Source organism: Zootoca vivipara, chromosome 12 (assembly GCF_963506605.1).
Source record: "Zootoca vivipara chromosome 12, rZooViv1.1, whole genome shotgun sequence".
NCBI lineage: Eukaryota > Metazoa > Chordata > Lepidosauria > Squamata > Lacertidae > Zootoca > Zootoca vivipara.
In genome coordinates this window covers 37,532,278-37,669,656 of record NC_083287.1, presented here as the reverse complement: position 1 = coordinate 37,669,656, position 137,379 = coordinate 37,532,278, and the positions used below count along the sequence as shown (strand labels likewise).

The 137,379-nt window shown below is 43.8% G+C and overlaps 2 protein-coding genes across 2 annotated transcripts; one reads left to right on the top strand and one right to left on the bottom strand.

Moving 5' to 3' along the window:
- Positions 1-51,727: 51,727 nt before the first annotated feature.
- On the bottom strand, positions 51,728-55,434 carry OTUD1 (OTU deubiquitinase 1). Its single transcript, XM_035129847.2, has one exon. It carries the CDS (start codon positions 55,028-55,030, stop codon positions 53,693-53,695), a length of 1,338 nt encoding a protein of 445 aa, XP_034985738.1. The 5' UTR covers positions 55,031-55,434; the 3' UTR covers positions 51,728-53,692.
- An 18,314-nt stretch (positions 55,435-73,748) lies between these two features.
- C12H10orf67 (chromosome 12 C10orf67 homolog) lies at positions 73,749-117,521 on the top strand. The gene is made up of 15 exons (XM_060281063.1): positions 73,749-73,918; positions 77,431-77,551; positions 78,639-78,782; positions 80,150-80,224; positions 81,134-81,283; positions 91,572-91,713; positions 93,498-93,556; positions 95,310-95,381; positions 104,736-104,888; positions 105,866-105,945; positions 106,057-106,122; positions 110,141-110,225; positions 111,125-111,208; positions 113,796-113,901; positions 117,508-117,521. Exons 1-15 carry the CDS (start codon positions 73,749-73,751, stop codon positions 117,519-117,521), a joined length of 1,521 nt encoding a protein of 506 aa, XP_060137046.1.
- Positions 117,522-137,379: the final 19,858 nt, after the last annotated feature.

Genomic DNA, 137,379 nt, shown 5'->3' with positions numbered 1-137,379 from the left:
CCAGAAGACACTTCCCTGTTGCCATGACAATGTGGTCACATTGCTCCCTCCCACCAGCTACACTGATTTCATTCACTGATTGTTGCCCTGGTGAAAGGAGCTGCCACAGTTCACACACCAGGCATTCCAAGTGAACAGCCACTAGGCCACATGTTGGGGGCTGGACCTCCAGGCCCCAGATCAGGCCTGGGCAAGGACTAATCTGCTGATTACGGTTAAGCATATATATTACTTCCAGAAGTGTCATCACGGTCAACAATGGCACTGATTGAGAATTTAATTGCAGTACAACAATCAGCTCTTATTTATGCTGCATACTCCACTGAAAATTGAGGCAATGAATTTTCCTTAAAGCACAAACTTGATCTACTTGCTAAGCAGGTGAAATGCCCTTAGAGCAGCCACAAATAATGAGTGTTGTTGATTGTTCCATCCCACCCTCCAACAAACTGCTTGGATTTTTGGTTTCCATCAAAAAGGAGAGATGGGAAGGAAGGCTCTGCTGAGAAACTAGCTCCATTGGGTCCCCCAACTCAACTCCATCAGGCTGCAACAGAGGGAGACATGGGAGGTGAGGCCACTCTGACAGCTCTACTGGGAGAACAACTCATTTTAGCTCCACTTCTCTCTGAACTCTCAGCTGATGAGAAAAATTTCAGCTTTAAGAACTGGTTCTTATGTTTGCCTTTTCCTCCCTCCTCCTTCCTCATCCTATTTTCCTTTTGTGGCATTGTCTTTAAAATGCTAAATCTGAGGACAAGGGCTTTATTGTTCTTGGTGGTGGTACTAAAGCAGGGGTAGGCAACCTCAGGCTCGTGGGCTGGATGCGGCCCAATCACCTTCTCAATCCGGCCCATGGATGGTCCGGGATTCAGCGGTTTTTACATGAGTAGAATGTGTCCTTTTATTTTAAAAGCATCTCTGGGTTATTTGTGGGGCCTGCCTGGTGTTTTTACATGAGTAGAATGTGTGCTTTTATTTAAAATTCATCTCTGGGTTATTTGTGGGGCATAGGAATTCGTTCATTTCCCCCAAAAAAATATAGTCCGGCCCACCACATGGTCTGAGGGACAGTGGACTGGCCCACGGCTGAAAAAGGTTGCTGACCCCTGTACTAAAGTATAAGCTGCTCAGGGAGATTTTTTGCTGAAAGACAAGGTAAAAATTCTTTTAAAATAAATACATAAATGTGGAGCAGGTGTACACTGCTGAATTTTTTTTAAAAAAATGTTAGGTTGTATGTAAATCCTTTTTGAATTAATTAAATATTGATGTACTTAAATTATCAATATCACCATCTTTATTTGAATTTGATGACCCAAAGAAAGCCAGGAAATGATCTCTGAGGTATTTAAAATGGTCTTTTGTTGGGTCTTTAAGTTGCATTTCACAATCTAAAATTACTGGATAACACTAAATAGCAGTGCTGTGCTAACCTTACGTGGTGATATGGGTGTCCTCTATCAAATTCTGAGCATGATCCAGCCAAAGTTATGCACATCTAACAGCCATTCCTAAAGAGATTTACTTGGAAGTAAGTGAAGGGGAACAAAACACCAAGAAGAAAGAGGCTGCAGGTGCTGAATAATATTTATTCCGAGAATCCAGTGCTTTTTCCATTTGGAGCTGCTGCTCTTCCTTAGGGGCAATTTCTACATAATCCAGCTGAAAGATGCATCTGTTTGCAAAGATTAAAACAAAGTAAGGCAATTAAAGCTATCCCTTGGCTGGATGGCCCTGGATCACAGAGAAGCAGCCCCAGAGAAGAGGGATAGCTCAAAACACATGCCGTACTCAATTACCATAATAAATATTTTACATTTTACTTCTCACCCACCCCTTTATTTTTAACTTGTAAGTAAATCTCATAGGAGTCAGCATGTCTTCCATCTATGCTTTAGGATTCCCTGTCCCGGCCCCATTCATTTCAATGGGAGAAAGTTAAGCAGGTGCTCCATTGCAAGGATGGAGCAACCTGGTGCTGTCTAGATGTTGTTTGGGTCCAGTTTCCATCAATCCCAGCCAGCATGGCCAACAGTCAAGAACAGGGGTCAGCAAACTTTTTCAGCAGGGGGCCAGTCTACTGTCCCTCAGACCTTGTGGGGGGCCGGACTATATTTTGAAAAAAATATGAATGGATTCCTATGCCCCACAAATAAGCCAGAGATGAATTTTAAATAAAAGGACACATTCTACTCATGTAAAAACATGCTCATTCCTGGACCATCCGCGGGCTGGATTTAGAAGGTGATTGGGCCACATCTGGCCCCCGGGCCTTAGTTTGAGGACCCCTGGTCAAGAATGATGGGTGTCATGGGCCAACAAGGTATGGAGGGCTACAAGTCCAACACGCCTGCTTCACTCAGGCCTGGGCTTAAGCCTTGCATGGACTCATCTTACATTCCTTCCCTGTCTGAGTGTATGAGTGATCTAGTGCCTCAGATGGTTGTAAGGGCATGCATAACCATATAGCTAATAAAAAGTGCAATATAAATAATGCATAATAATGGAGTGCCTGTATTTTATAGACAAGAAGATGCTGCTACCCAAGAAAAGGAAGCCAGGTGTTACGGAGGGTGGGGGAGCTGTGGCCCTCCAGACAGTGCTGGACTACAACTCCCATCATCCCTGACCATTGACCAAGCTAGGGTCAATGAAGGTCCTGGGGCTAGGCTACGTCTGCTTTAACTAGGAGCAACTTTGGAGGTTGTCATTGTTGCAAAGCAGTTCTTGATTGAGCATACATGACAAGCTTGCTTTGTCTTTTTAAATTATTTTTAAATCGAACCTATTTTCACCAGTTACAGGTAGGTAGCCGTGTTGGCCTGAGTCGAAGCAAAATAAAAAAATTCCTTCAGTAGCACCTTAAAGACCAACTAAGTTTATATTTTGGTATGAGCTTTCGTGTGCATGCACACTTCTTCAGATACACTAGAAAACCAGAAAACCTAGTGTATCTGAAGAAGTGTGCATGCACACGAAAGCTCATACCAAAATATAAACTTAGTTGGTCTTTAAGGTGCTACTGAAGGAATTTTTCTATTTTCACCAGTCTGTGTCAACATAAACTCTTTGGTGCTTGCAGGACATTCCTAGGAGAACCACTTTTCAAAAGCATAGTCCTAGCTAAATAACGGATTCTACACTAAAATATGCAAAACCCAACCTTAGAAAATGCAGCAAAGGTACACAATGACTTTGGGAGGCTGCAGTCTTGTTCTGATTTTCACCCTTCCTTCAGAAACAAGCGTGTGTTGCAGCCATGCCATGTTCTTTAGAAATGGCAGTCAGAAACAATAGTGATTTCTTCTGCAGTCAAGAAATGATTCTGCGCAATGATTTATTCTCGGCCAACTGAATTGATTAAAATATAGCATTGCACTGCTGCAGAATTGCTTAGCAAAGGCACCATTCCCAGAAACCACCATGACAATTGCAGCAATGCAGAGCCACTGCAACACAGTAAAAAAATCCTAGATGGGGGGGGGGGAGCAGGGAGGAGGACTCCAGCTGCAAGCAAGGATTTTCTAGGATAATGCAGTTAGGGTTCAGGGTCGGAAGACACACACACACATATGGAGTAATATCTGGGTTTCTTCCCCCCTCCTGCACTAAAATTCCATTTCCTTCACACAATGCCTATAGCAAAAATCAAAAGCCCTATATTTTGATAGAACATGCAGGGAAAATTGATGGTAAGTTTCCCTCCTTTTAAATAAAATCCTTTCATTATAGATACTGCCAGCCAAGAGCAGATATAAGGCATGGGAAACCCAATACTATCGCCCAGTTAAGATGGACACCACCACCACACTGAAATGTTTTTCAGAGGAACTAGTTGGAATTTTATGTTCCCCCAGCAGCAATGTATACAAACACAGTCATATCCGGTATGGGGCGCTGATGGGAAAAGTTTGCATAAGAATAACAACAGTGAATCCCACAGAGTCCCTGGCAGGTTTGTGGCAGCCTGCCAACCTTGTTACTTATTTGCCTACAAGGTGTTGCAGTGTGGAGTACTTCTATTCACAGCTCCAGCCATTCCAGCCCATCCTCATCCCCAGTTTTCACCTCCCTCCTCCAACAGTGTCCTCATTAGGCTGTTTGGGGGCGGGGGGGGCAAGGACACACTTGTGCTCAATCCCAGCAACATTAAAATATTGGATTTCTCCATTGAGTTATGCGCATTTCTGCATTGATTTATAACATCTGCCACGCAGGGCATTCAAAAACAGCTTCTCAGTGTGAACCAGAAAACAACCCATCCAGACTATTACAGTGGAACCTCGGTTTATGAACACCTCGGTTTACGAATTTTCGGTTTACGAACGCCGCAGACCCATCTGGAACGGATTAATTCACTTTCCATTACTTTTAATGGGAAAGTTCGCTTCAGTTCATGAACGCTTCAGTTTAAGTACTCCGCAGACCGTCTGGAACAGATCAATCCACTTTCCATTACTTTCAATGGGAAAGTTCGCTTCAGCTTATGAACGCTTCAGTTTATGAACGGACTTCCGGAACCAATTGTGTTCATAAACCGAGGTACCACTGTACATAGTTCTCTCTATCTCATTCTCCCTTTCACCTGATGGTCACTTCCCCTCTTCTCACTCAGTCAGAATTTTATGACATTTGGGTCCCGATTGTGGTGTGGTTTTTTTTTTGGGGGGGGACTATTGACTCCTAGGGTCATTCTGAAGAAGGTACATAAGAAGAGGAGTTGTTGTGTACGCTCCAAAGATAAGCATTTGGGAACAGTGAAAACGCAAGGTGCGTCCGTTCCAAGAGAACACTGTGCAAGTTCTGTTATGTACAAGGGAACTTCAAGGAAAGAGAACCTAAGTCACTCTGAACGAAGATATTGGAGACCTCCAAATAATTTGCCCTGGTACGTGCACAGAAAATAGTAGATCTTGCTGAAAAGCTAGAGAGATCGTTGCAATGCATCCCTAATTATTATTATTACTGTATAATTATAAGATTATTTTATAATCTTGGAAGGGGTGTGTGGCTGTGAAGCAACCCTGTGCTTCTGAATTTGCCACTGCCTTGCTTCCAAGACACCTGCTGGTGGTATCAATCCACTTCTCTAGCCTCCCATTTACTGCAGTAACAATGCAGGAATATCACACCATCAGTAATCATGGGGGTCGCAACAGGAAGACGACTGGAATTACCTGTAGGCGTTCTGAGTAACCAATTGTGATTTATCTGCTAGGCAGATTCTGTCCTTCCCACTTTGTTATCAGCCTTGGTTGTACATTGTTTGTGCAAAGTGTCCCCTTTGCTATGCCTCTGATAAATTTGCATGAGGACTTTAAAAAAAATACAATAAAAATCTATGAGGAGAAGTGAACTTGAGACTGGGGGAAAATGATAAGCTGAGAGAGACTGAATTTGACAGACTCCCCCATACCTATCTCCAGGGGGATTTTAGAGACCACCCTCTAAAGCAGGCTTCTTCAAACTCTGCCCTCCAGATGTTTTTTGGCCTACAACTCCCATGATCCCTAGCTAGCAGGGCCTATGGTCAGGGATGGTGGGAATTGTAGTCTCAAAACATATGGAGGGCGGAGTTTGAGGAAGCCTGCTCCAAAGCTATGGCTGGTTTTATATAGGCACTTCTGCATAGGTAATCTATATGGTGCTGCCACTGCAAAAGTATGGGATACCTCTGTTGCTTTGTCATATTGCTGCTGACATTCCCATTCTCCTAAAGCTGGCATTCTCATTTTATATAGTTGTGAAGAGAAAACAAGAAAGTATCAAGAAAAACAAGTGGAAGCAGCTCAGTGCGGGAAACACCGTTTTCACCTTTAAGGAAACCAATCCCATGACACAAAGTGCCAAGTCAGCAGATCTCAAAATGGAAATGCGTTCTCCACAAAAATGGAACCAGCATCGTTCCAATAGCAAATGCTTCTTATTTCTTGCTTTGCCAGAATCTGGAGGCTGCCTTGTATGCATAAATACTAATGGATAAATGCATAAATACTGATGGATATGATCATATTTTTCGTGATAGCCAGATAAATCTTTTTATGGCAGTACAGTATTTCTAACAGATCCATACAAAATATCTATAGCTGGAGACAATGTAATGGTATATTTGTATTTTGTGTTACCATCAAGATATTCAAATGTATATTTATCAGCTTAGGCTGGTACAATTACTGAAACACACCAGAAGTTTGAAAAATGTATGATTTATCAATATTGATTGCATCTTTGTCCTACTGTTAGGTTAGGAGGTTCTGGGATCTGTGGAAAGCTGCCCCCATGTGGTAAGCCACTGAACTGCGGCTGGCAGCTTCTTAGTGCCTTCAGGTCCTGACAAAGCACCCACAGGCTGGCCATTGGATCATCATGTACAGGATGAGGTATAAGTGGGAATCCTCATGCAGCTGAGAAACAAGATCCTCCAGAACTCTACTCTGTCCCTCTATTGGTGGGTGTCACTTTCTTCATACAATTACATGGAAAAGAATGACTGGGGGATGCTTCTAGCACAGGCAACCTTGGCTCTCCAGATGTTTTGGAACTACAACTCCCATGGTCCCTGACCACTGGCCCTGTTAGCTAGGGATCATGGGAGTTGTAGTTCCAAAACATCTGGAGAGCCAAGGTTGCCTATGCCTGTTATAACACCTGTAATGTTCTATGGACTTTTCTGCACTCAGGGAAGATTAGAGTCCTTAACAGTGTATTGGTTATTACTTGCCAGAGGTCATCTTGAGAGCTCAGTTGAATTTTTCCATACAGTAAATAGGCAAGAGAAGAAGAAAGCCTGTTATTATTATTTTCTGATTCACCTTTAATATTTTTAGTTCAGAAAACTTTCCACCAATACAAAATTGGCTCTGAACAAGGCACACTTACTTACTGCAAGCATTTTAATCCTAGCAAAGCCCTTTATTTTAAAACACCGCGATGGAAGAAGCCATAGTTGCAGGACTTATTTCTGCTTCAGGTCTCTTGAAGAAATGAGATACTCTGTCCAGGGTGGACTTGGGCAGCCCCAAAGGTTGCTTGTCTTTAGTGATAAGCAATAAACAGCACAGCACAGCCTTGTGACAACTCCATCTTCTAAGCTGTATATTCACAGCACACAGAAGTTATTAACTCAAGCTGCCAAGGTTCACTGCTTTCCACTTCAGGAGCAGACACTGCTTTGCCCCCAACCCACCCTGCTCGCCTCTCTTCTGGCAAGTCAACGGAAAGAAATGGTGAGTGCATGTTTGAAGGTTTTAACAAAAGCCATTTAAATCACTGCTTGCATTTCCCTTATCTGAAAAAATGAATTGGGGTTGGGGTTGGGAATCTACATTGACTGATGGAGCTGTTCTGTCCTTGAGTTGCACCTACTGGATAGGATCATAGCTAATAATATAACACAATCCTATTCATGTGTACAGAGTCCCATTGAGTTCAAGGAGGTTTACTCCCAGGTAGGGATGGAAGAATCTGTTAATTATGGTTCTGTCTGTTTCTCATTTTTCCAATCTTAAGTTCAGTTCTCCACATTTCTGTGTCAGTGTGTGTGTGCGCGCGTGCGTGCGTGCATAGGCATTTTTGTACACATAACTGCAAAATTCACAGATGTGTGAATCTTAAAGGATGGCTGTGTTTCGGTTAACATATTTCGGGAAGTGTGAATTTCATAGATTCACCTTTAAATGGGAACTAACAAATTTCTCTCTAAGCCCTGCTTCCAAGCATGTGGATATAGGCTTGCCACCCTTATCCTCTTGTGCTGGTGGAATATGGTACAGAAATAGAATATAAAACTTAATGCACATGTTTTTTAAAAGTATTAAGGCATAAAAGCCAACAACTATTAAAAACTGTAGGATTATTTATTTAACTGAAAAATCAATCATGTGCTTCAATCTCTTCATTTCAAATCAATCTGACTTAACAACAACAACAACAATAATAATAATAAATTTTTATTTATAACCCCCCCCCCCAGTCAAAACTGGGCTCAGGGCGGCTCACACCAATAAAATTACAATAAAACATAAAAAGCAATTAATTAAAATACAGACCAAAATACAGTATTAAAATTTAAAATGCAGCCTCATTTCAAATAGTCCACAAATTCAAGCCATGAGGGAGGAAAAACACAGGGGTCAGACTAAGTCCAACCCAAAGGCCAGGCGGAACAGCTCTGTCTTGCAGGCCCTACGGAAAGATGACAAATCCCGCAGGGCCCTGGTCTCCTGGGAAAGAGCGTTCCACCAAGTTGGGGCCAACACTGAGAAAGCCCTGGCCCTAGTAGAGGCCAATCTAGCCACCCCATGGCTCGGGATCTCCAGAATATTGTTGTTTGTGGACCTTAAGGTCCTCCGCGGGGCATACCAGGAGAGGCAGTCCCGTAGATACGAGGGTCCCAAGCCACATAGGGCTTTAAAGGTCAAAACCAGCACCTTAAACCTGATCCTGTACTCCACCGGGAGCCAGTGCAGCTGGTAAAGCACTGGATGAATGTGATACTATTGATAAAATAGTAACTGAAATCTATCTTGCAACCCAGCCCTCACTATGTTTACTTGGTTATTTCAGTGGGAGGTTCTCCCTAGTAGGCATGCTACGGTTGCAGCTAAAGGGGCTCATGTATTAGAGCTCTATAAGCAGGATATCTCGGTGACTCTCCTAAACATTCACCATCTCCCTTTGCCATGAGTATTGCAAGATTAAGTTATGTTCCTGTCTTACTAACAGAAGATGTGAAGCACAAAAAGTTATAGCGTGGTAGGTCAGAGTACAGAGAAGCTGCAGTTGCTCTATAATTAACATTTCAAGAAGATGCATGTTCAGTACAAGCCTGATTTTGTTCTTCGTAAAATTGGCCTGACAAGGACACATCAGCTGCAGAACTTATAGCTGGATCTGATGGAGTCAGAGCAAACTTTTGTACAAATTTGATGCAGATCAAGGTTGCAAAGACTGAAGGACGTATCGCAGGATTCATGAAAGGAAAAGATGCATCTCTAGAGTCCCCCAGAGTGGAGCTGAAACAAATTTGCTCCCACAAATCCTGCTCAATATTCTCTTGTCCAAATTTACATCACCACAACAGAGCATTCAGTAGTGAACATGGTCTGTGTAACAGCTTTGACATGTGCAAAACATTTGTGTTAGTTGGACCAGATGTGAAGCAGTGTTAAGGGTGCGAATCCTGAAATGTGCAGTGTTTGATCATATAACTAGATGTGACATCTTGAAAATGAAATTTGTGTAGTTGCTGTCCCCCAGGACCATGGGGATTATAATCCAGAGAGTACCAATTGACTAGGCACACACTATACTCAGCCTTGTCTGATGTCTGCATTTGGTTGATCACTGCAGCCGAATATAGATTGAAGAACTGATGACAGAATAGCATGACTTTATACATTACAAGTAAGGGGTGAAGTTTTGCAACCACTGAGCATAAGAATAGTCATCTCAACACAGGTTAGAACAGGCATCCCCAAACTTCGGCCCTCCAGATGTTTTGGACTACAATTCCCATCTTCCCCGACCACTGGTCCTGTTAGCTAGGAATCATGGGAGTTGTAGGCCAAAACATCTGGAGGGCCACAGTTTGGGGGTGCCTGGGTTAGAAGCAGAACACAAAAGGAGGACATATGCTAGCATATCTTTGCATTTTCTCCTTAATCTTTTCCATATATACTCTTTTAAAAAAACAACCACCCACCCTCTAAATATTTGATGTCTCTGTTAGATACCCAGTGACATTAATATTTGGTCTCCAATACTTGATAAATTACAATATTTAATTTTCGAATATTACTTTCTACCTTCAGAGTATCACAGTAGGTACAAATGTCCTCTAATTGTACATACAATCCAGCTTCTTCATCTTCCAATCAAGCTGTCTCTCTTTTCATATCTATGTCACACTTTCAACAACAATGCCTGCTATTAAGTCTGCATGTGGCACAGGATTTTGTGCAGCGCCGTCTTAAGTGCCCCTGGAGCCGTGGTGCGCCGGATCACTCCGGCGCCCTCCCACCCCGTTTCCCAGCGCGGTGGGCGGGTGGGCGCCGCACGCAGCGCGGGTGCAACAGGCACTGCTGCGCAGCAGGCGGGCGGGCAGGCGCGGCTGCGCGGCAGACCGGTCAGCCAGCGGGTGGGCGCAGCTCGCAGCGCCCTCCTGGCGGGCCGGCGCCATGGTGCCCTGCGCCACCGGGGGTCTACGATGAGCCGGCCCTGATTTTGTGGCATGTTTCACAGGGTACACCCAGGTCACAGGGGACCATGTTGGCCAATGTAGTTGCACATTGTGGACTAAGTGCCATTATGGGCTAGAAAAACCCAACATTGCCCTAAGAGTATGCATTGCAGAGGAAAATCAGCAGATGGCAGGAATTCCTAATAGCCTTCCACAGAATATTGTTATTTCTGCTTGTGTATCATATTTTGCAGGATCTGGTGGTTGACATGTAACATGATAGTTAACATGATAGTTAATCACTTGAAAGTTAACATGAAATGGTATTTAGTATCTGACAGCATTTGATTGATACCATATAGTTGTCATATAGTTGTCTTTGAAGTCTACCAAGATCAATAGGATCAATGAGTACTAGCAACTTGCATGTTAAGGCACAAAAATTCACAGTCAGAATGTGAATTTGAAGTTTGTTTAGAAAAGTTTCATTTGAAATACCGTATAGACAGGCATATGAATATTTGAGAATGTCTCAAATGCTTGATTAGTTTTAGTTGAGCTGCTTTTCTTTTTGGTATGGATTGTTTTGATTTGCATTTTTAATTATTGTAAACCACCTTATAAACAAATTTCAGCCAATATACATTTTATAAATATTGCAAAAACAAAATTCATGCATTATAGCAAAGGAAAAACAAATACTTCTTTTTTTGGGGGGGGGGGTGATTGGCACATTCAGAGAGTGGTTGGTTTATTCCATCTGGGAAAGAGATGAGAGAACCTTAAGAGTTCATGGTACAGGGTGCCTTCATGAGAGACTTAAACAACTCAGGAGCCTGACAAACTACTTGAAGCATAAGAAGCACAGTGAAAGCTATTAATCCTGACACTACTACAGGACAACAATGATTGAGGCAAATTCCTTTGTCTAGTCCAATAAGAAGAAATGTGTAGAACAAACTGTCCTCTTTATTTCAGAGGGAGGAGATCTATTTGTGGCTGCTGAGATGTAGGATGGATTCTGCTTTTGTGTTTTGCAGATGTTGTTAAGCAAGCAGCAGGTATTGGACACCAGTTTGTTATGAAATAGAGGAATGTACTGCAGGGTATCAATGTTCTCAGGACTTGGGGAAAGAGTAAATCTCAGACTAAACCTAAGATTCACAAAACTCCATGATGGACACAGCAAGGGCCAAGCCATTATATGGGATGTGGAAGATCTTTTAAAGACTGCCAATAATGTAGGATGATGGGGACCAATGCTACAATTTTAAGATCAACTATGCAGATTCATAGGGACACGGTTGGCACTGTGGTCTAAACCACTGAGCCTTGGACTTGCCGATCGGAAGGTCGGCAGTTCGAATCCACATGACGGAATGAGCTCCCATTGCTTGGTCCCTGCTCCTGCCAAGCTAGCAGTTCAAAAGCACGTCAAAGTGCAAGTAGATAAATAGGTACCGCTCCGGTGGGAAGGTAAACAGTGTTTCCGTGTGCTGCTCTGGTTTCGCCAGAGGGAGCTTAGTCATGCTGGCCACATGACCCGGAAAAACTGTCTGCGGACAAATGCCGGCTCCCTTGGCCAGTAAAGTGAGATGAGCCCCACAATCCCAAAGTCGTTTGCGACTGGACTTAACTGTCAGGGGTCCTTTACCTTTACCTTTTTATGCAGTTTTATAGTGTCATCGCTGTTGCTGTCAAATGTATGAACATTGTTTCTAGGGCCAACCTTGCAAATGATTATGCTGTGGTTTTTTGAAGCATGGGATGATCACAAATGTTGACCTAGACAACACACAGAGCTAATTGTAGCATCACAGATGGGCAGATTAGATCAGAGAAACAAACATGAGCTGGCAGACAAATTCATGCAGAATAAGGATATCATTGGCTGTTCATTATAGATCTTATAGACTAAGATCAGATCTCCAACAGTTTGACTTTACATACACTCCCTTCCATTGTCTCTCAAGACAGACGGATGCCAACACACATATAGGTGAATCAAGTTGCTTTGGTCTGACCCCGCAGAGCGGGGTAACAGATTGAATACCCCTTTCCTCACTGCTGCCGCTCTGATAAAATTCAGAAATCCATGACTCAATTTCAAAGTTGTTTAAACGACAACAACACCAGGAGATCGAGTTAAAAAGTCTCACATTTTGTATGAATCGGCCCTTCATTTCAAGCAAGCAGAACAAGCCATATTCTGAAGTGCCTTATAGAAAGTTATCCATGGATGAAAACAAACAGTAATCCCCATTTTCCAGATGGCTCAATTTGATTTCGTCTGACTCAGAATCTAACCATCAGTCCCTTTGAAGTAACTGATTTAAAACTAATAGAAAGTAAATGGTAGAGCTGCGTCTCCATGAACCAAAACAGGCAAATAAAGTTGACAATTTGCCATGCTTTGCTTATATATTATTTATATTTTCACTTGTTAAGATACGGCGGCAAGTTAGTTGTTTGCTGTTTTCCATAAATCTAATTAGGTTTTGACAGATTCATCCATTTCCACTGGAATTCTTTCCGCTGAATTGAAATTGGTTCCTGCTGGGGTTTGGCGTCATCCTAAGTGATCATATGCCTGTTTAATCCACTCATGGAATATTTAACAAATTGTTCACTATTTCAATGTGCAGTGAAGTGTAGCTGCAACTACCGTATTATTTCTCTCCATCATGCCAACGCAACAGCTTCCCTTGTGATTTATTTTGTGGAATAAATCTGAGTTTTCAAAAACAACCCTACATCATCCTCTCCACCCAATATGTAATAAGGTCAAAGACATTTTCAGGTTTGTAGGACAAGAAAATCAGAGGCTATGCTTTTGATTTATGGACAATGCTGTGTGTGTTACTTACTGGAGACAATGAGCTGCTGCAGAGACAGGCATATGTCATGAGATAATTGTGTGATAATTCATTCTTGTTGTCCAAACTGAGCACCGAATTGGCTCGGGGGTGGGGGGCAGCAACCGACACGTTTACCCAAAGTTTGATGAATGAAGATCAATTCACAGGTCATGCCGTAAAACCTGATGTTTCATTAAGATTTTGTGGTTTGGGCTAATAATACCTAAACTGTACAATTATAGCTTATACCGGTAGATGACTGTAATGGAATTGGGGTGTGTGGACAGATGCCGATTTCATGAAGACATCTCCATAAGTTCAGAACTGGTATCTCTAGGAGGCCATCGCTGGATGCATCATTTCACAACTGATGATCTGTTGCTTCAAACCAAGGCTGGCAGCTTGAGCAACGGCTACTTCATGACAAGCTCTGCTCTCTCTGTCTCTTTCAGTAGCAGATGGAGAACCATATAAAGTAGTCCTGCATTTGCCATACATCTAGCAGCCCACTAAGCCCACCATGTGAGACCTGCTTCCAATTAATTTTATAGCCATGCACTTGAGTGAGTCACGCACTGCATGCACTGTCCATTGTGGTTTTGATTGTTTGTCACCAAAACATGTTCAGTCTTCATTGGGCTGTTAGCTTGTTTTGTTGGGGGAAGTTACCCACTTACTTGCCCCCCTCATTTTCCTTTGTACTTCTGCATACCTTGAGTTTCCTCTGAGACTGCTGATAGTATCTTCTTTTATGTACAGTACCGGTATGTGGCACCATTTTATTTACAGAGGCATTAGCACTCACCCCATGAAGTTGGGAAATAGAGGGAGGTATCTATATGGGAGAGATTTTACTTTCTTGGGTTCCATGATCGCTGCAGATGGTGACAGCAGACATGAAATTAAAAGACGTCTGCTTCTTGCTGCTTTGAAGTCATCTTATTTTACTTGTTATTTGTATTATATTTACTGTTTTTAATTAGGTTTTGTAATTTTGGATTATGCGGAGTAACTTCGTTGTTCCCGCAAGGGGACAATGACAATAAAGATATCTTATCTTACCTTATCTTCTTGGGAGAAAAGCAATGACGAACCTAGACAGCATCTTAAAAAGCAGAGACATCACCTTGCCAACAAAGGTCCATATAGGTAAAGCTATGATTTTCCCAGTAGTGATGTATGGAAGTGAGAGCTGGACCATCATTTCGGCTGATTGCCAAAGAACTGATGCTTTTGAATTATGGTGCTGGAGGAGACTCTTGAGAGTCCCATGGACTGCAAGAATATCAAACCTATCCATTCTGAAGGAAATCAGCCCTGAGTGCTCACTGGATCCTGAAGCTGAGGCTCCAATACTTTGGCTACCTCATGAGAAGAGAAGACTCCCTGGAAAAGACCCTGATGTTGGGAAAGATTGAGGGCACAAGGAGAAGGGGACAACAGAGGACAAGATGGTGGGACAGTGTTCTCAAAGCCACCAACATGAGTCTGACCAAACTGCGGAAGGCAGTGGAAGACAGGAATGCCTGACGTGCTCTGGTCCATGGTGGTCACGAAGAGTCGGACACGACTAAACGACTAAACAACAACAAAAATCTATATGGGGTGTCCAGCACTTGTGAATTCTGCTAGAGCCAAACAGAAGCAATGCAAGAAGAGAGCAAGCAATATTCTGAACTAGTGCAAGCTCAGGACCTCTGGAGGGGGGTGGAGAGAGAGAGAGAGAGAGAGAGAGAGAGAGAGAGAGAGAGAGAGAGAGAGAGAGAGAGATGGATTGTAGGAAAATCTAGGGCTTGTAGCTTAGAAAAAGGGGATGCGGGTGGCGCTGTGGGTTAAACCACAGAGTCTAGGGCTTGCCGGTCAGAAGGTCAGCGGTTCGAATCCCCGCAACGGGTTGAGCTCCCGTTGCTCGGTCCCAGCTCCTGCCAACCTAGCAGTTCGTAAGCACATCAAAGTGCAAGTATATAAATAGGTACCGCTACAGCGGGAAGGTAAACGGTGTTTCCGTGTGCTGCTCTGGTTCTCCAGAAGCGGCTTTGTCATGCTGGCCACATGACCTGGAAGCTGTACATCAGCTCCCCCAGCCAATAACACGAGATGAGCGCCGCAAGCCCAGAGTCGGTGACAACTGGACCTAATGGTCAGGGGTCCCTTGACCTTTTTACCTTTAGCTTAGAAAAGTATTTATGCCAGCCTTCTTGAGACATGTCTTCTTGGGAACTAAAATCCCCATAGTCTCTTGGTTCCTGGGGATATTGCCTTTGCATGTCCTGTAGCTTATTGCTGATGTTCTGCAGCTTTTTATACCACAAAAACTTTGGGGTTCATTTGTTTGTCCTGCTTTCAGTGTGTTATAGTGCAAGATTTCCCCCTCCTGCTGGCAATAATGCTTTAACATTGGGGAAGAGCTGCAGAACAACTGATAGAGCAGAATGATGTGTGGACAATCCAGTATAAATCCACCACTAATGCACATCAGTGACACACCTGTAAACACTACACCAGTCTGGAGAAGACCCAATTCACTTTCGTAATCTGAGGGAGTCTAACAGATAATTGATGCAGAAGTAGAAAAATGATGCCAAGGGTTTGGAAGCCACCTGCAACTTGGTGCTGTGTCCTGCAGTGGGCCACTCATTTGCTGGCAGAAGAATTGGCACATGATGTTTTTATATAAGGTCACATTTCTTTTCTGATTTCGGCGTGCATCCCTCCTCTTGAGGCAGCCCAGACAGGGGCTTTGTTTAATTAAAGGAAGCATTTGACATGCTAATGAACATTTGATTGAGCCCAAGACATTTTTACAATTCTGACATTTCTGTTTCACCAGCAGAGAGTCAATCAGGGAGCTGACCTCTTCCAATGCCCTACCATTTGAAAGAAGCAAACACGGAGAGAGCAGTATTAATGTGCTTAGAAATGGCAACGGTAATTGTTTCGGGTGGTAGAAGGACGAAGAGGAGCCAAGGGATGAGAAAACATCCACAGGGAGTGTAATGTCCCTGACAATGTTTTAAGGAGAGTTGACTTTGTGGCATAAATGACAAAATGCTGCTTTATTAATTAATATGGTAGCACAGCGAAGGGCATTAGTTGATACAGGAGCATAAAGAACTAGAGAAATAATGCAAGGATTCTTCTTCTCCTTGACATATAACCTTTTTATTAAAAAAAAGAAAATCTGCTTCAATTTTCAGAAGCGCTTTGCACATCAATCCTGGATGTCGTTTAAAACTATCATAGTCTTACCCTCCTTGAATTTGCCTAATCTCCTATTAAAACCATCTAAATTGGTGGCCATCACTATGTTTTGTGATACTAAACTCTATAGCTTAACTATGCGCTCCATGAATAAGTACTTCCTCTTGATTGTTCTGAATCTGTACACAGGCAACTTCATGCAAGAGAAGGAAGAGGGACCCCAAACAGCCTAACGTGGACTGAGCATGCTCAGTGGGCATGGATGTTAAGGAATGCAGTTAGCAGGTTTAATTCTCCATGAGCCAGCAGAGATGACTGATTCCCCACAATGCACCTGCAGATATCTCGTGACTCTCTTGTCTGTGTTACTGGGCAGATCTGGCAAGTAACTTTGTGGCTACAACATATAGTGGTACCTCGGGTTACAGATGCTTCAGGTTACAGACACTTCAGGTTACAGACTCCGCTAACCCATAAATAGTACCTCAGGTTAAGAACTTTGCTTCAGGATGAGAACAGAAATCGCATGGCGGCAGCAGGAGGCCCCATTAGCTAAAGTGGTACCTCGGGTTAAGAACAGTTTCAGGTTAAGAACGGACCTCCAGAACTAATTAAGTTCTCAACCCAAGGTACCACTGTACTGTGTGGGTCATGGTAGGAGATTACAGGAATTGTTTAAAGCTATCTGTTGGAACTGTGGATTTGAGAGAAGACTTTTTTGAAGAGCTCGCCTGAGGAATAAATTGGAAAATTGCTAGATTTCAGAACTCAGAGAGCTCTATCAGTTGCAGGACTTTGAAGCAACTGAACTTAGGACTTGGCTACGAACTTTAACACAGCAAGGACTTTGAAGCAAAGAACCCTCTCTGGGCTCAGAGAGAGAAGACTACTTGTAACATAAATAGTGTGTACAGTATATGTATAATGGTGTATGTTGGTGTTGGCCTAGTAAAGACAACTCTGCTAAATGGCTGAGTTTAATCACTTGAATGAGCTTCCAAGGAACATACACCAACGTCCCAACACGGAATATCAACTGATTGTAGTATGGGAGGGATAGTAAACCTGAGGGAGTGAAATGGACTAACCTCACAAAGGATATGGCTGGCTGAAACCTTGAAGAGGAGCACTTCACATTACAACATTTTGTTGCATGCCCTACCGTACTTGTCCTCTGCAAACACACAGGGTTTCCTCAGCAGGGGAACTGGTGTTCCTAAGGTGCCTTGAAGACACAAAGTTTGCAAATCACCTAATTGGAAGATGGATGGAGATTTAAACATAAATAAAATGAAAGCCTGATGTTTAGTTAACAGATACATTAACAGGAAAAGGGATTCCAACTGGAGTGAGCCATCAGCCATTAGTTGCCTAAAGTACTTATTAAAACAAACACTGGCAATAGGTTATGGCTAATTAAGCATCAAGGACCACATTCAGCATTAATGAGCCTTTCAACTGTATCTGTGCCTTTTATATAAGGCTTCTACTTGCATAATATTGACAATGCTATTTCAGTTCTAGCTTTCCATTGCTGTGTAGTATACATAAAATTTCAATTCCTTTACATGTAAATTGCCCCTCTTTCCTGTGAAAACTTGTACTGGGGCTTGTGCTGTATTGTGTTTAGGATTGTAGCCTATGAGGTTTAGTTCTCATTTTACAATTTCGGTATCATATCTAAATTGTTAGGGAAAGGCTTTAAAAATACACTTTATCACAGATCAAATATTTATTATAACCGATAATGCAAATGCACCTTGAGGTTCAACACAATACCTGAACAACCCTATGCATGTCTACTTAGAAGTAAGTCACATAAGTGTATATCAGATTGCGGGGGAGGGGGGAGAGTGCTCAGGAGCACTAGTAATAATCTCTTTAAAAAATTATACTGTAGCTGATGATCAAGGGGATGCAAGGACTCCCCTGTGAAAACAAGTTAAAACATTTGTGACTTTTTAGTTTAGAGCAGGCATAAGCAAACTCGGCCCTCCAGATGTTTTGGGACTACGACTCCCATGATCCCTAGCTAACAGAGCCAGTGGTCAGGGATGATGGGAATTGTAGTCCCAAAACACCTGGAGGGCCGAGTTTGCCTATGCCTGGTTTAGAGAAAAAGCAAGTAAGAGTGACATGATATAAATTTATAGAATTATGCTTGGCATGGAGGAAGTGGATAGAGAAAAGTCTGTCCCTCCCATAACAAGTTGAACGTTGAGAGATTTGCGATAGATAAAAGGACTTCCTCACACACCACATAGCTGAACTATGGAACTCACTCCCACAGGAAGCAGTGATGGCTAGATGGCTTTAAAAGAGGATTAGACAAATTCATGAAGGAAAGGGCTCTTGATGACTACTAACGATGTTGACTATGCTCTGCCTCCGCAGTTGGAGGCAATAATGCTTCTGAATCCTAGATGCTGGAAACCACAGGAAGGGAGAGTGCTCTTGAGTTCGAATCCTGCTTGCGGGTGTTCCACAGGGATCTGATTCGGCACTGTGAGAGCAGGTTGTTGGAATGGACTATTTGCCTGATCTAGCAAGCTCATCTTATGGTATTAAGAGTAACAATGCTACCTTTGACTAGATGCCTCACTTGCATATAATATATTTTGTAAGTTATGTATTTTATAAACACACAGCAGGTGGGCGATAGAAGTACTGTAGTGATGGGACTTTTAAACTGTTTATCTATTATTTGTAGAATGTACATTTTGTCTTTCATCACTGTGCATAGAATTGTATTTAAACCCTGGGTCTGATTGTCTTGTTCACTGAGATTATGCTAATCAGAGAGCTATAGCAAATTCGGCCAATACAAATACGTGAACATTAAAATATGCAGCACTGTTCAAAACAAATATTTCACTATCAAATGTATTATTATTCTCTTTAAAATATATGTACTGTTTCCAAGGGTGAATTAGGTAAATTTGACCAAATAAGGCTCACAGGGGTCATAATTAAATTCAATAGAAATTAATACTCCTGAGCAAAATCCATTTGCTTGAAATGCAAATCTGTTTCCTACAATTCCTACCCAGTCTGGCCTTTCTGTTTTTTTAGCCTGAATCCATCGGAACTCCGTTCCAGCACCTCTTGGGTGGGCGTCACTGCCTTTATAAGAGAACCTCTTTTTGTAATAAATGCAAACCTTTCTTTTTAGCCCTTAACTGTAATTTGTGTTCAGCCCTGTTATTCGTGAAAAGGGCAACATTCCTATGCTATAGCACTGTGCCTGTAGGCCAAAGATTTTCAAAACCCTGCTTCAGTCCGTTTTATATGCATGTGCACTTGTGTGTGCATGTGCGCACAAGTGTGACTGACCAAGGTCCTGCGTAAACGGGCCGGCACCAGCAGCCAGCCAGACTGAGCACCTTCTTCGTCCTAGTTCTCAGTTTATGGAATGTCCTCCTTATGAGGTGCATCAGTCTCCTTCGTTACTAACTTTTAGGAGGAATTTAAAAACATTCTCGTTTACGCTGTCATTTGATAGCTGAAAAACCTGCCCCTGAGCAACCCTGAGATTATTAGTTTTGAGAGCAGATTATTGCTTTCAGAGGTTTCTAAACAGTTTTTAATTGCTTTTAGCATTTTGCTTTTAAATATTTTTAGCAATTTTAATTGCATTGTTTTGGTGTTGACACGGTTGCTGCCCTGGGCTCCTTTGGAGGAAGAGCAGGATATAAATGTAATAATAAATGATTGATGAAGCTAAAGTAAGAATAAATGAAAGATGGAGACTGAAGTGTACTACTGAGGAAAGGGGTCCCCCCCCCCCGCCGGAGGGGCGGGTTCCACTCCCTTTCTTCAGATCCAAGCAATGCTTAATTGGGAGGTGCTAAGTGCCTGAACCCCTTCATGGATCACTGCCTTGTCATGGTGAAGGAGCTTGAATAACTCCAAAATGCCGTGCAGGGCCACCCAAGACGGACAGGTCATAGCCGAGAGTTTAGACTAAATGTGATCCACCTGGAGAAGGAACTGGCAACCCACTCCAGTATTTTTGCCATGGAAACTCCATGGACATTAAAAAGGAGAAGCTTTGAGAAGAAATTTCCAAGGCATGCTCTGGTTCATGGGGTCACGGAGAGTCGGACATGACTAAGACGACTAAACAACAACAACAAAGTACCTGAAACCACAGCCTCTGAGGTCCACAAGGTTAAATGCACAAAAGAGCCATGAAAGCAGCAGAACACAAAGCAAAGGTAGCTTCACTCTCTATTTTACTAGTTTATTGATGTCTTCAAGCGATTTCTAACTAAACCAAGAGCTCCAAATTCTTCATGTACTGTACATCTTGGTATCACAAACAATTACCAAGTGTATTGCTCTGAGCAAAGCATATCTCCATTTTAAATATAACATTTAAAATTAAAGTGTCTTCAGTAGCAGTCACTTTTCTTCCTGTATGCCACATCTCAAGAAGATGTATCTTTTAATAAGTCTTTCAGTTTCACATAATATTTCCTGGCTTTTAGCAACAAAAATCTTCAGTTTACTCACTCTCTTTCTTTCTTTCTTTTTTCTGTAGTAGCTAAAGCAATTTCTGCACCGCCTCCACTAATTACTGCCAAGGAGATTAGCTGCATTAGTTTTGCATGTAATTTTTTGCTAATCAAAATTATTAGCGCATTTTGCTAATCAATCACTCGAACCGCACTACAGCTTAACAGAATGGAAGGGAGGGAGATCAAGAACATCCCCAGAATTCCTGGAGTCCACAGTGGAAGCAAGATTCATATAAAGTAGTTCAACTGGAGATGCTCTTTGGCCAGCAGTGAATAGCGACAGCAATACCATTGCGTTAGTTAATGGGTTCCAATTCCATTTTCGATTAGTGGGTGTATCTACGATCAGTAGAAGTATCTGGTTGGTTGTAAAGGGGAAAGCTGGAATGCCACATTTATTTTTGTATTGGAAGACTGAGGAATACGGGTAAAGCAGTGGTTCTTAACCTTTTCGTGGTCACAGACCCTATTGAGAATCTAATGTAAGCTATGGACCCCCTCCCTAGAAAAAAAGCATATGAACACATATGCACACATTGCTCTCTGACATTGATCTCCCTCCTTCTCTCCAACTTGCTGCTTTCCTTCTAGGTCACATGTGGGGAGGCGAATGGGGAGGTAAAGTTCTTTTATGCACCTGCAAACTTCACAATTGTCCCAAGTCTGATGATGTCTCACTCTGGTGCCTGAGTGGTGCCTTTTTGGCTACTCCAGCACACAGTGAACTGAGATTGCTATTAGTACCATATTTCATATTCTATGCATTTTTTAAGAGGCATGAGAAAGGTATGGGAAAGCAAAAAGGAGAACATATTGTTTCCAAAGCAAAATCATGTTAGCCAAAAACTGAGTATATATGTCTTGTTGTTTTAAGTTTATATAAAATTATATGCATTGGCATTCATATGTATATATTTATATGGGTTAAAACTAAATTATTCCAGAAAATGCATTCACTGACACTTTAAGTCAATTAAAGGGGTGATTCTTAGCTATTTCCCTTTTACATAGCATAAGAAATGCGAATGGAGTATTTCAAATACAATAAAGTGCTAGTTATGTGAGGTAATTGTAAAGATTACAGGTGGCCACTTTACATACATACAATTAACATTTACTTCAAAGGAAATCCCAGCACTTTTATCTCCCAGCAAATTGGCAGTGAGTAGATAAGAAGGAGACTCCTGTGCTATTATCAAATTAATAAGCATTGCAAACTAGGCATATCAAGAAATGGCATATTTTGCTAAATGCATACATTAACTTTTGCTGGTGACCTGCATGTTTAATAACTCAATTGTGAATAATTATTAGCTGCACTAGATGCTTGACTGTATCATAGTATTAGCAGTTTAGAATTTACAACCAGCAACTGGCAAACATTTTTGGCAAGGCCCTCAACAAGATTAAGATATGCACTCCCCTCTCCCTAATGTTTTGTTATGGTTAGTGACCACGCAGAGAAATTAGAATCATAGAGTCATAGAATCATAGAGTTGGAAGAGACCACAAGGGCTGTCCATAAGCTTTAATTAGCTTGTGTTTAAGTAAACAAAGTTACCGGTCCAGTCACGCTTCCAGACGTAAATCTTCCCTTTCAGCAGAGCTTTTTTAGCACAACGGCAAAGAGTAAGGTGAGTCAGCAAGAGTTGTAAATGCAGGAACTCTGGAGCAGGTTGCAAACTCAAAGGCTTTATTTACAAAACGTAGCCAGGAGATAAGGCAGACATTCTTCATCTCTGGCCAAGTAAAAACTTAAACAAAACTGTGCCTCAGTGCACAAACTTCAGGCATCACTCCTACACACAGCAACCAAAACTAAGAGATAACACTACTGAGAGGAAAAACGCTCCTAAGAGAAAAAACACATCAAGGAACTGACTATTTATACAGGCTGTCTTACATTCCCGGATGCTTAATTAGGTTCAGCTGCTCAGTGTTTAGAGCGACTAGTGTAACTTAACCCTTTAATACCAACAAGGGCCATCCAGTCCAACCCCCTGCCAAGCAGGAAACACCATCAAAGCATTCCTGACAGATGGCTGTCAAGCCTCTGCTTAAAGACCTCCAAAGAAGGAGACTCCACCACACTCCTTGGCAGCAAATTCCACTGCCGAACAGCTCTTACTGTCAGGAAGTTCTTCCTAATGTTTAGGTGGAATTTTCTTTCTTGTAGTTTGAATCCGTTGCTCCGTGTCCGCTTCTCTGAAGCAGCAGAAAACAACCTTTCTCCCTCCTCTATATGACATCCTTTTATATATTTGAACAGGGTTATCATATCACCCCTTAACCTTCTCTTCTCCAGGCTAAACATACCCAGCTCCCTAAGCCGTTCCTCATAAGGCATCGTTTCCAGGCCTTTGACCATTTTGGTTGCCCTCTTCTGGACACGTTCCAGCTTATCAGTATCCTTCTTGAACTGTGGTGCCCAGAACTGGACACAGTACTCCAGGTGAGGTCTGACCAGAGCAGAATACAGTGGTACTATTACTTCCCTAGATCTAGATGCTATACTCCTATTGATGCAGCCCAGAATTGCATTGGCTTTTTTAGCTGCTGCATCACACTGCTGACTCATGTCAAGTTTGTGGTCTACCAAGACTCCTAGATCCTTTTCACATGTACTGCTCTCAAGCCAGGTGTCTCCCATCCTGTATTTGTGCCTTTCATTTTTTTTGCCCAAGTGTAGTACTTTATATTTCTCCTTGTTAAAATTCATCTTGTTTGCTTTGGCCCAGTTGTCTAATCTGTTAAGGTCATTCTGAAGTGTGATCCTGTCCTCTGGGGTGTTAGCCACCCCTCCCAATTTGGTGTCATCTGCAAACTTGCTCAGGATGCCCTCAAGTCCATCATCCAAGTCATTGATAAAGATGTTGTTGTGTTTTTTTTAAAATATATTTTATTAATTTTCCAATTAAAACCAATTATATCACATTCATTATTTCAAATTATACACATATATATATCAATCAAACCGAATGTTATGCCAAATCGTCTAAAGAATTTTTTATTTGGGTTCCCATGCTTCAAGAAATTGGGGATTCCTCGCTACCGTCCACTGCCGTCTTTTTTCTAAAGTTCAAATCGTCCTCCAAGTTCATAATAATCCAGATCTTCCCCTTACAGTCACATAGATGTTTTCCACTTTCAACCGATTGTTTCCCAGCTGCTGAGATAAATATCAGACAAGGTTTCACAAATGTTCTTTCTCCTGTGTGGGTTAATCAGTCCAGCCTCCCCATAAATCTTCTTAGTCTGGAGCTCCCTGTTGCGTCGAAGCAGCGCCATCTTAAAAAGCTCAAATCACTTTCGTTTTCTCTCATAGCCATGAAGATTAACGATCTTTATAAAATTTACAGCTTTTCCAGGCAGAAGACCCAAACATCAAACCATAAACTCTTGGTAAATTAATGGATCTCCTTGCCCTATAGCTGAACTTAGCTTCAGGTCGCTGCTCCAATTCAAAGTGCGTCACAGCTCATAAATCCTCCGAACGCGTCCAGGACTCCTTCCGTCCGACTAGGGGGGGGGGGCTTTTCTCATCGGCAACTCCACATCTTTAAAAAATATGCTCAGTAACAACAGTTTATAAAGTTCAACTCACACAGTCTTTTGCTTCTCTTTCTCTCCAAACAAGCCAGGACATCGCGTCTGGGAAGGTACGAAGTAACTCATATGAAGGAAAATAAAAAAAAACTCCATTCCCTTATCGCTCCGTCCCCATCAATCCTTCTTCCAGATGATATACAGCCTTTAACTCCTCTCCCTCAGCAGCATAGATTTCTCAGCAGTAAACAGCGCTTCTTCCCCTCCTTCTGAAGTATGTCCATAGATTTAAGCCTAATTATCTTCTTTAACCATGGAAATCCCCGCCATACAGATTAGCGTCCGGGAGTCCTGGCCCTCGTAAGTGCTTTTCAGCCCAAGCTCCCCCCACTCCATAAACAGTCGGAGTGGGTCTGGGGGCATCGCGGGCCAGCGGCCCCTCTCCGTAACCCCCGGAGAGGGTAGGGGGTTGCCATTTACTCCCCTAGCAACCGCCAAATTCCTTACGAAGGTCAGAGGGATGGAAAACAGGTCCGCCATTCCTGCCGGCGGAAACCGGAACCCGTCATTGATAAAGATGTTGAATAAGACTGGGCCCAAGACAGAACCCTGTGGCACCCCACTAGTCACTACTCTCCAGGATGTGGAGGAGCCATTGATGAGCACCCTTTGGGTTCGGTCAGGAAGCCAATTACAAATCCACTGAATGGTAGCATTGTCTAGCCCACATTTTACCAGCTTCTTTACAAGAATATCTTGTAAAGATATTTAGAAGCAGTTCCTTCTAAGTAGCTCAGACTAAGAAACCAGGCATGAATCAACAGCTTGATATTACCAGGTAAAACCCTCTTGGACAATTGTTCTATAAGTTCCTTGCTGAGTGTGTAGCTATAATACCTGCTCCAACCACCAGGAGTGGTAGTGCTATTGTGCTGCTAAAACAAACCAAAGGCTCGTTTCTCTAGTAAGGTGGCACAGAGTATAAGGCAGTGTCATGGGCTGGCTGGCTGCAGAGGAGTGGTGGGAGACAGCACCTGGAGAACCCCCAAGGGAAAAAGACTCAGATCCAGGGGATTGGTGGTGAGACGACGACGAGGGGTCGGAAGCTGAAGAGGCAATAGGGTTTAGTGAGCAGTAAGGGGCTGGGGCAGAGAGCAGTCCAGAATCAGAGGCAGAAGAAAAGAGGGGTCAAGAGGCAGAGTTGAGTCAGGCTGCTGAAGAATCCAGGGAGTCTTCCCCTCCTGCTGCAACCAGCTCCCCTTCCCCTGGTCTCCCAGAACATGCAGAGAAGGGAAGAGGGCGAAACAACAAGAGACAAGATGACAGAGCCTTAGGCTGCTGGCAAAGCAACCAAGGGAGGAGCCCTAGAGTGCGGTGGGAAGGCAGGGACCTTCAGTCCTTGCAACTTCCTCATTGGGGCAAGACCTACTCAAAAGAGTTGCTGGGATCACTAGACCTGCACTGTTTTGGTTTCCTTGATTAAAGAGTTAACTTCACTAACACCACTGGGGTTTTTTTTGTTGCTGACCTTCTCCTGACTCTGGTTCCTGACAGGCAGCTGGGTCCCCTTTCTTTTATCTCCACTGTTGAGACCTCTGTTGCATTCCACCTTTTCTGTTCTCTCAACTTTATCATGGACTCATATAAAATTTGGATGGAACCTCAAAGGTATTTTACTCCATGCCCCTGCTGATGTAGAAAACAAAGTAGAACTCCCATCACATCGTGCTGTGATTCCTGAATCCCGGTCACCCAGTTAGGACATGTTTGAATCCCTTGCCTTCTCTTACAATACCGTTTCTGCCTGTTGGGTCCATATACATTTGTATAAATGAGGGTCAAATTGCTACAAATTCCTGCCACTTGCCTTTTCCACACCTCCCATTCCATAAAGATGCACATGTCATATAATATGTTATAAAAATAGCTACAGTCTCAACACCCCAGTCTTTCTGTATCTCCATCACTGCCCACATCAGCTTGAACATCCCACTTTGTACTAAAGCAAGCACTAAAAATTAGATTTGTGCTGGTTTAGAGGTAAAACAGCTTCAGCCGCCATTGCAAGCCGTTCAGTTTTTGTTTTGCAAAGCACAGTAGGCTTCTATTGATGCAGGTTTTATGTTCATTTAATGAACACCATATGCCAAAAAACCTCAGATTGAAATTGAAGAGGATATTTATGCTAAGGGCTTGCAAACTTTTTATATTTATGAACCTCTATAAAAAAACACAAGAAGTTCAGACTCACATTCCATGTTTGCAGAAAACTTCTGCTCATTTAAGGTTATCATAGAGAGTTATCACTGCAGGTTTTAAGTTACTGTCATTTATCCTCTATAAAGCAATGTTGATTGGTAAGGGCTTTACGCACACATAAAACACCCTCTGGGCTAAGTCAACACTCCCATTTTACAGACAAAGGCAAGAGGGAATGACTTTGTCAAGGGTCCCAGTGCAGCCATGATAGAGAAAAGACTGGAACCCATGTGGCAAGGCATGTGAATCTGGTGGGCTACTGAATCAACCTCCTCAATAGAATCAGGTGGCCTCAGACCTCATCATCAAAAGCCAGCTGTAAACAACATCCTGGCTCTGGGATTGTAGCACTGGAGAACCTACATATGCGCCCCCCCCCGAAAAGAGACAAACAAAGATAAATGATTGCTGGCTAATTTGTCTTATGGATACTACGTACTGGTCTGATCCAGACTTTGTCATACAAAAAGTTCATCCACACTGTTGTTTAATGTGGATAGTAAGTTCCCTGTACCTCCATTAATTCTGCAATGTCCATATGACATTCTCCTCCAAATCACTACCTTCCCACCCTTTCCCCCCTTCACATTCTGGATTATTTCATATCAGAGATACTCCCAAAAAGAGGAGAGTATGAGAAAATCCAGACCAAGGGAGGGGAAAGGCAGTGACTTGGAGGAGAACACCGTGTGGACAATGGAGAATTAATGGAGATACAGGAAGCTTATCACCCACGTTAAAAAAAAATATAGCTGAGCCCTTGGAGTACACCCAATGACTGTCTTGGTTGCAATGGATCTACTCCAAGTATGACTAAGTCTGGATCCAATGCTGTATTTAACAGTACTGGGCAATGTATTGATGTGTACCGGCAAATTAAATCTCAGAAAATATTCCAAATATACAGGGCAGGTGCTACTCTATGATCAAGAGCAATAATAATGGGTCACCATTAATAGCATTAGATGAAGTCATCTTGAGGTTAATTGGATATGTTATTTTCATATACAGTAGATGAAACAGCTCAGGACCGTAGGTGGTTCTGCAAAACAGAAAGAGGAAGTTCTTTTTTAAAAAAAATATTATATTGAGTTTTCAGTTTTTTACATTTCAAAATAAACATTTTACAAATTTTAAAATATCCAATGACTTCCCTTTTTCTCCTTCCATGTTTCATATTACATATAATACATTCCTGCAAATTTTACTCTAACCATTCAAATCAATTTTCCACTTTTACATCAATCAAATATTGTTTACTCTGTTGAGTTCCATATACAGTATTCAATAAATATTTTCCACTCTTCTTTAAATATACTTTCTTATTGCTTTCTTATTCTGTGTTTTAAGCCTGCAAGTGCTGCATATTCTAACATCTTAAGTTGCCAATCCTCTACATGGAACCCGGCTCACTTTCCATTTTTGGGCTAGCAGAACACAGGCCGCTGTTGTTGTGCATACATAAATAAACTGTTCTGGCACCTGGGGATTTCTGTCTGCGTTAGTCCCAACAAAAAGGACTCTGGGGTTTTTTTGGGAAGGTAAATTTAAACATTTTTTTCCAACTCATTATAAATCATTTCCCAATATTCTTTTACCTTTCTACATGTCCACCACATATGAAAGACGTTCCTCCCATTTCTTTACATTTCCAAGATGTATCTGATTCTCCTTTATACATCTTAACTAAACTGCTCAGAGTTAAATGCCACCTATGAATCGTTTTCAAATAGTTTTCTTTCAGAGAATAACACATAGTAAATTTCAAGTCACTTTTCCAGAGTTTCTTCCAGAGGTTTCGGTCTATATTGTGTCCTATATCTATTGCCCAGTGTGTCATTGATGCTTTCAATGTTATTTTGTAACAAGTTATTTTTCAAATTGTGAGCTTTGGTGCAAAAGCCCATTTTTATTTCATTTTTGTCTACCTTAAGCATATCACATATCTGGTAGTATTGTAACCAGTCCATAACTTGGCTCCTTAAGTTCTTCATAGGTTTCAGTCCAGGTTCGCACCCTGCAAAGTCCAGCAATTCCCTGTAAGTCACCCATTGTCAGCTCATAGTAACTCTCTTAATTGTAAGCATAAATGTGTTTTTCTTTCTAGCAGATTTTTTATATTTCTTCCAAACTCTATACAAATTCTTCCTGAGAATGTGGTTCATAAAATTTTTGCTTTCCCATACCAAAGACATGCATGCCAGCCGAATTTTAAGTCATGGCCTTCCAAATGACATGAACGTGTCCAGAGGAGGGCAACCAAAATGGTCAAAGGCCTGGAAACAATGCCTTATGAGGAACAGCTTAGGGAGCTGGGTATGTTTAGCCTGGAGAAGAGAAGGTTAAGGGGTGATATGATAGCCATGTTCAAATATATGAAAGGATGTCACATGGAGGAGGGAGAAAGATTGTTTTCTGCTGCTCCAGAGAAGCGGACACGGAGCAATGGATTCAAACTACAAGAAAGAAGATTCCACCTAAACGTTAGGAAGAACTTCCTGACAGTGAGAGCTGTTCGGCAGTGGAATTTGCTACCAAGGAGTGTGGTGGAGTCTCCTTCTTTGGAGGTCTTTAAGCAGAGGCTTGACAGGCATATGTCAAGAATGCTTTGATGGTGTTTCCTGCTTGGCAGGGGGTTGGACTGGATGACCCTTGTGGTCTCTTCCAACTATGATTCTATGATTCTATGAAATCTAAAATGTCTGCATTGTCCAATACAATCCATTCCTTTAACCAACACAAACAAGCTGCCTGCAACTGCAGGTCTGGCAGGGCAAAGTCTCTTCCTTTTGTATCTATCAACATTTTATATTTAATTATTGGCTTTTTACCTGCCAGATAAATTTAGAAATATATTCTTTCCATTCTTTGAAGTAGTTTGCATTATTTACAATCGGAACAGAAACAGGAAGTTCTTAAAATTGGATCTTGTTGTGCATCTCAAGCTACAGACCTTCTTGGAGGTGATACAGAGTAGCCGCCACCGAATGATTAGACAGTGAAGGTTAAAAAGGACTATAAAAGATAATTGCTGAAGCCCAGTCAAGCAGTGATTAAGACAAAGGTATGGAGTTCAGCCAAGCTAGAGAGCAGATAAGGGTGACTCCTGGTCAGGATTTTGCCATTGTTGTGGTACAGAGATAATGGAGTCAGAGGGCCCAGAACTGCCACTTTAAGAGTTAAGTATAAACTGAGAGATTCTGCTTAGAGGGAAGTAGATACCCTTGAGAGGTATTGCAAAAGACAACTTCAGCACAGGCCTAGTCACCCAGCAAGCAAAATGCAGCCCACCAACTCAGTGTATGTCTATACTAAATCTGTTTTGAAATCTTCCTAGAATAGCAAAAAGACATCAGCTCTCATGTACTTGCAGGCTGCAATTAATAGCTGATGGACTCTGTTTGGCTTGGTAGGTCTTGAGTTGTGAAACCCTCACAGGGAGGCAGTAGCTCAGGGCTGATTAATGTCACTGTTTTTCTTTCCACTGAGAGCTTTATAATGTAATTCAACATTATGAGTGGCTCAGAGTGTCATCTGAACATAGAATAACCTACAACGACCCACCTTGCTTTTTGAAATGCCCAGCTCATGCTGCCCTGTGACTCAACTATGCATTTATCCATGGACAAGACTCTATTTGCATCCCCCAGCTAATCATCTGCCGACTTGAAAAGTTCACCACAATGTAGGGAAATTTCCATTTCCCACCACCACTAGGTGGAAATGTTGAGACATGTTTTGACAGATAACCTGGGAAAACTTTCAAGTGGTCATTTCCCTTAATCTGAACTGCTCTCCATTTATGCACATAATCTAATTTGGCTCCGAAAAGATGCTGCTGTTTGATGACTTCCAATGAACAAATACAGCAACCAGCTACCTGGGACTACCAGTTATGCAGAACATCAGTTCACCTGTCCTTAAACAATGCTGCCTTCCAGTCTGTTCCCACGTGCAATTTAAAGTGCTGGTGCCATGGATGGCCCCAAACACTTTCTACCCGAGGTTAACGACAAAATGGCACCCCTCTCTCAATTCCATGTACCAAAGCCAACCTGAGTGACAGCTGAATCTTTCTTCAACATAGGTGATGAGGTAATGTCTTCCACTGCACCTGAGCACAGCAGGCTCATTTAAGGACTCAGGCCAGGTCATGTAATGCAGATAGTTCTACCCTCCCAACCGACACACATACGCATACGCCTTGGGATCACACTGGCCTGGGTTGCTGCTCAACCCTAAAATCCTAAAAGCCTTCTAAGCTTTCCTGAACGATGCATTAATCACCAGAGTTTCCCTTCTAGATCTATCCTGTCTGATATGACCTATGTGATGATCAGAGGGAGGGCCTTTTTTGGCCAAGGCCCCCAGCTTATAGAAAGTCCTCTCCATGCACTCCTGGGGGAGTGAGTATTGTCTCACATATTAGATTTGTGACTGCATGTTGCTAAGTGTATTTTCTCCGTTGATCGTTTTTTAAAATAATGCATGGGAGGGTAACCACATTTTAGTTTCCTGCTTATGCCGTAGGCTGCAGAGTAAGCCCGGCTGAACTGAGTAGACCTTATTTCTGAATAGACATGCATAGCATTATAATGTTTGCTATACTTTCCACAGGGGTCCAGCACACCACCTAGCCTTGCCTTATCAATGGTGGAGGGGAAATGCCAAGAAATTGATGCACAGCCTTACCCACCACCTCCCTCTCCCCTGGCAACACAGGCCACATTCACACCAGACATTTAAACTACAGTGACACCATTTAAACACTCATGGCTTCCCCCAAAGAATCCTGGGAGCCATAGTTTGTTAAGGGTGCTGAGAAATGTTAAAAGACCCTTATGCCCCTCCCAGAGCTACAATTCCCAAAATTCCCTATAAAGCAGGATGCCACTCTGGGAATTCTTGCTCTGGGAAGGGAATAAAGGTCTCCTAACAACTTTCAGCACCCCTAACATATGAGCCAACTGCTAGAGGCCAAGGTCCCTTCGCCTGCCCCCCAATTTTTTTGAGGAGGCCTGGCCCCCCAAAGTTGGTGGGCATAGCCATTCAAATGGTGTGTGCGTGCCATGTCATTTGATGGATTATGGGGGGGTGGGGCTTACCTGTGTTGTCATCCCCCAGCCAATGTTTTATTCAAGTTGGCTCCCCCTGACCCCTAATGAACTCACAGTTTCCTGAACTCTTTGGGGGAATCTATGAATGTTTAAAATGGTATCAAAGTGCTTTAAACACAGTGCTTTTTTCTGGGGGTACACAAGGGTACGCATACCCCTAAACATTTTGTGAATCTTTGTACTTTTGTCCATTTACTGTATTTGTTTTTCCCAATTTGAACTATAAAATGATTATTTTCTTGAGTCAAAATAAGAGTACCCCTAAACATTAGAGTACCCCTAAAGCACTGTTTAAATGTATGGTGACTTCTACATTCTTTGAGCAAGTTACAGGTAGGTAGCCGTGTTGATCTGCCATAGTCGAAACAAAATTAAAAAATTCCTTCCAGTAGGACCTTAGAGACCAACCAAGTTTGTCATTGGTATGAGCTTTTGTGTGCATGCACACTTCTTCAGATACACTGAAACAGAAGTCACCAGACCCTTATATATAGTGAGAGGGGTATTACTCAGAAGGGTGGTGGGAATGGGTGATTGGCTGATAGGTGTGGTAAACCTGTCGACTGTTAACTGGTCTTACAGGAAAAAGCAAAGGGTAAGATATTGAGCAAGTAAATGTTCCTTGTTCTTTTCCCACCTCTGAAGAATGACCCAACCTACCAAGATCCCTCACATGAACTACTGTGGAATGAGTGGTTGGATCCAGCATTATGTAGTATAATTGCATAAAGCATGTTTAAAAAACAAACAAAAAACAAAAAACCTGCACCTTGTTTAATCCATTCACATTACCGTCAGGTGGCACAAAATCAAATGGACAAAAAGTGTTATTGCTTGGCATCCAACCAAAATCAAGTTACATATTTTGATGAATTTGTACAGAGCCGTATTGCATATGTGTTTTCCACATTTATTGTTTAATATTATTATGTACTGTCAACTCCCCGGAACATTTCATTCTAACTGATGGCTTCTTTAAGACAGATCTTAGATATGCAGAGGGCCTTGGATATTACAAATGCCTAGGTGATTTGTATTGCTTTTATGAAAGAAATATAATTATTGCTATCCAGGAGAAATAACCAGTGGACAACAAATAGAACTTCGATTTCACCCAAACAGAACAGTTAGTGCCGTGTTATATTTCAGTTTGCTTTAGCAAATAATTATTGCAGGTAACACTGCCCCCACCCACCCCAACACCAGAGCAGCTAAATTTATTTATGACTATCACCCATTTATGGCTTCAGGTCTAACTTTCCATTAGAGCAGGAACTGATCTAGCGCAACAACAGACCCTAGATCTTTACCTAAGCTTACTGACAGACTATATTCCTTGGGAGATGCCTACAGTCAATCACAGTAATTACCCCTCAGGCTTTTTCATTATGTAGGATCCATGAATATCTATCTATCCATCTTCCAACAATCTCAAGGTGGTGTACGTGATTCTGCCCGTCCCCATTTCATTCTCACTACAACCCTGTGTGGTAGGTTAGGCTCTGAGATTCCAGACTTCTCTGAGACAGGGAATGAACCTGTTGAAGACCTACGCACAATTCTAAGGGAGTAAAGGCATTGAATTCAGTAAGACTTCCTTCCAAATAAACATGGATAGAGTTAAGCTGAAAGCCTTACTGTGCTGATGCACCATAAGGGGTTTACCTGTGTCAACGTTTCTTTGCACAAATCAACATACTGTATATTCATTACATCTTTCCCCCGCATATCTTGCATTGAGGTTGCCCTGTTGCTGTGCTAGATACTGCACTACATTGTTAGACCACCCCTGATGTATTGAACTTGGTGGGGCGAGAACGATGCAGGATGTTGTGAGAGAGCAATATGAAAATATAAAGCCAGCTGTTAAAAAAAAGACAGACAGGAGGGGAGAGAGAGGGAAATGGAATGAGGGGAGGAAAAGGATATGAAATAGAATGATCGAATCTGATTTGCTCATTTTCTTTTGGCCACATGGGGCTATATTCACTCCAAGAGAACAAGTATTTGATTATCTCCATTATATTCCTTTAGTGCCACCTTCAGGTATTTTTGGTCTTCTCCTGCTACAGTTCTTCTGATTATCTGAATAAGGGCTTGTGCCAGGAGCAGGAAACCTTTTTCAGCCAGAGGGCTACATTCCCTTCCAGGCAACCTGTGGTTTTTTGGGGTGGAGTGGGGTGGAGAACCACATACACCGGTGGTGGGTGGGGTCAGAAGCAACAGTGGGTGGAGCAAATGATTCCACATGAAAATAGGGACATTCTATTCCCTCTAGAATAGAATGCCCCTATTTTAAAAAGGAATGTTGGAAGGTATTTTAATTTGTATTCTAATTTTACCTTTGTGCAACAGGCTTTTTTCTCCACACACACATCCAGGCAAGCAAAAGGCATTACCAGAGTTCAGGGACAGAAAGTAGCTTCAAGAAAGTAGCAAAGCAGCCTTAGTGAAGGGTCCACTGCCAAAATGCTCACAGGGGGTTGGGCAGATCAGGATCTGACCCACTGGCCCAATTTGGTACTTCATCCCTATCTCATTCTAATAATCCACCTATAACTTCTAATACACTTTATCCTATACAGTACTTCTTCTTCATGCATAGAACAAACATCTCTTTAAATATATGTTACTCCCACATGTACTTCATTTGTTGATCTTATCTGAATTTACCTGAACTCTCCCCCATTTCACTACAAAGATAGCTCCAGGAATTCCTGACCCATGGGAAAAACAGAGGCACGGACAGAAACATTTTTCTCAAGTCCAGCTACTTTTTAAAAATCTACACCAACACTTTGCCTAATGGCATTGTAAACAAACAACAGAGTGAAGTTACTGCTATGGGTAAAAGTAGTGAGTGGGGGAACCTACACTTTTGCTCAACAAAATCTATGCAGGAGAAGAACAGCTCAAGACAACTAGTTACATAATGCTGTTCTATATCATTAAGAGGAGGCAGAAGAATGAATGTCCTGCTTTAGTTAACTTTGTTAACTAAGTGTCCTGCTTTAGTTAACTTTGTTAACTAAGTGTTGGGCTCAAGGGTTTGTTTAATTTTGCCTCTCTGGTGGAGAGGAGAACTGCCCATGTCATCTGTGTACCAATGCAAGAGATTAAACAGAAAGCCACAACACTTCCTTGCTTGAGTGTCAGAACCAGTTCTTACATAACAGCCATTGCTCACCCAAGAAAGGAATGTTAAGCATTTGATGAAGCAAAGCCTGTTGAGATTTGTAAATAAGACATGTGTGCCAAAGCCTCATGCAGGAAAAATACTAGAATAAGCGGGCAGTCAAGAATATGAACACAATGTATAAGAATATCTACTTTATCTGCTTTGCCTTTGCTTATGTTTCGTTTTGGTTTTTTTGATGTCCTCTACGGTAATCTGGGTTAATGAGGGTACACACAGGAAGGAGATAGCTGGCTGGTGAAGGCCCTGAGAGGCAAGGAAGGGATGATCTCCCAGGGTGGGGAGAAGAAAGAGACACTCCCAGGTGAGAGCTGGAAGGGTCCACCCACTTCTGTGTGAGGCGAGGGTTAGGAACTACCTTTGAAAGAGGGATTTGTATTTTGTTTCCCATCTTCTCTTTTCCTTTCCTTTTTTTAAAAAAATAGTTTGTTTTTTATTGTATTCTACAATGAAAAGTTTCAATGAAGGAGTGGTGGAGGAGGAGGAGGAGGAGGAGGAGGAGAATTGCACAATGTTGATGCTTTACTGAAGTTTTGGAAGAACATTCTTCATGTATCCAAACATGACTTTGCCTGCCAATCATATTTCACACACCGCCTTAGAAAAACAGCTTACACACCCTCACATTCCATTCACAACAGGAGGCTAAAGAACAGAATCCTGGCGCGATGTGTTACTGCAGCCTTGACCGCAAGCTGATGAAAGGTGAAAGTGGAATTACTAATCAACCAAATCCTGTGAACACTTATACAAAAGGTGGCAGGGGGGTGGATGGTGCACAATAACAAATCCCCATCTGACATCAGCCCAACCTTGAGATCATCAGATCAGTGGGTATGTTCCCCAGACAAGATGCTCCACTGCTCTTCACTGCACAGTGGAACTTTCCCTGTGCTCCCCTCACACTGCTCCCTGGATTTGCTCTAGAGGATTGGAGGAAAATCCAGAGGAGATTTGGGAGGGTGCAAGTTTGGGGCGGGGAGAGGGAGGGTAAATTCCATTGTGCAAATAGAAATCATTCACCTGACACAATGATTTCACTTAATACAATCCTACATGTTTAACACCATGTGTTTTTTGGCTCTTGAGGTGCCTTTTACAAGACTATGCTTTTAAATTATTCTACCCAATGGCTGCTATTTAAATTTTTACAAGAGATATGAAATGCCAAACCATGTGTTTAACAACATGTGTACATTGGAAAGGATCATTGTGATGTCAAGTCATGAATGTTTCTTTCTTTTCTCCTTAACCTGCCTCTTGTGGTCCATCATATTAAATGTCCTGAAAACTTGTGGTGATGCAATATGAGAAAAGAGATTTACAACTGACAACAGGCATATATTGCTGATAGATTTTACGTACCACGCCTTCTGTGCGTGCAGAACTTAAAAAGGAGGGCTGAGTAGATGTACCCAGGAAACACAAAACTCCCTCTCCTTTACCTGTCCTATTGAAACAGTTTGCTTCCTCTGAAATTCCTTAGGTATTTAGTCTATGGAGGAACCAATTACCTTTATCTTCTTAAGGCAAATCTTAGAATCAGCTTTACGATGCACAGACACACACAGCTATGAGTAATTAGTCTCATTAAAGCTCTCTTTGTCTCCCGCAAAATTCCTCAGATGTTTTGCCTGAACAGGAATCTTCAAATTCACTTAAAATGTTTTTACTTTAGGCAAAAATTGACTGGGGTGGCAACTCTACAAAGGATGGAGGCCGTTTTCTTTTGCCAGCAATGTCTTCCTCAATACGAATTTGGACTTCACTGGCACTGCTCTAGTTTTGCCACAGAATGTTTTGTATGAAGAGGATAGTCAAAATGGCCAGTGTGGTAAAGTGACTACCAGGGGGACATACTAGGATTGGGGAGAAGTGGATTTTGATTCTGAGATGGTCATGATGAATGGTGGGTGACACACATGGGTAGCTCAGTTGGTGGACCATGAGGCCCTTAATCTCAGTCATGGGTTCGAGCCCCGCATTGGACAAACAGATTCCAGCATTGCAGGGGGTTGAACTAGATGACCCTCGTGGTCCCTTCCAATTCTATGAGATACCTGTGTGTCACACTTTGATGTATGTTTACTCAGAAATAAGTCCCACTGAGGTAAATGAGGCTCAGTCTCTAGAAATGTGTATAGGATTACAGGCAGATAATCAGTTCCTTTCAGTAAAATTTACCTCATAGAATTGCTGCAAGGGTAAAATGGGAAGAGGGGAGACACCACCTATGGCACCTAGAAGGATAAAAAAGTAATGAATAAAAGAGAGAGAGTGGTTGTTTTAGACCACCATTAATGGGAACATTTTGTTGCAGGAATCCTGCTGAAATGAATAGAAGCAGTTTGAGAGCACAGTAGTGTTTTAACTATAAATGCTTTTGCATTGTTCCGGTTAATTTCAAAGAGACTCATGCAACAGAACTTTCCGGTGAACTATGCACTCAGTGCTTATTTATAAATAAGTATTTAGTTTTGTTTGGAGAATTATATGCGGTGGTGCTTTAAGAACATTAGCAACAACAGCTGGGTAAGCTAGCCCACTTTAAGCAGCCAATTTGGGAATATCATTAAAAAGGACAACAAATTGCCTGTTATTATATTTTAACTATCGCACAAGACAGCATTCAGATTTTCTGCCAAAATCACCAATATGACTTTAACCATTTCTGCTGTCAATCTAAAACAAAGCCTTCAGATATTGATTTAAATATTAGGAGCGCTGCTGCATACTATAATCCAACAGTAAAAGGCACTGTGTGAAGAATTGCCATTCTTACTTCAAATTTACTTCTGTTTTCCCATTATCTGGCATTCCCTCCAGGCTAGAGACCTTCAGATGAAAGGTTAACAGTGACATTTATGGCTACTCATTTTGTTTAGATGAATATGTAACTGCATAAAAACAGAACTGTCTAATTTCTCCATCCACTGAATAGGACAACTGCTCCTCATGATATTTCTTCTATAAGGGAAAAACACATGTTTTATCAATGCCATTCCTAGATGTGATGATAATGAGTTAGATAACCTTTAAGCAGATGTCTTGAAAGGAGTGCACAGCACATTATGCAAGTGGGTGAACTTACCAATACTGGATTAATACTGCGCATATAATAGTTCCTTTCTCAGTACTGCTGATGATTAGAAGACTGTTTTGTATGCAGCAACCTCTCTTGGAGTACGAAAAATGTGATTTTTAGTTCCATCTTCCATCATGAGAACAATGGTTTGAAATTGAAAGCCACATGCAGTTCAGGTCTGGGCTTTTTCTGAAAATAAAATAAAAGCTTGTTTGTTTCTCTCTTTGGAAGTCAATTCTCTCTTTGGAAGTCAATTATAGAGCTTTTTTTTTTAAAGATCCAGGTAAGAACTAGATCTAGCAAATTTATGTTACAGTAAGTAAAACATGAGGAAAAAATTCTTGATTGTAAGAGGAAATGAATGATAGAACTAACTATGTAAAGGGGTGGTGGGTACCCTTGCCCAGAGGTCTTCAAGCAAAGGCAGGATAGCCAACTCAAGGGCCATTAAAGCAAGGTATTATACCACTTTAAGCAGCCATGGCTTCCCCCAAAGAATTCTGGGAAGTGTAGTTAAGGGTGCTGAGATTTGTTGAGAGATTCCCTATTCTCCTCACAGAGCTACAATTTTCAGAGCAGTTTAACAATCAATCCCTTTTCACAAGGAACTGAGGGAAATAATGTGCTGCAAATGTGCTTTAAAGAGTGTACACAGCTAGAGAATTCAAATTGAAAGGGGAAGAGCTCCCAAGCAGTTTTGGGTTAACTCCGTTAAAAGCAGTTTTGGGTTAACTCAGGATCAAGTATCAGACACTTGAAGGGCATTTATTGTAAGATGTTTAAAAGTGTCTCATAATTATAGCAATACAAGGCAAACAGCACCCTTTCCTTTTCTTTTCTTTTTGTTTTAAGCAAAGGAGTTTGTGCCTGGGGCCTGCACAAACCTGCAGGCCCAATAAATAGGTCCATTCCAGTTGTTTACAACAATAGTAATTACACTAAAGATGAGAGTGTCAAAACCGGTGAGCTGGCAAATAACAGCACATCACATAGGGTCAAACTGTGGGGGGGGGATGACACACCCACTGTTAAAAGCCAGATGCATGAATTTCCCATACAGTGTTGATCTGATGTCTGTCAGCTCTTTGAGTGGAATAGGCCAGACATGGGGACTGTGTCTTCAGGCGTTTCTGGACTGCAGTTCCCACCATCCCTGGCTATTGGTCATGGTTGCTGAGGATGATGGGAGTTGGAGTCTAACTATACCTAGAGGGCCACACATTCCCCATCCTTGAGACAGACCAATGACTACTGAGGGTTGCTACTGGATGTCAGTTATATTGGGCTGAAAATAAGAAAACAAGAGTCCCCTTCTTTGGAGGTCTTTAAGCAGAGGCTTGACAGGCATATGTCAAGAATGCTTTGATGGTGTTTCCTGCTTGGCAGGGGGTTGGACTGGATGGCCCTTGTGGTCTCTTCCAACTCTATGATTCTATGAAAATGAATGAGCTCTATCTGATAATTAGAGGTGAGGCTCAGGGTAAAGCTCTCTCAGCACTATAAAGTTAATCTGCAAAGCCAGAGCATCCATCACAGTGTGGTTCAAAGCTAGCCCAAGGCATACTGAGGTAGAAAATTCAAATGACTCTTCTGCACTTTTGCACATTGTAAAAATATATTTATACTGAATAACTTACAGTCTGCCACTCTTGAATGATTTCCCCTCCTCCCCCCCAAAAAATAACCTAATACCGCCTGAAGCAGCCCCCTCACTTTATCTAACGGCATCAACCTCAGTTTGGGAGTCCAGCATAAAAAATAAAGGGCAGCAAGTTGTCAGTTATTTATACAGAGAGAGAGAGATTACTGTGTACGAGATCATAGTTGCCAATGAAATAAACAAACAGTGAGGCAGAGGCTTCAGCCTTAAGGAGAGCTTAGTCTGAAAACTCCTATCTCCCTTTGAAAATTAGTCTCCTTTTGATCACCCAAAGGAAAAGAAATGACAGTTATTCTTTCAAGATAGATAAACCAGCTCTGTGATTTTTATGAAGATGTCCCACTATTCTCCAAAGAGAAAAGCTTCTGTTAAGAAGATAAAGGAAGACACTCACTTTTGTGCAAACACAGTCATACCTGGCTTGCTAGAACATCAACTGCTGTTTTGTTATTTCAGTTCTAATGAACGACTTCATTACAGAACCACATTTTAATTGGTGAATATTTTCTTGTCGAGAATAGGGCCAGCACACCTTTGTTGTGCATGGTTACTGCTATAGTTGAAAGTTCAGGCAACTATTCTGGGTTAGAACTAGGTGGGTGGGGTCATAAATATTCACCAGAGATTTTGATGGGATTAATGTTATTTGTGATGGGCAAAGAGCAGCTGGCCCAACCCTTGTGGCTCATTCTCCCTTCCAACCTCAGTTGCAAGAGAGTCAAATCATCTCAGACCTTTGTCCTCTCCTCTCCCACACTCCATGGGTGACTGGAGAGGTAATCCTTGCTTGCTGATGCCTGGCCTCCTGGTCAACAAGACCTGACAGGCTTGACAAGACTCCACCCACTGACACCTCCAGGCAATGGAGGAAGTGTCCTCATCACCATGGCAAGGGAGATGCTCACCTCCCTGCCACCTTGTTCCCATATAGCCTTATTTGTGGTTCTGTTGAGGCAACAACTAGGACACTATTGGGGCCGTTGGCCCAGCCCCTCTAGAGTGGCAGAGGACTCCATCCCAGGTAGCAGGCAGGGAGCATTGTTTAGGGGAAGAGATAATAGCTCAGTGGTAGAGCACATACCTTGCATGCAAAATTTCCAAGAGTCAAGTCATTGGCACCTCCAGTTAAAAATATCAGGGCACAGATGAGGCACTGGAGAGTTGCTGCCTATAAGTGGAGACCATATTGGGCTATATGGACAAAAGGTATAAGGCTGCAATCCTATCCCCACTTTCCTAGGAGTAGGATTGTATTATAAAGCACCTCCATATGTTACTCTGGATGAATCTTGACAAATCCAATAAGCGGTTCAGTTTAAAACATTGTAAACTTTATACAGGGAAGTTTCATTGGTGAAAAATGGAACTCCACAGTGTCATCTAGCGTTATGGTGTTATAACGCATATAAAGCACTTTATCTTTACAAATGTAGCTGAGTCGTCTGACAGAGAAGCCCCAGTGTCTTTCAGTTTCCATTTATCTACAATGGTGAGGATAAAGGAAGAAGGAAGTGTTATAAATACTGTAAACCAACCTGAGCCAATGTGGTATGTAATAAATTCAATCAAATGATTAAATTCCGTGTGTTAATGTTATTCTTGTCAATTTGCATATGGACTTGCACACCAAAAGTAAATTGAAGGCACAGACTCCTACCAGGTGCATGGAAGGAGGAGAGGATCCAGAGGAATTTGTATTGAGTCATGTTTGGTGGCAGGTTATAGCAGGATTAATGGCTATTCCAGCAGCAGCAGGAAGAATGGGATTTACAGGCCTTCCTTTCCCTGATGGTAATTCGATGACAGCAATGGGTAGCCTAATGTTAGATGAGGGAGCCTCAGTTTTAACTTGAGACATTCTTTGATTTTTGAACACCTGATACCGTCCTATCTCGGCGTCATAGCTGCCAAGTTATCCCTTTTTTAAAGGGATTTTCCCTTATGCTGAATAGGCTTCCTCGCGAGAAAAGGGAAAACTTGGCAGCAATGCTCGGCGTCTCTCTCTTACATGGTAGAATACTTGGTGTTTTATCATGGGGTTTTTTTTGGCAGTGGACCTGCTTTTTCATTCACATTTATGATTTAAAAACATCACCTAACTCCACCTCCAAATTTTGTAAGATGATGACATAACTTTATAGGGCTTGGTTCAGCTAAATATCCTGATGACATGGCTCATCACATTATCTGTGATACTTTATGCAGAGCTGTAAAGAAATCAGCTCATTCTGTAATATAGCAAAATGATGTTTTTGTTATACAGTGGTACCTCTACTTACGAATGGAGCTCCGTTCGCCATCTTGGATGCGGTTTAGATAGGATTTTTCCTACTTACGAATTTTTAGATAGGGTTGCTTCTACTTACGAATTTTTTCTCCCAATGCATTCCTATGGGATTTGACTTACACATTTTTTTTGACTTACAAATGTATGTTCGGAACGCATTAAATTCGTAAGTAGAGGTACCACTGTAGTTGGAAGCTTATGAAACTTGGTCCCCACCATGTTCTTTTCAAAAACCCAGTTGACTTAACTTTCCATGGTTACAAAGTCTTGCAGATTTCAGAGAGGTCTACTTCCAAGCAAGCATGCATAAGATCACAGTCTCAAGGTGCAATTCTTTGTACCACACTAGAATAAATGTTGCTGGGCTCAGTGCTCTTTGGGGCAAGGGGAGCTATTTTAATCAGGAATGCAGCATGGGGAGAAATGATTAAACCCCTTCCCCATGGTCCCAGTCTTGATTTCCCAGACATAGCTGCAATTTAAATGTGGAAATGCCAGTAGCAATCAAACAATTAGCATCCAGTTGAGCCGTGAGTGGTGGGAAAAGTGCAATACCCCATCACAGTAAGTGTAAACTCAAAGACATAGCCACATTCTGGATTTTGGTGTGGCAGACATGTTTTCATTGTTTTTATATCCCCTTTATGTGTAGATGCCCAAACCAAACAATGTTACTCAGTAATCTTTGGCCAATTTGAAATATTTAGCTCAAATATTTCAGTAGCTGAGAAACCTTAAGATGCTCACTCAGGAAATGTAGTGGCCCTATGTAATTAATTAGTAAATGACTAGAATATCAAGCAGATCAATAATTTTATTTCAATTTGTGCATTTAACAATAGTTCCTGATGAGAACTCCAGCAATAAAATGGTTAAACTTTCCCATACACCTCAATTATTCAGGTCCTACAACTCCCATGGGAAAAGACAACACTAAGCAAGCAGTGTATATCCTTAAAGTTCTTGCTCATCAATTTATATCACTACAATGAGCTCAAGACATAACATTTCCTCTTCATGGAGTCAATAATTAATGATCCCTTGACTCCAGAGTGCTATGGTTTTAATCCCAGATTACTCAGTCAAGAAAGACAGAAACTGCTGCCATTTACAAAGGTGGCATACCTTCCTCTGACAGACATGCTTCCGGTGGATCACAAAACCACCTCAGAGCATGAGGTGAAACATTGCACAGAGGGGTCAAATCTATGCCATATTCATGATCAGTAGTTGTGCAAAACTTACTGTACAGATGTCACAGAGGTGTAAATCTGAATTTGAAAAAGTTGCCTATGCTTTGGAGGGATGCATATATTAATGTCATTTATTGGTTGTGTTGGAACATTCATTCATTCATTTAATGGATTTATGTACCACCTTTCTGCCATGGCACACAAGGTGGTTTACAATTTCAAAACACTAAAACAAATACATTATATAGAAGGCTGATAGTACTCTCATGCCAGCTGGGAGCGGGTGGTGCTGTGGTGTAAACCACTGAGCCTCTTGGGCTTGCCAATCAGAAGGTCAGTGGTTCAAATCCCCACGAAGGGTGAGTTCGTGTTGCTCTGTCCCAGCTTCTGCCAACCTAGAAGTTCAAAAGCACACCAGTGCAAGTAGATAAATAGGTACCGCTGCGGCGGGATGGTAAGGGCATTTCCATGTGCTCTGGCTTCCGTCACGGTGTCCTGTTGCGCCAGAAGCGGTTTAGTCATGCTGGCCAGAAAGCTGTCTGCGGACAAACGCCGGCTCCCTCAGCCTGAAAAGCGAGATGAGCACTACACCCAATAGTCACCTTTGACAGGACTTAACCATCCAAAGGTCCTTTATCTTTACCTTTTTTTTTACTCTCATGCCAGCTGGGAGCGCTTCTGCCTTCCCTGAGGGCATGCTGGTCTTAAGCAGCTTGAAGGAAGGGTGGGGCAGGGGCTGCCCAATCTGTTCTTTCAGGCCATTGATACTTCTGTCAAGAGCTGATGGCCTGTGTGCTGACACTGGTAAATAGGAAGTCCTATGAACAGCATTTCGCAGTTCCCTATGTGCTGTCTGACAAGCAATTTCCACAGAACCTGTGAGCCTTGCAAATCACGCATAAACCACAAAAAATGCAACCTGCTGAGAAAATTGCATACAATGTCTAATTTATCTCCACATAGGGGTAAACAATGTAGTAAATAGCAGTGGCACTCGACCGCTCTGCCATGTAAATCCAAAAAAGTATTACAACAAATGTTCAAAAAGGACCCAATATATGTGGATCCCATGAAGTGCGAAGTCCATAAGTAGATGCAAGCAGAACAAGGTGTTCCTGAATAAAAACAACCTGTTTCGCCTTTTGGCTTCTTCAGCCGCTTGAAGGTTGCGTTTTTTGTGGTTTATGCTTGAACTGTACGTGACCTAGGTTCTTTTGGTGCTGGAGTCTTGCAAATCACAGCACAAGAAGTTATTGTGATGTAAGGTCTAGCTCTGATGGCCTTACGGCAGTTCCCTCTCTGCGAGAAGCGAAGTTACAGGGAAGCAGGCAGAGGGCCTTCTCGGTAGTGGTGCCTGCCCTGTGGAATGCCCTCCCACCAGATGTCAAAGGAAAAAGCAACTACCAGACTTTTAGAAGACATCTGAAGGCAGCCCTGTTTAGGGAAGCTTTTTAATATCTGAAGGACTATTGTATTTTAATGTTTTGTTGGAAGCCGCCCAGAGTGGCTGGGGAAACCCAGCCAGACAGGTGGGGTATAAATAATTTATTATTATTATTATTATTATTATTATTATTATTATTATTATTTAATATAGTCAATAGCTCTAACATTACATTATTCCTAGGAAAGTGAGGTACTGAAAGCCATGACTGGCTTCTGAGAAAGCTACTGATCGTATTGTTTATTAATGTTCAGCATATGTGAGAGCATCTTCCACATCTCCACACGGTTGTATGAATGCTAACATAGTCTGCAGCTGCAGGAGGGGACTTTAGATACACTGCTGTCTACATCGTGAAGGTGGCAAGAAAAAGGTTTACTCAGGCACTTTCAAGAACAAGGAGCGTGCAATGAGGCATTAGCCAGGTTTATGGAATGCCATTCAGCCAGATAATTGAAACAATTAATACAATACGGCAATGGAATCAGATGGAATGTCAGACCAGCCTACTTTATAATGCTGGGGCCTAAGCTTTTCTCTTTCCAGCCAGCTTAGGAAGGGAAGCCCATCTTGTATGAGATATGATGGAGAAGATAATAGTTCAATTCATATTTGCAACACACATCTCAAATCTGATTGTAGGAGAATACCTTCAAAACGACATAGTGAGCACCTGTTTCGACATCAATGTTGAATATGTGCATGGTGGGAGGAGAGCTTGTGCTCAAAAACATGCTTAGAAGTGAAATATTAGCAAGAGTTGTTGATACTCCAGAAGTAATAGTGATCAATGGTTGTGTTATATTATGGACTCTCCATTGGCCTTCAGAGGGAGCAGTTGCTGGGGAAAGAGTCAGTGTGTAAAAGTATAGAATATGTAATCTGCAAGCTTGTGCACAATAGTGTCTGTTTTTAACCCTTTTTAATTTTGCAACTATAACAGAAAAGTGAGATGTGAAACCATTGCCAGCTGATATAACAGTAAGGCTATTCTATCCGTTCTATCTTAAACATATAGATTAACTGACATAAGCAATTCATATGCCCAACTGGCATCTATACAACATTGATACGTAATTATAAGCCATGAGTTCAAATGTAGAAAGGGCAGAGAGATATTCAGATCAGTGAGAAGTCAGTGGTGGGCATTTGTCCTTCCAGCCTTGCAATAGAGATCTTTTTGCCACTGCTTGTTTTGTCCATCTGTTAGCCCCACCCACCTGAACCACAGGAATGTAATTTAAGCGTGTGGTTTGTATTAGGACTGCAGGTATCAAGTCTATGCCAGTGCCAATATACCTCAAACTTTCGGAACAGGTTCTGTTACAATAGAATGAGTTGCGTAAACAAATATTGAGAACAAAAAGCAAACGGTTCAGAATAATATGTTCAGAATTTGTATGGTATGTCAAGGAAACAAGCATTGAAGATATGCTTGTGTTAACTGGATATTCAAACTAGCCAACTCAGGTCCAATGCAGTACTGTATCTCAACACTGAGACCTTAAAACCACACACGATGAAGCAGACATTATTACATTAGAGCAAGTGATATATGATGGTATTACTGTGTGTCACCACAAACATATCTGGGTGATTTCAGATGAGTGATGTGTTTATTTGCTAGGATACTACCACTGGAAGTCTAATATGTCAGGGAAAGGAACTATGGAAGTGGGAGGCAATGGGAAACAATTCTTTGACGTAGGTCAAACTGCAGAAAAATTAAAGACAAGTCTGTGAGTGGTCCATGCTGTAGCTGGCTGGGGCACCATGACACCCTGTTGAAGTATCCAAAAGGAGTTATGATTAAGAAGTTGAAACAAAAGTCCAGACTTCAGAGTGTGGGAATGGGTGGACTAAACTTGTAAGATGTTCTCAGTGAGGATACAACACTGGCTATGAGATGCTATGGCCACATTCATGGATGGGGAACCTTTTTTTTTTTAGCCCAAAGTCTGAATTCCCTTCTGGGCAGCCTTCCTAGAACTACATGGCAGTAGTGGGCAGTACAAGTGGAAAAAAGTGAGAGAAACAAATGCAAATTTCATTTTTGTTCAGTATTTTATCTTTGTACAACCTTCCCATCTGTTTCTGCAAACCACCAGCTCTATGCAGTGCCCATTTTTCCTTTCTGATACCTCTTCCAGAGGGGTAATAGAGAGGATCCATCAAACTATAGGCCGATCAGCCTACTTAGCGTGGTCAGCAAGCTGTATGCAAAGCATTTACTCCTAAAATTCCAAGAGTGGATAGAAAATGAAAACATCTTAGCTATAGAACAGGCAGGCTTCAGATCCAGCAGATCCACAACTGATCACTGCCTAACATTACAACACCTAATAGAAATGTACAACTCACTCTACGCCGCCTTTGTGGATTTCAAAGCAGCCTTTGATACTGTCCCTAGAACAAGACTATGGGACAGACTTCGTGCCACTACTATTGACAGAAGGCTTCTATTCCTAATAATGGCAACACACTCAAATACGGCCCTAAGAGTCAGATGTAGTCGTCTAGGGCATCTAACAGATTCCATCAGAACCTTCAGGGGTGTCAGGCAGGGGTGCCTTTTGGCCCCCTTATTATTTAATTTCTATCTAAATAATCTGGTGGACACACTCGACAGCCCTGACTTTCACACACACACCCCTAAAGACTGCAAACCGGCACATTTCGGTTCTTCTATATGCCGATGATGCCATAATTCTCTCTAGAACCCCATAGGGCTAAGAAGAGCCTTAAGGAAACTAGCAGCCTACTGCAATATAGAACGCCTCAAAATAAACTACCAGAAGACAAAGATCTTAGCCTTCGGGAAGAAACCAAGGACCAGAAATTGGGAGCTCCAAGGTCATAACATACAACAAGTCTCAAGTTACCTCAATTTATAAATGGCTGACCCTACAATCACACCCTCGAGGTCTGGCCCCTGTGATTCTTCAAAACCAATTTCAGTCTGGCTGGCAGTTTGAGGTCCAGGCCACTCTCCGGAAACTGGGCTTCTCGCCCCAAGCCCTATTGGCCATGGGCATAGACCAAGCGAGATCTGAGGTCAGACAAAGAATTGTGGACATGGAGAGACAGCTGGACAGCATGAGGTCCCCGGATTTCAATATAGCTGAAAACAAGAAATACGTTGCTGCCCCGGCAGCGTATCTCTTTTACCTTGAATCCAGAAACTCAAGAAGAGCCTTCACGCTCGCCCGAAGCTCGGCATTGCCCTCGCCAGTGCTGTTAGGCTCCTTCGGAAAGATCCCATACGAGCAGAGACTCTGCTCCTGCCCATTGCGGGAAGTAGGCAGCCCCGAACATCTTTTTTTTAGATGCCCTCTGTTCGATAAGGCACGCAGAGATACCATCGCCCCCATTCTGGAGAGCCTGGCCGACCTCCTAGATAAGGCCAAACTAAAGGCCCTACTATTAGGAAAGGAGCAAAAGTTAACTCGGACGGTAGCCAGATTCTGCACACAGATCTGCAGGACCAGTCTTCCCCCCCAGAACAAGACAGCCATTGGAATCACAAACTCGGTATTGGACTGTAGGAAGTGTTCCTTCGCTCAGGTACAAAACTGAGAACTTTGAGCAGCACCTGGGGAGCAGCACCTCTGGAAACATAGCCCCTTCAAACTCTTAGACTCTTATATCCACCCTAAATGACAACTCCCATAGCCTTGTAAAGCATTTTTATTTTTAATAGCTGGTATATGACCGTAATAAAGCTTGATTGATTGATTGATTGATTGATTGAAGTGGTATCCCATAATGATCAAACCCCTAAATGTTAACTACAGGGGGTACGCTAATAATTAATTTTAATTTTTATATTTAAATCCTTGTTACGTTCGTACTGTCTTTTGTATTTTTGATATTTTTTTATAATCTGTGATATTGTGCGTGTTGATGCTGGTCTGCGACCGTATTAATAAATTCATTCAGATAAATTCTTGCAAATTCCAGCCTTTCTGTAAAATCTCTCCCACTCCTCCCATCCCCTTTCCCCTGACCACATCCTAGGTTTCTTGTGGATTCCTAGGAATGCTGATCAGAATAACTTTTTTAAGTTTTAAACTTTCCTAAGTTCAGACTAGTATCAACACACTGTTTATTGAATATTTTAGTATATAAGCTAATTCCCTTTTGATATAACATTGACTTCTGACTTTTCTCTGTGATCTGTGTTAACTGTTAGGAGTGTAAAATTCTGGTGTCCTAGTTTCAATGCCAAAAGATCCCTAGAATTAAGTGTCCGGATTACATGGGGAAATTGCAGAGTGACACGTAGACTGCACATTTAACAATACATCCAGCTCCAAAGCAGTATTAGAACTCTTCAAGTGTTAACTGCATTCTACACAGCCTTACCGTATCAACGTAAATATTTTACAGTTAAAACTCTTTTGTACATTTCTGTGCCACAGCTAGGAAAATAAATCATGGGTTGGATCCAAGCTAAGGTTGATTTAAGATTAGGCCCATTTAAATTAATGGGCCTAAGTTACAGTGCAATTCTAATCATGACTACCTGAAAGCAAAATAATAAACAGGAGCAAAAACAGAAGCCTTATTAGATGGAGCTAAGATTCAAGCCCATCATGTCCATTCATTTCAATGGGTCTGTGCAGTGTGTGAACTAACATTGGCTAGAACTCCATGACAGCTGCTCTAATGAGCACACACTTGCAGCAGCATACCCTTTATCTGGAGGAGAGGGTGAAGATGAAATTGCTTATCTGCACTACTTTGATATTCACAAGTTGAAATGTGAATTCCCTTTATGTCCTAGTTGTTTACTATGAATTCTAACTACTGTTGTTGACTGAATTGGTGTTTCTTTTTAATCTGAAGGGTTTAAAAATAAATACCACCACATGCATAAGCTTTTTCAGCTTTGTTTACCAAAACATTGCAGCCAAATATTTCAAACTGCCGATTCTGGCACCTACACACCCATAAAACCATGCTTGGCACACCAAAATTCCAGGTTGGCCTCTTCAGCACCCAGACTAAACATGAATGGAGAGATGCAAGTAAAAACAACATGCATGTTTTGCAAGCTTTCATTTCATTATCTGGAAAGACCCTAAGGAACTTGCAGTTGATGAAGTTCCCGAAACAAGCTAGAACAGGTTACCTGGAACTTCCAAAGCTTTTCACCGATGGGGAGGGATGGGACTGGAAAGGCTGTTCGTTCAGTTCTCCAAGTGAGCCAACAGGATGGCTGTGTTTGTTGCAAAATATGTTGCTGCCTTGACCTACTTCCAACATAATTTATACCTGGCTCTGCAGTTGGAATTTTCTTATTAATCAGTGAATAGCATGGCATCTGCCCAATGGAAAAACCGTGCAATAGTGTGCAGGTAAAAAAGAAAAGATTGTAGTTCCATGGTCTCTTTCTTTCTTGAGACTGACTCCAAAAGCCCCTTCTGTAATTTCAGCATACAAAATAAAGCATTCCCATGCACATGTGCACATATCAACACCAGCTGCTGGACTAGAAAAATGTGTTTGGTGATATGCATAGCATTGCATGAAAACATCAGTTACCATATTTGCTTCTCCATTCATTCAAAGGGTCTCTAGTGCCTAAGCAAATGGAAGAGACAGTGGCTACTTACTACAGCTGTGTGCTTCAAGAATACATCATCCGTACCACTGCCACAAAATATTTCTAGAGCAAGTCTCACTAAACTGGACGAGACCAACTTGGAGTAAAGCAGACTAAGACCAGACTGCATACAATTAATTAGTGTTGCCCCAGCTCTGCTGCCTAAGGTTATCTGTCACATTTCTGCTTACAGAAGAGCCAGTATGTGGGGAAACTGGAAGCTACCACTTCAGAAAAAGCAAGTTCATCTGATTGTTAGCATTTTTACACTAGGCTTTCACACATGGGTTCATGTCACTTTCAAGCAGTTAATGGTGATTCAAAGGTAAGCACACACTTGGGTTGAAAACCAAGCATGTTTTGCTTTTCTCCTGCCACAAGCCATGGTTTGGCTCAGCATTAAATCCAGGTTTGTGGTTTGTCTAAGGAAACCACATATTGTAACCAAGGTTGTTCATGGCAGAAACAAACCACAAACTTGAGTTCAGATGTTGCTGCTAAGCCAAACTATGGCCTGGCTCCCAACAGCATGACAGGAACAGCAGAAAAGCAAAGTGAGTTTTGCCCTACTCACTAGCACGCTGCATGTTCACCTTTAAATCATGGTTAAACTTTATGGTTCAAAGTGACATGCCAATGTTCCCAGCGTATGAATATTTGAATTGAAAAAGGACTGCCACACAATTAAATCTTGATTTAACTGTGCGAGTTTTAAGCAATGAAGCCTGCATATACTTTTGAAGATGGGAGGGAAGCAAACTTTGTTCTTAAATGATGCCTGCGTCATAGCAGGCATCCTCTTGCTAGAGGCATTCCTTCTTGCATGAGAGGAAAGGGACAAAAGGAGTGATTACGTCTCACAATCAAGCCTGAGAAATCTACAGCTTTCCAGATGTTACTGAACTACAATCTTCATCATCCCTGACCACTGGCCATGTTGGCTGGGACTGATAGTCTAACAACATCTGGTGGGTCACACTTTTTTTTACCTCTAAATGATCAACTAAACATGGCATACACACTTGAAATACAATCTTTTTTTCTTTTCTTACATTTATATGCCCCTTTTGTACCTATGCAAGTGCTAAATATTGTTGCTTGAAGGTTGTACAATATTTAATTTTCTCAAAGTACGTAATCATTTCCTTAATTTATTAGTGATGGATGCCATTTTCAAAGAATTGGAACATTTTAAGGAAGCATATGGGAAATATGATAAATAACCTCAATCGAATAGCCAAAATGATTCAGGACAACCAGAGTACTTATTCTTGTGCCAGTTGTTAATTAATGGAATGGTAATGCCCTCTCTAACACTGATAATGTTGAAGAAGGGTTAAACCAGGGGTCCCTAAACTAAGGCCCGGGGGCCGAATGCGGCCCAATCATTGGCCCAATCGGGATGGGGTGTTTTTACATGAGTAGAATGTGTTCTTTTATTTAAAATGCATTTCTGGGTTATTTGTGGGGCCTGCCTGGTGTTTTTACATGAGTAGAATGTGTGCTTTTATTTAAAATGCATCTCTGGGTTATTTGTGGGGCATAGGAATGCGTTCATATTTTTTTCCCCCAAAATATAGTCCGGCCCCCCACAAGGTCTGAGGGACAGTGGACCGGCCCCCTGCTGAAAAAGTTTGCTGACCCCTGGGTTAAACAAATGCATGGAAGAAAGTTGTAAGTCAGCCTTCTAAGTAAGCCCACAAAAGCTTGCTAAAATATTGGCAGGCTGCATTTCCATGCTGTCAACAGAGGAGGGAAAGCTTTCATCAGTATGGAAACAGAGGCAGGCCTCTGAACAATGCTCTGTTCCACCTCTACACCTAGCAGAGAACTGTAACTGACAGTTACAGGCAGGATGAAGCTTTCTGATCATTTCCTGCCACCCCCTCAGAGGGCTAGCACAAAACATTTTACAGCCTATTAACATTTGTCAATTTACATACAATATTAAGATATGATCATGTATTAAAATTTCAATTAATACTCTTAAAATGGGGCCCAGTTTGAGGTGGGTTCCCCCCCATTGTTTGTATGTACCATAAATGCAAAGAAAGAAGCACAAGAACAAGGAGAAACAAAATGAAATATGGTAAGGGAAGATGGTGCAGAAAGCGTCAACAGGCAAAGGGGGGGGGGGGGGAGGAACCAGAGGAAGAAAATGACTACATTTAAGCTAATGCTCACTACCAGACTTTTAGAGGACATCTGAAGGCAGCCCTGTTTAGGGAAGCTTTTAATGTTTAATAAATTATTGTATTTGATCATAGGTAAAGCATGATCTTGCTTCCAGGCCTTTTGGGAAGCAACCTTCTTCACAGAGAGGAAAGGGCTTTCTTATCCTCTTGTGCAGCGCAGCCACCAATCTCAATTTTGAAAGGGCACACATTTTTACTCTACCCCACCCTGATTTGCAAATGTTGCTCACTGACATAAATCCAAATGTAAATCCAAGCAAAACTATACATTTATTCCAGAATAGCTAAGAATATTCCTATTATACAAATACAGTATAAATTCAAGTCACACAATAAAAAAGTACAAACTCCATTACTGAATAAATATATCTAGCTATTTCATTTTAATTGGAAATTAAAGAGGGTAGCTTTTACCTTGAAAACCTTGAATGTTTGACCCAGCAAACCATACATACAAACTTAGTATAAATACATTTTTACATAATACCAGAGTAAACCCATTATTAATGATTAGAAAATGTCTAAAGAACAGAATGTGATAAAATAAACCTGCTGGTGCACTGTCAGAAGGCAGGCAGCAAGCATGTAAATTCATTAAAAGAGCAAGACCACAAATCAAGGCCATTCTTATTGAGCGATTTATCCATGTCTTAACATTCTAAACCAGATAATACTAAAAAGAAAAAAGATGGCACTAACCAGGCAATAAAATGAAAAGCTAGCTTACACTAGTCAACAACTGAACACAGAAGAGTCACAATTGCTCTCTGTACCATTCTTGAAAAAGCCATGTTCCAATTGTCTGAAGAAATCCTGCTCTGCAGAGTGGTCAATTCTCTTTAAAACTTGCCACTTAAAAGTTAACTACTGTACATGTTGTTGTTGTAAGCAGCTGAATGTTCTTTGCTTTCATTTAATGAGAAAGAGTCGGAAGTCAGTGAACTAACACACATGCCCCCTTTGTTAGAATGTGTGTAAGTTTCAAATTGCAGCATAAAACTACTGTTGAACCATAAACTGTATTAGCACAGAAACCCTAACAAACCTCTTACTTACTTATTTTTGGCGGTAAGTCAGAGGTAACAGGTTAACAAATGTTGTGCAAAAAGGGAAAAAAAAACCCAGCTCTTATAGAAAAGAAAGAGCGTACTGGAAATAGAGCAAACATATACAAAAGAACAGAATGGTAAATAACCAGGATGTGAAGGTATATACAAGCACTCATTGCAAATCTCAGTCTAGGTTTGTTCCCCTTCATGTTCTTGCTCAGCTTAGGGCATGAATGCTGGATGGAGAACAATAAGGCACCACGACAGCAGGCAACTGATGCTGTGCCCATCTCAGGAGCAGGCATTCTGCTCAATGTACATCTTCGACAGAGATACGGCCATGGATTTGGCCAGCTCCTCGTCCCTCCTGCGCTGCACCTGAGTCTGCCGGCACCATTCCTCATACTCTGGATTGGGGCACTGGCGATCGAGCACGGCGTCGTAATGCCCGTTGCTAAGCCAGCTCAGCCAGATGCTGCGCCGGCTGGGGTCCTCGGGCCCCAGGTAGTGGGCCATGGTGGATACGGTGGGGCTCTCAGGCCGGCCACCGGTGGTGAGGTGGATGTTGACGTTCAGCATCTGTCCCATTGCCAGCAACTCCGGGTAGCCGGCCCAGGCGCCATCCTGGGCGGCGTTGATGAGGAACTCGCCCACATCGCCCTCGATGATGGGGCTGAAGTGGTCCAGGTGGTCGGCGATGTAGTGCACAGTCTGCTCGCGGAGCTCGCCATGCAGCCGCTGGTCCCCGTTGACGGCCTTGCAGACGGCGCGGTACAAGCAGTTGCCGTCGGGGATTATGTGGAAGCGGAAGCGGTCCTTGTGCCGAAGGTACTTGTCCTGCTTCTCCACCTCAGCCAGGTAAAGCGCCAGCTTCTCGCAGCGCTCCGTCGGGCTCACTTGGTAGGGGCTCTCCTCCTCTGCGGCGGCCTCCAGCTCGGCCTCTCGCCGGCAACCGCCATGCTCCAAGACCCCGGCGGCGGCGGAGGGCGCCTGGCAGGCGGGACGAGCCTCAACGGCGACGCCTGGGTAGGCGCTGGCGGCAGCCGCCGCCGCCGCCTGCATGGCCTGGCAATGCTCGCTGAAGCGGAGGCCATGGTTGCTGGGCTCCTGCTGCAAGCCGGGCTGGGCGGCGGCGGCGGCAACGGCCGCGCGGGCATCGCCCCCGCCGCCGGTTTCCAGCAGCAGCCACTGGTGGGCGTGCGCCGCGGCCGCCGCCGGGCCCAGCTCGGCCGCCACGACGACGGGCTCCGGGCGCGGCACCAGCCGGATGGGCACGACCCTTTCCAACGGCCTGCGGCGGATCATCTGCGCGCCGGGGCTGTAGCACTGCGGCGCCGGCTGGTGCTGCGCCGGCTTCCTCTGCCCGGGCCCCGCCGGGGGCAGCAGCTCCAGGCAGGAGAAAGCGGGCATGGCGGCGGCTGCTCCCGCTCCGACGACGGCGCTCGAAGTCACTCCTCCTCCGCCTCCTGCAACCGAGTCGCTCTCGACTCCCACCGGACCTTGTCCCGAGGGCTCCGGCGAAGGCGAGACCTTGAAGACGACGCCCGCCGGCCCGCTCGCTGCGCTGCTCGCCGCTGCTGTGGCTGTGGCCGCCGGGTAGTGAGTGACGATGGTGCTGTAGAGCTGCATCCTCGGCCCTTTATAGGCGGCGGCGGCCGTAACAGCAGCCCGGGGAAGGCCGCAGGGGCCGGGCCAGGGAGCGACCACGGGGCCCGCCGCCGCCGCCGCCCCTCCTCCTCCTCGCAGGAAGCCAGAAAGGATGAGGCGCCAGAGTAAAAATAAACACGGGCATCACCCTCCTGTCGTCACCGACCTGCAACTGCCGCCCCTCTGCCCTTGCTCCTCACAGAGGCCGCGACGGAGCCCCAAGGCAGCGGCCCCCACTCCCTTCCCCCTCAGGCCGCGACGGAGCGGGAATTCCTTCTGCGCCACAGCTCCGGGCGGGTTCCCTCCTCCTCTCTCTCCTAGGCCCAGAGCCTCCTGGAAAGTACTGGAGGCCTTGTCGCTCACTCGCGCGGGCGGGGGAGGGGCGCGAAGGGGAGGAGGAGGCCGGGCCTTGTTTACTTCCCTCCCTTCAGCACGTTGGAAGACACACGTCGTCAAGGCGCGAGGGAGGGGGCGTGGCTTGGCGCTGCGCTCTATGGCTCCGCCGCCGCGTCGCCGTGGGTCGGCAATTTGAAAAATGAAAATAAAGCCTTTTGCGCATGCGCGACTGTCTCACCCTCTGCTCGGGTCAGTCCGTCTGTCAGCGACATTACCCCGTGGACGTGGTTCAGTGCGTAGCACCTAGCTGTACTCAAACGTTAGGAGTCTCATCGAGTAATAAAGATCTTTATTAGGAATTGGTGGTACCCGTTGGTGCTTGTCAGTAAGAGGGCCTTCTAACGGAGCAAACGTGGCTTATGTTTGAAATGCATAAGTATTTCACGTTTCATATTTTTGAAATAAGTGAATTAAATAGCATTGCCGCCTATATAAGACAGTGGCTCTTAATTAACACCATTCAGTCAATGCATATTCAGTGCACATGGCTTCCCCCCCCCCCAAGAATTCTGGGAACAGTAGTTTCATCCACACACAACTACAGTGCCCACCACCCTTAACAAAATAACAACCCCCAGGATTCTTTGGTGGGAGCAATGTGCATGAAATGTCCTTTAATGATCGTACCTCAGTTTTATCATAGGATGGGTGCTCCTTATCCATGTGTTTTTTTCACAGCATCCGCATGACGTTGGCATCAGAGAATGCCAGCTCGTATTCCCTGCCGGATTTATCATTTCTGTTAAAAATAAGTTAAGCTAAAAAAAAAAAACACCTTACTTGTTTGCAATATTTGAACAACCCATTAATAATATTAAGCATCTGTTTGGAAGCACCATGAAATTACTTAACAGCTCCACTGACTGAAATGTAATACAACTGGGCCAAAGCAAACAAGATGAATTTTAACAGGGAAAAATGTAAAGTACTACCTGGTGCAAAAAAAAAAAAATGAAAGGCACAAATACAGGATGGGTGATACCTGGCTCGAGAGCAGTACATGTGAAAAGGTCCTAGGGGTCTTGGTAGACCACAAACTTGACATGAGTCAACAGTGCGATGCAGCAGCTAAAAAAGCCAATGCAATTCTGGGCTGCATCAATAGGAGTATAGCATCTAGATCTAGGGAAGTAATAGTACCACTATATTCTGCTCTGGTCAGACCTCACCTGGAGTACTGTGTCCAGATCTGGGCACCACAGTTCAAGAAGGATACTGAAAAGCTGGAACGTATCCAGAGGAGGGCAACCAAAATGGTCAAAGGCCTGGAAACGATGCCTTATGAGGAACGGCTTAGGGAGCTGGGTATGTTTAGCCTGGAGAAGAGAAGGTTAAAGCGGTGATATGATAGCCATGTTCAAATATATAAAAAGATGTCATATAGAGGAGGGAGAAAGGTTTTCTGCTGCTCCAGAGAAGCGGACACGGAGCAATGGATTCAAGCTACAAGAAAGAAGATTCCACCTAAACATTAGGAAGAACTTCCTGACAGTAAGAGCTGTTCGGCAGTGGAATTTGCTGCCAAGGAGTGTGGTGGAGTCTCATTCTTTGGAGGTTTTAAGCAGAGGCTTGACAGCCATATGTCAAGAATGCTTTGATGGTGTTTCCTGCTTGGCAGGGGGTTGGACTGGATGGCCCTTGTGGTCTCTTCCAACTCTATGATTCTATGATGATTCTGTGATTCTAAGCTTTTGAGTTTGGGCATGATATCAAAGCACCAAAATCTTCAGATGGGTAGTAGTCACAGGTAAAAGGAATCACTACAAAAAATTGCTTCTAAGCCAGCAGTCACCAGTCTTTTTGGACCAGTGGGTACATCTCTAATTTTGAGAGGGTCGTCTGGGTGCCAGTCACAAAATGGCAGCCATGGGGGGGGGGGGCATAACATAACACATAATGAGACAGTACAGTCATGGTGAAAGTTTCCCCATAGTTGTATTTCCATACTACAGAAGACTTAACCTGCTGAATTTCTGCTTGCTGTTAAACGCACAGGAACCTTCTTTTCCCACAACGCCACCTTAACCTGTAGCTCATGGATAGGCAAACTAAGGCCTGGGGGCTGGATCTGGCCCAATCACCTTCTCAGTCCGGCCTGCAGATGGTCCGGGAATCAGCATGCTTTTACATGAGTAGAATGTGTCCTTTTATTTAAAATGCTTCTCTGGGTTATTTGTGGGGCATAGGAATTCGTTCATTTCCCCCCAAAAAATATAGTACGGCCCCCCCACAAGGTCTGAAAAAGTTTGCTGACCCCTGCTGTAGCTCTTACACAACAGGAGGCATGCCCAAGCCTCAAGCCTCTTTGGCTTTTGCATGCATAGATTATGTAACAGCCAGCCATACTTACTGTGGGAGAGAGAGCAGGGAAAGGAGAAAGGGGGTGCCTCTCTCCAGTTCAAGTTTTAGCTCCACCATTGCTGCTCTGACATTTCCCACCCTACTCTTGAGGTCCCCAGCCTCAGATGAATGTCCCTCCCAGCCCTGCCATTAAAAGAAATCCATGGGGGAAAGGGCACTCACGATATCTTAATCCATATATGAATTAATAGCCAATGATTCTTAGGGTTACATATAGCACCTAGTACCGTATTATAGTACTTAAACACAGTAAGCCTACAAAGGGTGCCTTGACAGACCGATCACCAAGCTAGAGTTTAGCTCTGTCCTTGAAGAACCATTCCTTCAGTGACAACAACAGTGGAATGATATTGATGTGAATATTAAAGTTTCCATTCTAGTGATTCATAGTTACCTTAACTGCCTCTGTGGTGTTCATGAATCAAGTTACAGCTTTTAACACACCAATATATTAATAGACATTTACCTAAATCACTTGTGATCAGAAACAGGTGCCATGCAGAGTGCAACCCGATTCTATTCTGACATAAACTAGTTGACCAATTATTTTTTGTTCACAGAAAGAGCTATGGCTGGCACAAACATTTTAATCCTTTTAACTGCTGGATTAGAACCAGATATTGACATAAAGTCATCTTCCTTGAAAGACCAGTCATGCAATAGTGAGGGAGAGACATAAGGTTTAAATATTATATATATTTAATTATAATTACCATGCATTATATAATAAAATTATCTATATTCAAAATTAAGGTTTTAAAATTATATTCATTTTACTGTTTACAATGGTTTGCCAATGTCATCTCACAAATCTTCCGTTGTCCTAGAATGTAGCTGAATTAGAACAACACATAATAGATCAGAATTCTGAAATGCAGAATTTCTCTTCCATTTTTACAGAGCAAACCTATGCATATTTATTCAGAATTGAGACCCACTGCATTCAATGAGACTCCCATTGCATGTAAGCATGCACAGGATTGCACCCTAAATCCCTGATTTATGCGACAAGATCCCCAGTCTTTATACATCCACTGAACAACCAAATGTCTATTGAGTAACTGGATTTGGAATTATGGATGTGGGAGGTAATTCTATAATTATTAACAACCCTGAAGTTGCTTTTGTTAAAAAAGAAGTTCAGCCTTCTATCACTAAAAAGATCATAAGACTGGATGTTCAAGTTGTTGCTGTACTGGGACAAAGGCAAAGAGGAAGGAGATCAGGCTCTAGTGGTGATTTGCAAATGACCAACAAGGTTTTCTTACTCCCAGTAATTTTCCAACAGCAAGTAAAGCTGAATGAAGAAGAAAAAAAATCTCTGCTGTTTCTTACTTTGTGCTAATAGCTTGTCTCTTAGCAGGAGCAGCCAACACCATTCAGATGTTTCTGAACTATAAATCCCATTATCTCTGGCCATTTGCCATGCTCCCTCTGGTTGATGGGAGTTGTAGTGCCACATTGGTTACCCCTGTGGCCATACTTGTAAAATAAGACTATTAATTCGAACAGATCTTAGTGCAACCAAGGTCCACAAATAACAACATTCTGGAGATTCCGAGCCGTAAGGTGGTTAGATTGGTCTTGACTAGGGCCAGGGCCTTTTCAGTACTGGCCCCAACTTGGTGGAACGCCCTTTCACAGGAGACCTGGGCCCTGCGGGATTTGCCATCTTTACGCAGGGCCTGCAAGACAGAGCTGTTCCGCCTGGCCTTTGGGTTGGATTCAGTATGATCCCTGTGTTTTCCTCCCTCGTGGTTTTGATTTATGGGCTACTTAAAATGAGGCTGCATTTTAAATTTTAATATTGTATTTTAATCTGTATTTTAATTAATTCTTTTTCTTTTCTTTTATGTCTTATTGTAATTTTATTGGTGTTAGCCGCCCTGAGCCCGGTTTTGACTGGGGAGGGCGGGGTATAAATAAAAATTTATTGTTTATTATTATTAACTCTTCTGACCACATTGTGACTTTTGCTTTAGACTCCCGGATTATGAGTAACTCAAAATGCACATTTGTATTTGTGCAGCTTAAGGGGCACAGTAGGTAATTGATGTCACTCCCCTTCTTACCTACTGTTCCACATTCCTTAAATTTCTGAACCTGGTGGTCCTAACAAAAGGAAACAGAGCAGATTTCGCAGGTCTGGAGGCTGCCCACCTCTAACCCTGGAGGAACCAAAGATGCTCAAGTCTAAGCACTTGTTGCCATCTTAAACCCTTCACTTTGGCAAGGAAATGTCAACTGACAGTGCACAGCGACAGGCAGTGCGGACTACCCTGACCCTGATTTCACTCTTCCTGGTTACCTTCTCCTCAAGCACTTCAGTTTTTCAGTGCCCTGAGCCCAGTGGCCTGGAGGGGGGGGGAGGTACTAGGAAATGGGGAGGGCCTGCAGCCCAATGGGAGCACATCTGCTTTGCATGCAGGTTCAGCCCCCTGTCTGAAATCCTGGAGAACTGCTCAAAGTCATTGAAGACCATGTTGAGCTAGCTGTACCTATGGCCTGACTCTGTATAAGTTAAGCTCCTGTGTTTAAAGCAGGGGAATGAAGGGTATCTCAGAGCACTAACACAGCCACATTCCTCTCTATGTCACTTGCTATGTCCAGCGGCCCTCCATTTCTACCACACATCAGATGTAACAGGACAGAAATAGAAACACAGGAGAATGAGAATCAAATATAAATTACTATCTCACAGGTCTACTGTGAGGCTGAATGACAAGGCTGTAATTCACTCCACTGAGAGGTGTTATATAACTGGTTAACAGCAAATATTTCATAAGTTAAATTCTACCTTTGAGTAGAAGTTAAATTACTTCACGTAATTCTCGATTTCAAAAGGAATAATTCAGTCACCTGCGCTGCAGCTGAGAGCATTCTAGTTGTAATACATTAGGAGGAATTTCAGCTGAAGATGAGCTTTGGAGCCAAGTTCTTTGGTTACTACATTTCTTTGAGCAAAGGCAAGAGGGTGAATCAAAGGAGGAATGTGGAATTTGTAAAGCTTAAAAAAAATATCCACCCTTTAAAGCTTCTGTATAATCTTTTAAAACTGGAAAACATTAACACATTTGTCACATTTAAGGAATTCAAAGTAGTACTTGATGTGACTTCATTGAAAGCATACAGTGACATTATGTTCCCCCTTGAATATTCTATCTGAATGATTCAGTGTAAAAGTGATCCTCGACATTCCCCTGTCTCTTAGCAACTGTCCTGACTGAGCTGACAAACTTGACATCTCTAGGAAAGCGATACTTTAAGAATGAGCGTCAATGACATCACAGTACCTCACTCAAACTGAAGGCAACATTGGCTTTTTTTTTTAAAGCGGCAGACATATGCTACTTTCTTTTCACATGTTAGAAATAGGAAATGCACAACAATAATTATTTTGGCGTTTTCACACCTTGTGTAACTAAAAGAAAAAGAAAAAAAGAGTATGCATTGCCTCCCCAGAGGACAGCACACATACCTAAACTCACAAACTTACTTTGAGTATTTCACAAGCATGAAAACAGGAATCATAATCATAGAACCATAAGACTCGTAGAGCTGGAAGGGACCATGAGGGTTATCTAGTCCAACCCTCTACAATGCAGTCTTTCGCCCAGCATGGAGCTCGAACCCACAACCCTGAGATTAAGCGTCTCATGCTCTACCAACTGAGATATCTATGGTTAGGAGTTTAAATTTACCTGTGCATCCTGTTTGGGGGCTCCTTAGAATATGCCAACACTCTCTGAATTTCTGCTCCAATCTCTAATTGCTAGACAGTAGACTAGATTATCCAATAAACAGGTTCCTTGGTAAAGGATGGTGTATGAGAATCAGTTAGGGTGGCCAGATGCAGAAGAGGACAGAGGTCTTACACCTTTCCACAGCTATGCAGAAAAGGAGATTTAAGCATACGTATCTTGGGCTGCTTATTTAACTTATATGCAGAATTCATCATGCGAAAGGCTGGACTAGATGAATCCCAAGCCGGAATTAAGATTGCCGGAAGAAATATCAACAACCTCAGATATGCAGATGACACAACCTTGATGGCAGAAAGCGAGGAGGAATTAAAGAACCTTTTAATGAGGGTGAAAGAGGAGAGCGCAAAATATGGTCTGAAGCTCAACATCAAAAAAACCAAGATCATGGCCACTGGTCCCATCACCTCCTGGCAAATAGAAGGGGAAGAAATGGAGGCAGTGAGAGATTTTACTTTCTTGGGCTCCTTGATCACTGCAGATGGTGACAGCAGTCACAAAATTAAAAGACGCCTGCTTCTTGGGAGAAAAGCAATGACAAACCTAGACAGCATCTTAAAAAGCAGAGACATCACCTTGCCGACAAAGGTCCGTATAGTTAAAGCTATGGTTTTCCCAGTAGTGATGTATGGAAGTGAGAGTTGGACCATAAAGAAGGCTGATCGCCGAAGAATTGATGCTTTTGAATTATGGTGCTGGAGGAGACTCTTGAGAGTCCCATGGACTGCAAGAAGATCAAACCTATCCATTCTTAAGGAAATCAGCCCTGAGTGCTCCCTGGAAGGACAGATCGTGAAGCTGAGGCTCCAATACTTTGGCCACCTCATGAGAAGAGAAGAATCCTTGGAAAAGACCCTGATGTTGGGAAAGATTGAGGGCACTAGGAGAAGGGGACGACAGAGGACAAGATGGTTGGACAGTGTTCTCGAAGCTACGAACATGAGTTTGACCAAACTGCGGGAGGCAGTGCAAGACAGGAGTGCCTGGCGTGCTCTGGTCCATGGGGTCACGAAGAGTCGGACACGACTAAACGACTAAACAACAACATCTTGGGCTGGGGTGCAAAGTGTTGAACAATGCCGACCTGGATTCAGACCCTGTTGACTTCCCTTACACTCAGACGGGGTGTGAGGAAGGCCAAAAAAAGTGAGTGACCTTCAAATGGAATCTCCTGTTTTTATACAAATGCAGTACAATCATTGCTGGTTGGCCAGCTCTCCATAGATCCTGTGCTCACTTGCTGTTTTTTGTATGGATGTGAAAGGGAAATTTGGGGGCCTACTTAGAGTAGTGTATGTTGACTGTCAAGGGTCTTCAAAGCCGCCATCTGGACAGGCGAACTTAGGCATCTGGATGAATCTGCCGGATCAAAGAATTGCCTCAGAACAGACCAAAATATAAACACACTACTGTATACAGAAGTTGTTCCTTTTACACAGTAGCCAAAGCATGCCAGAAATGTGAAGCTGGACATTTTAAAGAAATTGTGTATGGTTCTGCAATTCGTTGACTTTATTTACATTTATTTTTATGGCTTTGCATTCCCTAAGATCTATAGTCTTAACATATACAATCTCTGAGCAACTCAGCGCTCGCTGCAACGTAGCGTTCTTGAAGGGATGCAGTGACTGCCAGCAATGTCGTTGAAATGTCACCGCCTGTCAGCTTGCCAGACATTCTTTGTGACACTGCAACTATGCTATGCATATACTTAGAATCAACTTTCCTATGAATGATGTAAGTTACATACTCAGTGGTAATATACGTGTGTCAGTATCATGAACTGGTCTTTTACGAGAAGATGCGCTTTTTATTTCTAAATAAAGTTAAGTTAGACTGAGTTTCCAGTAACATTTAAGAGTAACGGGGTGAATTACTGGATGGAGTTGGGGTGAATTAAATAAATAAACCACTTCTATCCTGCATTTCCTCAATAAGCCCAACATGGCTAACAGCACAAGTTTTTTTAAAAAAGAGCAACTTAACAGTTTTTAAAACAATTTGGTATCAGAAATAAATACAGTAACTGGCTTCCTATCTCCCTGGCAGGGAACAGGTTCAACTCCAATTACCAGGTGCCTGGGGACTGCGGGAGAAAGAGAAAAGGACACTCTGGTCCTGTCCATCAGCCAAAGGACCCTGAGCAAACATTTGTTACTGAAGCAAGAACATCAGCCAGGGAATACCAGCTGGATAAATAAGACCCACTTATAGCTTACGGCTTCATTTTGGTCTCCCTTCTCTTCCTTTGTGTGTCTTTTTAGTTTGCAGTGCTGTGGGTTAAACCACTGAGCCTAGGGCTTGCCAATTAGAAGGTCGGCGGTTCGAATCCCCGCGACGGGGTGAGCTCCCGTTGCTCGGTCCCAGCTCCTGCCAACCTAGCAGTTCGAAAGCACGTCAAAGTGCAAGTAGATAAATAGCTACAGCGGGAAGGTAAACGGCATTTCCATGTGCTGCTCTGGTTCGTCAGAAGCGGCTTTGTCATGCTGGCCACATGAACCAGAAGCTGTACGCCAGCTCCCTCGGCCAATAATGTGAGATGAGTGCCGCAACCCCAGAGTCGGTCATGACTGGACCTAATGGTCAGGGGTCCCTTTACCTTTACCTTTAGACTGAAAACAGGGCTTGATGTCTCCTGCTTGATGTCAGCCACTTTTGGGAGATAATGGTTGTTTGAAAAACGGATAAAAATGGGATAAAAATAAATAAATTCAATAAAGCAGCCATAAAAGATGAAAACAACAGAGTGACAAAAGATTTTAAAAGGCAGTAATCATTAGAGGGCTTGTCCACAGGCTCTGCTCACCCAGCATCCATCCTGATTCCCTTGCACAAAGCCTAGGTGGGGGTCCAGTTTATATGGAGTATTCACTCTTGAGTTGTTTACAGGAAAATGAGCACTCATCCCGCATTGATCCTGATTTGCTAGTAGGATGTGTATTACACATCTTCCCATTAATCGCTCAATTGTCCCATACAGTTCAATGCATTTTCACATCCCTTTCCAAACCACACACACACAAAAAAAAAAAACCATTCGGAAAAAGTGGATGTGTTGCGCTAGAGCAAAGTATCACTTTAATTGTGCAAAGCTAAAGTTCCAGTATGCCCTTGAATGCATCCTGCAAAACATAGTGTGGTGGTAGCTTAACCACAGCAATTCAAAATGCTTCCCAAAAAAGGGGAGCGATTGTTCTACATCTTGCCATACACCTTTGTATCTTCTATGAACATGCATGAAAATATCCATGCTGTCAGGGCCACAGAAAATACTGGATTTTGTGAAAAGCGATTTATCTGATGTATGTCACCTGCCTCTCCACCCCACCCCTGCCATTTATGCAAAATGTCTACTTCTCTGCTGCAGTCAGGGAAAGAAAGCCTATTGTGTGCGTAGGCGCAATCTCATGGTTCTGCTAATAAAGAAAAATGTCTCCCACACTTCAAAGTTTCTGGTGGTTTAGTAATCATTTATTGCTGGGCACATTCCAAGGAGCATTTCAATTATACAGGAGGAAAACCACAACAGAGCAAACAACTCTGGCAAAACATTGGTATCCAATGACGTCAGTCGCAATGCTGCGCTCACAGCTACTTTACTAAATATAAGACGGGCAAAGACTAGTACAAGTGGAACATTTGCAAATAGTGAAGGAGGGAGCTATACTTTCCTTCACTCTGCCTGCTCCCTTGATGAATCCTGACTTATGCCCACCCTATTCCCTAAGCAGTTGTTCTTTTTGTTTATCCAGCCTATCTAATTTATATTGTAAATAAACAGCTTGGTCAGAGATGTGTCATCTGTGTTCTGTAAAGGGCACAGTGTTGCAGGCAACTGAATGTCAAGCAGCAGTTATCATACCAGCAAGGAATGTTACCTATTCTTTTGTGATATACCCACTTCCACAAAGGGCAGCAAGCTCCTGGAGCCACTGTATATTGCAACCGTTTTCTTGTGTTTTGCAAATAAAAGTATGGGCCCTAATGAAAGGAAGGGAAAGAGTGAGACTTGCATTACAAGAGGCATCTGCAACAAAACGTTGCATTGTGGATGTAGTGTTCTCTTGTCCAGGAATTCAGCAATGCCCTTTGCATGGATACTCCATTCAAGTCCCTCTCCACCTGATCTTCTATTTTCCTGCCCTCTGCCTGCCAGCTAGCATGAGCGTTATTAGCCCTCATTGGGCTTTTGGGGTTCTTCCCTGCCCCAAATACCACGCAGGTTTCATTTTCTCTAAAGGTTTTTATGTGTTCCTGCAAAGCCAGGGATTCCCGGCAGGCTCTTCTTCAGTGCATTTGGCTTTCAACCGGAAGGTTGGTGGTTTGAGCCCACCCAGGGATGGCTGTGGGCAGGATTCCCTCAGGATCCCCTGCAACTCTACAATTCTATGATTTAATGCTGATGCCTCTTTTTGGACATGGATGGTGCTGTTCTGGCTACAAAAGGACTGGCATCCGAAGAACTGGTCTTCCTATGATGATGATATCCAGGGCAGTTTAATCATATTTTTTGTCTCCTAGGTAACAACAGGCAAACATATGATTAACCATTATCAAATTATGACTTAATTATTACATAATTAATGGGAAACCATTATTATTTATTTATGCATTTAAATGCCCTTGTTGCAAAATTGTACACACAAAATTGTACGGACTTAAATCATAAAACATGACGTGCCTAACAAAAAATGGGTCACTAGGGGAATAAACTACTAAACGTATTATTTTACAGTACATAATAATGAGATAATTACCGTAAACAGGTAAAATGAGTCATTCAGAAAATCAACCTGGAAAACAGGAGGGTAATAGGAGTGAGCTAATGAGTGGTGCCTGCTTATCTATGCCATCCTGCAATATATGCTGCAAGTATTTCTCATCTCCGTGTTGTTTCAATTGTATATTTACCATAATAAAATCACACCATACAGTACAGTGTAAAAATTATGTTTGTTTTTCTCTCCCCTTGCCACCTTCAGTTTTTGCGACAGCTTTTCTATTATGGCTGTTTGCCAGATTATATTATACCACTGATCAATATTCACCAAGTGGAAAACGATTCTAAATTATATTTAATTATGTAACCATACAAACATGCTCCAGCACATCATCCATGTTGCCACTTAAATATTCCAAAATCAATCACATATCCTTCAGAATTTTAATTTGAATACAATGAGGCTGCCATGTCAAACTTTTTAAAAAGTTCCTCTGATTTCAGTAGAAAAGCTGAACGCTGATTAAAACACCCCCATTCATATCAGGAGAACTTTAAAGACAATAGAATAGAATAGAATCATAGAGTTGGAAGAGACCACAAGGGCCATCCAGTCCAACCCCCTGCCAAGCAGGAAACACCATCAAAGCATTCTTGACATATGGCCGTCAAGCCTCTGCTTAAAGACCTCCAAAAAAGGAGACTCCACCACACTCCTTGGTAGCAAATTCCATTGTCGAACAGCTCTTACTGTCACTATTAACTATTAACTTTGGCTAATAGTGTGTGTGTGTGTGTGTGTGTGTGTGTGTGTGTGTGTGTGTGTGTGTGTCTTTGCTTTCAACAGGGATTACTTATCTGAGAGTAGAGGACTGCACTTTCCTGGGAGTCTGAGTCCCTTCAATCTCAACGGGGCTTAGTTTTGAGAAGACACCACAGAACTTCAGTGCAACAAAAACTTTTGGGAGAGGCTGTAATTCAGAGGTATCAGGCTGGGAAACATCACTGTCTGCAATGTGAGCACTATTGCCAATCAGATTAGGCAGCACAGAGCGAGATTAACCAGTGATCTGATTTATGATAAAGCACTTTAATATCTCATAAATACTGTTCCATTAATGGGGGCGGGGAATGCTTTCATCCTTCTTAGAAACTAGGAATTGCTCTGTGTGGTGCTATAAATATGTCCCAGGGATTCAATAAATGGTAAGTTATGACAAATAACAAGTGTTCTCCAAATTCCAGTTAGCTCTTGCTATTCCTGTGCTAACGTTCCACTTTGACATCTAGCCCAGCATCCTGGTCTCATTGTGGGCAACCAGATCTGCTTGCGGGAAATCTGCAAGCATGACATGGGCACCAGAGCCCTCTCCCCTTTTACAGTTGCCAGCAACTGGAATTTAGAAGCTTTACTACCTCCGACTGTGTAAGCAGAACATAGCCATATTGAATAGTAGCGACTGAGAGCCTTATCCTCCATGAATTTGTCCAATCCTTTTTTTTAAAGCCACCCAAGTCAGTGACTCTGACTCATGTCACACTAGGTGAAGTGCTAGCTCAGTCGGTGGAAGATGAGGGTTGTGGGTTGGAGCCCCACGTTGGGCAAAAGATGCTTGCCTTGCAGGCGGTTGGAGTAGATGACCCTCGTGGTCCCTTCCAACTCTACAATTCTACGATTCTATCCAATGACATCTGGAGGGAACCAGGTTGGCTTCCTCTCAGGGCCGTCTTAAGCATGCGAAGATCCCTCCGGTGCCCCCCCCCCCGTTTCCCAGCGCGGCTGTCTGGTGGGTGCTGTGCGCAGCGCCCCCTGGGGGCCCAGCGCCCTGCGCCACCCAGCCTTACCGTAGGGCTGGCCCTGCTTCCCCTGTCCTAGTCTACTTGAGAGCTGACCCCATTGAATGCAACAGGGCCTTTTTCTGAGTGGACATATATTGGATTACACAGTAAGGCTGCAGTCCTAAACACAAGTACTTGGGGGCCAACCTCAGTGGATGCATTGGGACTTACTTTAAAGTAAACATCCCTAAACTGTTCTTCCTTTTGGGTAACATTTCTAATGCATAATTTGATCCATCAGTCAAGTAGATGGCAATAGTACAGCAAGGCCTCTAGCAAGCACATGTCTTAATAAGTGCTAGAAAAAATATCCCTATAATGAGAATAATAATACTTTGAAGACATTCCACTCCACCAAGGATGAGAAGGCACACCCTCTACTCAGCAAATAGTTTTGAGAGTTGGGATGCTTTAATCATATAACATATAACACCTACATTGCTAAGTGATGTACAGTACATAGGTTAAAAAAAACCCAAGACAAACATATTTACATTCATGCATGGCATTTTAATGTAACTATATTTGTGTTTATCTGTCCAGGTGTCTATAGAAACTTTCTGTCCAACATGAATAACTAAAGTCAGTAGCTGCTGGGGAATGGTTTGTTTCTGGTGTGAAATATGCTTCGTAAATTTCACTGCAATCATTAATATTAATAGTTAGCACAATATTTCTCTGTGACTTGATCACTAAAACTGATTGCTATCACGGTGTGTATATTGGGTGAGCTGGTAGTGTTCAAGTGTCGTATTCCACCTTTCGCCATACATAAATTATTATGAAAGTATTATACACTGCCTATGATCACTGGAATCCTCTCGCTGCCTCTTGCTTTGCATTACAGTGGGAGATATTGGAACCTGTTTGCTCTGCGAGAACTCATGGAAGTGCAAAGGGCACAGTGGAAGAAAAGGATCTATTACAGGCTCAGAGTACAGTAATCCCACCCATACCTTTCTTTATGTTGTCATAAACTCTTGTACAAGCTGCTGGCTATAATGCTAGACCTTCTCCCTCTCTGCTCACAACCCCAAAATACAGCGCAAGTGGGTCCTGCAACAAAATGTTGCATTGTGCCCCCAGACACTGACTGCTAGCTAGGCAGGTCCTCTGGGAGAAGGAATATGGCCACAACCTTTTAAGTTATAGTTATATCAAAGTTTGATGCAAAGATCCACTTATCAAACAGCCTGTCCACTGGAATATACTGGAGCTAGCCCACCTGCTGGACCCACCAAGAGGTGGTTGCTGGACTCTGGGTCCCACCGGTGTTGCCCATAGATGGTGGTTCCTGCTTGCCCCCTGGGTATGGGGAAACTTGCCCAATCCCAAGGCATTCAGTTCCTACCTCCTCCAGACCACCTATAAGGATTCCTTCACTGCCTATGGATCCTGCCTAATGCTCACCCCACCAACGAGTCGTGACAGGTGCACACAAAAACCGCAACCAGCAAACATACCCTTGCTATAGGAAAGGCAGAAATATTGGGTTTAATTCAGACTAAAATTCCCAAGTGTCAAAAAAGGTTATTTATGTACTGAATTTTCCGTCTATAAGACGCTACCTATTTTGGGGGACCCAGATTTAAGAAAATGGGGGGAGAGATATATCTGTGTATAAGATGCACCCTAATTTTTGACATTATTTTTTTGACATTATTTTTTTTGACATTATTTTTTAGGGGGGAACCTAGTCTTATACACGGAAAAATACGGTATGCTGCTACTGTGGCCTGTGTTTTGTTAGCCCCAAAATGGAAAATGAGCAAGGTCCCAAATAAAGAAGAATGGCAGATTTAAAGCTTACATATTTAACATGTAGAATAAGAGAACAATAAGAACATGCGTTTAGAGAAGATTGGAATATGCTTATTGAATATATGGGGGGGGTTGTGAACACTTCAAAATGTTGGCAGCATTAAGATAAATTCAACAGTGTAAATAAGTTTTGATGGATGTAATAATGGAATATTGTTTAGTTTTTGTAAAATATGCAGGGATTTATGATATGCAAAATGAACCATGGAAAGAGAAGAAGGGAAGTCACTGATGCTGTATTTTTAGGATGTTTAAATGAGTATTTTAAATTGTAAAACCAAATTATACAAAAAAAGAAGGAAAGGCAAAAATATAAACTGCAGTGTGAACAAAAATAATAATAATCTCCCAGTTCCATTAACTAACCACAAACTATCATCCAAGCAAGAACAGTTACAACGGAGAAAGGGTGGGTGGGGAAGCAGGCTGTGTCATGGCCAGGCTGGCTGAAAGAGCCTAGCCATGGACCAAAGGAAGCAAGTCTTCCCTCTGGACCATGCCCAAACCCTGCCCACTGCAGCACAGCAGACACTCGTGCCAGGCAACAACTCCGCTCCATAGAGTGGCAACTCAGGAACTGTCGCGAGCTGTGTTGAGGATTAAAGCTACTCCATCCCATTCATTTTCTCTCTTCCTTTTTTCCATTCCACTTGCAACTGCCAGTCAGCACTGTATGGTCACTTAGCATTCCCAGTCCTTACTTGCCCCTTTGGGGAGTTCCCAGCCCCTTAGGGATTCCCCCCCACCCATAAAGATGGTTTGTTTGCAAGCGCTGGGGTTTCTCAAGTCTATGGATACCTCTCTCCAGTGAAAGGGTTTTGGCTACATAAGTAAATGCACTCACAGCCTGAACACTAGAAATGGCAGGAGCAATGCACAGTTATAGCACTTAGTCCTAGGCCATTGTGGGATGTGAAACAGGTGCAGTCAAGTCACAACAATTCCTAGAGAGTCCACTTGGAGGACTGTGGAGGAACATATGACTAGCTTGGTTCCCTGTTCCTCCACATGCAAATGAGTTGGGGAAGGCGGCAGATAAATACACTAGCCAGCAGCCATTTCCCTCTCATCTTAGTGAGTCTCTCTCTAGGCTTCCAGCCCAGAGAGAGATGATATAGAGTCTCACTTCCTATAAGTAAACTTCACATGTATATATCACTTTTTTACCTAAGCCAGTCTAGCTCCTGAGTGTGCTGTATCTCAGGAAGATTGTAAGTAAACATCTTTTATACTTTTAAGAGCATTGTGTCGTGTCTTTTCTTTTAAGAGGGATAAAGGGGGAAATACCAGGAAAATACACTTTATTTTACAGGCTTAAATCAAGCCTGCGCAAACGCTTTTCTGCTGTGCATTTGCTAAGGGAATGTTACTCTGCTAAGTTTGGAACTTGCTAGCACAAGCTGGGATAGGATATATTTAACAATATCTCCTCATCCACATCTCTGAACATTCCCATAGCCATGGGTAGGCAAACTAAGGCCCGGCCCAATTGCCTTCTAAATCCTGCCCGCGGAAAATGCATCCTTGGGTTATTTGTGGTTATATTTTTTAAAACAAAATAGTCTGGCCCCCCACAAGGTCCGAGGGACAGTGGACCAGCCCCCTGCTGAAAACGTTTGCTGACCCCTGTCCTAGACTGACCTACAAGGGTTGAATGCTTGTGCCAGCATGTTGTAGTATGGAGGATGCGGCAGCAAATCTATTACTCTCCTTTAAATACTAGGGCCAGCATCTCTCTCTTCCCCCCCCCCCCCGGCGTTTCATAAAACTGAGACCTTTCCAAATAGAGATCTGTGCTGGTTTTCAAAAAGTGAACCTCTAAATCATGTTCACACCCACGCCAGAAATTATTGCAGATATTATAGCTTTTTTACCCATTCCATTAATCATGTACATTTGCATTGCTATAGTTACGTGCCTCTTTCGGAATGAAGGAAGTAACCATTTTGTAAGTCACTTTTCCTCACAGGATACAATGAAAGATTAATAAAAGAAATGGGGGGGGGGGACATTCAACACCAGTAAATACAGGAAGACACAATTATGTCATTAATTCTGTTTGCTATATGTAAATTCAGACACTGCATGTAGACTCATCCTAAGCTACCTTTAAGGCAGAAAACTGTGTCATCAGAATGTTCCTTGAACAGTTAAAAATGGGTGGTTATTCAAGCTTGGTGTAAGAAGGCCTTGTTTGATCTGCAAAAGATTAGCTGCAAGACTCCTGCTCTGGGTGCAACAGGTCTGAAGTGGGGTTCAAATCCCATGCAAACAATATAAAATAGGTGGTATGGGGGGGAGGGCCTAAGTTTGGTGATAGAGCCCCTACTTTGCATGCAGGAGGTCCCAAGCTCAGTTTTCTGTGCCTCACAAAGCAACGCTACAAAAGAATCACTTTACCACAGCAATGGAGGAACCTCAGACCTGGGTGCCAAATTCTGCCCTCTTAACATCTCTATCTGGCCCAGGTGACCCTGCACATCCCACCCACCCCCTTCTTTCCTAGCCACACCTTTAACTGGTCCTGCTTCACACTTTTCCTGGGTGATTTTGCTTGGTTGCAATGTGTCCTTGAACTGTGGCAATGCCCCCTGCTTCCCTGGATGGAGGAATGTGCATTGCGGAGCTGGTTAAATCCCCTGACCTTTGGGTGGCTGCAAAGTAGCTTGTTGTACCAAGGTAGGAGTCACATGCATTGCCCTGCCTACTTTTGCCTCCAGCCTCACCCACCCTTGACTTGTGGACACAGAGGGTTGTCCACAAAAGAACAGAACCTGCCCCCCGAATAACCCTACTGCTGGCTGTCAGAAGATACCGTACTGGGTTAGAGGCCAACCAGTAGCCTGACTCAATATAAAGTACTGTACCTTAATTCATAGTGTTTCTTCTGTCTTGTGAACCACAACTTCAGTCCTGTCTGTAAAAACAGAAAAAAAAATTATACGGGCTTAAGTAGGCCCATAAACTGTGTTCAGTACTGCAATAACATAAAAAGATTAAGAGTGTTTCTTTGAGAATGTGCAGAGTACACTCCCTCAATCAGATGGGAGGGTTTGAGGATATGACTCTCAACTTGCACAGACTCAGACCCCAGGCAGCCAATTCGGAGCCTGAGGGAAGCAGCCTCAAAACCCACCCTCCATTTTAGCCTTAGGCACAGAAGTGATGTGAGGCAAACTCTGTATCTGGGAGGGTAAGGTAAAGGACCTCTGTACTGTCGAATTCAACCATGGGATGTGGCCGCTTCAGAAAGAAGGAGCCGGCGTTTGTCCACAGACAGCTTTCTGGGTCATGTGGCCAGCATGACTAAACTGCTTCTGGCGCAACGGAACACCGTGACGAGTGCCAGAGTACACGGAAACACCATTTACCTTCCCACCACAGCGGTACCTGTTTATCTGCTTGCACTGGTGTGCTTTCAAACTGCTAGGTTGGTAGAAGCTGGGACAGAGCAACAGGAGCTCACTCCGTAGCGGGGATATGAACTGCCGACCTTCTGATCGGCAAGCCCAAGAGGCTCAGTGGTTTAGACCACAGCGCCACCTGCTCTCCCTCCAATCTGAGAGGATGGGCAGAGGTGCCCCTAGGTGATTCTTCATGCCCATTCATGGCTCCATGAATGGAGGGGGAAAGTAGGCAGAAGGGGAGGGAAAGAACTCTGCAGGAAATCATCATTCCTCCTTCCTAGAATGGAGAGCAGCAGCCCCTCCCTTTGAGTGCGCCCTGCTTGTTGTCATGGCACCCCCACCATGATGAGCTCCTGACTAGTGTTGTTCCTCGCAGTTCTGGAAGAAGAGGAAAGATGGCCCGGGCTATGTCTCCCCCCACAAACCTCTTCCATGAAGAAGAGGACATGGGTGCCACCGAGCGCACACGGGCCCTGCACTCCACGCGGAGGCTGAGCATGCACCCCAACATCCTTGACCTCCTGACATTGTATTTCAGCTCTGATGAGTTGGAGCCGGACTACCGGTAACACGTCCGAGCTGCCTGCAGGGGGCGATGGGGAGAAAGTGTGAGAAGGGAAGCGAAGCGAAGGCATTCTTCCATTCTTCTCCTTCCGATGAAGCTCTGTGGAGAATTCAAAAGCTTGCCTTTATATCTCACCACCATTTTCTCCAAGTGGCTCAAGGAGGCGTGAAAATTATTCTCCCCCATTCTATCCTCACAACAACCCTGTGAGGAAGGCTAGGCTGAGAAACTATGATTGGCCCCAAGTCAGTCAGCTTCATGGCTGACTGGGGGATTTGAACTCAGGTCTCCTAGGTCCTAGTCCAGCAGTCTTACCGCCATACCACAATATAATACACCACATGTAAGACCCAATTGGGTCTGACTCCGGAACAGATGATGCTGGCTATTCATAGCTGCTAATTTGTGTTTTACTTTTTAAAATATTGTTTTTATTTATTTATTAGAAATATATATCGCTTAATAAAAATATGTAGTTTACATTTAAAAAAATAAAATTATAATAAAATTTCCTTAAAGCTAGGTAAAAACCAAACAAAAGTATATATCAAAATGAAACTGAACAGTGTTCAAAAGAGAGAGTTAAAAATTAAAGAATCATAGTCTCGGAAGTCTGGATAAATATATTTTATAAGAGACCTTTAAAAGTCATTACTGTCTTATCTCAAACTACCGGAGAGTGTGCATTCCAGAGGAGAGGTGCATATCTTTATTCTGTGCTGCATAATCTATGTTCGTGAGCCGCCCTGTATTCCTCTTTTAAAGGAGGGGCAGGATATAAAAACTAGATAAATATATGGACTGTCTGGAATGAGGCAGCTTCCCATATATTTCTTCAGTTTTTTCCATTGAGTCTTGGAACCAGAGAATCGTCCTACCAGCTATCCCTCATTTAAGAATTAAATAGCACAATGTATTGCAAATCCCGTCATATTGAACAACTACATGGACACTCCAGATTTAATTGGAAACTCCATGCTTCCTTGTGGAATTCCTGTGGCATCAGGCCGTTAGTATGTCCCATTAGTGCTGTGCACCAGAATTAGTTTCCTGGCATCCCCAGTTTATTCTCCCAGTGTAGAATGGTTTAAAACTGAACTGTATCTCTGAGCCACTTTCTGAACCAGGAATTGCCTCTATCATCCTTGCCATTAAAAATGGATGTTAAACTTTCTTGCGTTGCTATTTAAAGAACTTGTAGATATGATGAGAATTACAAACAGGGAACACTTGCATGTTGCAGAAATGCGATCAGGGGAGTGGTTCCGAGAGATGTTAACGCAGAAGGCTATTTTTAAAAAATCGAACTGGCATTTGTCCCCGTTGTGCATTAAGAGTTCCCCTTGCAAATGAGCCACGTTTAGCCTGGGTGACGTACACATTGACTCAGTCTCATTCTACAGCCAAGAGACTAAGCAGCTGCCTTGACCACCTGTTCCCTATTGCTGGAAAATCCAGTCATGTTTAGAATAGCAACCACCTCCCAAAGATTTCCGTGTTGTCATTTCACCCACCTTGTTAATCTGGGCTTCCGAAACATTGCCACAGTGGAAGTGCAGGGAAGGAAGGCAGGACCCCTATAGTACAACGGAAGAGTGCACATGGCTTGTTGTTGTTTAGTCGTTTAGTCGTGTCCGACTCTTCGTGACCCCATGGACCATAGCACGCCAGGCACTCCTGTCTTCCACTGCCTCCCGTAGTTTGGTCAAACTCATGTTCGTAGCTTCGAGAACACTGTCCAACCATCTTGTCCTCTGTCGTCCCCTTCTCCTAGTGCCCTCAATCTTTCCCAACATCAGGGTCTTTTCCAAGGATTCTTCTCTTCTCATGAGGTGGCCAAAGTATTGGAGCCTCAGCTTCACGATCTGTCCTTCCAGGGAGCACTCAGGGCTGATTTCCTTAAGAATGGATAGGTTTGATCTTCTAGCAGTCCATGGGACATGGCAGATGAAACCAAATGGCGATCCATCTGTGCTCCCCAGAGAAATAACATTTTGAAATCTAAGCAGGGCTTAGCTTGGTCAGTGCTTTGATGGGAGACTGCCTAGAATCCCCTATGCAAGCTGCTTTGAAAGCGGGTGTGGGATAAAAGTGAACTCAATAACTCTGTGAGTGATGGGATTTCCTTCTAAAATTATTCATTATTGGGGAACATATATAAACCCTCTTTAAACTTTATACATACAAGTAGTGTGGAGAGTGGGGACTCTTTTTGCTCCCCAAATTTAGAAGGGAAACTCTGAAGCAGGGAACTTTCTGTACTTTGTGGAGGATCCCCACACAATTTAAGACCCTGATCTATGCTCTATATCAGGGGTAGGCAAACTAAGGCCCGGGGCCCGGATGCGGCCCAATCGCCTTCTCAATCCGGCCCGCGGACAGTCCGGGAATCAGCATGTTTTTACATGAGTAAAATGTGTCCTTTTATTTAAAATGCATCTCTGGGTTATTTGTGGGACCTGACTGGTGTTTTTACATGAGTATAATGTGTGCTTTTATTTAAAATGCATCTCTGGGTTATTTGTGGGGCATAGGAATTCGTTCATTTTTCCCCAAAAAATATATTCCGGCTCACCACATGGTCTGAGGGACGGTGGACCAGCCCATGGCTGGAAAAGGTTGCTGACCCCTGCTCTACATTGTGCAGGCAGCTTCCACAAGTAAAGGAGAGGAGGCTGCTGGATCAGGCCAATGGCCTATCTAGTGCTGCATCCTGTTTTCGCAACGGCCAACCAGGTGTCTGTGGGAAGTCTGCAGTCTGCATCTAAACATCAGAGAACTCCCTGCTTTTACAGTTTGTAGCAACTGGTATTCAGAAGCATCTAGGTTGGTGGCCATCATTTCCTCCTGTGGCAGTAAGTTCCATAGGTTAACTATGCTTTGTGAAGAAGTACATTGTTTTATCCTGAATCTTCCAACATTCAGCTTCATTGGATGTCCAAGAGTTCTGGTGTTATGAGAGAGGAAGAAAAACTTTCCTGTATCTACTTTCTTGTTGCCGTGCAAAAATTTTATAGACTTCTGCTTCAGAAGTTCACCCTCCAGCTCATGAAGAATAGGGAGCGGAGCAGAGATTCACATGCCTGACCCCTCTCTTGCATTGCTTTTACACATGAGTAAAACACCTGAACGAGGCAATAGCATAAAAGCTTAATGCAGGGGTCAGCAAACTTTTTCAGCAGGGGGCCGTTCCACTGTCCCTCAGACCTTGTGGGGGGCCGGACTATATTTTGAAAAAAATATATGAACAAATTCCTATGCCTCACAAATAACCCAGAGATGCATTTTAAATAAAAGGACACATTCTACTCATGTAAAAACGTGCTGATTCCCAGACCGTCCGTGGGCCGGATTGAGAAGACGATTGGGCCGCATCCGGGCCCTGGGCCTTAGTTTGGGGACCCCTGGCTTAATGGATAGTTTGGCAGATTATTGCTATTTTAAGTTTACATTTGTTCGGTATAATATCTTTGCTGTTTCAACTAACTATATTCCAACAAAAAATTCCATAGGCACACGATTTCAGATAACCTGAAAATAGGTTTTGGGGTCTCAGATCATGCTACTCAAACAGATACAAGTGAAATAGGAGATATAAAGGTCTTTATAGAAACAACAAGAACTTTATTACAGGTAAGCCGTTTTCTGCCCATCTCTCAAGCAGAGCTTTGCTGGAATACATATGTGGCACTGTAGTTGTTTACATGGGATGCGGGTGGTGCTGTGGTTTAAACCACTGTGCTGCTTGGACTTGCTGATCGGAAGGTCGGCAGTTTGAGCCCCCACGATGGGGTGAGCTCCCGTTGCTCTGTCCCAGCTCCTGCCAACCTAGCAGTTCGAAAGCACACCAGTGCAAGTAGATAAATAGGTACCTCTCTAGCAGGGAAGGTAAACGGGGCTTCTCTGTGCTGCTCTGGCTTTGCCAGAAGCGGCTTAGTCATGCTGGCCACATGACCTGGAATAACTGCCTGCAGAAGCAGACAAATGCCGGCTCCCTCGGCCTATAAAGTGAGATGAGCGCTGCAACCCCAGAGTCGTTCGCAACTGGACTTAACTGTCAGGGATCCCTTTACCTTTACCTTTAGCTGTTTACATTCTTATTTTGTGCCAACAACAGCCATTTTTAACCATTCTAAACATCTGCATTCATTCTTGCTTCAGAAATCGTGGCTATTTTTTCATTCCTTTTATTGTCAAAGTCCTTATTGCCACTATTATCAACTATAGATAGCATAGGCAGGGGGAAAGTGAGATCAAACTGTTTACGAAGCGCAAGCCATGGGGAAGCTAGGCTTGTCTTTGTAATGCTAAGCTTTAATACTTGTAATGCTGAACTGTAGCTTAGCACAGGTCTGAGAAACCTCTGGTCTCCTCCAGATGTTGCAGGACTACAGTTCACATCAACCCTGACCATTGACCATGCTGCCTGGGATTGATGGGAGTTGAAGTCCAACAATATCAGGGTGCCCCAGGCTCCCTATCCCTGGTTTTCGCTGTTCTGTCCAAACTAACCCACTGAAACAGGTATGCAATTATGGCAGGTGTCTGGGTGTGATTTTAGTGGGTTAAGATGCCCCTTCCCAGGCCAACTGGCACAGTCTTTGTGTGGTGCTGTTCGTTTAGTGTGCTGAAGCAGCTTGTTTGGTGGCTCCGTTCTGTTCAACAGCCACGTAATAAATCGTTTTCAATGAGTGTGCCATTAATCCTTTTGCGTTTTCAGTTCACAGACACACTCTACAATGATTTTGCTATGTACCGAAAGATCCTTAAAGCGCAGTATGAGGAAAAAATACAGGAAGAGGCAACCAAGCTCTGGCAAGCCATAAATGACAGGCTAAAATACATTGATGACTTTTACAAGCAGGTACAGAGCAACTTTCCTCATTCTGCTTTAAGCATCGAAGTGCTGAAGTGTAAAGCATCAATGCGTAATCTGTGTGAAGGCTTTGTGTTTGTTTGCTATTTGGTTAAAGCAGTGTGTGTGTGTGTATATCATATGCTGGCAGCTAGCAGTGCAATACCGAAAGCACATCTACACTGTTTATTTAAGTGGTTTACCCTGTAATTCCCTCGCTGTGCCATAGAGCTCAGCCTAAGAACCAGCCCCAAACTGGAGCTCTTTTTTGTTGCTGGCAGGGTGGTGAGAGAGAGATTGTTGAATGGGTCTCCCTTCTTTTTCCTTTCCTCTCTTTTTAAAATAAGTGATTATGTTTATATGTTTTTTTTTTTTAAAAATCAGCCTTTCAGTCCGGGCGTGTGTTATAGCAATTGTCAGCACAATCCCCTGTTCACGGGTTAATCAAAAATAAGCATGAGCTGAGTTCCATGAGACGTAGTCTCAGGTTGGTGTCCGTAAGGTGGCTCTGCACCATTATTCTGCAATGTTCCAATTGCATTCATAACAGTGGGATATACACCACGGATATGATCCAGGGATTGATTGTGCTGAGCTCCAGCAGAGCCAGCAATAGGCAGCTGAGCCCTGGCAAGCCCTGGGCACGGTCTGATATCTGCAGGGTTCATGTGCAGTCAATGCTGACACAGCAGGGGACTGGACAGAACAGCCTCCTGGTCCCTCCCTGACCAGAGAACAGGATGCTGTGGGCTTGTGGCTCCACCTAAAGGCAATCCATTGTAACTGCTTCTACAGTGCCAGTCACAACCTTTCTCCAGAACTTGTGTGCTTGGGTGTTGCAAGGGCTAAAGGTGTTGGAAGAGGCAAAAACAAACTTGAGGATTGTACCTTTGCTCCAAAGAGCAAAGATAATGATGGAATTGTTTTCTTTCTTTCCTTCCTTCCTTTTTTCCTCATTCTCTCCTTCCTTCTTGTTGCATTTCTATCTCACTTTTTTCTCCAAGGAGCTCAAGGTGGTATACACAGTCCCCCCCCCCTCATTTAAGCCCCACAACAACCCTGCAAGGTAGGTTAAGGCTGAGAGGTAGAGACTGGCCCAAGGTCACCCAGTGAGCTCCATGGCTGAGCAGGAATTTGAACCCTGATCTACCATGTCCTAGTCTGACACGCTAGCCACTGTACCACCCTAGCTTGTGGTACGTCTTTTTTATTTTGAAATTTACAGTTGGGCAGGACCCATTTTATTGGGACCAACCAAAACGTCCTAAGAAAGGCACTGCCCAACAGTGGACTTTGAAACATTTCCTTACGGGCTTTGCCTTTTACCGTTTTGATAACCTGTAAAAAAAAAGGTAAATCTCCCCCTTTAATTACAGAAAGAGGTGAAACTGCGATATAGCTACCAGCAACAACTATGTGATGCACTTGCAATTCTCCAAACAAACTATAACGTGAGTTTATGAATTATCGCTACTGTGTATATTTTATTTATCTGACGCAGCGCGGGGTGCAGCACACCCTGGTTTGCATGCTTAAGGAACTCAGAGTTGGAATGCCCCAGCTAAAAACCTGGCCCTGTGAGCCAGGGCACAAAAAGAGCAGTTCTTAGGGTCAGGTGCAAACATCATACAAACAGATATGGTATCCTTGTGCAGGCTCTGGGATTCACCCCTGCTCTTGGCTGAGTTGTTCGTAGATAGCAGAAGCAGCTACTGGTACTGGAATACAGGTGCCCCCCACCTATCCCTTTCACCCATCTGATCGTAGCTGGTCATATAGTTGTAGAGTTGGACCAAATGGATCATCTAATCCAACCCCCTGCAATGCAGGAATCTTTCACCCCACCAGGAGCTCGAACCCATGACCCTGAGAGTCTCATGCTCTATCAACTGAACTACCCATCCAGATACATCCCTCCCTTCCCCCACAACCTTCCTCTGCTACCCCTAAACTACTGAAATAAAACAAGAAGTTTGCATTTGTAGGTAGCTGGCATACACTGTGTGCCCAGGAAGACTATGGTGTCCATTCCTCTGTTCTCCTCCCAAAGCTGCAATTCCCAAAGCTCTCTGTGAAGAATCTGGGAATCGTAGCTCTGGGAGGGGAATTGTGGGGCGGCCTACTGACAATGCTCAGCACCCTAAACTACAGCTCCCAGAATTCTTTGGGGAAAACCATGGCTGTTTAAAGTGGCACCATAGTGCTTTAAACGTAGGTTGCGGATGTAGCCAAAGTCAGGCATGATTTAGTGTTACAAAAACCAATCCAGCGGTTGTGAGGCCGCTAGCTGTTGCTGCTGTGCCTTCTGACTGCGATCAAGTGCTTTGTGTCTCTCATTAATGCTCCTCTATCCTTGGCAGAAATATTTCTTACTTGACCCATCTGAAGAAGGTGGAGAAACCTTACTTTCAAAAATACAGAGACTGAGGGGCAAGCTTGAGGAGCAGGCTGCTACAATTGAAAATTTGGAGGCAGAGGTAACGAGGCTTAAACAAATATCCCCTGAAAAGGTAGGTGATTTTTCCAAAGCCTTTAGCGCAGGGATGTGGGCTTCCGGGTGCTGTTGTTATTGTTTGTTGCATTTATATCTCACCTTTTCCTCCAAAGGAGGTCAAAGTGGCTTACCTGGTTCCCCCCTCCTCATTTAATCCCCACTGCAACCCTGTAAAGTAAATTAGACTTAATGGCCCAAGGTCACCCAGTGAGCTTCATGACCAAGTGGGGATTTGAACCCTGGTCTCCCAGGTCCTAATCATATCAGTCTGCCTCAGGACAGATCCCCATTGGAAGCTGCACTTAATGCAGAATGCTGCAGTACAATTGCTGACAGAAGTGAGGCCTTGTCAGTATATAACGTCTGTGCTCAGAGATCTGCACTGGTTGCCAACTTGCTACCAGGCCAAGTTCAATATGTTCTTCGTATATAAATCCCTTAGCAACTTGGGGCCAATTCAACCACTCTGATGGGCGGAATTGGCACTACAACCATAGCTGCCAAGTTCTCCCTTTTTTTAAGGGAAATTCCCTTATGCTGAAAAGGCTTCCTCGCGAGAAAAGGGAAAACTTGGCAGCTATGACTACAACAGGGACCACATAATACCCGTTCCACATTTTTAAGAACTCAGTCGTTTAGTGTAGCAGTGTGGGAATGTTGCGGATAGTAGGAGACAATATATTGATTAAATCCTTCCTCACACGCTAGTGAGCTAGTAACAGAGCACATTTCCTTGCACATTGCTGGAAGCAAGCTGATGGATTCATTAGAATTGTTTGAGTTGAGCAATCCAGTCTGGCTTGTCCAGATTGGATTGTTCCTTGTAAATTTCCCCTTTAGTTCCCTATTAAAAACAAGGGTGACACAATAGTCTTCTTTTAAAAGTAATGATGAAGTTTACTTACATTCAGTTCACAGTATTGTCCTGAAGGTAGGCTTTAATCTTGTAGTTACAGTTGTAGAGAAAAGAAGTCTGAGCTAGGCCTCAGACTTTCTATCTTGTGGCTTCCATCCTCTGTAAGGATGAGTCATCAAAAGAGGAGTCCAAAAGGTGAAATGGAAAAAAAGAGAAAAAGAGTCAAAATAGGAAGATGGCTGCTTGACTGGCCCTTTTATAGGGTCATGCCCATCTACCTGGTCACACACAGGAGGAGGAGACTCCAGAGCAGGTATGACAGGAAGTCTCTGTCTGGAGCAACATTCCCCAGCGTGTCCACTCTAGGAAACAGGAAATGTTGTATTTGACTGCTACAGTGAATGATACACCCCACAGGCAGCACCCAGTGCCGGATTATCAAATAGGTAGAGTTGGCATTGGTCTATGGGCCCTACAACAATGGATCAAAATAATATTGATTTGATCTTGAAATAAAATTACAACCAAGCTTTTTTTAGTTCAGTGTGAGGGGGATCCTGAGATTTCGACTGCCATGGAACTCCCTGCCTATTGAGATTAAGCCTCCCCTAAACAACTTTCAGCACCTGCTAAAAACCTCTTTGTTTAGACTTGCCTACCCAGATGCTTAGAAAGTTAAGGTAATTTTAATCTTAGTATTTTAACTTTTGTATGTTTCAAAGTATGGTTGCAGGTTTTTCTTGATTTTATTGTTTTATCTTTTTGCAAACCGCTTTGAGGTTGTTGTTTTTTTAAAAATAATAATCAAGCGGTGTATAAATTGTATGAAATAAATAAAAATAAAAAGGTGTAGCTGGTAAATGTTGTTAGTGTAGAAAGGCAAATGTATTTCTCTCTAGGACTGTGAGTTGCTACAGGGGGAGCGTTGCATAGTCATAGCTGTTCTTATGTTATTTTGATGATACTCCATTATGGAAAGTCTTTGGACTGGGGTGCCTGCATGGTGAATTGGGTCTCAGTCTTGTTTCTAAACGATAGATGATTAAATTGCAAATGTACCCTATATTCCATCAAAGGACTCCACAAGTCATACTGGAGTTTAAAGAAATTTTTAAGCACTAAATTTTTAAGCATTAAAGAAAATATAACACCGTCTCATAACATACAGTTTTGAAGTGGGGAAATTGCAGTATGAAGTTAGTAACTCAGAAATTACATAGGGTGATAAAGTTTGAAGCCTCCAAAACTTAACGACTTATGTTTTGATGGCCATTGACGTTCATATTTCATATCTACAGTATCTTCTAAGCCAAAAAACTTGATGTGGGCAGATGGTAGGGAGAGCCTCACCACAAAGCCTTCCTCCCAATCTGTGACAAATAGCTGCAGAATGCTGCAGAAAACCCTCCCTTTGCTCATTTTTATGTCATTTTGCTGCAGCAAGGCTAATTGGTTTATTTACATAAAAAAATTCCTTCAGTAGCACCTTAAAGACCAACTAAGTTTTTACAGTATTTTGGTATGAGCTTTCGTGTGCATGCACACTTCATCAGATACAGTTTTATTACAGTTCTTATTTATGACAGATGGTGGCGGTAGAGCTATAGATTCACCATGCAAAGCCCACAAACTGAAGCCACAGCTCAAGATTTTAGAGAACTATCTCTTACAAACAGAACGCATTTGATTTTAAAACATTTTTTAATCTGTGTAAAGAATAGATTACAAATAGTTGCTATTGTTAATTATGATGGTGTTGGTGACAAGCATTGTTATCAGTGTTGTTGTTGTTGTTGTTGTTGTTGTTGTTGTTGTTGTTGTTGTTGTTGTTGTTGTTGATATCCCCTTCCTCTCCTCCCACCACTGCTCCCTATACTCTGACTTTGCAGCAGATTTGGGGGGGAGGGATGTGGCAGCTGTAGAGAGGGAGATCCATTTTGCTATATAGTAGAATCATAGAATCGTGGAAGGGACCACGAGGGTCATCCAGTCCAACCCCCTGCAACACAGGAATCTTTTGCCCAACATGGGGCTTAAACCCATGACCCTGAGATTAAGAGTCTCACGCTAGTAGTAGCAATAATAATCTATATGCCTCTTTTTAGCCCAAAGGCCCCCAAAGTAATATGCAGCGGAATTCAAGGCAATAAGATAACAAGATAAAACTAATTTCAGTTATGATCCTTGTGGCTCATGGCGCAGTGAGCTGTTGATGCGTGAGTTCTGCCACAGCTAAGGAGCTAACCTTTTAAGCCTCTTAAGTCCTGAAACATTTCTTTAAAAGATCCTTTGAAATTGTGGATTTACTGTGTAACCACATAGAGTGGAACAATTTGACTAATCGTTTCTTTGTACTGCGTGGTGTTTATTAACACCCTCTGTCAGATCCTTAACTGGAGAAATCCTAGAGGGTTTTGGGAAGTATTTTGGAGAGTCATGTCAACTCCAATGGAATCATATCAACTGCAGCAACTAAGTAAGAACAGTTTTCTGAAACCCATGGCTTATTCTGGGGGTGGGGTGGGGGGGCGATGGTAGGGACTCACTTTAAATTGCCCATGTGCTTTTGGAGGGTTATATACCAATTTTAGCTTCAATAATTGCTGCTGTTTCCTAATTAATTGTAATTATTTCTAAAGAAGAACAGCTGCAGATTAATATAAAGATGACTTCTCACACCTCTGCATTTTGGCCACTGATTCCCATAAACCTGAATGGGTGTCAAATGCTTGATCACTGTGATCATCGCTTACTCCTGTACTTACATGATCATCAGCACTTAGCAGTTTTTCTGCTTTGAGCTTTTTTATTTTGTGTAAATGCCCAGAGAATTTGCACAAATGGACAGTATACAGATGATGATGATGATGATGATGATGGTTTTTTAAATTGTAAACTGTATTTTATTATCTGTGCCCAAAGAACTTAATTAGATTGTATAGCATACAGATGATGAAGATAAAAATACAACCTTGAAACAGTCCCTTTGATATCAATAGGATTAACTCGACAGCAAAACGCTGTGTACAGCAATATATGTATATCCTACTTCACATCCCAACCTTAAACATATTTTACTTGGAGTTAGTCGCATTTTGTTCAGTAGCATTTCCTTGTAAGCAAGTGTGTTTGTATTTTAATGTAACTTACTCAGATTCTCCTAGAGATTATTCAACTTGTTCAGTTCTGGTTTGCAACCAGTTAAACCAATGCAGCCACTTCACAACGTGGGAGAGAACTATAAACCATTCATTGGTCTGAGCTGATCATAATGACAACATATACCAGACATAGCAGCATTCTGAACCAGCATTCGACACCCAGTTGTGTTCTGATAGAAACACCTTGTGGCTGAGACAGCCATGTGGGCCACCCTGGGAAATTATTTGAGGGGATGAGTAGGAATCCCCATATGTCAGGGACTGGGCAGATGAAGAGGAATGGTGGAGACCGCCTCCCCAGGGGCCTTCCAGAGAGGAAGAAGGGGCAGATAGTATAGATCTGGAGGGCACAGGTCACGCCCTAGGTAGGAGAAGAAGAGGGAAGAAGTTAGGAAATAATGGAATACGAGGAGCAGGAACCAGGTAGCATAGAACAGGCAGAGCCTGAGCAGCAGCTGACTGATACACTGTCGCTAGAGAGCATCCCAGAACCTGTTCCCTCCCAAATAGCAGAGGGAAGAGGGCTCAAAGGTTGGTGGCACTTAACAGCCGCCGTAGGAGGGAGGAGAGTCTGAGGAATAGGGAAGTGGAGAGAAGAAGAGGTGGAGCTTCACTCAAGGCATTGTCAGATTATGAACTGTGTGGATGGAATTTTGCCCTGGTAATTCTAATAATAAAAAGGAACTGAAAAGCTCACTTTTTCCCTATCTCTCTCCTTTACTGGGCAGGCAGCCAGTAGCCGCTGCCAGCACCCTGACACCAGGGTGATCAATAAAATTAATTGAATTATAAAATTAATCAAATAAACCAGACTCTTTGAAAAGGTGGTGCTGCACAGAGCACAAGTCCGAGTGCAAGGGACAGCCACCCACTTTCACCTGCACTTGAATCTTGAGGCCAGCCTCACCCTGGTGGCAAAGTTGCACTGCTAGATTGTAAGCAAGCTTAAGATTTTGTGATGGGGCTTCGCATAAGTATAGGGAAGTAGGGCCCTACCACCAGGCCTGCCCCCAAAGTTGTGTCCCTCCTTCCAGCTCCAACCAATTCCTTCTTGCATGGATGATCTCTGGTGCATATCTTGGCTGCATGAAGGTTCTCATCTTACATGTGGTGTATGTATAGCCAGGGGTAGGCGGGGGGGGGGGAGCTTGGTTGCCGGATGTGACCCCATTCCTCCTTTAATGCATCTTGTGAACACCCCTGGTTGCACAGGGCTTCCGGTTGCTTAGAGGAGCTCTCAAAAGTACAGGTAGTGAACCATGCAGACCTTCCCTCAAGGGTGTGTGACTGCCTGGAGTGCCTGGAGGCGGTTGGAGGATGGGTGGCAGCTAACAGATTGAGGTTGAATCCTGACAAGACAGAAGTACTGTTTGTGGGGGACAGGAGGCGGACAGGTGTGGAGGACTCCCTGGTCCTGAATGGGGTAACTGTGCCCCTGAAGGACCAGGTGCGCAGCCTGGGAGTCATTTTGGACTCACAGCTGTCCATGGAGGCGCAGGTCAATTCTGTGTCCAGGGCAGCTGTCTACCAGCTCCATCTGGTAAGCAGGCTGAGACCCTACCTGCCTGCAGACTGTCTCGCCAGAGTGGTGCATGCTCTAGTTATCTCCCGCTTGGACTACTGCAATGCGCTTTCCGTGGGGCTACCTTTGAAGGTGACCTGGAAACTACAACTAATCCAGAATGCGGCAGCTAGACTGGTGACTGGGAGCGGCCGCCGAGACCACATAACACCGGTCTTGAAAGATCTCCATTGGCTCCCAGTTCATTTCCAAGCACAATTCAAAGTGCTGGTGCTGACCTTTAAAGCCCTAAATGGCCTCGGGTCCAGTATACCTGAAGGAGCGTCTCCACCCCCATCGTTCTGTCCGGACACTAAGGTCCAACACCGAGGGCCTTTTGGTAGTTCCCTCGTTTCAAGAAGCCAAGTTGCAGGGAACTAGGCAGAGGGCCTTCTCGGTACCTGTGGAACGCCCTCCCATCAGATGTCAAAGAGAAAATCAACTACCAGACTTTTAGGAGACATCTGAAGGCAGCCCTGTTTAGGGAGGCTTTTAATGTTTAATAGATTACTGTATTTTATTTTTCTGTTGGAAGCCACCCAGAGTGGCTGGGGAAACCCAGCCAGATGGGCGGTGTATAAATAATAATAAGTTGTTGTTGTTGTTGTTGTTGTTGTTGTTGTTGTTGTAGAGGCCAGGCAGGGGGATGGACAAGGGGGACGGGTAGGTTGGTGAGGTGGAGCTGGTGGACACCACCCAGCTTGCCTTTACTCAGATGGTGTCAGGGTGGTGCCGACGGCTCCCGGCTCACCGCCCAGGAAATCAAACGCAGAGAAAGAGAGAGCTTTTCACTTCTTTTATTTCTACAGGATCTCAAGAAGACACAGGAAGAGCGCCTTACTCTAAAGCCCATGTTCCTCTTAGCAAAGCTCCACCCCCCTCTGGCCATTAATTCCTATCAATCAGACTCCTCCTGCTGCTAACAGTGGCTACTAAGTGCAAACTTCCTTTGGGCTCTCTGTTCAGTGTCTGCTTCTCTGAGAGGGAGAGGGCTCTGGTAAACTGTTCATAGACAGCGTGTCACTTGGCTGCTGCACAGCTGATTCCTGCCTCCTCTGTTCAATGCTACCTTGCTCCTGTTTTACATCACTCATTAGTTCCCAACATCTCTTCTTCTTCTTCTTCTTCTTCTTCTTCTTCTTCTTCTTCTTCTTCTTCTTCTTCTTCTTCTTCTTCTTCTTCTTCTTCTGGGGTATGACCTGTCTCAAACCACAAGTCTAGGTCTATACTTTCTGCCCCTTCCTTCTCTCTGGAAGTTCCTCCACCAGTCCTCATCACCTGCCCAGTCCCTGACAGATGGAGTCATTTCATGCAATACACACATGGAAGGGAGGGAGGGAGGCCAAAATCTGTGACGAGCACAGCCAGCCCTTTCCCTTCATACGCAATGGATGCCTGTTGAATGCATGTTTTACCTGATCCAGCACAACAAACAGGGAGATGGTTCTGCTCCACCAGCTTAGAGCAGGGTGCCACTTCAGCTTCATTGGTACAAAACTCTGCAGCCAACCAACTGAAGCTCCCCCCCCCAAAAAAAAGAGATCAAGCTGCTAGAATTGTATCTGGTGGAGAGAGGGTGGACAGTAGCAGTTTTAATGAAAAAGAGAGTCCTCCCTCCCCAAATCCTCAAGGGCTCCCAATCTAGCTAGCTAACATGAACACCAACTAGGCACAAAGGAGGACAAAGAAACAAAGGAATTGGGACTTTTTGGTAGTGAAGAGTAAGTGAAGGGCCTCTGTGGATGCTCTGTGTATAATAGTGCAACAAACACACAGCTGTTTTACATAATTCCTTCTTCTTCTTCTTCTTTTCTTCTTTTTTTTAAAAAAATGTCCTGAGATGGCAGAAGAAACTGAGAGCAGGTGGAAATACCAAGAAAATGTGCAGAAGGAATATATTTCCTGGGGACAGAGTTGCTGTTGCATGTTGACCATGTTTTCCTAACGTTCAAATGTCAATCCCTTGTTGCTGAAAAACCTAACTCTCCCACTGATCAACAGTTAGTGCACCTCTTGCAATAATTTGCAAAGTTTGGTTCAGAGAGTTTGCCACGGATACTTGTCCTGTGGCTGGAATGTTCATTCCCCCTCTTCAGTTCTGAAAGTAAACCTCCTCTGTTGATGGCAGTGGATATTGTTGTTGTTGCTGCTGCTGCTGCTGCTGTTGTTATAAATTTCAGCTTATACAGGGCAGTCTCTAAATGACTTGCATCCAAGTTTTTGAAAATGCAGGTGATTTAAAACTTAGCTGTCATCAATAGCTACAGGTAGGTAGCCATGTTGGTCTGCCGTAGTTGAAACAAACAAACAAACAAAATTCCTTCCAGGAGCACCTTAGAGACCAAATAAGTTTGTCTTTGGTATGAGCTTTTGTGTGCATGCACACATGGTATCTGAAGAAGTGTGCATGCACACGAAAGCTCATACCAATTGGTGGTTCTCTTAGGTGCTATTGGAAGGATTTTTTTTAATCAATAGTTAACATCACAACAATATTTTTTTAAAGAACCATTCTCAAAATGTATTGCAAAAATATTGCCAGCAGCTCAGAAGCATCACTAATATATGAGCCCATAAGAACCAGCTCATCATATTTCAGCAAATTCCTTGGGAAAATATGAAAGTCCTGGCTCTAAAATAATATTAATGTCAGTATCTGACAGGCCTTGCATGGGAGAGCATTCCCTACATGAGGGGCAACTGAAATTGCCTTCTCCTTTGTTGCCACCATCCAAAATTCCCATGTCAGAGGCCACCTGAAGAACGTACTCAGGTGCCAGTCTTAAGGTCCAGGAATATCCATGTCAAAAGAGGCATTTCAACGAGTATTTGCGTCCCAAGTTTGAATATTGTTCAATAATATTTTAGCCTTATTTGAAGGACGGGATTGGCTTAGGCCCTCCTCTTTCTAACTCTCCCTCTCTCTTCGCTCACTGCTTTCTTCATGTACCAATGCCAACTCAGTTTAATTCAACATGAAGTGAGGCAAGACATTTCAGAATATAATCTTCCGAGAAAAACAATTGGGGAAAATTCACCTCTCCCTTCAGAAATATTCAGCAAAATTTCTTCCCAACCACACCACAGTTTTTCTGCCCTAAATAGCATAAAATAAATGGGGAGGGGCATTTCCCCTTAGCTCTAAACTGGGCTATGAATTGTACTTAGAGCAAGCACAAAGGTTGGAAAACTATAGAATTACAGTAATTAGATTTTTAAAATGGCACCCTTCTTTAAAAAAGCGTCTCCTGTTTTATCTCACAACAACCCTATGGGGTAGATTCGGCTGAGAGAGGGTGAGTAGTCTAAAGTCACCCAGTGAGGTTCATGACAGAGTAGATATTTGAATCCAGATCTCTCTGGTCCTAGCCCAGCACTCAAGGCACTTAGAGTGGAGCGGGGCAGGTTTGGAAACAATCAAGATAAATCACATTTAGGTATAAATATGTTCCAGGCAGAGTCTGCTAGTTTTCTTTCTTCTTTATCTTCAGATGATCTTAAAAGGGGAAACCTGCTTTCGAAACTAATCAAAAAGACACGTTTCCTTTAAATAATTACTAGTCATAATGTTTCTAGCTTTGGGACTTTTTTTCTATAAGGATATCAGAAATCCACATGATGTACTAGTGGCCATTGCCAAGCCGCACGTTTCAACTTTCTTCTGAGAGCTTTTTTCCATCTTGTTGAAAAGAAATATGCGGCAGTAAAAATCTCGACAGCCATTTGACAATCTATGCAAATGTGTTAAATAGCTTTGAAGCAGACAAGAAGAAAGGGTGGCTCTCCCAATAAGCTTGGATGCATACGAAGTCCTTTCCATAATGAACGTGGCAAGATTTTAACAAAGGGCATGCATAATAAAAATGTAAATGAGTTTGCTTTACCAAAAGTATAACTTTAAAGTCTTTTGTTGCGTGCTGTCCTGGAACTTTCCTACAAGGTTATCACTGTTCGCATGGAGATTTAAACCAGAGTCTTCAATGGCATTAAAAAAAAAAAGGAAACCCTTGGACGGCCTATGTGTGACGTGCATGCAAAGTTATCTTAATGTTCAGAATATGAATTGCCTCTGGGTGGCTCCGGCATGAAGCAGAAAAACCAACTGTGTTGGTATCAGGCTGCCTGATGGACTCCATGTGGCTCCCAGCCTGGAAATTTCACCGATTTGACGTCTGATGTGCTCCTCATGGCAATGGCAGTGCTGTCACTGAGAAACGGCACAAAAGCGACAAGCCCCCCCTTTTCTCCATAGCCGCGCACTTTGCAACCCCCTGGAGTTGCCTGCCCATGGCTTCTCTTGCCTGCCTAGTTACGGACAGCACTTCATAAGCACAGAGAGAAGTGTGGGTGGATAGGCCCAGCTGCCTTCCTGGATGCAGGCCCCACATTAAATTGGCCTGAATGATGAGGGCAAACAAACAGTATGATATGCATTATTCCTGTCAATAACGTGTCCCCATGTGTTACAGTCTTTGTATGTAGGGTTCCACAGCCTTTCTTCCGGAAAGTTCTATTTAGTCCCCTTAGTTTCCCCTCCCATTCATATTATAACTAATATGACAGGATTCAGAAAAGCGATATGATAGCTTGCATTGTATAATTACTGTGTGTCCCATGTGTGCCTCCCCACCCACCCCCCGGCAGCATATTTACATTGAGTATTTGTGGTGGTGTTTTTCCTTTTACGCCTCACAATTTGAAAACAGGCGGCTTCTTAATCTTTCAGATCGTACATGATTTAATGATTGAAAAAGATTTGCTTCAGCAAGCAAACTTGGAGTTGAAAGGAGAAAATGCTCACCTGCTTGACAAGCTTAAACGCCTTCAAGATGTTATAAAACTCAAAGCAAAAGAAATGACTAATTTAGGTAAACTTTCCTTATAGAACAAGAAACTGATTTTATTTTATTTTATTGAAATTTTGTGGAAATTATGCGGAGCCTAAATTAAGCCAATAAGCATAGCATGGTAATTATTGTTTTTCCCCCATTTTCTCTGTAACTTGATGTGGTCTTGAAGTCTTTCAGAAGTAGTAGAAAGTAACCTTGTTTCAACGTATGTTCTCCTTGTATTTACCAAGGGGGGTGGGGAGAAAGGTTTGTTATTTACACAAATGTTGAGACTTCTTATATTTACAGTTCCAAATGATTATGTTGTACTGTGCAGTAGTACCTCAGGTTAAGAACTTAATTCGTTCCAGAGGTCCATTCTTAACCTGAAACTGTTCTTAACCTGAGGTACCACTTTAGCTAATGGGGCCTCCCACTGCCATGTGATTTTTGTTCTCATCCTGAGGTAAAATTCTTAACCCGAGGTACTATTTCTGAGTTAGCGGAGTCTGTAACCTGAAGCACCTGTAACCTGAGGTACCACTGTACTGTGAAATAATTTTATCCAAAGTCTTTAACAAATATTTATTCTTCTAATAAAGCAATACTGTAGCTATACCTGCTCCTATGTAGTACGCATCTGACAACGAAGTATAAGAAGAAATCTATGTTAGTGAGGTGCATAATAGACATTACAATACATCTGCTGCAGAATGAAATGCTATGTTTTGCTAGTTATTTCAAGGCAGAGCTGATGTCCCAGAGCCTTAATTAGTTATATATTTTACCAATTCCTCTTTTAGAAAAGGCTTGAATTTATGACATCTTAAAATGTGTGCATATTTCTTTTTTATTTCATAAAATTTATATACTGCTTGAGTATTTTTAAAAAAAACCAACAGAATATAAATATGCAAATGCTAACATGTTTTTTTATTGTTGCATGCTGGAAAGTCAGAAATGTCTGAGTATAGAAGGTTTTTTATTTAAAAAAAAATCTTTTCTTAAAAAATATATATCTTGCCTTCTGGTCTTCTAGGGGCTCCCAATGCAGCTTGCATGCTTTACAGTGGTAAAGTGCTTTTTTAAAAAAAGAATATCCATCCTAACAATACAAATGAAGTCATTACAACAGCGTTAATGGGATTAAGGGGGATAAAAGCAGCAATGCCGTTGGACAAGAATAAAGCATGCAGCCAGAATTATACTCAGTGCTTTTTTCCCTTAAAATTTTTTTTAGGGGTACTATCATTTTGACTCAAGAAAATCACCATTTTATAGTTCAAATTGAGAAAAATAAATACAGTAAATGGACAAAAGTACAAAGATTCACAAAATGTTTAGAGGTATGCATCCCCCTGCACCCCCCAAAAAAAGAAAGCACTGATTATACTAATGTAATTTCATCACCTCACATTATGGTGTCTTCTCCCCACCCCACCCCCAGCGCTGCCCAATACTCAGAACCTTGGCCTGAGCAATAAAGAACCACCTGCTAAAGCACTTTGTATTAGCTGTGACTAACAGCAAGGATGGGCAAGGCTAGTATTAATGAAAAGCAATGGGCGTTCAGACACACTTGGCTCTTGAACTTATTTCTCCCTCTCTCTCTCTCTGGCCAGCCAGCTGAACAGCGGGGAGAAGGGATGCGAATGTCAAGGGCAGTTGTGAAGGTCACCGGTCTGCCACTGCCTCCATCCACCCTGCATTCCAGTGGTCTCACAGACTGACCTGTAGTGCACAATATGAATCTCTTTAAATAGCCATGTAATTTCATGGTCTGCTTTATCCCACCACCCCTTTTTCCCCCCTGCTTCTTTCAGAGGCTGAAATAAAACTTATGCAGGACAAAAGGCAAAACGATATGAAGACAATTGAGAAGGTACTGTATTCCTTTATTTATTTATTTTGTTGACAGTGATGGATTAACTCACAGAAAGACGCAAGAGCCAGGGAGTCATTCACCCCCATATAGCTGAAAGGATGTTCAAAGGCTGGCTATCCTCCTGCCCCAGCTTTTGAGCTATGTTTTCTATTAGCCCCCTTATTGTTTGGAGATCAAACAAGCTGGTGTTCTTCCTTTTAGAACGATGCAGCTACCGGGGGGCTTGAACTGGGAAATCTCAGAGTCCCAAAGCTGGAAGTTACCTGGGTCAGGTGCGCAAGGGAACAAGCTTGTGAAATTTCAGTACAGTACCTGCAATTAGCAGGGACAGTGTAAAAAAAAAATGTGGATTTGACATGTCTAATATCATTCTGTCCCAACAGCAAAGTCAGGCTGCTGAGTGTCTGTTGTGAAAGTGAAATGGCTCCACCACAAAATAACAGGGTGGTTTTTAAAAACTTCGTAGGAATGCAGTTTGTAAATCAAATGAAAAATAATGTTTTAAAGTCCCTCAAAAGGCCTGACAAGCACCTGTGTAGTCTCAGAACTTACAAAATGTTGATACCAGCTGGGCCTATAGAGTAGGGAGAATGCAGAGGGTGGGGAACCTTTTTGAGCCATAGGGCTGCATTCACTTGTAGGGAACTTTGCAGGGACCAATCTCCTGAAGAAGGAATATTTCAGGGATGCTTCAGGAGGAAAAGAAAGAAAAGGAAGAGATTTCCCCTTTCCCATGGGCTTCCTATCGCTGCTGTACCAGTTACACTGGCTGCCTGACTATTTCCAACATGAAGGTTTACTAATCTTAGACAACACTTTGATTTTGGTGGGTCTACAAAAGCATGTTGAGCTATAAAGCCTTACACAGCTCAGGAACTCAATACCTTAAGGATTGCCTCTCCCCATATTAACCAACCTGGACCCTGCTCTTGTCATCCAAGGCTCTTCTCTACGTCCCCTCTCCTCGAGAGGTTCAGAGGGTGGCAACACGAGAACGGGCCTTTTTTGTGATGGCCCCTCCATCTGTGGAATGGTCTCCCCAGAGAGGCCATCATTACATATCTTTAGGCACCAGGCGAAAACATTCCTGTTACCCGGGCCTTTGGCCATCAAATAATCTATGGTCTGTTAACACTGTGTGACGGGGGGACTGTTAGTATGACTATTTTATTATTATGCTATCTATTATTATGCTTTGTTTTATGTTTTCATTATTATTCTCCATAAAATATGTTTTTAATGTTGTACACCGCCATGGATTCTTTTGATAAATGGCAGTATATAAATTAAATTAAAAAATCAAATAAAACAAGCCCCACCCCCACCACACGTCCTTCATTATTATTTGTGCTCATGATGGTATATGCGATCTCACTTTCAATACTGTCTTCTCCTGCAAAAGTTTTGGGGATGGACATACTGCTTAGTTTCCTATCAGTTCATGTCCCATAGATTCCTGCTGAAATCCTGTAACTTTTAAACCACAAATATTACAAGGTGTTTTGTTTTGTTTTGTCCTCGTTTTCTTGTGCTCCTCCAGATGGCTATAATGTGGTAACATTGAGGAAGCACCACAAAAATAATAAAGCAGAACAATGATATGTGGATGGTACAGTATGAATCCATCTCTAATGCACTATTATTGAATACCCCTGGGGGGGACACACCAGTCTAGAGGAGCTCTTCGGATGCAGTTCACAGTGATACCCACTTATAATCTGAAAGCTCACAATCATGTTTTACATTTTAGCTTCAGAACTCTCAAGAAATCATAAAACTGGAACTTGACAGGGAGAAGCAGAGAGTTCTAGCTAAAGCTCTGGTAAGTTCCTAGACAAAAGTATTAAGCTACTAAACATCATGTTTGCTAGGTCTTGTTCAGATATTGCATTATAGCACCTTGTGCATTTTTCCTCATATTTCCCTTCCCAGTAAAATTGCTGAAAGGATTGAGCTGGTGTCCCAACGTGAAATGGAGAATTCATTCATAAATTTAGGTCAAGCTCCATTGTGACCTCTCAAGCTTATCGGCATTATTATATAACAAAATGTGCTTCACAGCTTTTTCAGCCCCCTTGAAAATGGGAGCAGAGGTGGTGTGTGATCCTGAAGTTTAAAATTCTGTTCTGAATATGTACATGAGTATTAGATTACAATCCCTTAACTGTTTATTTTGCGTCTTTCTTCAGCTTTTGAAGACAAGTCCAAGGGTGGCACTAGAGTTTGAACTTGGAAATTAGAATTCTGCTCTGAGTGTGCATGCCAGATTTAGTTACAGTACCCTAATCTTCACTTCAGAAAATCACATTATGACATACAGTGGTACCTCGGGTTACAGACGCTTTGGGTTACAAACTCCGCTAACCAGGAAGTGGTTGCTCCAGGTTAAGAACTTTGCCCCAGGAACTTTGCCCCATTAGCAAAAACACGCCTCAGGTTAAGAACCGTTTAAGGTTAAGAACGGACCTCTGGAACAAATTAAGTTCTTAACCCGAGGTAGCACTGTATTCTGCATTTTTTACCTTCTCCTTTAAAAAATGAGTGAGGGATTCAAGTTGGTATTTAAATGTGAAATACAGAATTACATTCATCATTAATTTACATACAGAGTCTTGTTGTGATATCTGAGTGTCCAAGGGTATTCTATCCCAGTGGTCCCAGCCAGAGAACAAAGTTCTAGCCCAAATGGGGCTATGTACTAGGCACAGAGTCCACAGACACCACATCACATATCAGTAGTACCAGTTCAGGATCCATGATCAAAGTCTGGACAAGCAAATGCCATGTTCCAGCAAAGCAAGGTCAGACAAAGTAGAGAAGAGATGCAGACAAGCAAAGTCAAGCAACTGAGATGACAAGGTCCAGAAGTCAAGTAAGCAAGGTGGGCAGCACCCTGGATAGCTCCAAGTGGCTCCTAGGCTTAGGCAAGGCAGGCTTGAACGTTGCTCCAGACACCAGTGAACCGTCCTAGACTGAGTTTTAAACAGGACTGCAGCTTCTTCTCAGCACCCAACTATTTTAGAAGCCATTGACTCCCTTGGCATGGAGGGGCGGCCAGGGTTCTACTATAGCCTCTGGGGAGCTCTATGAAATCTCTTTTGGCCAAAGAGACAGTGTCCTTGTGGAGACCTCCAATGCTGAGGAGGCAAGACAATCAAAGGTTGATTCAGGGGGCAAATCCTTGTCCTCATCTAAGATGAGGCCTCTGAATCCATGTCCTCTTCCCTCAAGGATGGGGAGTCATTGCCTCTGGGCATAGCAACGGGAGACATTGTGTTCCAATCAGTTTTATATCTAACCTGGTCCTCTGCAGGGCCGTCTTAAGCGTATCTGGCACCCTGGCGCCGTGGTTTGAAGATCCCTCCGGTGCCCCCCCACCCCGTTTCCCAGTGCGGCTGGCAGGCACAGCCGCACAGCGCCCCCCCTGGTGGCGCCCTGCGCCACCCAGCTTTGCCTTAGAGACGGCCCTGGTCCTCTGGAGAGCTATGGTGCCACCGGGGCAGGACTTAAGTGCAGACGTTTGAGACCCCATTCAGCAGAATTCACAGGAGGACCTCCACACCAAAAACTGGCTTGGTGCATTACCACATTTGGATGTAAACTATGTAATGCACATTGCCATATAAAGAGCCTAGAATTACCTAAATGAACTGCTGCTTGTAAATAGTTTGCACATAACACTTAGCCAAACCATGCTTAGCATGAATGAGCAATGTGCAGGTTGATCCAATGAAGCTGAATGTTGGAACATTCAGGACAAACAAAAGAAAGAACTTATTTACACATTGCATAGATACACCATGGAATGTGCTTCCGTAAGAGGCAGTGATGGCCACCATCTTGGATGGATTTATATGAGGCTTGCTTGCTTGCTTGCTTCTTGTTATACCACCCTTCATCCAAATATCTATGAGATTATACGAACTGATAGGGGATATGGCTATGAATGGTTACTATCCCTGACCATACCTGCCAAGTTCCGGCCTGAGAAATAAGGGACTGGACCGGAAGTAGCAGACCAGAAATAGCGCTGCCGCTATTTTGGAACTGGGTGGAGCATGCACAGAAGCGACTTTTGATGCTGCTCTGCCCTGTTCCAAAATGGCCGCTGCACCAGAAGTCGCGCTGCAGCCATTTTGGAACTGGGCAAAGCAGCATCAAAAGTCGCTTCTGAGCATGCTCCGCCCAGTTCCAAAATTGCCGCCGCGCCAGAATAAACAGGGGAAAAACAAAAAAATCCACTTTTTCGGCTGGGGACAGCTGGAAAAAACGGGGGTTTCCCAGGGAATACGGGAGACTTGGCAGCTATGTCCCTGACAAATGTGTTCTTCCTCCAGTGTCAAAGGCAGTGTGCTTCTGAATGCCGGTTGCTGGAGGGAAGAATTCTGTTGTGCTCAGCTCTTGCTTCCCATAGTTCTCTGGTTGGCTGCTATGAGAAACAGATGCTGGACTAGATGGGTCACCGATCTGATCCAGCAGGCTCTTCTTATGTTCTTAGCCAGGTTCCCAGATCAAAGGTGGCAACCGATGTGCTCCTCCCCCCAGTCCTGATGCTGCCCTGCTACTGTGGTTTGGCTTAGCGTTATAGCTGAACCTGGACTCTGTTGACTGGACTCTGTTATTCATGAGCACAAATCACCACATGCATGAGATAAGCCAACAGGTGCAAGGTCAGCCAAGCCAGTTGCTATAGCAACTCAGTGGGTCCCACTCAGTGGGTCGAAGTCTGTGTTACATCTTGAATTGCTGAAGCAACAGAATTTATATTGGTATGTGTGTATCTGCATAGCCTACAAGCTGAATGTATATATCAGCACCTGGAACTGTATTACTGAAGCCTTTTCTTCGGTAGCAGCAAACTATTTGGGACCTTAAGCTGCCTCTGTGTGGTGACTGGAATTGGGAGACAACTTGTGGGTGTCTCACTCCAGCACAGTAGCAGCAGAACCTGGGGTGGAGTGCAGCAGCCACAATTTTCACTCCACAAACCTGCCTGCAGAGAATGGGAACACATTCAATGTGGTTCTCATTTAAAGGCAAACTTACCAAACTTTCACTTTTTAAAAACAGTATGTGAATTGAAGAAGAGTTATCCTTCACAATTCACACGTCTGGATATTGAAATCCAGTTCTCTGGCCAAGTAATGTGTGTAAAAAATCCCTATACAAGGGTAAACTGTGCATACAAATGCATATATTAGTGAAAATAACATACGCAAATGCATTGCAATAGAGGAAAATGTTTTGCAAAATGTGTAAATTAGGGGAAATTGGACAGTAGGGGATTGTACCGGTAGGAGAAATTCACACAAAAATGCAGACTACATTTCAGGCAGGATCTTTTTAAAAATTTGCAAACTGGTGTAGAAATGTGGAGAAATGAACTTATGATTGGAATAACTTATGATTGGAAGAATGAGAACCTTAGAGAAACCAAGCTTTCCTTTCTAGTTCTTGAACTTTTATAAATAATTTATTCCCGCGACCATGTTGAATTTTCTTTTGTCTTTGTATTTTTAAGGAAGTAAAAGAAGCACAAGAAGCTGTAAAAATGGCACAGGCCACTGCCGCTGCTGCTGCTGCTGTACCAAGGGTGATTTTTTTACTTTATTTATTGTTTATGTTCTTATTACTTAATGATATGGGATGTACCTGATATACATGGTATGGTATGCTTGACTTTTGGGCTGGGAGATGGAGGTGGAGAGAGGATTGGAATGAGTATTGCCTAAAAGCACAGCCAGTTGGCTGGCACACACAAACAAAACACCCTGCAACCAACCATACCTTGGGGCCTCTGATCTCTTGTTCTGCCAGCAAAAATAAGACACCTATCCACACGACACTGATTAAAAAAAAGCTCCACTCATATACCACGTAATGCAGGCATCCTCAAACTTCGGCCCTCCAGATGTTTTGGACTACAATTCCCATCATCCCTGACCACTGGTCCTGTTAGCTAGGGATCCTGGGAGTTGTAGGCGAAAACATCTGGAGGGCCACAGTTTGGGGATGCCTGACGTAAAGAATGAAAGTTTCAAGTCTCCCTCACCTCCTCCGCTTTCCGCCCTCCTATTTTTCTCTTTCTCTGTTTTCTCCTCTCTTTCTCCCTCAGCCCCACATTGCCTCCAACAAAAAATGTCTCAAACTGACTGTAAATGAAGGATATGAAGGATTCTGTGATTTGAAAATAGAGACACTGAATGTGCATTTATTACTTATGAAAAATCTTACAATAAAAACTGTATGTGTGTGGGTGTGGGTGTGGTGTGGTGTGGTAGAAGTTGTTGCAGAAAGCCTACTCTCTGAAGGTTGCTCTTCTCCTCAGCCGCCTCCACTGTTGTTGATTTGCTGCTTTGCAAATGGCACCGCCCACAGCCTGCCTTGTGGCAATTCACTCACGCCCATTTCAGTCAAAGTCTTGGTTGCCTGCCTCAGTGGCAGCAATGCAACCTAACATGGTGGGATGCAGAGCTGCATAAGGGACGGCCAGACAGCAGGGGCACCTTACCCACAATGGCAGGCAAAATTGGAGAGAAGGGAAAGAAAGGAACATGAGGGAGGGAAAGCGAGGTGAGTCTCCCTCTTCAGTTAATTGGTTTGCCTGGTGAATGCATTTCTCAGTAGAGATGAGGAGCCAAGGACCTCAGTGTGTGCACTTCTTCTCTTGCCCTTGGTTCGCTCTGCAGATGAGACTCGCTTGCCAGCCCAGAGCTAAAGACTTCTGAAGCACGAGACTCCCTGGAAGCCCCACCCTCTGAACCTCACAGCCTCAACCCCTCAACCTCAATGTTGTTTATTAGGTGGCAAGGGAAAGGCGCTTGCACAAGTAACATTTCAACCATGGTTTTTCATGAATGGGAGGTGGCCCCGTTGCCCCTTACTGGTATTACTGGTGTCACAGCCCCCCTTGCTGTGTCGCCTCATCCTCCTGTCCTTGCAGTGAGGTGCTCTGGGCAACGCCCAGTGCTTTCCCGCCTTCCTTTTCCTCTTTCCTCAGTGGGCAGCAGTGGTGGCAGTGCCCTCCCTTTCCCTCCCTCACAGCTGGCACAGGGGCAGGGCATGCACAGCTGTCTCTTCGCAGCCATGAGAAGGAGGAGGAGGCAGTGCACCACCCTAGCCCCAAAGGCCCGGGCCATGCACAGTTTGCCTCCCTGTGGCTTCAGCCTTGATGAGGGAGCCTGTTGTCAGGGTGTCTGGTTGCATCCCCTCAGAAATTTGCGTTCCACACACACACACACTATGCCACTGCTTTTAGATTTTTAAAGTGAGAGGTTCTTGCTTAATTGTTAATCTTCTCAAACTCTAGTGAGGCTTCCAAAGATAGTTTTGTACACAAGGCATGTTTCTTTCAATTGACCTAGTATAAAACAAATATCTCCATGAGATCATGTGACTCAGAGCCTTATCTGTTGTGGTCTCTGTTCCCTGGATGTTCTCAGCGCTGCTTAACTTAAAAGGTGGGTGCAGTGGGTGCCTTCTAAATAACAAAATGTTATTTTTATATTCCTTCAAAAAAGACAGGTTGAATTTAGAGCTGATAAACACTGACTAAAGGTTATTGTTTCCATACATCTTCCTCATACTTCAAATAGTGGCACTCAGCAAGCCAAGTACTCAAAAGTTAACATCTCAATTCATTTATAAATCTCCCTGGCTCTTTGAAGCTGTATTGCCCGCAAAAGGTATTTGACTTCCTTTATTAATCAAACTGATATTTGGGAAAGTGTGACATTCAGTGGGAAAGCTGCACATGCTGAGATTAGCTGATTCTAAAAACTGTTCCAGAAGAAAGGACAGAAATATGACCAGTTAATTATAATGTGCAAATAGTTTCAAAATATCTTTAGTTTGTACTGATAAATATAAAATGCAGTGTGTTATCAAGCTTTCTGTTTGCTGTGCTTTAGGAGGCAAGCTAGTAACCCCAGGCATCAGTGTCATTTATCCCTTAAAAACTGTTTTCCAATAAATTACCCTGCAGGATCATCAGCTGATCTGGCTTAGGTGAGTCTTAACTCACTCGCTGCGTGGATTTCAGTAGGACTTAAGCATCGCTAACTTTTCCTGGATAGGGGCCAAAGGGTTAATTTTTTGGGGGGGGAATCTATGTGATTAATATTTTCAGACCAACCAACAGAGCAAAGAGATAGTAGTGACAGCTGGAAACTTGGAAGTGTGGCTCATCCGTAACTAGGGGTGTAGGAAAGCAGAAATTTCTGTTCCAACATGTATTTGCCACAATTGACAGTTTCCATTGGGATTATGGGAATTGCAGTTCAACAACATTAAGGGGGGCACCATGTTGGCAACCCCTGCAATAAGGAGACTTTAAAAAGTGAGACATCGTGGCCAGGATTCGAAGGTCAGTAAGCTGAAGGGAGCCTCGGGTTTATATTTCTCAAACAGCTCCACCATGCCACATGGCAAAGCTCATATTGTTAAGAAATGTTGGTGTATATTTTATTACCTTATTATTTATTTTATTTATGTACCACCTTTATCTCCCAACCATCTCAATGAGGTTTGCATGGTTCTTCTCCTTTGCCCCATTTCATCCCCTTACAACAACCCTGTTGAGGTGATTTAGGCTAAGAGTGGGGATTCAAACTCTGGTCTCCCAGGTCTTGGTCCTAGTAAGGGCCATCTCTGTGAGGTGGCCATGGCTGCTGATCTGGTGACTGGGTCCTGAGTGGGGTTGTCTATCCAGGGCTGGAAGTGAGAGCTGCAAGGAAAAATGGAGCAGAAGGTGTGAGTGAAAGTGAAGGGAAAGCGATAACATTGATCAGATAATGCTGCCTGAACAGTTTCAAAGTAAGAAATATGTTGTTGTTGTTGTTGTTTAGTCGTTTAGTCGTGTCCGACTCTTCGTGACCCCATGGACCAGAGCACGCCAGGCACTTCTGTCTTCCACTGCCTCCCGCAGTTTGGTCAGACTCATGTTCGTAGCTTCGAGAACACTGTCCAACCATCTCATCCTCTGTCGTCCCCTTCTCCTTATGCCCTCAATCTTTCCCAACATAAGGGTCTTTTCCAGGGAGTCTTCTCTTCTCATGAGGTGGCCAAAGTATTGGAGCCTCAGTTTCAGGATCTGTCCTTCCAGTGAGCACTCAGGGCTGATTTCCTTCAGGATGGATAGGTTTGATCTTCTTGCAGTCCATGGGACTCTCAAGAGTCTCCTCCAGCACCATATATTATGAGGCCATAATATATTATGAGGCCATAATAAAATTATGGAGCAGAACATTCCTTTATTAGAATATACCATCCTTATAATGAATTTAATGGTAGACTTGCAATGCTTCTCGGTAGTGGGCCTTCTCAGTAGTGGCACCCGCCCTGTGGAACGCCCTCCCACCAGGTGTCAAAGAGAAAAACATCTACCAGACTTTTAGAAGACATCTGAAGGCAGCCCTGTTTAGGGAAGCTTTTAATGTTTAACAGACCATTGTATTTTAATATTTTGTTGGAAGCCGCTGAGAGTGACTGGGGAAACCCAGCCAGATGGGCGAGGTATAAATAATAAATTATTATTATTATTATTTAAATTATCATTAATAACTTGAAAAGGAGCACTAGCTTGTATCTGGCATTAGTCATACTCAAGAGTTGACCCATTCAAATTAGTCACCATAACTGACTTAGGTCCATTAATTTCAATGGGTTTACTCTAAAAGTTAGCTCAATACATTTCACTACTACATGGATGCCATATTCTTGAATAATATAGATGCTGCAAGGAACCATTCCTTGTGGTAAGCATCACCTAGAAATAATCGGCACTACCTGCTGTTCCTTCTGTTGCACAGCAATTGTGAATAGGGGGGCAATCTTTAACGCCAAAGAAATAATATACTAATAACAGGAAATAGGATAAGGTATGGACTGCACTCATCTCTTTCGCTGTTATATCATGAAAAAAGTATTGGTGCCGATCAGAACCTCAGAGTCCCTGGGCTGCTCTCTGGGCACCCCGGCATCCCTGCTTAATTTGCTGATTATGTCCATTGCTGCTGTGGCCTTTATGTGAATAAGTCAACAAATAACACTATCTATCTGGGTAATTTTGGCTGGTATTCAGAGGCATACTGGAAGGCATCCAACAAGGTTCATAAAGCAGCATGAGAGAAAATAGAATACAATTACTGTTAAGCACATATGCACCTTATTCAATATTTATCGTCTAACACAGATTTGGCGAAGTTGCTTGAGTTGTAGGCAGATACAGTGGAGGGCACCTGCAGCCATTTCAAAAGGTTTGCAAAGCCTTGTATTTGTATATATCTGAGTTGTGTTTGCGCTAGGAAATTTGCTCTTTTTTTTAACATGAAGATATAAAAAAGCACAACAGGATTCCTGCGTTTCGCAGAAAGTTCAGTTAGCTATAATGAAAATCTTACTTTCCGCTAACTACTGAAAACTGATTATACATTTAAGAAAAAGAAATGGGTTTGAAATAGAATATAATAACCTCACTCACCTAAGGACCAGTTCTTAACCAACTGAGAGTTTCTCATATGTTTATAATAACAAATTTTACAGTTTTGTTTAACTCTGAGCAATGCCCACTATCCAAAAAAGGCTAGCGTAAGTATCTTGACAAATCAGAAACCGGCTGCTGTGTACAAATAAATAGCTCATATACCTCATGCAGTTCAAGCCCATATTTCCTTGACAATTTCAAGTTGTGTGTTTGATGCATGTTGTTTAAACTTTAAGGCAATGTTCATATGGATGCTGTTTGTTGCTTTATTGATAAATTTCTGTATTTGTCTGTGTGTGCTTGCATATATTATAATATTTTTTTATGTAAACTACTTAGAGATTCTGGAAATCAAGTGGTATAAAATATAATGCAATACCAAAACAAAATACAAATAGATATGTTCTGTATTCTCCAGTAGCTTTCAGCACAATCCTATACATGTCAATTCAGAGAAGGCCAGGTGGGCTTCCCATGGGAGGGCATTCCTGATTCTGAACACCACCATGGAAAAGGCCCTGCTGCTCATGTCTACCTGCCGGACTCCCTGTTTGCAGAGCAGGAAGACAATGGATCTCAGTGGTGAGGTGGATCCCTCTGAGACAACGTGTTCCTTGAAAATCTCAAAGTGTGATGTCCAAAGTGTGCAACAATAACTCAGGTTCCTTTATCGCTGTTGTTATTTTTTCACAGGCGCCCTCAGTGCAAGAAGGAAAGCTAGCAAAGAAGGGAAGGAAAGGACTGAAAGGGAAAGTAGTAAAAGCTGCTGCTGTCTTTGCTGCTGTTGCCACTGCCACCGCCACCAAAGAGGTCAGACAAGCTGCCGCAAAAGAAGCAGAATTGTTGGTAGGTCTTGGTGATAAGGTATTGCTTTATTTCTCTGATCTAACATAACTTGGGGGAATAGGCACCAGGCCATATAAAGGTGAGAGTCATGGTTGTTGTTTTTAATGACACTTCCAGCAGAAGGACACCTGCATCCTCACCTGATATTTTTTATCAGTCGTGTGTCCAAAACAGCTGGTGTAACCCACACACCACCTTAGGTAGAGCACCACATCTGGGTGCTTCCTCAAGAACCCAAGCATGCCTTTGCTGATATTTTCACTGCCCATGCTTTCCTTCGTTGACTTTCAGGACAGATAGACCAAAACATATTGGTTGTGCCCGCTCTAGCCCTTTGCTCAGGGGTCACATTCCTACAGTTTTTTATGGAGAATCCAGACGATGATGTTGTCAAATCTTTACAAAAGATTCCCTGCTGTTTTGCTACACTTGAGAAACTTTGGCCTGCGGGTCTAATTTGGTCTGGCCCAAGTCCCAATTTGACATGTGATGCCATTCCCCACAAGCCACGCCCACCCGTCCCACAGGAACAACCAAGAACTTAAAGTGAGTTTCTAATAGTTCCTTTGCAAGTGGGCTCCCTGCAACCTCTGATCCTTTGCAAGTAGGGCTCTCCCAAGTTGGCCGGATAAAGCATTATAGATTCTAAGTGCTTCCTCTAGACAGAGCATTCCCCAACCCCCTCTGCAGAGAAACCCTCATGCTAAGTTTGGCGATGATATCTCGAGAGGTGGCTGACCCTATAGAGAAGAGATGGACTGACAGGCAGACAAACCACTTTCTAAAATATATAGTATATTTGTCATTGCAAGATATTTGAGAATATATCACTATAGAAAAATTGAGATTTAAGTCATTGATTGATGGGTTTAAAATTAATAGCAGTGGCCAACTATTATAGTTGTGTGTGTGTGTGTGTGTGTTTAGTATACAGTGGCAATCGATGCATGGCTCTCTTTTGTAATACGCTTGAACAGGAAGATGAGAAAAAAGCTTTACAAGAAGAGATAAAGAGGCTTAGAAAATCTGAACGAGATGCCAAGCTGCGCGTAAAAAGGTATATGCACAAGAATTTGTGTTCACAGAAGGATTTGTCACATATATTATAATATTTGTTAACTTCCACACTCACAAAACATACCAATGCTCTTTTCACCTCTCTGTTTAGACTTGAACAGGAGTTGAGTAAATCAAGTCGATCTTGGGAAATGAAGTTCGAAATTCTAAAGAAAAGGTATTATTACATCCAAGATGATAAAAGGTCTGGAAACCAAGCCTTATGAGGAACAGTTGAGGGAGTTGGGCATGTTAAACCTGGAGAAGAGAAGACTGAGAGGTGATAGGACAGCCATCTTCAAAACTGAAGGGCTGCCACATGGAAGATGGAGCAAGCTTGTTTTCTGCTGCTCCAAAGGGTAGGACCTGAACCAATGGTTTCAAATTACAAGAAAGGAGATTCCAAGTAAAGGTTAGAAAGAACTTTCTGACAGTAAGAGCTGTTTGACAGTGGAACAGATCCCCTTGGAAGGTGGTTGACTCTCCTTCATTGGAGTTTATTAAAGAGAGATTGGATGGCCACCTGTCAGGGATTCTTTAGCCATCATTCCCACATTGTAGGGGATTGGTCTAGGTGAGCCTTCAGCTCCCTTCTAAATACAATACTTTGATCCTATACAAACAACCCTCAGTTAAACTTTTCTCAGATCCATTGATTTCAGTGGAAACATACTTTTGCATATGTCTGGATCATACAGTTAACATAAATATATATTTTGGATTGAATCCAGAACTATATTAATTGAATTTAGTCCCACTGAAATTGATGGGAAATTAGTTATGATTTAATCTAAACCCCATTGGTTTCAATAGGAAGTAGGAGCAACGGACCAGTCTGGATCTGAGCTTCTGCTGCTAATACTTATAGGTGTGAGAGAGAAACTGTTAAGTGGATATTGGTGCAACTAGCCATATACAGTGGTACCTCAGTTTACAAACTTAATCCTTTCCGAAAGTCCGTTCTTAAACCAAAACCGTTCTTAAACCGAGGCACGCTTTCCCTGGATACTGGAATCAGCAAGGGATACCCACATGACCTGAAAGTGTTGCTGTGTAATGCCAGGTCAATGATGAATAAAACCACTGCCATCCACGATCTGATTGTGGATGGAGGATTTGACCTGGCATGTGTGACAGAGACCTGGTTGGACGACGCAGATGGGCCTGTCCTTGCCTCTGCTTGTCCACCAGGTTTCTCTTATGCACAGCAACCCAGGGCATGTGGGCGGGGAGGGGGGGTTTGCAGTGATTTTTAGGAAGTCATTAGTTTGCACCAGGTGTCCTATTGGAAAGACCCAGTTTTCTGAGTGCATGTTCTGGAAGTTGGGCAGTATACCGACCTCCCCGCTGCACCAAGGATTCCCTGCCCGAGCTGCTTCAGGTCGTGGCAGATGTTATCCTAGAGACACCTAGTTTGGTTGTCCTAGGGGATTTTAACATCCATGCCGACACGAACCTACAAGGGGCCGCTCGGGACTTCGTGGAAAGCATGGCTGCCATGGGGCTGTCCCTGAATAAGTTTGGCCCAACTCATAGCCATGGACATGCCTTAGACCTGGTGTTTACCTCTACGGATGTTGGTGATCTGACATTAAGTAAAAGTGAAACTAAAGAAGTGTCATGGTCAGATCACTTCCTGGTGCAACTGGACTTCTCCGCGACCCTGCAGGGAGGTGGGACCGATTCAGATGGTCCGCCCCGCCACTTAATGGATCCAATTGGCTTCCAGAGAGTGGTAGGGGATGTTTTATCCCATGTTGATGGCCTTTCAGCTGATTCCCTGGTGGCCCGCTGGAATGTGGAGTTAACCAGGGCTATTGACTGTCTGGCTCCGAAGCAACCTCTCCGATTGCATGGAGCCCAGACAGCCCTGTGGTTTTCCACGGAGCTGAGGGTGATGAAACAATCGCTGAGACGGCTAGAGCGCCGGTGGCAGAAAACTCATTCTGAATCAGACCAGACACGGGTTAGAGCTCAACATGGAGCCTACCAAGTGGCAATGACGACGGCGAAGAGGACCTTCTTCACCGTTTCTATTGCATCTGCAGAAAACAGCAGCAGGAGACTTTTTCAGGTGGTTCGTAATCTATCGGAACCACCTTCATCATTGGGGCCTGGTAGGGACCCCAAGATCTCCTGCAATGCTTTTGCAAAGTTTTTTGCAGATAAAGTCACTCAGATCCTTGATCCTTGCCCATCCTGGCTAATAAAAACGAGCCGGGAAGGGCTGGGCGATGTGCTCTGTGGGGTGGTGAATACTTCCCTCTATGAGGGAGCCTTCCCAGACCCACTGAAAGAGGCAGTCATTAAACCGCTTCTTTAAAAAACATCTTTAGACCCGGCCAATATGGCCAACTACTGCCCAGTCTCAAATCTACCATTCTTGGGCAAGGTGATTGAGCGGGTGGTTGCTGAACAACTCCAAGCACGCCTGGAAGAAGCGGACCATTTGGATCCCTTCCAATCGGGATTCAGGCCTCACCATGGGACTGCAACTGCCTTGGTCGCGCTGGTCGATGATCTCCGACGAGCTAGGGACAAAGGTGAGAGCTGTTTCCTGGTTCTGCTGGATCTCTCAGCGGCCTTTGACACTATTGACCATAACATCCTTCTGGACCGTCTAGAGGGGCTGGGAGCTGGGGGCACTATCATACAGTGGTTCCGCTCCTTCCTCCTGGGCCGTGTTCAGAAAGTGGTGCTGGGGGATGAGTGTTCAGACCCCTGGGCACTCACTTGTGGGGTGCCTCAGGGTTCCGTTCTCTCCCCCATGCTTTTTAATATCTATATGAAGCCGCTGGGAGAGATCATCAGGGGGTTTGGGCTGGGTGTTCATCAGTATGCAGATACCTCTCTCAAATCAGAACCAGTGAAGGCGGTGAAGGTCCTGTGTGAGTGCCTAGAGGCGGTTGGAGGATGGATGGTGGCTAACGGATTGAGGTTGAATCCTGACAAGACAGAAGTACTGTTTTGGGGGGACAGGAGGTGGGCAGGTGTAGAGGATTCCCTGGTCCTGAATGGGGTAACTGTACCCCTGAAGGTGCGCAGCCTGGGAGTCATTTTGAACTCACAGCTGTCCATGGAGGCACAGGTTAATTCTGTGTCCAGGGCGGCTGTCTACCAGCTCCATCAGCCCGCGGACTGTCTCGCCAGAGTGGTGCATGCACTGGTTATTTCCTGCTTGGACTACTGCAATGCTCTCTACGTGGGACTACCTTTGAAGGTGGCCCGGAAACTGCAATTAATCCAGAATGCAGCAGCTAGACTAGTGACTGGGAGTGGCCGCCGGAACCACATAACACCGGTCCTGAGAGATCTACACTGGCTCCCAGTACGTTTCCAAGCACAGTTCAAAGTGTTGGTACTGACCTTTAAAGCCCTAAACGGCCTCGGTCCAGTATACCTGAAGGAGCGTCTCCACCCCCATCATTCAGCCCGGACACTGAGATCCAGCACCGAGGGCCTTCTGGCAGTTCCCTCATTGTGAGAGGTGAGGTTGCAGGGAACCAGACAGAGGGCCTTCTCAGTAGTGGCACCCGCTCTGTGGAATGCCCTCCCAGCAGATGTCAAGACAATAAGCAATTATTTTAGTTTTAGAAGACAACTGAAGGCGGCCCTGTTTAGGGAAGTTTTTAATGTTTGATGCTGTACTGTTTTTAATATTCGGTTGGAAGCCGCCCAGAGTGGCTGGGGAAAACCAGCCAGATGGGCGGGGTATAAATAATATATGGTATTATTATTATTATTATTATTATTATTATTCCCTAATGAGGCCTCCCGCTGCCGGTGCCCTTCCACCATTCAGATTCTGTTCTTAGACTGAGGTAAAGTTTGCAAACCGGGACAGTACTTCCCATTTTGCGGAGTTCATAAACCAAATTGTTCGTAAACATGACTGTTCTTAAACTGAGGTTCCACTGTATAACCTTAATTCATGTAAATGAAGCTTCCACAAGAAGATAATGAAAAAGCTGTTGTACATCATCCGTATTGCATAACCGACATTAGGAAGCGCCTGCTGGTTAAAGGGAGTCAAAATTCCCATTGGGTACATTAAGGCTTCTGTAGCTCATTGGGTCCCAGCTTTATCCTTGTTTGAGAATTAATGTCTGGGGTTTTGTTTTGTTTTTTATTTAGTTTTTTTGGAAACTGCCTTTAATTTAAGAAATACAGTTTAAACATTCCCATTTATCTTCTAGCCTACATGCCATTAAGGATGAGATGTTTCTTAGACAATCATTGCGTCAATCAGCAAAATTTAGACGCCCTTCGCTGGCTGATAAGGTATGTTCAGATAAGCAGCCACTAAGGGCAGACACATTGTTAGGTACTTAAAAACTTCAGACATGGGCAGAAATTTTGCATATGCTAATTAGCATGTTCAGATCCCTCTGGGAAATTAAGTTGACGGTTGGCTGAGGCCTCTCCTGCTGCCCTGTAAGGAACTTGTTTTTTTAAAAAAATGGTTAATGGAGGGAATCCCCTCTTTCAAACATCTAGTGTTGGCAGGGGTGAGGAATTTTTTTTTCTGTTAAGGACTGCATTTACTTGTGGGTGATCTGGGCAGGGTGGGGAATCAGATGTGAGTCGTGGGTAGGGCCAGAGCCATAAGTGCTCATGAAACCATGATTTCTGAACTGGGTTGGCAAACCACATACCTTCCAAGTCCTGGACTGCAAAATCCGGGATCGGCAGCTGCGTGACACCGGAGGTTGCGTAGACGCAACCTCCGGTGTCGCTGTGCCCATCTATGGGCACCAAAAATGGCCGGCGCCAGCAACGGAAGTCACGTCTACGCATGTCCGGAAGTGCGTAGACGCTACTTCTGGTGTCGCTTTGCCCATCTATGGGCACTGAAAATGGCCGGCGCCAGAAGTCGCGTCTACGCACTTCTGGACATGTGTACACGTGACTTCTGGTGCCAGCGCCAGCCATTTTCAGTGCCCATAGATGGGCAAAGCAGCAAAAAAAGGCCGCCGGCAGGAACGGAGTAAGGGAGAATAACGGGAGAGGAACCAATACGGGGGACTGCCGGGAAATGGTAAAAAAAAATGGGGGTTTCCCGGGGGAAAGGGGGTACTTGGCAGCTATGTCAAACCATAACATTGAAAGTACTGTGATCAGCACTGACCATGGTTTATAAATAACAGAAATGCTTACCCTGTCTCCTATGCTCCTTCCAGACAGCTTCTCCTCTGCACATCCAGCACCCTACAGGCAAATTGGCTTCATTTTCGAGCACCTTGTATATGCAGTATGCTCCTCTGGTATGTAGTTTGATGTGTGTCTATAATATATGTTGCTTCGCTTCAGTGTCCTTCTCCTCACACCTGCCCACACATTCCAAACAGGTAAACAGGCCCTCTCAAAGGTGATATGGCTTTGGCAGCAGCCTATGCACAACCCCTCTTTGCCCACGGAGCTCCTGATCCAGGAGGGGATTCTGAACATGGGCACATAACTTGAAAGATAACTGTATTTATAATTTTATTAGTTGTGTATATATAAGATGGTGAACAAAACTGCTGGTTCCTTTGGACTGTTTGTGTGCATCATAAGCATTGATAGATGCCTGCCGGCACACACAAATGAACACACACTGTCCTTTTTTATGTGAGCAAAATATGTTGTTACTGAATCACAACATTGGTCCAACTAGGGCTGCATATACACCAGGCTTCCTCAACCCTCCAGATGTTTTTGGCCTACAACTCCCATGATCCCTAGCTAGCAGGACCAGTGGTCAAGGGTGATGGGAATTGTAGTCTCGAAACATCTGGAGGGCCGAGGTTGAGGAAGCCTGATATACATCATATATTTAAAGTGCATTTAAAGCGCGCACACACACAGGAATCCTGGAAACTAGTTTCATAAAGGTGCTGGGAATTGAAGGGTAAATGATAGTTCCCAGAATTATCAAGGTGACAGGGTGCTTTAAATGTAGGATGTGTGTGTGTTAAGTATAGTTGTTTAGTTAACACTGAAATTGAGAATACCTGTATGTATGTATATTCCATTGAAGCTAGGGTTGCCATATTTTGAAAAACAAAAAAAGGACACCCAAGAGAAAAAGACTCCATGAAAATTAAAAGTGCTGGGGGGGGATTTGATGCAGAGGAGAGGTATCATATTAAAAAAAAGAAGGGAAGGAGGAAAAGAAGGAGGGAGGGAGCAGGAGGGAGGAAATCAGGAGTGCAATCTGGAGGGAGCCATTGCTTCAGTCCTTGGCCTCGATTCACCTTGCTTCCTTCCCCTCCCCTCCCCAGCCTAACCCCAGCCACCACCGCCATCTCACCAGCAGCCCCTCATTGCCAGGCAGATGCTCCAGCAGAGGAGGGGACAGGGTGGGGTAAAATGCTAGGAAGGAGGAGAGACAGAGAGAGAGGCAAGCCAGGCAAAGTGGGAGCCTCCTCACTTCACATCACTCAGCAACCAGAGCACAAGGAAGGGAAGGAGGACCAAACCAAAAAAAACCCGCAAATTTTTGTCGAATTCTAAAAATCCACCCAGACAGAATTTTTAAGCCTGAAAAAGAGGACAACTCCGGGAAAATCCGGACATATGGCAACCCTAAGAAGCTTACTGAAGATCTCTGAGCTGTAACAGGTTGATAATTAACTACAGTATTGATGTTCTCTGCTAGCTTACAAATGAGTGTTTAACCTTAGATCATGTGATTAAGGCATTTGATTGCAAATCTCCATTCTGAAAGGGAGTTGCCTTTGCCTTTTGTTCCCAGGCACAGTCAGAGAAACCTTGTGATAATGAAGCCTCTCCAGGAGCTGCATAGCCTTAGCCTTGATGCAGGCTAATGCAAGCTATGGGAGAGAGAGCTTTGATTTTTGCTCTGGTCCTAATTATGTTATATATTTTAGAAGAAGTACCTATACTTAGATAAGCATATGCTTTATGGAATTATCTTGGTGTATCATTCATCGTTTTTGTACATGTTTTGCAGAGGTTCTAGTTAGTAAAACTTTGAATCAGGCCTTCCAAAAGGAGTCAGCTTTTATGCATCCAGTTGCTTCGTGTTGAGCAATATTAATATCTGCAATAATGTACATAGCCTAGCTTAGTACCACAGCACTGTCAGGTATCAAACAGAAGTATTTTCCAAGCCTGCTGCCCAAACATTGATGCTAACGTTACAGGGGAGCCCTGGCCTTTGTAATGTCCCCCACTTAGTTACTGCCTTTAGGAGGTCATGATTTGGTGTGAGTAGGACCTGTGGATTTCATTAACACACACCTATTACTTTCCCCTTCCATCATTCAAGCACCCACTAAGCTCCTTTTAAGTAGAGATGTCCAGGTGTGAACCAGGCACTTTCGACCTGTAAAATGTGTGTGCTGCCCTCCAAGCTATGTGCTTATAGGAAACTACCTTATTTTAGGTCCGCCCAGCATTGTCTACTCTGACTGGCAGCAACTATCCAGGCTGTCAGGCAGAGGAGGTCTTTCCCATCTCCTTAATCCTGGAGATGCCAATGACTTAACCCACTGAGCCAAGTCCCTTCCCATAATCAGGTTGTGTTTATAAATTTGCTGATACCAAACTCATTATTTTAATAGAAATTTCTGCAATATAGGAGGAGTCAGTGTCTTTGTAGTGTAAGCTAAGTCTGGGTCTTTCTAGCGTGAGATTTCTCAGAATGTTCCTCTGTGCAAGAAAGAAATTTTTGTGTAAAGAATGGTATCACAATTCATATTATTCATAACTGCCATACTTTATGATGCTTAAGATGTTTAGTTACCATCTTGGTCAACCACAAGATGCAGTTTAATTGAAAGGTTCCTTTAATTTAACTGTGCAATGGCTTTTGAGTGACTTTAAAAATAAATATTCCATGTTCAGCCCAAGATAGGTTCTCAGCCAGATTCAGGTTCAAATGAAGACGAAGAAGGCATGGATACTGAGAAAATGCCAGTTCTAATTAAAATCCCTAGCGCTTTTGAACCTGGTGAGTAATGACATAATTATATGTTGCAGAAGCTGTTTGTCTTCAGTTAAACACTACATTTTTTCTGTCGTTTCTCTTGCTATCAAAACTGGATTATGGTTCCTTCGTCTGAAGGTGGAAATGTGTCCAAAATTATATAAACAATGGAACCAATAAGCTTTATTTGTTTAAAACTTTTATCCTGCCCTTTCAAAATAGTACAGAAGCAGCAGCGGAGCTTCATGCTCCGCCACCGAGGGCAGAGAGCAGGCGCGCTGCCCCCAGGGATGTGGCGCACGTTTTGGGGGCAGGGTGCGCAGCGGCGGGGCATGCATGTGGGGTGGGGCATGCGTTTGGGGGCGGGGCGCATCGTGTGCAGGGGAGGGGCAGGCATTTTGGGGGAGGGGCGGGCAGCCGCGATGGCACCCCTGGGATCACGCTACTCGGGGCAGCCCTCCCCCACCACCCCTATCTTCCTACGCCCCTGTACAGAAGGCTGTGTGCGAAAGCTAGTATCATAGCCATGCCAGAACATGTTAAAATATATATAACAATTAAAGCTACCATCCACATCTATGTGGGAGTAAGCACCACTGAGATCTGTGCAGCTTGCTTCCGAGTAGACCTGCATATGATAGACCTGCATAAGACTAAAAGAAAGTGTTGTAAAAGGTATGGAAACAAAGTCAGAGATTTCAGACAATAAGTAGGCACCAGAGACTGAGTCAGAAGAGTTCAGTTCAATTTTATTTCAGAAGTAGTTCAGCAGCAAGTAGAGGGAGGACCAAAGGTTCCCACTGCTGAGTTAACACCTGACAGGTCACATCACACAGGTTGTGTTCCCATTGGCAGGCGACAAGCTAAAACCCAGATTCTATAAACATAAGAAGAGCCTGATGGATTTTGTCCAGTATCCTGCTCTTACAGTGGCTAACCAGATGTCTGCAGGAAGTTTCAAGTCGGAACTGAGCACAATAGCACTCTTCCTCTCTTGCTGTTTCCAGCAACTGGTGTTGAGAAGCACATTTCCTTTACTGGGGTGTATGAGGTGGGGCAATAGCTCTGGTGAGGAACGTTTGTGCTCCTTCTGGGGTACTTTGCCCACCTTTGGTCCCCACCCTGAACTCAGCTCTAACCTGTGGCTCCTGGAAGCTGTCAGCATCCAACAGCAGCCACACCTGGGAATGACTTGGACTGGGCTGCTAAACCAGGTGAGGGTAGCCAGTAGGTCTCAAACCCTCAGTGAGTTAGGGACTTCCCCTGCATGTAAAGACAAGCTCCGGCAGATTGAGCAGATGAGCCTAATAGTGGGTCAAGCGGGCAGTTTCTGCATTTGCTGTCAAGGGAAGTGAGGGACATTTGGGGCTCATCAACCTGGGAAGGTAGCGCATCTAGAAGAAGGAAATTTCCTGCCTTGCAGGATTACTTCGAGAGAAGAAAAGGCTAAGGAGTAAACCCTACAGAAATCTAGAGTGGAGTCCCTAAGATGCTTAGGTCAGCGTTTCTCAACCACTGTTCCGCGGCACACTAGTGTGCCGCGAGATGCTGGCTGGTGTGCCGTGACGTGCGGCGACGAGAAGGGCGATTTGCATTGTCACGTGCCTGGCGGCCGCCAATAAAACCACTGACCCGCTGGAAAGCAATATTTCTCCTCCTCTTTCCCAAAGCTCAGTGCAAACGAGCCTGGCGGCCACCAATACACAGTGCTGACCCGCCGGACGGCTTGTGAAGCCTTATTACAGGAGATTGCAACCAACACAGCAATTGGCAAGTGTTTCTTACAGTCATAATTATAGTCAATATAGGGCGGCACAGAGTTAAATTTTTTAACTTTTTTAATGGTGGTGTGCCTCATGATTTTTTTCACGGAACAAGTGTGCCGTGGCCCAAAAAAGGTTGAGAAACACTGGCTTAGGTGGTGCCTTGAATGTCTCCTGCAGCCAAGCTGCTGCCGAATGTATTGCTCTGCTTTCCCTTGGACCACATCAACGGGGCTAAGAGGGGGGTCTTGTCATCTGGGCAGCCCAGAACCTCCATACACACTGCCCCGGCTTGCACCCAGGGGAGGTCACTTTGATGCTGCTAACAGAGCAGTTTGAGTTCACCCCCTCTAGGCACACTCCATTGTCTCTTGAGACAGATGGATGCAAACAACTGTCTTTACTTGCAAGCAAATCTCATTAGGAATATATGAAACTATCTTACATCAGGCCATATTATTTATCCATCTGCCCAAGCATTGTCTACTTTTACTGGCGGTGGCTCTCTGGTGTCCTCAGGCTGAAGGCATTTCATATCACAAGCTGCTGGAATTGAACCTGAGACCTCCTGTTTGCACTCTTCCCCTGAACTGTGGCCTGTGTCAGGGTAGCCATTGTAGTGCCTTCCAGATGTTGTGGGACTGCCATTCTCATCAGCCCCAGCCAGCATGGCCAGTGGTCAGGGAAGATGGGACTTATAGTCCAACACCATCTGAAGGATGCTACATTATCTATCCCTGACCAATACACACTTACCTGGGAGTAAGCTTCTGTGTTCAGTGTGCTCACTCCCAAATAAACGTGTACACAGGATTGCAGACTTAGCTCCATTTCTTCCTTCCTGGGCCTTTGCTCTATGTAATTGAGCAGTGGTGAAAATGGGATAGCAGTGAGCATCTGAGCTCTTCATTGTGTGATAGAAAGCTCAGTTTTGTTTTATGTACTCAAGGAGACTTTTCTCACAGTCTGGTAGAGAGGCACTATTTGCACTGTAATCTTTAGAGACAGTCTTAATGAGCAAGAAAGACACGAACCCCTAAGATAAAACCACTGAGGAACAGCGACTCTTTCCGTGGCTTGTCAGTAGGGGAGAGCTCAAACAGAAATATCTTATGCACAGAAGCAACTCCAGTTTTTTCCTGATAGATTACACTGTTTGTTTCTATTTCAAATTACTTTGTCAGTGCAAGAAGAAGGGGTTAAGAGGAAGGTCACTTTTAACAGACAGTCACAGTGAAGGGAATGACAAGGAGTTTCTAATAAATTTGAAATCCATATCTCAGTCATTCTTTTAACCCCTTTGAAGTATAAACCTTTAAAGTATTAAATCATTCACATGGATTCCCAACTGATCTTCTCAAAGGAATGTTTTCAGCAGGTGTCAGTAAGGGGAGAAATGCAACACTGCAAGCTTGTGGGGAGCGAAATATATTATTTAACCAAAGTTAGGCTATCGCTTAGAGTTTTAATGATATCCATAAGAAAAATTATTTTTATCTATTTAGAAAGATGTATAAACTGCTTAATTTAAAAAACCTAAAATCTGCAAATTTCAAATCTACCTTCCACAATTTTTCCTAATCCTCAAATTGTATGTTGTGTCGTATATCTTCCGCCCATTTGAACATGACTGATTTTACTTCCTCATCTTTCGTTTCCCATTCTAGCAGAATACTATATGCTTTCTTCAGTAGCTTCACATCTTCTTCTATAACCTCCTTTTGGAATCTAGAGATTGTATAGCTAAATCCTTTTTTATTATCCTCCTTATACATCTCATTTAATTGTACTGTAACCAACTCTGAAAATGTTCTTTAATTTCATCATACTCTTTTAATTTCCATTTTCCTTCTTGTTCTCTCAATAGGTCTCTATATGTAGGCCACTTTCCCTTTTTACCAAGCGGTTTGAGTAACGAAGCTTCAATTGGTGATAACCACCAAGGTGTTTTTTGTTCTATTAAGTCTTTGTACCTCTCCCACACTCTCATTAGTGATTTCCTGATTATATGATTGTAGAATCCTTTATGTACTTTCCCTTTCCCGTACCATAAGTATGCATCCCATCCATATCTGTTATTGTGACCTTCCAAATCTAATGCTTCTTCTTTTTCCTGTTTTATCCAGTCCCTAATCCACACCAAACATGCAGCCTCATAGTACAATTTAAAGTCTGGGAGGGCGAAGCCTACTCTTTCTTTTGTATCTGTAAGTATCTTATGTTTAATCCTTGGCCTTTTGCCCCCACCCCAGACAAATTTGGAAATATCCTTTTGCCATCTTCTGGGGCAATCATCCTTAACCATTACTGGGACTGTCTGAAAAAGTAAGAGCATTTTCGGCAGCACATTCCTTTTTAGTGCTGCAATTCTTCCTAACAGAGAAAGGTTCATTCTCCATATTTCTAAATTCCTTTTTATCTCACACCATACTTTTTCATAATTATCTTTATACACATTTGTATTTCTTGTTGTTAACCATATCCCTAGATATTTTACTTTTTTATGGATTTCTATCTCAATACTTTGCACCAAGTTTTTGTTCTCTTCGTCTTTAAAAAAATTAACTAATAATTTGGTTTTATTTCTATTTAATTTAAATCCTGCCACTTCCCCAAATTCTTGAACTTTCTCTATCACCTTAGGGAGAGAATTTTTCGGGTCTTCTACCATAATTACTAAATCATCAGCAAAGGCTTTCAATTTAAATTCACTCTTACCAGTTTTTATCCCTATAATTTCTTTTTCTGCTGTTATATTTCTTGCAAGTACTTCCAGGATTCCAGATGAATAACAGCGGTGATAACGGACATCCTTGCCTAGTTCCTTTTTGTATTTTACATTCCTTCGTTATCACCTGATTTACAATTAATTTCGCATTCTGTTCTGAATATATTGCTTGTATTCCTTTTAAAAATCTATCTCCACAATTAATTTCTTCAAGCAATTTTTTCATGAAATCCCAGGACACATTGTCAAAAGCTTTTTCAGTTCAGTCATTTATATCAATGAGCTTAACACAAACTACCGGTAATGACTGAAAAGCTTTTTCAGTTCAGTCATTCAGTCATTAGTTTGTGTTAAGCTCATTGATATAAATGGACTGGATATGTAGGCAGTAGAGACTGGTCAGTCTGCCAGCCCCCAACTGCCTGTCTTCTTACTGGCATCCAGTCCAGGAGGTACCCCTGGCTGTCAGATTCCTCTTCTTTAGTCTCAGTATTGTCCTTGGGGGACTCAGCAGAGAGGAGGATGGGAGCAAACCTAAAATTAGTTGGCTACACCTGTGATTGGCGCTTGCTCCACCTACCTTTGGCTTCCTTATCTTTTGCCCCCCCCCCCACAGTCCCAATGGGCAGCAGTCACCTCTGTATTTTGGGGGGGGGCACAGCCACCCTAACAACTCTGATTGTGGAGTGATTCTAACAGGGGTAGCTAAGCTGCACTGACCAGTGGGTGTGTACTCTTAAAAGACTTGGCAAAAATTCCTCCTTTCCCCAGCAGCCCCTACCTCCTAATCCATTTGTCCATGGTTTCCGTTCGCCAACAATATCAGCTCAACATATGCTTTAAAAACAGGAAACAAAGAGAACAACTTTCTCTATTTAATCTGTGTCAAAATAAATCCTTGAATATTTGTCAAAGTTTTCTGAACACCTAAGAACAATATATATAAAATTCAATAGTGTAACCAATTGGCTAGTAAAAATGAAATCAAAATCAAACAACATTTACTTGCTAAAGGCTCTAATGAAAGTAGTGGGACTTGAAAAAGGGCACATGTGACTCTGGACATGCCAGTACCATTGAGACTGAAAGACTGATAATGCTTTGGCTTCTGGGTTTTCTTTCTGAAAACAGCTTATTTATTACATAAACTGATCTCTTTATTCCAGCACAGGAATGTCAGATCCTGGAGCTGCAGTGACAGTATCTTATTGAAACATTATAGTGATAACTTTATCAGCAGTGTGTGACACAGGGTGACTCCAGGCCACAACATGTGCCTTTGTCATAGGTATCTACAAGCATTTCAGATAAATTGTTTCTTTGGTCTGGAGGGGGAAAAAACATCCAATGTCCCTTTGGCTCTCTCGTCTGCTTATCTCTTTAACTTTTTTCTATCTATCTATCTATCTATCTATATATATATATATATATTTCCAGCGTTTTGAATTTGCTGAGAGATAAAAGCCAGGCCAAATGGAAAAAAAAATCCCAAAAACCCTCACACGTAACATTACTAGTGACTCTTTAAATGGAATTTTTCATTCAGACTTTGACATTAAACTAGAAAAGCCTTTTGGCTGTGACCATACAAGCATAATAAATTGTGTATGTTTGCGATACTGAATGAATCTTGCCCATATGCTGCGCTGCAAGGCTACATGAATGAAGCATTTACCAAATCAGGCCCACCACATTAAACAGAAAAACAATCTTTATTCATGGTAACTTATCAGTTTCAATTAATCAACCTTAACAATGGAAATTCTGATGTGTTCAAGCAACTTGAAAGCAATAGGTCATCTCCAGGGCAGCCATGTTGTGTCTTTGTGCCTATGGCTTCAAACAAAGCAACATCTCCAATAAATGTCCACATACAATTCCATATTGGCAGCATAGCTACTTTTAAACATCTAAGCACACCTCGGTCTCTAATGTACTGGCTTTGCAGATATGCACTGAGTTTGCCTCTGGTTTTGCTGTTCCCAAATATAATTGTTTTCTAGTATTTTTTTGGAGCTCTGTTAAGTTCAAACAAAGGAAAAGACATTTCCATTGGATGACCATCCTTTCAGTTCCTCTGCTGCTATGTGAATAAGCATTGTGCAAACCATTCCAATGGTATTGAAAGGGGGTAACCATTGGTTTGATTTGGTTACACGGTTTCCTAAAGCGCTCCCTCCCACTGCCTTAGGGTCTGTGAAAGGTCTGTGACCTGTTTAGAACTGCCAAGTGAAATGTCATGTTGCCCCTCCCAAAGGGGAGTATCTGCATTCATTTGATCAGTATAAAAAATGATTGGGGATGGCGAGATCAGTGCTTTTGAATTGCAATTTATAGCAGTTTACAAAAATGCACATTGTTGGAAAAGAAAACATGGAAGTGTTTCTTTCTAAATTGCATTACCTGTGAAATGTCATTAGTCTTTTTAGGATATTTGCATCCAATTTTTACTATGAAAAACTCAAGAGAGGCTTGAACTGAAGAAACAGGCTCTCCCCCTCCATTGTATTAACTCTTACTCCCCTTGTTCTTATTCTGTACTTAATTTTGGCATCCAAGTATCTGGAAACTACAGTTTCATGCAAACGTCCTGTTTTATTGCTGCCTTCTTTATGATAATAGCATGTGGCGCTGATTTCTCCAGCATGTCCTGATGATCATATCTTCCTACATAGAGTTTATGCAAAAACATTGTTTAAATACATTTGGTGTATGTGTGTGTGTTGCAAGAGCATCTAGATTGATATTTTCTCTTTATTCAGTCCCCATACTCTGAGATCTACGGATGAAGAAAGGTATATAAATTTAATAAATAATAATAATACTCTTCCCACCCCTCCTTTTTTTGTAAAAAGCTTTTAAAGATATTCAGGTAATTTGTAAAAAGTCATTTGTTGCATTGGAAACCTCTGTTCACTCTGTGACCAGTTTTTCATTTATAACTGGAGGCACAGCAGTTGAAATAGTTTGGAATCCCATTTTAGGCTGCCTGTATGTATACATATATATACATATACATATGTGTGTGTGTGTGTGTGTGTGTGTGTGTGTGTGTGTACATTACACAGAATATCCATGTGGTTTATTCCCTATTTGGAAAATATAGGTTATCTTAATACATATGTAATTTAATTGCGCGCACACACACACACACACACTATAAATTCTGTGTTATTTTCCTGAACCAGGATGGAGAGCTCACATTACAGATGTGCCAGAAGTAGGCAAGTTTCAGATGGGTTGGCAACAGCTAAGGTCTGCCCTTTCCCTGCCCTAGAATGAGAGGCTTACTTGTTTCGCCTCCCAATGGAGACTGAGGCTGGTTATTTATATAGGGATTCCCTTGGAGGCACCATGGGCATCTGCTTCCCAAACTCTGGAAGGTTCAAAGTAGGACAGCAGTATTTCATTAACTGGTGCATTGGTGACGTCACCTGATTAACTGCTTAGCCTCAAGACGTCACTTTCCACACAAGCAGCAACATGTGGGTGAACAATGAGAGGTTTCCACAGCAGCTGGAATAAAAACTAACATGTAAATTAATGTGGCACGTGAATGGACAGCATGGGCCCCTTTTCTACAGCGTCCCCCTCTGCCTGAGAATTTTCAGCTGGATCCACAATAGAGTTGCCACCTTTCTTTTTTCCTTTTTCTCTACTATGAACAGCTGCACCGTGGCAGAAGTTCAACAAGTGTAACTTCTGCCTTTTGCGCAAATCTCATCGAGGCAAAGGCTCTGCTAGGAAAATATAACCACCCTGATTTTACCACATTGTACAAGAGGCTGTGCCTCTTGAAAAATCAACTCTGCCTGTGTCTGCTTTAAGGACAACTTTTCAAAATCTCCTCCCCTGTGTGAATGTTTGAACAGGTGAAACAGCCCTCACTTCCATCACAAATTAATTCCTTGTATGCAAGTCTCCCTGGCTTAAAACAGAATGTGTTTCCATATGTGTTTAGTGCTCAGGTTGACAGTTGGCACAATCCTATACATGACTACTCAGAAGTAAGCCCCACAGACTTCATTGGGGCTCACTCCCAGGTAAGTGTGCATAGGATTGCAGCTTTAAAGGTAGTGTGTTTCAGGGTCTGTCTTCAGGTCTGCATAGGATAGTAGCCTTTCATTTTGTGGTGCCTATTAGCCCTGAATTATCTGTATTTGATTGGAAGCTGCCTTATACTGGGTTTAGACCATCGGTCCATCTAGCTCAGTGTATTGTCTACCACGGTTGAAAGGGGCTCTCTAGGATTTCAGACTTGTTTCCCTCCCAGCCCTATCTGCAGAACCTGGGACCTTCTGCATGAAAAGCATGTGCTCTACCACTGGTGCACAAGTACCACTAGCACTTAACACAACCCTTTATTGTTTTTGCTGCAAAAGGCTAAGATGGCTAGCCACCTGGAAACTGCAAGCGAGCATTTAGAGGTGTGCAGCCCAATCCTATGGATGTGTTCATGCAAGTGAGTCTTGCCCCTTTAAAAGCCAATGGAGCATCTCCACATCATCAAAATACTATACCATTTTGATGGCCCATTGATTCCAGCCTGTTTTGTGTGTTTTTAAATTAACTTGAGGCACAATCAAAATGAGATTAGAGAAAAATACCAACAAAATATTCAAGAGAAGGACCTGAAATCTCTTTGATGTTCTACCAGGTGGCGCTGGCTTAAACATGGCAGGTAGTATGAAGTTGGGGTTGGGGTATTTTAAACCCCTCATGAAATATTCCTGGTCTTAGCTCATGAGTAGGTGATATCCTGCCTGGGGGCAGGTGGGGGAGCATCTGGTGGTGCGTGTATTGCTTTGACAGTCTATTGTCAGAGGTTTTCAACCTTTTTGAGTCCATGGCTCCCTTGACTAACTACATTCTTTCTGCAGCACCCGTGGGGCTCAGGAGCCCAGTTATGTCACCCCTTGCCTGCAGAGCTGGCAGCCTCTTTCCCTTGTGGAGTGTTCCCTCAGCCTCCTCTCTTCTCCCCTCTCCTTGGGAGTCCTCTGGGCAGCCGCTGCTGCCACCCTCAAACTGACACAAAGGGGCTGAGACTTGTCTGTCCATTCTCAACAGCAAGGGCTGGCAGGCTGGCTGGGCTTGCTTGCTGAGGCTGTCTCAGCTCCTGGCAACCAGCACCCCCTGACCAGCCCCAGAGGCACCATTCGCCTGCGGAGCTTATAGCCAGTGTTGCTGCAACAAACAGCTGTGCAAGCCTTTGGGAGGCAGAGATGCAAGAAGGCATCAGGGGAGAGAGGGAAGGAAAGAGGGACAGTTGGCCACAACACCCCTGCTCTATGTAGTAGGTGCTACTGTTTTTAAAAAAACAAGTGTTTTGTGGCACACTAAAAGCTAATAGATTTGTGTGGGATTGTTGAGGGTGGCAGCAGGGGCATAGGAAGGGGGGTGGGGGCAGTTTGCCCTGGGTGCCCTCACTGAGGGGAGTGACATTCGGCGCGCCGCCCACGACTCCCAATCCTACCCCAATCTGTCAGGGTAAGGAGGGAGCTGCGGCAATTTGCTGGCGGCATGCCCCCCCCTTCCCTCTTCATTTTGACAGCTTGGGGGAGGCTTGGGAATCGTGGGTGGGTGGTGCGCCAAATGTCCTCCATGGGCGGCTTGTTCCGCTCCCATGAGCGGCTTGCTCCGTCCCTGGCTGCAGGGTGCACGCACCACTCCGGACACCCAAGTGGCTATCCCATGCCTGGGAGGGCACCCTCCATGCCACGCCCCCATCGGGAGCACGCCCACCCTGGGCAGCGCAGGCATATGCTCCACCGCTGGGTGGCAGGAGAGGATATATTGTTTAATATTCTTCCTAACTTGCGCTAGCAAGTTTCTTCACTTAGCAGAGTGCATTCCCCTACTTAACGCAGAAGAAAGCTGGTTGCAAACTTGTGTGAGTTTCTTAAGACAATAAGCAATTCAATCTGCTTGTCCAAAATTAGGTATGTTCTAATATTCCTGGTAAGACCCCTTTTGAATCCCTCCTGAAAGAATAAAGACACCACAGTCTTATTCATAAGTAACAAAAAGGAGTTTTACTCACGATCAAGCAGAGCACAGTGTGATCCCTGAAGGCAGGCTTAAGGCTTAAAGTTACAAGCATGTACAAACAGGTTTACCCCATATGGAAGATGACCTGGGGAACTGCTGTGGCAGCCAGCAGTACAGTCCAGGTGATGCAGGAAGCAGGCAGGACGAACAGGAAGGTCAAAAAGAGAGAAAGGCATGACTTGGCCTTTTACCAGGTCTGGAAAGGTCACACCCATCTACTAGTCACATGCAAGGAAGGATGCTCCAGGCCAGGAGGAACAGGAAGTTTCAACTGGCTGGACCAAACATTCCCTTGCATGTCCACTCTAGCAAAACAAGGAATGTTGTATTTGACTGCTCCCAGTGGATTACATCCCACAGTTTGTGGTGGTGGCAGAAGGTTGTGTGGACTTTATCAAATGTGTAAAGTGCTCTGTTGTGGACCAGAGCCTACATCAACAGATGCATGAAGTAGTATCCTCTCCTTGGATCTGATATAGACTCTGGTCCACACTAAAACTTATGTGCAGTGTAATCCTACACATGTCTATTCAGAAACAAGTCCTGCTTTCCTCAGTGGTGCTTACCTCCAGGTAGGTGATGCAGTGGCTTGCAAGCCTTACCCTTCAGGGTGCAGCAACCCTTTCTGCAGCAGACTCATTTTGTTTAGAAGAGCTAATCCGTCCAATGAACAAGGCCGTGGGAGGGCAATATGCCAAATGCTGCTTTTATCACAGTCTTCCAAAGGTGGGAAATAGCTGTTTGTAACCCCCCTCCAAATTGACCTGTACAGAATAAAGCGTTGCATCGAATTCCAAGGTGCAGTTTCAAGCTATCTGTGTCCTCTCTCTTCCTCTTCTCAGCTTCAGAGTCTGCGGATGAGGAAGAGTTTGAGCAATTGCCTTCACCTCAATCATCTGCACGCTGATAGCTGGGGTAAGAGTCACCTGTGGGAAGAAGGTGAGAGAAAGCAAGAGTCCCCCTCAACATCTGGTCACATGCAGAGGATGTCCTGCACAGCTGCCCTGTCCAGTGAATGCTTTCAGTTCTCCTACCAATCCCACGGGGTGCACAGGAAACCATCTCTCCTGAGTAATGGAGTCCTGCCAAGCTGAATAGTTTCTACTGCACACACTTTGTGTGCAAGCTTGTCCAGAGAGTTTGCTTAGGATTACTTTTTTCTACCTTAAAAAACAAACAGCCTTAAATAAAGAGTTAACTTGAGGCACATCTTTCTGAGCCTTTACATTACACTACAACTGCTTTCAGTTAAAATGTAACAAGAAGTTGGTCCTTAAATTCAGCCTGAAGGCTGCAAATCCAGTTTTGGCAAGAAGTAAAACCAAATCCCATATCATCATTCTGCAATCATATTAGAATATGTTTTCTTTTTAAAAAAAACTAGGATGGTGGGAGGTTTTTTTGCAGAAAATAAAATAAATTTCCTCCCCTACATTGTATGTTTAACAATTTTACACTGCTGTACTTAGTAAGTATAATCCCAAGGTTGGGTCATTCACATTATTATTTTGCCACACAAATTCCTTCAATGATGCCTGGCAACCAAATATGTGAAACAATTCAATTGAAAAGTGACTTGAAAGTTCTCTCTGTGGTGTGGCTATCTTTGATGGCGCATTCACACATCTAAAGAGCCATCACACACCAGATGAATGGCATGATTGCATGAACCAGGCCTCATCTTCATTCTCTTTCACGTGTGGACATATCATCACGTATTTTGGGATTAGATTAGTTGAAATCTTATGGTAATGCTGGTAACATTTTAATGGCAGCCTGTTCAGAATCAAAGGTTTCTTTAATTATTACAAACATAGGAAAATAGACTCTGAACCAGACCATTGGTCTTTCTATCACATTATCCACACACTGACTGGCAGCAGTTTTCCAGGGATTTAGGTAGAACCCTTTCCCAGATCAACCTGGAGGTACCAGGAATTCCATGTGCCCAGCCAGGAAGCTACCATCCTTATTTCTTCCTAATACAGTACCTCTTACTGTTTTTAGCCTTGTACATTGCTTTAGCAAATGCTGAAAGCATGTCTGGTTTAATTTTGTTTTTACTTTATTTTGAAATAATAACATACAGATATCATTTCATCTTCACTCAAGTTGCATCAAGGCTAACTTAGTCAGGAATCTTCTTCCTAATGCAAATATATTTACCTTGAGCCTGTGAGGTTCATGTGGGAATGTTCAGGGTGGCAGGAGAGGATATATTGTTTATTAATATCCTTCCTAACTTGCGCTAGCAAGTTCCATTACTTAGCAGAGTTACACCCCCCTTTTTACATGCACAGCAGACAGCTGGTTGCAGGCTCGTGTGAGCCTCTCACTATTGTACAATTCAGTCTGTCTCAGATTGAATTGTACGTTCCTGGTTAAAAAAATTCCTTCCAGCCGCACCTTAGAGACCAACTAAGTTTGTCACTGGTATGAGCTTTCGTGTGCCTGCACACTTGGTATCTGAAGAAGTGTGCATGCACACGAAAAGCTCATACCAGTGACAAACTTAGTTGGTCTCTAAGGTGCTGCTGGAAGGATTTTTTTTATTTTGTTTCGACTACGTCAGACCAACACGGCTACCTATCTGTTCCTGGTAAGTTCCCTTAAATCCCTCTCAAAAGAATAAAGATGCCACATTCTTATTCAAAGTGAATAAAAGAAGTTTACTCACATCCGTTCACAGTTGGATTCCTGGAGGCAGACTTAGTTACAAATATGTACATGCGGATCTACCCCATATGGGGGAGGATAATCCCAGTGCTGCTGCTAGCTGAGAGTTAGCAGAGCAGTCCTAGCTAAAAGCTGTTCAAACGAAGAAGGAAGTCAAAAAGAGGGAAGTGTGCTGCATGACTCGTCCTTTTTTTACCTGGACAGGTTAGGTCACGCCTACCTCCTATTACATGCAAAGGGAAGGATGTTCGAGCCAGGAGGAACAGGAGGTTTTGACTGGCTGGACCAAACATTCCCTCGCATGTCTTCTCTAGCATTACAAGGAACATTGTACTTGACTGCCTCTCATGGATCACATCCCACAGTTCAAGTGGGTAAGGAGCTTTTACTGCCCCTCAAGCACAACCAACCATCCTTCACACACGAACAGAATGCCAACAAGAACCACCAGGTGAAACGGGAGGTGCTGCGCTCTTTTAAGAAGTCACTTCCTCCATCCCTTAAGCCAGGCATAGGCAACTTTGGCTCTCCCGATGTTTTGGAACTACAACTCCCATGATCCCTAGCTAACAGGGCTAGTGGTCAGGGATCATGGGAGTTGTAGTTCCAAAACATCTGAAGAGCCAAGGTTGCCTATGCCTGCTAAACCAGTGTTTCCCAACCTTGTGCCTCCAGATGTTTTGTGACTACAATTCCCATCATTCCTGACCACTGGTCTTGCTAGCTAGGGATGATGGGAGTTGTAGTCCAAAAACAGCTGGAGGCACAAGGTTGGGAAACACTGTGCTAAACCAACCTTTTGAGAGCCAAACAGTGGGTACAGCCACAGGAGGTAAAGGTGGTTAGAACAATTAATGTGATGCTTACTTTGCCTGGTAGGTGACATTCCACCCACATAAAAAGCATAGCTGCCAAGTTTTCCCTTTTCTCGCGAGGAAGCCTATTCAGCATAAGGGAATTTCCCTTTAAAAAAGGGATAACTTGGCAGCTATGATAAAAAGAGGTATGGTGAGGGTTTAAGGACTCGTTCCAGCCAGGTAAAAGCCCTGCAACAAGGACGGTGAGGGGTGTGGCTTGGGGAAAGGGGCGTGGTGCAGGGATAATCCCAAGAGCCCAATCAGAGGGATCTAGAGGGCCCATTTGACCACCACTGACCTCAGCATTTGAATCTACATTCAAAGCCAGTTGCACAATGTTAACAATTTTCACCTTTTTGAATTGTTGGGACTCCAAGTCCTCAGCTGAGGACCCCCTAATAATCAACCCTCAGCCTGGATGGTGGTGAATTGATTGGAGACTCCCTTGTGTTGGTGGGGAGGGAAGTGCTTCTCCCCCACGCCCGACCCACATAATGGCCCCTCTGCAGCAGCCCTTGCCATTCTTCAGGCATCGTTCCTTTTGCTGTGTGCCCCACAGGCGCTTCCAAAGGATTGTTGCCCTAGAAACTTGGTTTCAGCCTCCTGCTATATATCAACAAGCTTGTTTTAGCAGTCCCTTGGCTGAATTACAGTTACACAGTTTGGCGCTTCTTTCAAATTTCCTCCCATCACTTGGGCCAAAGAAAGGAATTTTTTCCTCCTTTAGAAATGAATTGGCTTAATTAGTAAGTAGATTAATGGCAATGGCTGGTGAGTTGGTTTCCAGCAGAGTTTCACCAGAGAGGGTTAATCGGAGTCAGGGCTGGAATCTTTCCCAGAACTGGCTGCCAGCCATTTTTCCACCAACCAATCAACCCCAGAAAACAAACGCTCTAGTCGCAATACCTACCCGAGAAATAGAGCTGGTGGTTTTTGCTTTGAGAGACACCAGCAGCAAAAAAATGCCCCAAAAAGCGACTTTGCCTAATGTTATTCCAAGGGTAGGGGGAAGGGGGGGGGGAAACAGCACAAATGGGTTACAGTCTGAGAAATGGATAGCTGGAGGGTTGGACGCGGAAATGAACGTAAACCTCAGCTCGTTTGCAGCCTAGGTAGGGCAGGTCACTCTTTCTCCGTCGTCTTCCTCATTTGTAAAATGTGAATAGGGATTGCATGCGATTGTGAGGACTGATAGCATCAAGAGTCCGAAGCCTTGAATTGTACTTAGGGCGTGCATAACCGCGTCCTTCTAAGATAAAAACCTCGTCCTTTGATAAGTCCCACCGACTTTAAGCGTAGGGGCTGATTCACACATGCATGTACACGTCCCTCAGCACCATATAAATCAACGTGGGTATTTGCGTGAACGCCCTCTGTTGGAAAGCATTGCATTTGAAGTGGTGTCAGCTGATAAGAGCTATCTCTTAGGCGTGTTGACTTTTTGTGACGGCTGTTCCACACGTGCAAGTAATCCTCTCATGTATGCACTTGACCTTACTTTCAAGGCATCCCTACTTAGCACATTTCCTCAAGAGAAGGCTTGGAAACTGCATCCAAAGTGTGACAGTTTACAGATGGACGCAGCCAGTCACCCACGCCATCCCTTTGCTGTAGGCTTTTAGCAAGGCTTTTGAGTTTCGCTAACACTTGGTTAGAGAAATCACTATGTTGCATCCAGCTAACCTATGCTAAAAACAAATCACTCTGAGGAATGAACTAGTATAAAATGAAGCAGGATCCTTCCTTGTTAAACACACACACACCAAAATATGAATTGTTAAACTGGATCACATATATCCATTTCCCCTAAATATGGAACAACCACCACAAAACTCCTTAAAACTGAAGAGTGCACAATGAGAATAGGCAACATTCACTCTTATTTTTCCCATACTGATAAAAATGCATTCATAATTTAACTGGCAGCTGCAAAAAAAAGTCTTGCAAAAAGAAAAAAGAAAAAACCCTGCTGAGAAATGCATATAATAGGAAAAACAGGTCGCCTGGACAGCAGTGTAATTAATGCCAGAAAAGGCCAAGCCGGTTTCATAGATTCTCTTTTGAGGATATCAAGACGAGACCCAGTGAAAAATGACGCATGCTTTAGCATTTCAGAAAGCTGGCAACTGGCAGAGCTTCTCTTTCCTTACCCCCCTTCCCCACTCCTTTTTCTCCTCTTTAACTTTCTGCCTCCGAACAAAGGGGTCGGCAGAACTAGCTAGGTTGTAATGAGTTCTGTGTCCCTAGCCTATTAAGGGCATCATGGAAACATATTGTATCGAAATAGTTTGGAGGAGAATACTGGGGATGAAAGAGAATGGGTGCTTTGATCAGCTCGCTGGGGTCCTGAGTGCGCACAGACCGGCTTGCAAGGTCTTATTCAGCTCCAGCGAGACACACTTACAAGACCATTCAATGTGATTTGCATATCTGTAATTTATCACATTGGGTCCCCCGAACATTTTTTTTTGCAAGGTAAAAAAAAAAAGTTGGGTTGAATAACAAATATCAATCATCTCAGAGAGAGAGGGAGGGAGAGAGGGAGAAGGAACTGTCTGCGCAACCCACACTAACGCTGAAGAAGTCTGCAAAGAGAGGCAAAGAAAACGTTTAGCCCAGCAAATAGAAGTTCAAAGAGTCCGTTAGACAACAGGTTCAAGGCTAGTAAAAAAAAGGAGGAGGAGGAAGCTTTTGGCAACAGTTGCCATCCAGCACTGTCCTGCCACTAACAAAGCTTTGGGAACTGAACTCGTAAAAAGAAATCGCCCTCAGGCACCTAGGAGGGAAGACGATGCATGTGCCTTGCTCTGCAAAGCGAAAGATAAAAAGTTGGCACCTTGCTTTAGGGGGAGAAAGTGTATTGGGACACTCAGAGAACGCCCCTCGCCTCTTTCCATCTTCCCTAATTTCAGACGTCCCCTGTTAACTGCTTGTAAACTTTTATTGGAGACCAAGAGGAGAGCATTTCTTTTTTAAATCGCTCTTCCCTCCCCCGCCCAGCCCATAAGAGACATCTGTAAGAAAAGGCTTTTGGGGGGAAGATGATGAGATTCCTCTCCAAAACAAGAGGCAAGTTAACAGGCTGGCATTGTTTGGCGCTCTCACAAACTTCAGCGCAACAGCAAATAAGAATCTTCAACTTGACCTTGGAAAAGGGCTCCGCGCCTCCAGCTAATCTATCAAGCCACCCCCAGTGACAATGATGTATTTCCAAGTATTGTCAGATCATGAAAAGATTGATAAATTCGCCGTTGCACACCCAGACGGAGCGCTCCTCTTTGCAAGAAGGAGGCACGCTGGAAAAAGTGCGCCTCCTCGTCCGCAGGTCTTGGGGAGGGAAAGGGGCGAGGGGGGGAGCAAGAGCCGAGAGGCGCTCAAGGGAAGAGAAACGAGCACCCTTGAAAGCAGACCGGTCATATTTCTTGGAGGAGCACGAGAAAGCTGGAGACAATCCTTCTCATATTAAACGCAATATTTCTTGGCTTTGGCGAGGAACAAAAGTCATAGCAAGACGTCTTTGTGACTAATTCAGTCAAAGGGCCGCCTCTGGTTCCCCCTGCAGAAAGGTCACTGTCGTTGTGTATGGTCCACCAAGGGGGGGATTTCACAGGGAAAACTGAGCCAGCTGTCCCTGTCACACTCTCCGCACTGGGGGAGCCCACACTGTGCATGGTTGTTAACGTCATTCTACACACCTGCAAAATCTACCCATTTCCAATACTTTTCAAGGGGCTTTTTTCTTCTTCTTTGGAACTCCCCTTTTTTGCCTTCTCCACTTTTGACAACAACTATTCAAGTTTTTCTTGAAAGCGCTGGGAGGGAAGGAAGAAGGGGGGCGCTTTCTCAGCTTCGGGTGGGTGCCCATTGAGCGCCTAGCCAAAGGAGCTGCCTTCCCACAAAGCGAAGTTTGACAAAGTCCCAAATAACTTTGCACCGACGTGGAAACGGCCTGTTGCTAACGGAAGTGCCAAAGCGCGAGCTGCAAATCGTGAAGGCTGCTGCCCTGGCAGGCGCTCTCCCGCTTCCCTTCACGCGCTCATTTCACTCTCGCCTCTTCGCATCGCTCCAGCGCCACAAACGCCATCACCTTTCACTCCCTTCTCCCTTCCTCGCTTCTGCACCTCAAAAAAAAGAAAAACACTCAGCAACCCTCCAGGGGCTTTTCAGATTCCGTCGGGGCTGAGAAAGCCTCAAGCTCCCCAGAAGCGATCGCTTTAATTGGAAAGGAATGTAATGCCCTGTCAGTGGGGCCACTCTCTTTCCCAACTTCGGTCTAGAGCAAAATGAGGAGCTTGGCAAGGGAAGGAGTCCTGACGGGGTTTCCAGTCATGGGAAATGGAGGCTGCTTTGAGTGCCTCCCGCGACCAACCTCTTGCCCTCACAGTCTCCGGGTTCTTCCCCCGGCCCCATTTACCCTCCTCGAAAGCAACGCTTTCGCCGTAGACCTCGCTAGGCACTGGAGGCCCATCAAGGCGCCATTGCGCCGAAGGCGACAAGAACAACCCACCTGCCTTAAGGAGAGGGGGAAACGGCTCCCCAAAAGGCCATTCCCCAGAAAAGGCGGGTGGAGGTGTGCCTTCGCCTGCCGCTGGCAAGCCCAGGCTGCCTCAGGGAAACTTTGCGCGGGACAGCAGCTCGCTGGCAGCGTGACAGGCGCTCCGCGCAAAAAGTTCCCTCAGAGCAGGTGCGCGGCGACGGGAGGGGAAAGGAGCTTCCGGCGCGATGAGCGAATGAGCCGGGAGGTTCAGAGAACCCCAACGGGGCTCTGGGGTGCGGGCCGAGGTCAGGAACAAGGCACCTTTTGTCTGGGCGCCTCTGGCCCGCGAGACAAGCGGCCTGAAGGCAGGAGTGGGCGCGGAGCTGGAAGCGAGCGCCAGCGACACAACTCCTGTCAGGGGAGTCCGGTTCTTCTCCCTCTGACAGGCGCTTGGAGGGCGGGTCGCGGGGCCGAGGCGACGCTCGCCCCTTCGCCTTCGCCTCAGGGTGTCCGCAGCCGCCAAGCCGCCGCCTCCTCGCGAGTCCACGCCTCAGGCCGCCTCGCATTGCTGGGGGTCCCTCTTGGAGACCTCCATGCGCAACGAGGCCAGGGCAGGCGGACACCTCTTGTTGGAGGTCTCTTTGCCGTCTCCCAGGGCCTCGTGGGCAAAAGGAAGGGGGCTGGCTCTGCAGCAGGGGGTCCTCTGCTCTCTGGGGTGCCGCAAGCGGGCCTCTCCCTGGCTCCCCTGAGCCACAGGCACTGAGGGGAGAAGAGGGGCGCATGCGCGTCTCCAGCCGGGGACCCTCCCCAGGCGCTCGCTCCACAGTTTGGGGAAAGTTTGGCCAAGCTGGCCAGAAAGGCGCCTCGCCCTCGAGCGACTAACGTGAGGCGCCAGGGAGCTCGGCGGAGGCCTCCGGAGGCTCCCCAGCTCCTGCTGGGGGCGAAGTGGGGCCGGGGGGGCGCTCGGGGGGGTGAGGAGCGAGGCTTTTAGGAGGCCCACCAAGGCCCCTGCGCACCAATCTGGCGGCGCGCTCGGCTGAGGAGGCTGCTCTCTTGTGCAGCCGCGCGCGCCTCATTCGCCGCGCCAGGCACTCAGGCGCCCCCCTCCCCCCGCCCCTTTGTTCGCCTTAAAAGTAATGCTGCGAATTAAAAGAAATGACAATGTTTTCCCCCTTCTCGCAAGTCCCGGAGAAGGGCTCTTGAGCTTGGCAAAAATCAGGCGAATCATTCAGCGTGCCACCCCGCACCTGTGATCTTGGCATTGAAAACCCCGCAGACCTATTCCCTATTAAACTTAATTATTCCCCCCAGGCACACAATGGTTGAAATGGAGCAGGTTGGAGTCTGTTTATTGGTCGTAAATGTTTTTCTGAAGATCTTCTGAATCTCATTGTTAGCTCGTTGTTTGAGTCTGCCCTCTTTCTTTCAGCCTAGAGTAGCCTTGGACTTTTCAATTTTCAATCGTAACATCTGCTTAATCGTACGGATCAAAATATGGAGACACAAAACATATGTAATGGTGGATTTGTTAAATCCTGGTAATGAGTTATTAACAAGGGAAAACAATAGGCCAGGATGGTGAGAGCCGTATGGTAACAGAGTCACTTTATGCAACGCCTGACGTTCCCCTTCTTGATAAATGGAACTAAGGTCTGAACGCCAGGTGATAGCAAGAAAATCAATGTCTTTAGAGGCCAGCACGGAGACTTTTTTTCTGTGTGAAAAATTAGGAGACATAAAATGTAATTGGCTGATCAAGGAGGGGGGAAAGTAGTGGTCTTAAGTTTAATTGCCAGTTGAAGGCTGAGCAAAGGCAGACAAAAAAAGGAAAAAAAGAAGCAAGACTCTGGGCCTGTTTGTTAGCTAGCATCTCAGCTCCCACTGCAAGTGCATCATTGAAAATGTGTTTTATTATAACACATGCCATGCTTTACAGTTCCCATATTGTGTCAAGACAATGCTTAATGGTACATTAAAGACAAGCAAACCATGCCAACACGTCTTGGAGACATTGTAAGGGCCTCTCTCTCCCTTTGCTTGTTTTAGGCAGCTGCAGCTCAGCACCCAGAAAAACACAAAAAGAACAAGTTTGAAATACCAGGTGCATCCGAGGGAAACCCGACAGGGATTGATATGTTATAGCCCAGGACATGAACCTAGCAATAAAGATATCATTTCGATTGTCTGCGGCTTCCACGCCATGTAAAAGGCAAGAGGCGCCCGGGCAGCCTGTTCTCCTGGCAGCAAAGCTTTCTCCCTTCCCCAGCCTCCTTTCCTATCTTCCTCGGCCAAATCCGAACACCTGTTGGCCAGACCTCACATCCCGTCGTGGGAATCGCTGCCTTCTAATGCTTCCAGGTCTCGAAAATGCAATTTGTTGTGGAATGAGCGCGGGCCCATTCCCACAGGCCTTGGGGAGGGGGAGAAAGGGGGTGGGGGTGGAAAGAAAGAGAAGGGGAGAGAGGGATAAAAAAGGGAGGAGGAGGAGGAGTGAGATTTACCAGGGACACTCAACTGGTGTTTGTTCATCCTGGCAGCTGGTCCTCGGTGCCACTGCAAAAGAGACCTTAATGAAAATGGGATGAGTTCATGCCTAGCCGAGGTTTCACACCCCATATATTATAGGGGCCTTAATCCTAATATTGGCGGATTAGAAGGCCTGGGAATCCCAAGGGAGCAGGTTCTCAAGTCTCCCTGCAACCCTGCCTTTGCGTGCAGGAGGAGAGCCACTTCTTTTCCCATACCTTTTCCCCAAAGAGATTGATGCTTCGAGGTTTTAATGGTCTCTCTGCGTCTGCTTTGTGTACGACGAAATGGCCTTTTCAGTGGGATTTAAGGGGCATCACAAATGCTGTTGGCCTCAAGGGCGAGGACAACTTGGCTGACAAGAAGCAGGAAAAGTTTAGGAGCTAACTTTAAAAAAAAGCCTGCAGCTTTTGTGCCTGCTTTGGGTATTTAGAAATAGCAAAATAAATAAATAACCCGAGGCTGCGCCTTCGCACATTGGGGAGGGGAGGGGCATGCAAAGGCCACCCTGAGGCCAGTCCCGGAGCAGTCAGGGTTGGTCTGGGTCTCTCATAGGCAGCGACCAAGCAACATAATGGCCAGCATCGTTTTCATAATTCCATCATCAACGCCTCCCCCCCCCCAATTTGACTGGCAGGCAACTTTGAAAGGACTATTTCTAGTTGTAGATCAGGTATCGTGTGGTCAACCAGATCTCAATAATCTTCCTGGAAAACCTGCAACTGGATTATTTTAAAAGCTAGTTCGGTTTTCTCCCCACCCACCCTGCTTCAGCAACAATAAATAAATGCTGCTTACTTCCGATCAGGCAGCTGAGCGGTGTGTGTGATTGAGAGAGTTTGTGAGAGAGTGTGAATGTATAATTCATCTGAATACAAACCCACCAACCCAAGGGGAGGGGGGACATCTATGAATATTGTTATTGTTTGGGGGGGGCGAAGAGGCTAGGCTGATTTAAAAAGCTTGAATTGCTGTCAGTCATGCGAGCTCACACGCTGGTTCCTTCCAGTGCCAAGCAATATTCTCCACGCCCCCCCCCCAACCACCCACTGCTACGGCTCTTCCATATCTTGATAGTTATCTGCTGCAACTTCCAAGCCAGTATGGCTTGTGGTGGGAGTTGGGAGGGGTTCTTAGGGGAGCAGACAGGGTCTGAAATGGAAGTTATGCAGTAATAATAATACAGTAATAATAATACAATAATAATAATAATAATAATAATAATAATAATAATAATAATAATAATAATAATAATAATAGCAATAGCAAAATTGCTGCAACTGGGCTGAATGGATTTATGAACGAACGCCCAAGAACCTGTCAGCCTCTTTGAAGCCGGCCTTTTAAAGGGACTTGCCAAGTCAAGACGGGAGACTGACAAGATAGAGACCCTGGTGTTTTCCCCGCGCAGGCCGGCTCTTCCGCTTGATCTGCACCATACTAAAGGAGGGTGATGAGGCATTGAATGACAAAAACCACACACACAAGTGGCACGGCCGAAGAAAAGGTGCCCCTTAACAATGCGTGTAGTGTTTGAATTGTGCAGTGCCACAGCAGCACGTCCAATCGAGTACACACACACACACACACACACACACACACACACACACACACACACACAGCGCCAACGGGACCGGCCCTTCCCTAACTTAGATCCTCGACTACGCTGCAGTCCGAAGACCATTTGACTTTCTAATGAGTGTAACGCGATTACATGCCTCCTGGAAGCGTTTGTGCCAAGGCGACTTTCTGTGTTTAATGAGGACCTAATACAAGGCAAAATCGAATTAGAAGTTGGGCTGCTTCCCGCCCTCTTTCTCTCGCCCGCGCTGCAAGAGCCAGGGACGCTGCTGCTGCCTGTGCACGTCTCCAGCTCGTCCTCGTTTCTTCATCTTCTCCTTTTGCAGGGATTGAGGGAGGCGGGGAGCATACTGAGTGGGGAGGGGGCTTTGGCCCCATCTGATGTGGCCAAGTGGGGCTCGCGGGGAGTAATTGCTCTTGGAAGGGATCCACGAGGCCGGTCGGGCTGGCCTATCTAGGTTAATGCAATTAGGCGAGAGCCGGAGCGCAGGCCAGGCGATCATACTGCTCCCCATAACCCCAAGTTACCGGAGTGGCGGGGGGGGGGCGATTATCCACCAGGGGACTCCGCGCGGTTCCCATCCGCTCGGCTGAGCAGCGCAGCCCGGGGCAGCTCGCAAAGGCTCCCGGCTCAAGCTGCAGGCCTGGGCTGGGCATCTGGGATCTTCTCCCCGGGGGGATCCATCCTGCCCACCCACCCGGCCCGCCAGGCCTCGCAAGCGGCGGGTACCACGGGAAAATCAGCACCTGCGGCCGGGGCAGCAGCAGCCCAGCGCGGCCAGAAGGCGCTCTCTCTCTCTCTCTCTCTCTCTCTCTCTCTCTCTCTCTCTCTCTCTCTCTCTCTCT

Coding starts and splice junctions, on each gene's coding strand:
- C12H10orf67 (XM_060281063.1), top strand. CDS start 73,749: ATGGCCCGGGCTATGTCTCCCCCCACAAACCTCTTCCATGAAGAAGAG. Junction 106,123..110,140: donor TTCGAAATTCTAAAGAAAAG/GTATTATTACAT, acceptor TTTATCTTCTAG/CCTACATGCCATTAAGGATG. Junction 111,209..113,795: donor ATATGCAGTATGCTCCTCTG/GTATGTAGTTTG, acceptor TTCCATGTTCAG/CCCAAGATAGGTTCTCAGCC.
- OTUD1 (XM_035129847.2), bottom strand. CDS start 55,030: ATGCAGCTCTACAGCACCATCGTCACTCACTACCCGGCGGCCACAGCC.